The sequence below is a fragment of the Oncorhynchus mykiss genome, chromosome 11 (genome assembly GCF_013265735.2).
Source record: "Oncorhynchus mykiss isolate Arlee chromosome 11, USDA_OmykA_1.1, whole genome shotgun sequence".
Lineage (NCBI taxonomy): Eukaryota > Metazoa > Chordata > Actinopteri > Salmoniformes > Salmonidae > Oncorhynchus > Oncorhynchus mykiss.
Window position 1 is genome coordinate 23,931,906 of NC_048575.1, and position 144,179 is coordinate 24,076,084.

Below are 144,179 nucleotides of genomic sequence, written 5' to 3' on the forward strand. Positions count from 1 at the left end.
TCGTATCCTGATGAAGTGCAATGATTGACTAGGCTCTTGGGGAAGATATCCTGCACACTGGGGCCGTGCTATCATTGTATCGTATACTGATTACATTGAAGAAGTCCTTAAGACTGTGTGAAAGGTTTTTTACATGAAAGTGCCTCAGAAAACCGCAGACTGTAGAACAATGACATGTTTCAGTAAAGACTGCATCATTTCCCCCGACATCCATAATGTAAACACAGTCTGCACCACTACTCACTACTGTTCGTCTAGTGCCACTTCTGACTTCCTGTTTCACCAATTATTTCTAAAAAGGTGTGTGTTTGTGTTTTTATTTTTTTATTTTTTTTTATTTTAAATAGTTATCGGGCACCATTGTTCACAGGCATCAATACAGACTACAGCCTCACAAAATATGCTGTTCTTCTCAGCTGTTGGAGTCGTAGCACAGACATTCGCCTCAAGGTCTCCCTTCCAACACAGAACAAGAGGAACGATTACACAATATGTCCCTTAGTAACAACAGAACCCTTCAGTTCACTTACATTGACATGGTCATCTCAACAGATCTGTGCTATACCGGGAGGAAGGAGACCTCAGAGGAGAGAGTTGTTCTCAGGCTATAGGGTGGTTTTACAGTCTGTTGAATAACTACCGGGGAGTACTAATAACGTGGTCCAGTTGAATTGAATTGAATGTGTCGACGTAGAAAATATCCCACACGGACACGTCCAGACTGTGCAGTTTCCTCAGAACCAAGTATTTCATGTGACCATCCCCACGGAGTGAGTGAAGGTGTGAAGTACAGGAGCGTCAACAGTGCGTCACCCTTCTATATCCAGTCTCTTAAACACCTGTCTTGTGGCACCTGTGAAACCAGTCAGGCCAGAGGGTTTCATTGTATATGTGATAATGGCGCATGCAGTTTCATCTACAATAGAGACTCTATGGCCAGAACAGATTTGATTTGTAAAAGAACAGACACACAAATGCAACATGCAACAATTTCAAAGATTTTACTGAGTTACAGTTCACATAAGGAAATCAATCAATTGAAATACATTCATTAGGCCCTAATCAATGGATTCCTGGGAAAAGGTAAGGGTTTGGATCAGAAAATCAGTCAGTATCTGGTGTGACCACCATTTGCCTCATGCAGTACGACACATCTTCTTCGCATAGATTTAATCAGGCTGTTGATTATGGCCTGTGGAATGTTGTCCCACTCCTCTTCAATGGCTGCGCGAAGTTGCTGGATATTGGCGGAAACTGAAACATGCTGTTGTACACGTCAATCCAGAGCATCCCAAACATGCTCAATGGGTGACATGTCTGGTGAGTATGCAGGCCATGGAAGAACTGGGATATTTTCAACTTCCAGGAATTGTGTACAGATTCTTGTGACATGGGGCTGTGCATTATCATGCTGAAACATGAGATGATGGAGACGGATGAATGGCACGACAATGGGCCTCAGGAACTCGTCATGGTATCTCTGTGCATTCACATTGCCATTGATAAAATGCAATTGTGTTTGATGTCCGTAGTTGATGCCTGCCGATTCCATAATCTCACCGCCACCATGGGGCAGTCTGTTCACAACGTTGACATCAGCAAACCGCTCGCCCACACATACACGTAGGCTGCTGCTGTGAGGCCAGTTGGACATACTGCAAAATTCTCTAAAACGATGTTGGAGGTGGATTATGGTAAAGAAATTAACAGTACATTGTCTGGCAACAGCTCTGGTGGACATACCTGAAGTCAGCATGCCAATTGCATGCTCCCTCAAAACTTGAGACATCTGTGGCATTATGTAGTGACAAAACTGCAAATTTTAGAGTGGCCTTTTATTGTCCCCAGCACAAGGTGCACATGTGCAATTATCATGCTGTTTAATCAGAATCTTGATATGCCACACCTGTCATGTGGATGGATTATCTTGTCAATTTAGAAATGCTCACTTAGAGGGATGTAAATACATTTGTGCACAACATTTGAAGGAAATAAGCTTTTTGTGCGTGTGGAAAGTTTCTGGGATCTTTTATTTCAGCTCATGAAACATGGGACCAGCACTTTACCTCTTTTTAACTGAAGGACAAACATATAAATGGGTCATCACATTTAAATGCAGTTCATGAATGTTGCATTAAATCACACAAACCACAGATGTCTGGAACAAGGACCATTAACTAATGTTTGGCACAGCTGACCCAGCACACCCCCTGCTTTAACAGAAAACAGGCTTTGGGCCTCCTCCTCTTCATGCTTACAGCATATGAATCTGACACAGTCAAATATAAAAAGGGATAGTTCTGATATCCTACATATCCTAAACATACATAATTAACAAAACACACTATGACATATGGGCAGGAACTATGAGCTTTTGCCAGTAGCAAATGCTAATATTGTCACGCCCTGACCTTAGAGAGCCTTTTTATGTCTCTATTTGGTTTGGTCAAGTTGTGATTTGGGTGGGCATTCTATGTTCTTTATTTCTTTGTTTCTGGCCGAGTGTGGTTCCCAATCAGAGGCAGCTGTCTATCGTTGTCTCTGATTGGGGATCATACTTAGGCAGCCCTTTTTCCCACCTGTGATTGTAGGTAGTTGTCTGTGTGTAGTGGCCTGCGAGCACGACGTAGCTTTACGTTCGTTTGTTATTTCTTGTTTTGTTGGCGACATTCTAAATAAAAGTATAATGTACGCTCACCACGTTGCGCCTTGGTCCACTTCTTCCGATGGGCGTGACAGAACTACCCACCACAAAAGGACCAAGCAACGTGGAGAAAGGGACTCATGGACTTGGGAGGAAAACAAGGACGGTAAAGGACCCTGGAGGCAGGCTGGGGAATATCGCCGTCCAAAGGAGGAGATAAAGGCAGTGAAGGAGGAGGGGTGACGGTATGCGGAGGCAAGTTATCGAAGCAGGCACGAGAGGCAGCCCCCCCCGAAAGATTGGCGGAGTCAGGTTATAGACCTGAGCCAACTCCCCGTGCTTACCGCTCCCGACCGGGCAGGCACCGTGTTATGCGATAAAGCGCACAGTGTCTCCGGTGCGCATGCACAGCCCGGTGCGCTCAGAGCCAGCTCTCCGCAAGTACCAAGCTAGAGTGGGCATCCAGCCAGGGCGGATTGTGCCATCTCAGCGCCATTGGTCTCCGGTGCGCCGTTTCGGCCCAGGGTATCCTGTGCCGGCTCTGCGCACTGTGTCGCCGTGCCGGGCTAAAGTGAGCATTCAGCCAAGAGGAGTGGTGCCAGGGATCAGCACCAGATCTCCAGTGCTCCCCCACAGCCCGGTTCATCCTGTGCCTGCTCCCAGAACCAGGCCTCCTGTATGTCTCCCCAACCTGGTGGGCCCTGTGGGAGCCCCACGCACCAGGCTACCTATACGTCTCCTCCCACCAGTGCTGATCCATGGCACAAAGCCTCCAGTGATGATCCATGGCACAAAGCCTCCAGTATAATGTACGCTCACCACGCTACGCCTTGGTCCACTTCTTTCCCGACGGGCGTGACAAATATTACTACTCTGAAGCCAATCAGTAGAGTTCACAAACATAGCTGTTAGTCAACTGATCATCAAACCTGGGTTCAACTATTATTTCAAATATTTAAATTACTTTCACATAAATATTCAGATATTTGTTATTTGAAAAGACAAGTAGTTGAATATTGGCAGGTATTTTAAAATACCCATTACACAATGTATTTTAAAATTAAATTAAATTCTCCCATGTATATGAACCCAGGTCCTAGGAGTCTTTGAAAAAACTTTATTTGGAAATATGTATTTGAGAAACAAATCTAATAGTAGGCTATTTATTGAAGATATTTGAAAATACTTTCAAATTCTTCCAATAGAAGTAGTTGATTATGGCCACAGTATTTGAAAGTACTCAAACGCACAAAGTAAATATTAAAATAGCAAAATACATGTATTGAAACCCAGATCTGGTAGTCATGCATAATCATCTTAGATTTTGTTTTTGTTGTTTGTGCCACTTGGAAAATAAGGTGTAATAAATTGTGAAACATGTGACAGTTATTCATCAGAATAATGCCATGTGTTAAGAGGGAAAATATCACAGTATTTGAATTCTACAAATGATGCATAATTCATACCATTAAACTTCTCTTAATCATACCATTCACCAACCACTCCATCACCATCCATAGGTAATTACTGTTGTCAGAAACCCTTCCACAAACTGAAACAAATACTACAAAACAATCATTTTAAGCAGGGATGGGCAACTTTGATGGGGGTGGGGGCCACAAAACCCCCCAGAACTTATCATGATGGGCCGCAAAGCCCCTTTTTTTGTGCAGTTTTGTAACTAACTTCCTGCCATTCTACACATTTTGCCATAGGGTGGAGGCAAATGTTTTCAGTTTTTAATATGATAACTGATAATCAATGGGCCCCACCCTGGTCAGTAATTAGAACATTCTTACTACAAGTTTAGATAGCTGGCCACTAGACTAACTTATCAATTGAAAAAAAAAAAGTGTTGCCATGGGCTAATTGAGTGGCTGCTGATGCACAACTACATTTCAAAATTGCACCTTGTGTATTCTATTATTTTAAGTTGAGATCCCGACTGAGTTCTTAAAACCTTGAAATTGGTCCTCGGGCCTACCAAAGGGGAGCCGCAGGCCAGTTGTCCATCCCTGATCTAAAGAGCCCAGGTAAATACCACACCAACTGTTATCCATCCACCCATCCCCCGCTCCACAGCAGGGGAAGGAAAAAAGGAACTCAAGGACAAGTTCCAGGCAGCTAGCTTGACCATTCAGCAGCTCTAACTTTTTCTCAGAATGAGTAGGAGTGGGAACACAAAGGCAACTCTTTGCCTTTTCTCACCATTCAATCCGGTGCCTCTCGCTTGCCGCTTATTGAATAGGGCCAGGGTCCTTCAACACTGTACTGTATTGCCTCCTGGGTGCTCTCACTCTCTCTCGCTAACTCTCTCAGCTCAGGTTACCATAGGAACCATGTGTTCAGCTAGCTAGTACACCACACAGGTAAGCACGACAATCTTTAAAAGCGAAATTAGGATGGAGGCTTGGCTGAATCAATATTTAATACATTAGACCATTGATAACAGTGAACACCACTGGTCAATGTACACAGGGTATTGTACATACAAACAGTGTAGGGTTTGTGTGGGACCAAAAAATGGAATGGAACTACTTCAACATGGAAGTGACACCAACGACCAAGTGGCTTAAGTCCTATTTACAAAAGCACTCTGTAGACTCAGTTTTACTCTCTTCTATGTGGAGGGGGGGAGACACATTATCAGGAGTGCTTGGTGTACTTTTACCGTGTCTTTAAGTACATGCTGTGTAGAGAGAGAGAGAGAGAGAGAGAGAGAGAGAGAGAGAGAGAGGAGGTGAAGGCTCGATCTTGTCAGAGCTATAACGTAAACCGAAAGACAAGTGATTTGCTGTGTAAGGCTATCTGACACCAGCTCTCAGCCATATGTCACTTACAATAGCTAGAAAATTGCTCTTCCGACAGTGCTATAGCAATTAAATCCGTTCTTAACGCTTGAAGTGATGCTCCAGGACCATACATTTAATTTCAGCCAGTAGTTTTGAAAGTGGTGCTCACGAGGAAAAACGCGTCCCTGTTTTGTGTGTACAACGTCATCCAATTGTGTACTATGCCATCCATTTAATTTGATATGTTACACCCTGCATCATTTTATTTTTTATTTTTTTATTTTTTTTCAATTCGTATGACACTGTATGTTAAGGATCCAATCCGTACAATATGTTATTAATTTGTTGTGCTTAAGAACCCGGACTGCATCTTTAAGATTTAAAAGGAGACCTGTATGTAAAATGAGGGTATTTACAAGCTTTTCTTGTAATTGCAATTAGGCCTTACCATCGAGAGAGAGAGAGAGAGGGATAGAAAGAGAGAGAGAGCAAAGTGGTGCAGTGGTATGGCTACCCCTTCAATAACAAAAGGGCCAAGACGTGTCATGGATGACTTGCTCGGATGACTTGAGTTTAATTGGTAGTTTATGCTATGACCTTCCTCTTCTGAGCACAAAAGCCCCCGGCATCTTTCACTTCTTAACACACAACCCTGTGTCTTAACCCTCTCACTGTCTCTTGCGCTCTTTGGCTTTCTCTCTCTCTCCTCTCTCTTTGCTGTATATACAGTGCATTCGGGAAGTATTCAGACCCCTTGACCTTTTCCACATTTTGTTATGTTACAGCCTTGTTCTAAAATGGACTAAATAATTTTTTCCCCTCATCAATCTACACACAATACCCCATAATAGCAAAGCAAAAACAGGTTTATAGAAATGTTTGCTAATTTATTCCAAAAAAACAAACAGAAATATGACATTTACATAAGTATTCAAACCCTTTACTCAGGACTTTGTTGAAGCACCTTCGGCAGCGATTACAGCATTGAGTCTTCTTGGGTATGACGCAACAAGCTTGGCACACCTGAATTTGGAGAGTTTCTCCCATTCTTCTCTGCAGATCCTCTCAAGTGCTGTCGGGTTGGATGGGGAGTGTTGCTGCACAGTTATTTTCATGTTTCTACAGAGATGCTCGAACGGGGTCAAGTCAGGGCTCTGGCTGGGTCACTCAAGGACATTCAGAGACTTGTCCCGAAACCACTCCTGCATTGTCTTGGCTGTGGGCTTAGGATCGTTGTCCTGTTGGAAGGTGAATCTTCACCCCAGTCTGAGGTTGTGAGCGCTCTGGAGCATGTTTTCATCAAGGATTTCTCTGTACTTTGCTCCATTCATCTTTGCCTCGATCCTGACAAGCCTCCCAGTCCCTGGTGCTGAAAAACATCCCAACAGCATGATGCTGCCACCACCATGCTTCACCGTAGGGATGGTGCCAGGTTTCTTCCAGACGTGACCTTTGGCATTCAGGCTAAAGAGTTAAATCTTGGTTTCAAAAGACCAAAGAAACTTGTTTCTTTTGTGCCTTTTACTGAGGAGTGGCTGAGGAGTGGCTGAGCCACTGAGGAGTGGCTTTAATCCATTTTAGAATGGACGTAAAAAATATGGGGTCTGAATACTTTCGGAAGGCACTGTATATATTTAAATACAGGTGAAGTTACATACACGTATGTTGGATTCATTCAAACTTGTTTTTTAACCACTCCACAAATGTATTGTTAACAAACTATAGTTTTGTGAAGTCAGTTAGGACATCTACTTTGTGCATGACACAAGTAATTTTTCCAGCAATTGTTTACAGACAGATTATTTTACTTAGAATTCACAGTATCACAATTCCAGTGGGTCAGAAGTTTAAATACACTAAGTTGACTGTGCCTTTAAACAGCTTGGAAAATTCCAGAAAATGATGTCATTTCTTTAGAAGCTTCTGACAGGCTGATTGACATCATTTGAGTCAATTGGAGGTGTACCTATGGATCTACTTCAAGGCCTACCTTCAAACTCAGTGCTTCTTTGCTTGACATCATGGGGAAATCTAAAGAAATCAGTCAAGACCTCAGAAAGAAATTGTAGACCTCCACAAGTCTGGTTCATCCTTGGGAGCAATTTCCAAACGCGTTCATCTGTACAAACAATAGTACGCAAGTATAAACACCATGGGACCACATAGCCGTCATACCGCTCAGGAAGGAGACGCGTTCTGTCTCCTAGAGGTGAAAGTACTTTGGTGCGAAAAGTGCAAATAAATCCCAGAGCAACAGCAAAGGACCTTGTGAAGATGCTGGAGGAAACAGGTACAAAATAATTTATATCCACAGTAAAACGAGTCCTATATCGACACAACCTGAAAGGCCGCTCAGCAAGGAAGAAGCCACTGCTCCAAAACCGCCATAAAAAAGCCAGACTACAGTTTGCAACTGAACATAGGGACAAAGATCGTACTTTTTGGAGAAAGGTCCTCTGGTCTGATGAAACAAAAATAGAACTGTTTGGCCATGACCATTATTATGTTTGGGGGAAAAGGGGGAGGCTTGCAAGCCGAAGAACACCTTCTCAAACGTGAAGCACGAGGGTGGCAGCATCATGTTGTGGGGGTGCTTTGCTGCAGGAGGAAATGGTGCATTTCACAAAACAGATGGCATCATGAGGGAGAAAAATGATGTGGATATATTGAAGCAACATCAAGTTAAAGCTTGGTAGCAAATGGGTCTTCCAAATGCACAATGACCTCAAGCATAGTTCCAAAGTTGGGGCAAAATGGCTTAAGGACAACAAAGTCAAGGTATTGGAGTGGCCATCACAAAGCCCTAACCTCAATCCTGTAGAAAATGTGTGGCCAGAACTGAAAAAGTGTGAGAAGCAAGGAGGCCTACAAACCTGACTCAGTTACACCAGCTCTGTCAGGAGAAATGGGCCAGAATTCACTCAACTTATTGTGGGAAGCCTGTGGAAGGCTACCTGAAATGTTTGAACCAAGTTAAACATTTTAAAGGCAATGCTACCAAATAATAATTGAGTGCATGTAAACTTCTGACCCACTGGGAATGTGATGAAAGAAATACAAGCTTAAATAAATCATTCTCTCTAATATTATTCTGACATTTCACATTCTTAAAATAAAGTGATGATACTAATTGACCTAAGACAGAGAATTTTTACAAGGATTAAATGTCAGGAATTGTGAAAAACTGAGTTTAAATGTATTTGGCTAAGGTGTATGACTGCTTTACACACTATAGGCATTCTCTCAACCAGCTTCATTAAGGAATTATTTTCCAACAGTCTTGATGGAGTTTCCACATATGCTGAGCACTTGTTGGATTTTTTTTCCTTCACTCTGCGGTCCAATTCATCTCAAACCATCCCAATTGATGCAGCACTCCGTCACTCTCCTTCTTGATCAAATAGCCTTTACACAGACTGGAGGTGTGTTGGGTCATTGTCATGTTGAAAAACAAATGATACAGTCCTGCTAAGCGCAAATCAGATGGGATGGCATATCGCTGCAGAATGCTGTGGTAGCAATGCTGGTTAAGTGTGCCTTGAACAACACATGTGGATATCATCCGTTCACCTACTCCGCGTCTCACAAAGACACGGCTGCTGGATCAAAACATCTCATATTTGGACTCATCAGACCAAAGACAGATTTCCACAAGTCTAATATCCATTGCTTGTGTTACTTGGCTCAAGCAAGTCTCTTCTTATTATTGGTGTCCTTCAGTAGTGGTTTCTTTGCAGCAATTCGACTATGAAGGCCTGATTCACAGAGTCTCCTCTGAACAGTTGATGTTGAGATGTGTCTGTTACTTGAACTCCGTGAAGCATTTATTTGGGATGCAATCTGAGGTGCAGTTAACTCTAATGAACTTATCCTCTGCAGCAGAGGTAACTCTGGGTCTTCCTTTCCTGTGGCGGTCCTCGTGAGAGCCAGTTTCATCATAGCGCTTGATGGTTTTTGCGACTGCACTTGAAGAAACTTTCTAAGTTCTTGAAATTTTATGCATTGACTGACCTTCACGTCTTAAATTAATGATTGACTTCTCTTTGCTTATTTGAGCTGTTCTTGCCATAATATGGATTTGGTCTTTTACCAAATAGAGCTATATTCTGTATACCACACCTACCTTGTCACATCACAACTGATTGGCTCAAACGCATTAAGAAGAAAATAAATGCCACAAATTAACTTTTAACAAGGCACATCTGTGAATTTAAATTGATTCCAGGTGACTACCTCATGAAGCTGGTTGAGAGAATGCCAAGAGTGTGCAAAGGTGTCATCAAGACAAAGGGTTGATACTTTGAAGAATCTTCAATATATATACAGTGCCTTGCGAAAGTATTCGGCCCCCTTGAACTTTGCGACCTTTTGCCACATTTCAGGCTTCAAACATGAAGATATAAAACTGTATTTTTTTGTGAAGAATCAACAACAAGTGGGACACAATCATGAAGTGGAACGACATTTATTGGATATTTCAAACTTTTTTAACAAATCAAAAACTGAAAAATTGGGCGTGCAAAATTATTCAGCCCCTTTACTTTCAGTGCAGCAAACTCTCTCCAGAAGTTCAGTGAGGATCTCTGAATGATCCAATGTTGACCTAAATGACTAATGATGATAAATACAATCCACCTGTGTGTAATCAAGTCTCCGTATAAATGCACCTGCACTGTGATAGTCTCAGAGGTCCGTTAAAAGCGCAGAGAGCATCATGAAGAACAAGGAACACACCAGGCAGGTCCGAGATACTGTTGTGAAGAAGTTTAAAGCCGGATTTGGATACAAAAAGATTTCCCAAGCTTTAAACATCCCAAGGAGCACTGTGCAAGCGATAATATTGAAATGGAAGGAGTATCAGACCACTGCAAATCTACCAAGACCTGGCCGTCCCTCTAAACTTTCAGCTCATACAAGGAGAAGACTGATCAGAGATGCAGCCAAGAGGCCCATGATCACTCTGGATGAACTGCAGAGATCTACAGCTGAGGTGGGAGACTCTGTCCATAGGACAACAATCAGTTGTATATTGCACAAATCTGGCCTTTATGGAAGAGTGGCAAGAAGAAAGCCATTTCTTAAAGATATCCATAAAAAGTGTTGTTTAAAGTTTGCCACAAGCCACCTGGGAGACACACCAAACATGTGGAAGAAGGTGCTCTGGTCAGATGAAACCAAAATGGAACTTTTTGGCAACAATGCAAAACGTTATGTTTGGCGTAAAAGCAACACAGCTGAACACACCATCCCCACTGTCAAACATGGTGGTGGCAGCATCATGGTTTGGGCCTGCTTTTCTTCAGCAGGGACAGGGAAGATGGTTAAAATTGATGGGAAGATGGATGGAGCCAAATACAGGACCATTCTGGAAGAAAACCTGATGGAGTCTGCAAAAGACCTGAGACTGGGACGGAGATTTGTCTTCCAACAAGACAATGATCCAAAACATAAAGCAAAATCTACAATGGAATGGTTCAAAAATAAACATATCCAGGTGTTAGAATGGCCAAGTCAAAGTCCAGACCTGAATCCAATCGAGAATCTGTGGAAAGAACTGAAAACTGCTGTTCACAAATGCTCTCCATCCAACCTCACTGAGCTCGAGCTGTTTTGCAAGGAGGAATGGGAAAAAATGTCAGTCTCTCGATGTGCAAAACTGATTGAGACATACCCCAAGCGACTTACAGATGTAATCGCAGCAAAAGGTGGCGCTACAAAGTATTAATTTAAGGGGGCTGAATAATTTTGCACGCCCAATTTTTCAGTTTTTGATTTGTTAAAAAAGTTTGAAATATCCAATAAATGTCGTTCCACTTCATGATTGTGTCCCACTTGTTGTTGATTCTTCACAAAAAAATACAGTTTTATAACTTTATGTTTGAGGCCTGAAATGTGGCAAAAGGTCGCAAAGTTCAAGGGGGGCCGAATATTTCCGCAAGGCACTGTATGTATGTATATCCCTCTCTTTCCTCTCTCTCTTTCTCTGACTCTCTCTTCTTCTCCCTCTGCAGCAGTGCTACATGCATAGTGTCTCTTGTCAATGTCACTATCAGGGGCTTTTTCAAAAGATTGAATTGCATGATCTTTGCTTGAATATTCAAATACTTTCCGTCTGCATTGCAATACTGAATCATTTTTTCCATCTACGGCTCATTTTCATCTCCAGAGTAATACCTACCGCACAGTAATTTATGTTTAAATATTGAATTTCACAGTGGTTATGTAGCCAGGCGGAGTTTGACCGAGAACACACTAGAGTGTGGTGCAGTACACTCAGCATCACAATGCTTTCCCCTACCAGATGCCCAGAGCATTGGCCTGACCCTCACCTTTAACCTCTAACCAATGACCGATGTCCACTCCACAGTGTGGATGGAACAGACTTGACTAGGGGATATACTGTATATGTTGTTATTGTTCCTGAGTTAGCATACTAATGGCCTTGAGATAGCTCTGTTGACCGTAGCAATTAACTCAACCCTTTCAGTCAGCCTCCTCTCGTCCACCATTCATTGCCCCTGGGCTGGCTTAGTGGGCGAGAATGAAGACATGCCAGCGTTCCACTTCTACTGCTAAAGGCTCTGACCTTGTGAAAGCAGGTTCAGGCACGCACACACACACAAGGGCATGCAAGAGATTGCATAATGGTAGTGTGATTGTGTGAGCAGCCACCAACCACATGCTGTGCAGTCTTAGAATTATGCCAATCATGACAGCCTGAAATATGGTGAGGGTAAAGGTCTAAGGATATAAGGAATAGCCCATGACATAGTAGAGCGATTGACAAGTGGATCGCTCAACAAGATAACTACACTGCTGTAACAGTAGGGGAGAGTGGGGTAAGTTGAGCCATTTTGTATATTGAGCATCACTCCGTCAAGGGAAATATAATATTATTTCTAACAAAAGTATCTACACATGTTTCAGGATGTTGTGTATCCCGGGAAATAATGTGAATTCACGTAAACATTACAGTTTTGAAAACGTAGCTTGTCCAAAATAAAGTGGTCTCTTGGCACAGGTTACCCAGGGTGTGGGGTAAGTTGAGCTGTGGAACAGGGTAAATTAAGCAGCCTATACATTTCTGTACTGAATTAAATATTACCACTGTCCTTTTAAAACCATGTCTGTCTTTATTTCCCAAACACAATCACAGCTGCTGTTTTGTTTTTTAATTATTTTAAGCATCATTAAAACACAGGTTTAACCCCTAACAAAAACGTTTTTTACTTTTTTAAACACTTTTAACATGCGTATGGGAAGAAAACACTTACATTTGCTCAACTTGGCTCAACTTGGCTCAACTTACCCCAAGGCAAACATTTTCATTATTTAGCCCAAACAGCTACAAGGATGGGGAAGGGGGATACCTGGTCAGTTGTACAACTCAATGCATTCAACTAAAATGTGTCTTCCGCATTTAACCCAACCCCTCTGAATCAGAGAGGTGCGAGGGCTGCCTTAATCGACGTTGACAGCGCCCGGGGAACAGTGGGTTAACGGCCTTGCTCAGGGCAGAACAACAGATTTTGACATTGTCAGCTCGGGGATTCGATCCAGCAACCTTTCAGTTACAGGCCCAATGCTTCTACCCACCTCTCATTTTGAAACGTATATGCTAGGTTTAGAACCTCATATCGAAGCTTATAGAGACCCCAACTAATGTATAGAACAATCTTTAAATTATCTAATTTGGTTTAGATACAAGCATCTTGAAACCTCTTAACACAATAAATTAATTTGACTTCATGAAAATCTTTTTTTTTTTTCAGTGTGGTTTCTTCCTTCAAAGACTTCCTTCAAAGACATGATATTATGTTATTACCCCAATCCCCTACATGAGAGAAAAACGTTGTCCTGCAGTTCACCTTACATACCACTAGACAGCGGTCTTTCCTCTCAAAAGGAAGGCACTGAAGTAACTGCATGAGCTATGACCACAATAACAAAGTACCATCTCATGGATAAGACTACCACACATTGGCAGATACTTGAACAGATTACACTCTGATAGAACTGAGCTCAGATGTGAATATTTATATGTGTCTGCAAGTCCAGGGGGGTCTTTCAGATAAGGCTTGCCCTGTCACACACACCCTCTCCTCCTCTTGGCATACAATGCCATGGGGCACAGATGTTATCTAAAACAGGATCTCAATCGTGTGGAATGAGAGAATCAGCTTTTGCGTCAACCACGAACAGCATTCTAACCAAATTGTTGGAAGCTGAAGTTGCATTTTAAATCATAATGAATAAGCGATCCTAGATCAGCATTGCTACGCTGAAACGCTTTGTCAATACAGGCCATGGTCTAAAATGCAAAATCATATTAATGGTGATCAGACCATTATCAGCCTGAAAATGTCATCCTGGCACATTTTTGCAAAAAGGTCAAATGTCACAGAAGCTGTCGTTTTTCTCAAAACATTGCAGTCAATGGGATTTGATGAGTGTCACAGGGTTGACGTTTTTCTCAACACATTACAGTCAATGAGGTTAGAGTTGAGCCAAGATGTGGAGATGAAGCAAGGGTTGAGCCGGGAGTTGATATTAAGCTAGGGTTAGGGTTGAGGCTAGGATTAGGGTTAAACCAGGATATGGACATGAAGCTAGAGTTGGGGTTAGGGTTAGGATTACGGTTAGGGATGAGGTAGGAGTGTGCATGAAGCTAGGTTTCGGGTTAGGGCTTCAACCCTAGACATAACCCTGACCTTAATCCAATTAACAATTCATGATTTTGCCCCTCCCCCCCACTACATGAAAGGTAGGCCTCACTTGAAGCCTGACCGACAGTTAATGTGCTTTTGAGTGACATCGGCAGAAGGGTTGAGCCAAGATGTGGAGACGAAGCAAGGGTTAAGGTTAGGGTTAGGGTCAGCGTTACAGTTAGGGTTGAGCCGGGAGTTGATATGAAACTAGGGTTAGGGTTAGGAGTTGAGGATAGTTTTAGGGTTGAGCCAGGATGTGGACATGAAGCTAGGGTTAGGGTTAAGGGTTGAGGATAGTTTTAGGGTTGAGCCAGGATGTGGACATGAAGCTAGGGTTAGGGTTGGGGTTGAGGATAGTTTTACGGTTGAGCCAGGATGTGGACATGAAACTAGGGTTAGGGTTAAGGGTTGAGGATAGTTTTAGGGTTGAGCCAGGATGTGGACATGAAGCTAGGGTTAGGGTTAAGGGTTGAGGATAGTTTAAGGGTTGAGCCAGGATGTGGACATGAAGCTAGGGTTAGGGTTAAGGGTTGAGGATAGTTTTAGGGTTGAGCCAGGATGTGGACATGAAGCTAGGGTTAGGGTTAAGGGTTGAGGATAGTTTGAGGGTTGAGCCAGGATGTGGACATGAAGTTAGGGTTGGGGTTGAGGATAGTTTTAGGGTTGAGCCAGGATGTGGACATGAAGCTAGGGTTAGGGTTAAGGGTTGAGGATAGTTTGAGGGTTGAGCCGGGATGTGGACTTGAAGCTAGATTTAGGTTTAGGGTTAGAGTTAGGGTTGAGCTGGGAATGGACATGAAGCTAGGGTTAGGGTTAGGGTTAGGGCCTCAACCCTAGACCTAGCCCTAACCTTAATTAATTTCCCCTCCCACCACTAGGTGTCAGAAAGGTAGTCCTCACTTGAAGCCAAGCTAGAGTTATTGTGCTTTTGAGTGACATTGGCAGAACAGTTGACAAAATTCACGCATGGGATCATTCAACAGACGCTCCCGATGAACGCAAACCTACATGACCATGTGAAATTAACTCTTCACAATTAAAATTTGGTCCCACAGAGAACAAGGATTTTCTTCTATAGAAAAGCATTACCTACAGTTCTCACATAACCATGACGCCCCCGTTGACTTCGATTGAGCTAGGTAACCGTCCTTGCACACAACCAATCGTGGCCTTATAGCGATGCTCTGTGTTGAGGTTCAGCTTCCTAATTAATCCTCAACATGGTCATTCATTCTCTCCCTGCACTCCCTGCACTTTGAAACTCAGGGCATCATTAAAGAGTGTCCCCAGGAGACTGTACACAGAAATAATAGGAGGGTCGAAGGGTTAAAAAGGTTTAATCTTCCCAAATTGTACATATTTGTGACCGGGAGATATGGCATATGAAATTTGAAGTCAATCAACCTCCATTGGTCTTGCAGTTCTAGAAATTAAGAGCCGTGTTTTGAATTACTGATTTTTTAAATTTTTTTAGATTGACTTGAAACTTGAAGCTCTCTGGGTCTGCCTGTCTAAGTGCCTGTCTGTGGGAGAGAGGAAGGAGAGAGGGAGAGAGAGATGAGAGGAGGGGGAGGCAGGGAAAAGAGGGAGAGAAAATGATGGGGAATGAGAGAAATAAAAGTGGGAGAGTGAGGAAGGGTGAAAGAGGGGGGAGAGAGAGAGGGAGATGGTGAAAGAGGGATGGGGAGAGAGAGGAGGGAGCGAGACAAGGGAGAGTGTGAGAGAGAGATGAGAGGAGAGGAAGAGAGACTAGAGGGGGAGGGAGGGGGAGGGAGGAGGGAGAGAGAAAGAAGAGGGAGAGTGAGGGAGGGGGAGAGAGGGAACAGAGAGACAGAATGGGTGAGAGAAGGGAAAGGATGGGATGGAATAAGGGGAGGGAGATAGAAGTTATAAAATGGAGCTAGAGAGTAAGAGAGAGAGACATGAGATAAACGAGAAAAACGTCATGTGACACTCATCTTTTCCCATTGACTGTAATGTATTGAGAAAAATGTCAGCTACTGTGACGTTTTACCTTTTAGCAATAATATGCCAAGATGATGTTTTCCTATAATATTGTGTTGCGGCGATACCATATCTTGGTATTATTTGCAATTCATACACAGTTGAAGTCGGAGGTTTACAGTACACTTAGGTTGGAGTCATTAAAACTCGTTTTTCAACCAATCCACAAATTTCTTGTTAACAAACTATAGTTTTGACAAGTCTGTTAGGAAATCTACTTTGTGCATGACACAAGTAATTGTTATAATATAAATTATTTCATTTATAATTCACTGTATCACAATTCCAGTGGGTCAGAAGTTTACATACACTAAGTTGACTGTGCCTTTAAACAGCTTGGAAAATTCCAGTGATGATGTCATGAATGATGTCATGGCTTTAGAAGCTTCTGTTAGGCTAATTGACATAATTTGAGTCAATTAGAGGTGTACCTATGGATGTATTTCAAGGCCTACCTTCAATCTCAGTGCCTCTTTGCTTGACATTGTCATGACGTTGGCCTCTTTGGGTATAGCAAGCCCCATCCCCCTCTCCCTGCCTCCCCCTTGCCTCCTTCAACTAGGCTGCTGTGGTCAGAGAGAGGTCGTAAATTCCTGAGAAGACCCTGCCACATGGCCACATAGTATAAGAGGCAGAGTAGATTTTCATGGAGCACAAAGGAATTTCCTCCACCTCACAGAACTTGAGGTACGAACAAATGTCATGTTCCAGAGAAAGTATAACAGATCGGTGAAGAATCCAGCTACGAACTGGTCCGTTTGTTACAACTTGGGGAAGCTCGTGGGAGACGGTGTGGCCACATTACCATTACGCTGTTTATATAATAGCCTCAGATATGAGGTTTACATCTAATTGTTGTATAATATGAATGAGTGAGTCTCATACTGTTTGTAAAAATTGTGTAATATGATTTTGGACTGTTTAATGACAGAAAATCCTATTTCCTTTTGATTTGAACTAAAAAAAGAGGACCGCCCCTGAGCCCAGTTAGGGTCAGGCGTCCTGCGACAGCCATTCCGAATAAAACCCAACGTTGAGAAATTATCAGCAGACCATGTTTTTCTCCATTAGGAGAGAACAAAGGTTGTAAACCATTGCTGAATCTTTTAACCATATCACGTGGTTAAACTCTTGGACTATCGATACCGACAGAATAAGAACAAGTCTTTGATATTAATTATTAGTCTGCAGCTAGGAATTCGGAATCATTGAACGCGAAGAACGACAACCGCCGAAACATCCATTCTATAACAAATGAATGAATTTCACTCTGAACCACCCACTATAACCATGACAAAGAGAGAGAGCGGATGAAACTCTCCAACTGAAACAAACTTTTCACCAGCGATCCCGACGACACACTGAGCGTAAATATATATATTGATTGCAATTGTCCCCGAATGAGTGAGCGTTCATGTGCAAAGGATCAGCATTTCAATTGTTATAATTATCGCTCTGTAGTGACTTCTTAGTCAACCCCCACTTCCCCTTTTGTCTAACAAGCCACAATGCCGGTTTAGCCCACTAGGGCACATTCTAATTTCATATAACCACATTTACCTTGTTTGTTTGTTTGTTTGTGCATTTCTGTGAATTATTTAGTTAGTAATAAATAAATGATTTAAGACAACTGATGTATGGATGACTCATAGTGAAGACTGAGTTTGTGCAGATAACCAACAATTGACGATGTTTGGAATGAGACTAACATGAGGTAAAGTAAATAATTCATTAATTCGAAGACTAATTGATCGGATAAAATATCTGAGACATTATTTTAGGAAATGATAACTTTGAAATCTGAATATTTTTCCCTGGTGCTCCAACTTCCTAGTAATTACGGTTACATGATTAATCAGTCTAATCGCGTAATACTAATTACAGAGAATTTTTGATAAAAACTATAAGTCTTCAGTTAATGATAAAGACACGACAACATCATGGGAAAATCTAAAGAAATCAGCCAAGACCTCAGAAAAAAAATTGTAGACCTCCACAAGTCTGGGTCATCCTTGGCAGCAATTTCCAAACGCCGGAAGGTACCGCGTTCATCTGTACAAACAATAGTACGCAAGTATAAACACCATGGGACCACACAGCCATCATACCGCACAAGAAGGAGACGCATTCTGTCCCCTAGAAATGAACGTACTTTGGTGTGAAAAGTGCAAATAAATCCCAGAACAACAGCAAAGGACCTTGTGAAGATACTGGAGAAAACAGGTACAAAAGTATCTATATCCACAGTAAGTCCTATATTGACTTAACCTGAAAGGCCGCTCAGCAAAGAAGAAGCCATTGCTCCAAAACAGCCATAAAAACGCCAGACTACAGTTTGCAACTGCACATGGGGACAAAGATTGTACTTTTTGGAGAAATGTCCTCTGGTCTGATGAAACAACAATAGAACTGTTTGGCCATAATGATCATCGTTACATTTGGAGGGAAAGGGGGAGGCTTGCAAGCCGAAGAACACCATCCCAACCGTGAAGCACGGGGGTGGCAGCATCATGTTGTGGGGGTGCTTTGCTGCAGGAGGGACTGGTGCACTTCACAACTTAGATGGCATCATGAGGGATTGAAAAGGATGTGGATATATTGAAGCAACATCTCAAGACATCAGTCAGGAAGTTAAAGCTTGGTAGCAAATGGGTCTTCCAAATGGACAATGACCCCAATCATACTTCCAAAGTAGTGGCAAAATGGCTTAAGGACAACAAAGTCAAGGTATTGGAGTGGCCATCACAAAGTCCTGACCTTAGTACCATAGAAAATGTGTGGGCAGAACTGAAAAAGCATGTGCGAGCAAGGATTCCTACAAACCTGACTTAGTTACACCAGCTCTATCAGGAGGAATGGGCCAGAATTCACCCAATTTATTGTGGGAAGCTTGTGGAAGGCTATCCGAAACATTTTTTCCATGTTAAACAATTTAAAGGCAATGCTACCAAATACTAATTGAGTGTATGTAAACTTCTGACCCACTGGGAATGTGATGAAAGAAACAAATGCTGAAATAAATCATTCTCTCTACTATTATTCTGACATTTCACATTCTAAAAATATAGTGGTGATCCTAACTGACCTACGACAGGGAATTTTTACTAGGATTATGTCACGCCCTGTCCATAGAGAGCCATTGTTTCTCTATGGTGTAGTAGGTCAGGGCGTGACTGGGGTGTTCTAGTTTATTATTTATATGTGGCGTTCTAGTTTATTATTTCTATGTGGCGTTCTAGTTTTCATATTTCTATGTTGGTGTGCTTGATATGGTTCCCAATTAGAGGCAGCTGGCATCGTTGTCTCTAATTGGGATCATATTTAGGTAGCCTTTTTCCACCTGTGTTTTGTGGGATATTGAATTTTGTATTTTGAGTTAGTGTATGTAGCACCTCTGTAGTCACGGTTCGTTGTTTGTTTCTTGTTTTGTTTTATAGTTTCACTTTAATAAATTATGTGGATCTGTAATCATGCTGCGCCTTGGTCCTTCTCTACAAACGATCGTGACAGATTAAATGTAAGGAATTGTGAAAAACTGAGTTTAAATGTATTTGGCTGAAGTGTATGTAAACTTCTGACTTGAACTGTATACAGTATTATTGTAACATTCATTACTGTATGTTAGATTAGGCACCAAGGTCATATGCTGATGTAGAGTGATATACAGTGATATACAGTATTATATCACTATGTGATATCACTCTGAAGCCACTCTCCTGCCTGCTAAACTGCCATGTTCCTACTACACAGTATGTGACTTCCCATTACACATGAAACGCCCCTCCATTCAGCCAGGATTAGGATGTAAACAAGTGGGTTTGTGACAATCTAATTTGCAGTCATCAAACTGCTATTGGAGTAATACATGTAATTTCAGCACATTACCATTTCCTGTTTACAATAATGGCTCCTCAGTGCACAGGCTCACGGGTAAATGCTCAGGCCTTGCACAGCTGGGATCAGATCATGGTCCAGTAGGTAAGCTTTAAAATAGTTTGATTTGGTATAGAAGTTGAAAATTGGCACACTTGTATAATTTTTCATGCTTAGCAAAAGCCGATATATTGCCATTTGAGCTTAGCCCTGGGTCGACCTGTAGTGACCCCTACAGGCCAATGGTGAAAATGCTTTTAACTATATTGATGTTTTGGGTAATGACTTCCCCTGTGTTGGGTCTACATGGCTCCAAAATTGCTTAAAATATTTGGGGAACACATTCAACCAACAACCAAAACCATATGACCTTTGTTTTGTCCTTTATGATTATAACAATTATTAAAAAATATCAGAAATTGCAGTAAAATGTTGATATTTTCCCTTTCGAAGTGATGTATTAATTACAAAGTTACCTTTGACACTCTAAAAAGATTTATAAGTGTTCCCTGACGACTACTGTTTAAAATTCAATGAAATATGATATGATTTACAGACAGGAAACCTGCTCTGTACACGTCACTCTAGCTAAAATCCCATAGGAATATCCAGCAGGGACAGAGGTAACCCATTTTAGCAAAATCCCTTTATGATGAGACCACACAACTTTTACAAAAAGCCAGGATATGTCTCAATAAAGATGTCCAGCTATAGCACCATTGCAGATTAAACCGATTACACTCGAAGGCAGCAGTTTTGCAAAGTGGCCACCAACCAGCTCCAACGGGCCAAATAGGACAGCTAGAGCAGTGTTTGTCTTATTCAGGCCCTCTGGTTTGACGATAAGATTGAGTGTGGAACAACTAACCAGATGCTGATGAATTGCTGTGTAATTACAATCCTCTACAATCTGTCAACCATACTGGGCTTAAACATCCACTTCCTGCAAATGTTCAGCTGACTATACTGTGCAATACCCAGAAAAGAGCATGATTTGTTGGATAACTGTCCTACAGTATTTGGAAGCGTATTCCCTGTTTTCACTGTTCATATACAGTATCATCTATCAACCTTTATACAATTATCAACACAATACTTCATCTCTAATATGACAACAGCCCCATACTGTGAATACAGTATGACCTGAGGACTGTAGCCTACAGGAGAGACTACAGGCAGACAGCACCACACCACAAGGCCCCTCTCTCCCCACTGAGGTTCCAAGGGAAGCATTAACGTAACCTTGGTGAGAACATCATGGGGGACAGATAGATGATATTTTGGTGTTTGTCTTGGGAGACAGTAGGACGCTAGAGCTGTTGTTAAATACTGGAAACCTTCCATGAAAAGGAGAATAAGAGTCTGTGGAATTTTGCCCCATAATTGCTTTTGTTTTGTAGATCAGCTTTAATATTGCAGATAGCTTGTGGGTTCTATCAATTGCTAGAGTTGTCAGGTTGATTGGGCAGGACTACACAGAATCCACAATTACTTAACTACAACTGCAGAATAACAACCTGATGGTTTTATTTTTACATAGCATACACATATAACACTTTAGTTTAAACTTGTTAGCATATTTTCGTTGTCCAATATTAAAATCTCAATCAGAAATTAGACTCAAAAAGCGCTGAATCTGGACTAATCTGTGTGGTTCACACCATTGATTATTGCCTTTTCTCAGAATGGATGTGCTTAGTTAGAGTGGTGGTAACGCAGTCAGAATTTAGTAGACACCCTTCATTTTCATCCAAAAAAACAAAGTAGCATGGTCTTTTTTCTGGGAAAATGCATATTTCATAGTGACAAGAAGGGCAGGATTTGACAAAAAAAAAATTATGAATAATGCAATACTCATATACCAAAAGACAACATTACAGAGAGAAAACATCCGATTCTTATTCACTATGCATAAAGGCTTGCTGAATGTTTTTTTTTAGCTTACCACCAAAAGTCTCCGACACGGTCTCTAGAACTCTCGCGGCTCCTCTACTGTCCTGTGCGTTCAGCACCTCGGACAGCGACCTCCGCGTGCTCTGTCCACTTCTCTGACACTGGGGCATGGTTGATCGAAGACTTCTCCGCTTGCTTCCGCTCCGGACGGACTGGCTTCGCTCGGGCTCTACTGATGAAGACACCTGCACGATGGTGTTGCTTGTTTTTGTCAACGCCGAGGTGACGGAGCCCATGGCAGCAGTGTTAACTTTATAAAATTGTTTCGGGAATCTAGCCTAATAAGTCTACCGCCTATTTTTCTAAAACTTTCGAAGTCTCCCGAGGCTATTTACTTTTCACTTCGTCGACTTGAAAATTGGCATGCCAAAACATCCTGTCCAACTCATGAGACCAAACTAACTGAGTTTTAGTCAGACAGACTGTTCTGTTGACTGACTTGTTGTTTTTAAATGCTTCTCTTGCAACAGTCAATTGATGTGGTCTAGTCTATAGCCTAATGACTAAAGTTCTCCATCGGTTTTCCACATAAAACTCCTAGGGGAAGGAACTGACGCAACCAGAATCGTTCAAGTTCGGTTAAAAGCTCCACACGTTCAATTATTCACTTTATCGTCACGTTTCCATCAAATTGGCGACAGACTTTCATGCGAATATTAAAAAATCAGAATGAAACCTATAAAACCTTTCCCATCAGAGATTTGTTTCCATCAAATTAACCTGTTGTGGATACAAATCAGTACATGATGACGTAGTGGCATAAAAATAACTTTTGCCGTTAAATTCCCATGTAAGTCTACCGAATAAAAAATACAAGTTAAATGGGTTTCCATCGCATTTTCAACTCTACTGGTGGTTTCGTCCCCCAAAAATTGCGTTATATAGCAAATGTGCCCAGACTAGTCTTGGCACATGCGCTCTAGCCAACTGATTGGCTACCTACAGTAGTGCGCAAAGCCACAGGCAGTAAGGGTGCCGCAGCACCCGCTGAAAAATGTGAATAAAAAACAAAAAAATACATTTTATTAGCAGACCCGTCTGTAACACAGTGGATTTTTTTTGCCTCCAAACTACCCGCACAAACTACTATGAGTACATGATGAGATTATTATGGATAATTTGTCAAATGGCAGCCAAGCATTGATCATCATGTAACCAGAATAAGATCCTCGATATTTATTGGAAAGCAGCATCAAGCTCAGCACCATACACTTCCACCACCCTGTGAAGTTCATCATAAATTATTTAATGTGTAGCCTAATGAACTGTCTGCTTTCCCGAGTCGTAGTGGGAGGACCACATACAGTGCCTTGCGAAAGTATTCGGCCCCCTTGAACTTTGCGACCTTTTGCCACATTTCAGACTTCAAACATAAAGATATAAAACTGTATTTTTTTGTGAAGAATCAACAACAAGTTGAACAACACACAATCATGAAGTGGAACGACATTTATTGGATATTTCAAACTTTTTTAACAAATCAAAAACTGAAAAATTGGGCGTGCAAAATTATTCAGCCCCCTTAAATTAATACTTTGTAGCGCCACCTTTTGCTGCGATTACAGCTGTAAGTCGCTTGGGGTATGTCTCTATCAGTTTTGCACATCGAGAGACTGACATTTTTTCCCATTCCTCCTTGCAAAACAGCTCGAGCTCAGTGAGGTTGGATGGAGAGCATTTGTGAACAGCAGTTTTCAGTTCTTTCCACAGATTCTCGATTGGATTCAGGTCTGGACTTTGACTTGGCCATTCTAACACCTGGATATGTTTGTTTTTGAACCATTGCATTGTAGATTTTGCTTTATGTTTTGGATCATTGTCTTGTTGGAAGACAAATCTCCGTCCCAGTCTCAGGTCTTTTGCAGACTCCATCAGGTTTTCTTCCAGAATGGTCCTGTATTTGGCTCCATCCATCTTCCCATCAATTTTAACCATCTTCCCTGTCCCTGCTGAAGAAAATCAGGCCCAAACCATGATGCTGCCACCACCATGTTTGACAGTGGGGTTGGTGTGTTCAGGGTGATGAGCTGTGTTGCTTTTACGCCAAACATAACGTTTTGCATTGTTGCCAAAAAGTTCAATTTTGGTTTCATCTGACCAGAGCACCTTCTTCCACATGTTTGGTGTGTCTCCCAGGTGGCTTGTGGCAAACTTTAAACAACACTTTTTATGGATAACTTTAAGAAATGGCTTTCTTCTTGCCACTCTTCCATAAAGTCCAGATTTGTGCTATATATGACTGATTGTTGTCCTATGAACAGAGTCTCCCACCTCAGCTGTAGATCTCTGCAGTTCATCCATAGTGATCATGGGCCTCTTGGCTGCATCTCTGATCAGTCTTCTCCTTGTATGAGCTGAAGGTTTAGAGGGACGGCCAGGTCTTGGTAGATTTGCAGTGGTCTGATACTCCTTCCATTTCAATATTATCGCTTGCACAGTGCTCCTTGGGATGTTTAAAGCTTGGGAAATCTTTTTGTATCCAAATCCGGCTTTAAACTTCTTCACAACAGTATCTCGGACCTGCCTGGTGTGTTCCTTGTTCTTCATGATGCTCTCTGCGCTTTTAACAGACCTCTGAGACTATCACAGTGCAGGTGCATTTATACGGAGACTTGATTACACACAGGTGGATTGTATTTATCATCATTAGTCATTTAGGTCAACATTGGATCATTCAGAGATCCTCACTGAACCTCTGGAGATAGTTTGCTGCACTGAAAGTAAAGGGGCTGAATAATTTTGCACTCCCAATTTTTCAGTTTTTGATTTGTTAAAAAAGTTTGAAATATTCAATAAATGTTGTTCCACCTCATGATTGTGTTCCACTTGTTGTTGATTTTTCACAAAAAATACAGTTTTATATCTTTATGTTTGAAGCCTGAAATGCGGCAAAAGGTTGCAAAGTTCAAGGGGGCCGAATACTTTCGCAAGGCACTGTAACATACAGTGGGGAGAACAAGTATTTGAGACACTGCCGATTTTGCAGTTTTTCCTACTTACAAAGCACGTAGAGGTCTGTCATTTTTTATCATAGGTACACTTCAACTGTGAGAGACGGAATCTAAAACAAAAATCCAGAAAATCACATTGTATGATTTTTACGTAATTAATTTGCATTTCATTGCATGACATAAGTATTTGATACATCAGAAAAGCTAAACTTAATATTTGGTACAGAAACCTTTGTTTGCAATTACAGAGATCATACGTTTCCTGTAGTTCTTGACCAGGTTTGCACACTGCAGCAGGGATTTTGGCCCACTCCTCCATACAGACCTTCTCCAGATCCTTCAGGTTTCGGGGCTGTAGCTGGGCAATACGGACTTTCAGCTCCCTCCAAAGATTTTCTATTGGGTTCAGGTCTGGAGACTGGTTAGGCCACTCCAGGACCTTGAGATGCTTCTTACGGACCCATTCTTTAGTTTCCCTGGCTGTGTGTTTCGGGTCGTTGTCATGCTGGAAGACCCATTCACGACCCATCTTCAATGCTCTTACTGTGGGAAGGAGGTTGTTGGCCAAGATCTCGCGATACATGCCCCCATCCATCCTCCCCTCAATACGGTGCAGTCGTCCTGTCCCCTTAGCAGAAAAGCATCCCCAAAGAATGATGTTTCCACCTCCATGCTTCATGGTTGGGATGTTGTTCTTGGGGTTGTACTCATCCTTCTTCTTCCTCCAAACCATGGGAGTGGAGTTTAGACCAAAAAGCTATATTTTTGTCTCATCAGACCACATGACCATCTCCCATTCCTCCTCTGGATCATCCAGAAGGTCATTGGTAAACTTCAGACGGGCCTGGACATGCGCTGGCTTGAGCAGGGGGACCTTGCGTGCGCTGCAGGATTTTAATCCATGACGGCGTAGTGTGTTACTAATGGTTTTCTTTGAGACTGTGGTCCCAGCTCTCTTCAGGTCATTGACCAGGTCCTGCCGTGTAGTTCTGGGCTGATCCCTCACCTTCCTCATGATCATTGATGCCCCACAAGGTGAGATCTTGCATGGAGCCCCAGACCGAGGGTGATTGACCGTCATCTTGAACTTCTTCCATTTTCTAATAATTGCGCCAACTGTTATTGCCTTCTCACCAAGCTGCTTGCCTATTGTCCTGTAGCCCACCCCAGCCTTGTGCAGGTCTACAATTTTATCCCTGATGTCCTTACACAGCTCTCTGGTCTTGGCTATTGTGGAGAGGTTGGAGTCTGTTTGATTGAGTGTGTGGACAGGTGTATTTTAAACAGGTAATGAGTTCAAACAGGTGCAGTTAATACAGGGATTCTTAAAGAAAAACTAACAGGTCTGTGAGAGCCGGAATTCTTACTGGTTGGTAGGTGATCAAATACTTATGTCATGCAATAAAATGCAAATTAATTACTTAAAAATCATACAATGTGATTTTCTGGATTTTTGTTTTCGATTCCGTCTCTCACAGTTGAATTGTACCTATGATAAAAATTGCAGACCTCTACATGCTTTGTAAGTAGGAAAACCTGCAAAATTGGCAGTGTATCAAATACTTGTTCTCCCCACTGTATCATCACTTCACTCCATGTTTACTTCGATATGATGGCTTTTATATTATATCAATATTTGCGCATAAAGGCATTTCCACTGCCATTCTCCACATAATTAATCTTACAGACACAAAATAACAAATTATGTGTCAGCATTTATATAACTGTACCAAAACTTCCTGTTTCCATCACAGCTGTAGTGATTTATTTTTTATAAGGGATGACTGTGGATGGAAACGTGATTATAGACATTTGTAAATTAGGTGAATGTATTTTCTTTTGTTATTCCCAGAGATCCAAGTAAATAAATGCAATTGTTATGTTTTTATTGTGGATGAAGGATGATATAAAAAGGTTGCAACTTCTGAACTTTTGAAGACCAATGTCATAATGTTGACAGTTTGGTATTCCTTCCTTCAGAAATGCTCCCCCTCAATTAAGATTGCATAGGCTATATTAGTAATTTTAAGAGGCAGGCTATCAAGGATAATTCTAGCTGTGATAAAATACCTTGAACTGTAATTAGGCCTACTGAGTGCTATTATAAGGTTGGCCCAGCAATAGGAGGCTTGAAAGGATTGAAACTAAGGCAGTGGTCATCACAAAATATGTGAAGTTCTGGGAATTATAGCCATACTAATGCCGCATTCACGTGCTAGTCGGAACTAGGAAACTAGGAAACTCAGAAAAGTCTTACTTTGTAACTCGTTGTAGAAAGATTATCCAGAGTCCCAAATGAATAGTATCAGAATCAACTAATAGGAAGCTCTGAACAAATAATGTCTGTTCATTTTAACTCGGAGGTTCCGAGTTTCTGATAGGTTCAGAGTTTCCTGTCACATTCGTCGTGTGAAGGAGACCAAGGAGCAGCGAGGTATGCGTACATTCTCTTTATTAAAATAATGAACACCGAACAAACTAACAAATTAACAAACGAAACGTGAAGCTATAGAATATAGTGCTGACAGGCAACTCCACATAAACAAGATCCCACACCAGAAAGTGGGGAAAAGGCCTGCCTAAATATGATTCCCAATCAGAGACAACGATAAACATTGTCTCAGATTGGGAACCATATCAGGCCAACATAGACATACAAAACCCCTAGACATACAAAACCCCTAGACATACAAAAAAACTCTAGACATACAAAAACCTAGAGTACCCACCGTAGTCACACCCTGACCTAACCAAAATATATAGAAAACAGAGATATCTAAGATCAGGGCGTGACATTTCAGGTGAACAAAGCATTCATTTGAATCCCGGGAAGCCTTCTACAAGGTTGACGATGACATTAACCTCGCCCTCATAGTTGAGCCCAATTCTATTGGTGCTTTCAAGACAACTCGGAAACTCGGGACCTCCAAGTTTAAATTTGCTTATGTTGTTCGTGTAGAGCTTACTATTGGTTGATTCTGATACTCTTCAAGTGGAAAAATCTGAGCTCCTCTTTCTACAACGAGTTTCCAAGTCAGAAATGTCAAGTTTGCGAGTTTTGAGTTGTATTGAATGTACAGTACCATGTGAAAGTAGCCACCTCTTCTGCCTTACTTCCGTATCATGTCCCCTAATCTTTTGAATTGGCAAGATGATTATATCATTAAATTCACGAAAATGTGGTTATTTAAGATATACAATTACATTTGTGTTTGTGGATGAATTGACTTTTGCCAGATGCCTTTTATTAACTTATTGTGCTGAAAACCTTTGCGCTACGTTTTGCCCATTGAATACAATTCAAAAAGCCTACAAAAGTAAAACATATTAAAAAATAAATAAAAAGCCTACTTCCAGGAAAACGATGCATCCATACATGCTTGCATAGCCTATTGTCCTTGGAATGAGCAAGTTTGTTTCTCATGGCCCGATGCCCCGAGTGGGTGGACATATCATCTTACTACCAATGGAATTGTTAAGTTATGAAGCGAAGAGACACTGACACCAGAGTTAGTAGGAAATATGAATTACTTCATCTGGCTTCAACACAGTATTTATTAACTCGGTCACCTTGCGCCTCCTTATGGAGGGGGACTTGTAACTACTCCTACATCTCCCTTCCTTAAGGAATAACAGAAAACACAGAACTGCATTGTCTAAGATCAAATCGTCAACAACTGTAACAGTTCTTTGAACTAGCATTTCAATAAATGCCACAACTAACATATAAACAACATGTAGAGATCCAGTCCATTTTTTTCTTATTTTCTTTTCAAGAGAGCACATGGTACCTACTACCTGCAAATCTTCTCCATACACCTGGGACTTTATTCTGTCCCCATTCAATGTGTTTGGTGTGAACTATGGAGCTGTAAAGTCTTCACGGTAAGTGGGTGACAACCTAGTCCTCATAGAGTACGGTCGAGAGGGAGAACGTTATGGAGAGGTAATGGAGGGCTCTGCCTGAGCTGGGGGAGGCTCCTTGGAGCTCAAGTCAGAGGTTCCGTGGTGGCTCATTTTCTGTTTGGGCCAGTGTGAGGTGTCGGTGGTTTCTCCTGTCTGTCTGGCCATGAGTGTTTACTAGGATGGAGTGTGGTGTCTGCATGTCCTTGCACTGTACCTTTGTCCCGGATGTCCTGTATCCACACTGTAGTTCCTATGCATAGAGAGCTGAGGGCCTTTGCGCAATCTCGGCTGTCGGAGTGGTTAATTTGGTTGAGCTTAGATTGTCTGTCTTTGTCTGTAAACTCAGAAATATCTGGCCACCCTGGAGACAACTACAGTGTTGTGTTCGAGACCACCTAAATTGAGACAGAGAAACTACCTGCCCTCCAGGACACCTACAGCACCCGATGTCACAGGAAGGCCAAAAAGATAATCAAGGACAACAACCACCCGAGCCACTGCCTGTTCACCCCGCTATCATACAGAAGGCGAGGTCATTTTAGTGCATAAAACTTTGAACCGAGTGACTGAAAAACAGCTTCTATCTCAAGGCCATCAGACTGTTAAATAGCCATCACTAGGCGGTTTCCACCCAGATACGTAACCCTGCACCACATAGGCTGCTGCCCCATATACAATTGAAGTCAGAAGTTTACATACAGTACACCTTAGCCAGATACATTTAAATTCAGTTTTTCACAATTACTGACATTTAAACCTCGCAAAAATTCCCTGTCTTAGGTCAGTTAGGATCACCACTTTATTTTAAGAATGTGAAATGTCAGAATAATAGTAGAGAGAATGATTTATTTCAGCTTTTATTTCTTTCACCACATTCCCAGTGGGTCAGAAGTTTACATACACTCAATTAGTATTTGGTAGCATTGTCTTTAAATTGTTTAACTTGAGTCAAACGTTTAGGTAGCCTTCCACAAGCTTCACACAATAAGTTGGAAGAATTTTGGCACATTCCTCCTGACAGAGCTGGTGTAACTGAGTCAGGTTTGAACGTCTCCTTCCTCGCACACGCTTTTTCAGTTCTGCCCACAAATATTCTATAGAATTGAGGTCAGGGCTTTGTGATGGCCACTCCAATACCTTGACTTTGTTGTCCTTAAGCCATTTTGCCACAACTCTGGAAGTATGCTTGGGGTCATTGTCCATTTGGAAGACCCATTTGCTACCAAGCTTTAACTTCCTGACTGATGTCTTGAGATGTTGCATCAATATATCCACATCCTTTTCCATCCTCATGATGTTATCTATTTTGTGATGTTCACCAGTCCCTCCTGCAGCAAAGCACCCCCACAACATGATGCTGGGATGGTGTTCTTCGGCTTGCAAGTCTCCACCTTTTTCCTCGAAACATAACGATGATCATTATGGCCAAACAGTTATATTTTTGTTTCATCAGACCAGAGGACATTTCTCCAAAAAGTACGATTATTGTCCCCATGTGCAGTTGAAAACTGTAGTCTGGCAATTTTTATGGCGGTTTTGGAGCAGTGGCTTCTTCCTTGCCTAACAGCCTCTCAGGTTATGTCGATATAGGACTCGTTATACTGTGGATATAGATATTTTGTACCTGTTTCCTCCAGCATCTTCACAAGGTCCCTTGCTGTTGTTCTGGGATTGATTTGCACTTTTCGCACCCAAGTACGTTCATCTCTCGGAGACAGAACGTGTCTCCTTTCTGAGCGGAATGACGGCTATGTGGTCCCATGGTGTTTATACTTGCGTACTATTGTTTGTACCGATGAGCGTGGTAGCTTCAGGCGTTTGGAAATTGCTCACAAGGATGAACCAGACTTGTGGAGGTCTTGGTTGATTTCTTTAGATTTTCCCATGATGTCAAGCAAAGAGGCACTGAATTTGAAGGTAGGCCTTGAAATACATCCACAGGTACACCTCCAATTGACTCAAATGATGTCAATCAGCCTATCAGAAGCTTCTAAAGCCATGACATTTTCTGGAATTTTCCAAGCTGTTTAAAGGAATTGTCAATGTAGTGTATGTAAACTTCTGACCCACTGGAATTGTGATGTAGTGAATTATAAGTGAAATAATCTGTCTGTAAACAATCGTTGGAAAAATTACTTGTGTCATGCACAAAGTAGATGTCCTAAACGACTTGCCAAAACTATAGTTTGTTAACAAGAAATTGGTGTAGTGGTTGAAAAACAAGTTTTAATGACCCCAAACTAAGTGTATGTAAACTTCCGACTTCAACTGTAGATATTCCATTTAAAAAACAGCAGTTTCCAGCTTCAATAGTCATTCACAACATTAACAATGTCTACACTGTATTTCCGATCAATTTGATATACTTTTAATGGACAAAAAGTGATTTTCTTTAAAAAAAACAAGGACATTTCTATGTGACCCCAATCTTTTGAATGGTGGTGTATATACTGTATTCTATTCTACAGTATTTTAGTCTTTGCCACTCCGACTTTGCTCATCCTAATATTTATATATTCCTTAATTCCCTTCTTTACTTTTAGTTTGTGTGTATGGTTAGATATTACTGAACTGTTGGAGCTTGAAACACAAACATTTTGCTACACCCGCAATCATATCTGCTAAACACATGTATGTGAGAAAAAAAATGTTATTTAGCAAAAAAACATGATTGTTTGTCTCTGAAATGAAATCAAGGGATAACTTTCAAACAAATGTCTGTTATTGAACAACCCCATGCCATGATTAGATATTGAAATCCTTTCTAGGGAGTTTTTCCTAGCCAACCTGGTTCTACGCCTGCATTGCTTGCTGTTTGCAGTTTTAGGCTGGGTTTCTGTACAGCACTTTGAGATATCTGCTGATGTACGAAGGGCTATATAAATACATTTGATTTGATTTTGATTTGATGTCTGTGAGTATAACAGAACTTATGTAGCAGGCAAAACCACGAGGACTAACCGTTCAGATTTTCTTTTTTTTTTTTTAGGTCTCTGTCTGTTCAGTGTGTTCTCATTGGGAAACGATATTTCTTAGGAACTTGTTTTCAGTTCCTACCGCTTCCACTGGAGGTCACCAGTCTTTGGAATTTGGTTGAGGTTATTCCTTTGTGCAATGAAGAAGTACGGCCATCTAGGAACTGGGTAACACTGTTGAGAGTTGCGCAAGACTTGAAAAGTAGCTTGGTTTGTTTTCTTCCTGTATTGAACACAGATAGACCCGTTTTCAATTTGATCAATTATTAACATTTAAAAAATACCTAAAGTTGTATTACAAAAGTAGTTTGAAATGTTTTGGCAAAGTCTACAGGCAACTTTTGAGATATTTTGTAGTGACGATGCGCAATTTGGAAGCTGTTCTTTTCTGGATCAAACTCGCCAAATAAATGTACATTTTGGATATACAGTGGGGCAAAAAAGTATTTAGTCAGCCACCAATTGTGCAAGTTCTCCCACTTAAAAAGATGAGAGGCTTGTAATTTTCATCATAGGTACACTTCAACTATGACAGACAAAATGAGAAAAAAAATTCCAGAAAATCACATTGTAGGATTTTTAATGAATTTATTTGCAAATTATGGTGGAAAATAAGTATTTGGTCACCTACAAACAAGCAAGATTTCTGGCTCTCACAGACCTGTAACGTCTTCTTTAAGAGGCTCCTCTGTCCTCCACTCGTTACCTGTATTAATGGCACCTGTTTGAACTTATCAGTATAAAAGACACCTGTCCACAACATCAAACAGTCACACTCCAAACTCCACTATGGCCAAGACCAAAGAACTGTCAAACTGCAATAGGTAAGCAGCTTGGTTTGAAGAAATCAACTGTGGGAGCAATTATTAGGAAATGGAAGACATACAAGACCACTGATAATCTCCCTCGATCTGGGGCGCCACGCAAGATCTCACCCCGTGGGGTCAAAATGATCACAAGAATGGTGATCAAAAATCCCAGAACCACACGGGGGGACCTAGTGAATGACCTGCAGAGAGCTGGGACCAATGTAACAAAGCCTACCATCAGTAATAGACTACGCCGCCAGGGACTCTAATCCTGCAGTGCCAGACGTGTCCCCCTGCTTAAGCCAGTACATGTCCAGGCCCGTTTGAAGTTTGCTAGAGAGCATTTGGATGATCAAGAAGAAGATTGGGAGAATGTCATATGGTTAGATGAAACCAAAATATAACTTTTTGGTAAAATCTCAACTCGTCGTGTTTGGAGGACAAAGAATGCCAAAATACCAGCAAGTGTGTGAAAACCTTGTGAAGACTTACAGAAAACGTTTGACCTCTGTCATTGCCAACAAAGGGTATATAACAAAGTATTGAGATAATCTTTTGTTATTGACCACTTATTTTCCACCATTATTTGCAAAAAAAATCATAAAAAATCCTACAATGTGATTTTCTGGATTGTTTTTCTCATTTTGTCTGTCATAGTTGAAGTGTACCTATGATGAAAATTACAGGCCTCTCATCTTTTTAAGTGGGAGAACTTGCACAATTGGTGGCTGACTAAATACTTTTTTGCCCCACTGTATGTTCTGCGATTCATCTGATAGCATTGAGGACTTTACAATCTGGAATATTACCTATGTTAGGATACATCCAGACCAACCGAGGCACCGGGCCATGCAAAACAAACTTTCCCATTCCCACCTCAGGTTTGTCATTTCTTATTTGGAAAGAAGACTACAGCAAAGATGGTGGATGAATTATATCTGAGTCAAGCAGTTTACCATTGACAAAAATTGTCACAGTTCCGGTCTGCTTAAGGCATAGCTCTCCCATTTTGGAACCAATGCGATAGCAACTGGGTCCGGTCTGCTTAGGTCATTGACTATATCTGAACCAGAAAAAAAAATTGCGAGTGGGATGTTTTGTTTCCTCGTCCATCTCTGACTGCAGTTAAGTGAGTTCAATGGCTAATCTGGACTCAGTGGTAGATTTAACATAGTAAACTAATTTCGTATGGTATGTATTCATTTGTGGATGTCCAGTGGCAAACAATTATATTTTAAAAGTTTTAGGCCACAATAAACTTAATGTTTCACCGTATAAAAACTATCGGTTGATAAATATGCAACAGTATATATTATTATAGTAATGTGCGGAGACGTACTGGCAAAAGGAATGTGCCTTTATGCCTTTCCCGTCCACAAGTAAAAACTGGTTGAATCAATGTGTTTCCACGTCATTTGAGAATATTTTTTCTGCACACATTTGAACCTAAATCCAATGACATGGTGAAATGTTTTGATTTCACCTTGAGTTCACGTAGAGCAAAACTAGACAAACGAACGTCTGTGCCCAGTGGGAGGCTATCACAAAAATGACCATAGAATAAAGTGTGTGGATGCATGGATTATGTGAGCATCGCTAACATGTTTAGAGGGATGAATATGAATGACTAAGGTAGGCCTAGGTGTGGGTGTATGCGCTTTTACACAGCATTTTCCACTAGGAGGTAGTCAAAGACAGGAAATCTACTCAGGAACTACAGATTGTAGACTATCTGCACTACTTTTTGACAAAAGCCATATGGGCCCTGGTTAAAAGTGGTGCACTATAGGGCATAGCATGCCATTTGGGGCACAGACCTGGTCTCCAACACAATTTATGAACTACTCATTTACTCTCTGCCACACAGCAGGAGTATGTGGACTTATGTCCAGGCTATGTAGAGAATAGGGCTTAAATTAACTCTCCAAATTTCCTGATACCAACACAGCATCACCAGTGGGAATGAAGCAGTCTGAAAACAGATCTAACCCACTGACCCGAAACAGCACCCTTTTGGGTATTTGGCCGTCTCGGCCCCAGAATACTCACAGGAATGTTACCCCCAAATAGAGGTCAGAGGGCCTATCAAGGGACTGAGCTCTTGATCCAGCTTTCTTGTGATTGGTGCGAAGGGACAAGGGTTAGAGTGAGGAAGTTTGAACTTCTTTCAAGCTCATGTTTGTTTGTTAGCATCCTAGTAGAGTGGAGACCATGGTTGTGTGCTCATTTCCCCCACCTTATTGCTAAGCTGCATCTTGCACTTACTGTATAGTGAATTCCTCGTGACCATTACCTACCAAATGCATGAGAACTCAATAGGGTAGAATGATAACTCTACCCAGCTGTATTTAGCGCACTCATGCAGTTGTCTGGGGTTGTAGAGAGCAGGGTTTGGGAAGTTGCCTTGTGCGTTAGCAGGACCTGACATTACACTGTCACTTTTTGATAATGCTCTGTCACTTCCTCCACTGTAGCGGGCCAGGAGATAGGCAGAGGCAGAGGAAACAGATGTGGACTTGATAATTACCAAGAGGACAATTGTGTAGAGCTCTGAGGATTCATGATAGTGTTTAAGTCCAAGTTTGAACTTTATAGTAGATAAATATCAATAAACAGCATACTAGCAGGGTTGAATTGGAATTTACCCCAATTCTCAAATGCACTCATGAAGTGGAGAATTGTTTAATTCAAGTTATGGAATTGAAATTAGAATGAATTGGAAAAACATTTAAATCTTTGGAATTCCATATTTTTACATTTCCCACGATGAAATGAATGCACTTAGTATCAAATATTGACTGCAGGATTTGTTTTAAATCATTTCAATTTATCTAAATCTCCAGTGTAGCTAGGCTGTCTGAACACTGACATGATCAGCCTGAAAGCCTGAGGGAATTGAATTTGAGGAATTGTCAGTGATAATATTGACTTGGGAAATGAATTCACCTAACATAGGAATCGAGACTGACCTGGAATTTGAATTAAACGGAATTAAACACTAAGAGTACTTTGGCCATTAAACTCGAAGAAAAAAAAAAAAAAAAAAAAAAAGTATAATTCAAGACACCTCAGAATAAATGTTATTTTCCTCAAAGCTTTATTGACTTACAGAAGCGTTGACAGTTGTGTTGGTCTTGTTTGTGTACATGAAACAGTGCTTCAATCCTTCCCATGATTTTGGTAAATTAAAATAGAAAAAAAACAGCCATTGCTCAAAGTGTTGCTATGGTCTAAGTCTAACAGCCAAGTGTAAACTAGACTCAGTGTGGTTGCATCACAAATGACACCCTATTCCCTTAGTGCACTACTTTTCACTAGAGCCCTATAAAAAGGTAGAGCACTATAACATAGAAAAAATAAGTGTCATTTAAGAATTGCCCAGTGTCTGTGGTCAAACAGTAACATTCAGTAAAGCTGGTTTCATCTCCTCTAAACAGTGTCTATCCTACCTAGCAACAACCCTACCAGATCAGCAAGTACCCTAACATGTCAAAAAGGCACTTTTAAAGCTGTTTTTGTTTAGTTTTACTCACAAACAGAAATATCCCATTTTGCTTTCTCCTCATCCCCAGACAGTATATTTCCCCCCCAGTATGCTGCTGCTAACTATTTTCTCTTCTCAATAGAGACATGCTATGTGATGTTCACTCCAAGTCATCATGGTTCTGGGTGGACTCATTGATCACCTGATGAGGAGAGGGAGGTTATAGTGAGTATGGCAACACTTTACTTGCAGCTTACAGGTATAACGCATTATAACTTGTCATAAGAATGTATGTGCCTTTGTGATGTCTTAGTATCAGGCCACAGTGGACTTGTGTCTAACATGAAAGTCGAACGGACAGACCTTCAACTCAGCCTTCACTGATGTTATGCATTCTTAATTCTATAGACTTAAATGGAGTCTAGTACTTACATGACCATCTCTAGTTTCAATGGTCTTGATCACAACCTTCTTTGACAGGTTGTCAATCATTGGTCTTGCCTCCAGCATGGATTCTGCAATGAGACAAAATATTGAATAGAGTGCAACTTGGATAAAATTATATTGAAATGTTCCACTCAGGCCTCCCGGGTGGCGCTGTGGTTAAGAGCGCTGTACTGCAGCGCCAGCTGTGCCATCAGAGACTCTGGGTTCGCGCCCAGGCTCGGTCGTAACCGGCCGCGACCGGGAGGTCCGTGGGGCGAAGCACAATTGGTCCAGCGTTGCCCGGGTTAGGGAGGGCTTGGCCGGTAGGGATATCCTTGTCTCATCGCGCACCAGCGACTCCCGTGGCGGGCCGGGCGCAGTGCGCGCTAACCAAGGTTGCCAGGTGCACGGTGTTTCCTCCGACACATTGGTGCGGCTGGCTTCCGGATTGGATGTGCGCTGTGTTAAGAAGCAGTGCGGCTTGGTTGGGTTGTGTATCAGAGGACGCATGACTTTCAACCTTCGTCTCTCCCGAGCCCGTACGGGAGTTGTAGCGATGAGACAAGATAGTAGCTACTAAAAACAATTGGATACCACAAAATTGGGAAGAAAACGGGGTAAAAAAAAAAAAATACAACACTATATTAACCTTTCTAGTGAAATTAATTATTGCATACAACCTTTATGTCGCCATATAAGCGGTTACATGCCATTACATAATTTCTTTGAGAAGGACTTTCAGAATCCCATCTATCCATAATTGAAAGGCTCAACTGCATCACTCGGAGGTTATATGAGGATAGTGCTGCTGGTTACCTGGTGAAGTTGTCAAGCTAGTGTTAAATATATCCTCACGAGTAACATTCCCACAGGAGGTAGTGCTCTGTTCTAAAGCGTTAAAGGGAACCTACCTCTCAGGTTAAATGATGAGAAGTTGGGCATGGGAGTGGTGATTCTAGGAGGGATGAAGAGACAGAGGGGGTAGGAGAGAAGGAAAAGCGCATTAGACACAGCTTGACGTCTGAAGTTGAGAAACTGGCATGCAAACCACTGAAACACTAATCTTCCTTACAGGCCCGTTTAATACGCTTATCTACAGTCCAGAGGAGAACACAAGATAAAACCTGTTTGTTTCAGTCTTGACTCATCTGTCTCTTGTATAAGCCACCATAAACACCGAAATACACGTATTGTGGACAAACACCAACAGGCAAATACATTTCCCTATATACATACACCCACCTCCCCCTTTCCCCCTCATTAACTCTACTCCCTCATTCTCTGCCCTCTACTTTCTCTGCTTAGGTCACCTGCTCCCCTCTCCCTCCAGCAGCTTGGTAAGCATCTGTCCATCATGACCTCACCTGCTCTCTTCTCCCTCCAGCAGCTTCCTGTAGGTGGCGATCTCTATGTCCAGGGCCATCTTGACGTTGAGAAGGTCCTGGTACTCTCTGAGGTGACGGGCCATCTCATCCTTCATGTTCCTGATGTCATCTTCCAGGCGAGAGATGGTGTCCTGGAAGTTATTAGCCTCGCAGCCAAAGCTCTCCTCCAGCTCCCTCATCTGACGCTCCATGGACTCATTCTACACATAGGTTGATAAGAGATGAATGATCGTCTCAGGTTAAATTACGCTATGCGCTCATATATAGGTTTCCCCGAGATGTGGCTGTAGGAGTCTAAGTAAATACATAGTAGAGACAGGAAGGGACTAGCGCCAACAAGACAGGTCATTGTCTGAGGTAAAGGGATGCTACACATTTCAAAATTCTCTGCAAGGACACTTCCAGAAATTCCATTAACATTGTATTGCATCTGGGTTGTTAAAGTCAAGTCTTGGGAGGACACCAGAATGCACTCAGTCAGCAGAGGTGGTTTTGCTAGTCTATTTTTTGCATTCAACCACTCATTGCATTAAAGTTGCATTTCATCTGACTAAGCACAGGAGATTCTGCCAGTACTCCTCACTCTAGTAGTACACTACATTTCCTCTGGAGTGAGACGTCGGGTTTGCTGGAGACTCACGAGTGAGGCCCTTTGCTCCACTAGGAGCTGAAAGGAATAAGACCAAGTCAGTCAAGAGGAAGTGAACAGGGAAGATACTTACAGTTCCTTTGAGAGAATCCACCTCACAGGTTAGGGCCTGTACCTGACGCCTGTACTCGTTAGCCTCCTGCTTGGCCTGCCGGATGGCATCGGTGTTACGGTTTGCAGCCTCAGACAGGTCAGCAAACTGAGGGGGATGGGGAGAGATAAAGATAGATGGGCGTGGGAAAGAGAGCGGGCAGAGGCCTTGTTAGTCATCATTGGAGATTAAGGCTTTTTAATTAGCCTTAATTGATGTGTGGGAGTCTGAGGCAAGGGGATATAGACAGAAGGTGAGCGTGAGCAAGAGAGGGACTTGAGAAAACTCTGCTCTACTCCTGAACCCTGAGATTAAAAGCTGAATGCTCAGCCTCTTTCTCACCCTGGCTGTAAGCCCAGACGTTTAGCCTTAACACAAAACAGGCAATTTGTCTCTCGCTCTCTGAAAACACTTCTACAGCATTAGAGAAATCACTTTGTATGACCTTTTATCCCATACGCATTGCCCTCAAATGTTTCCATTTAGTTTTCCATGGAGAAGATCAATATGCTTTAGAGCAATGCACCCTGCGGTCACTCACAGACCATTGTCATTGACTCAGTGAGTGGTCAGCTGTCCACTCAATCCACTGAGCCCTACAGCACCATCTGGCCTGTTAGGAGACTGAAAAGCTAATCCTACAAGGAATAGCCCCGCTAGACATTTCTCCTCCGTCATCCCTAGAGCGATCACTGCTGCACCTGCACACCAGAACTGCTACTGTGCTTTGTCATTGTAGGACAGCTTTGGATTCATAAAACAGTTAACTAAATAGCATTTGCAATCAATCTTCAAAGATTTAAAACCCTGATGTTGTTCGGCTCCATAGCAAGACACTAGCCTACTACGTCCTCTCAAAGTATAAACTTTCATTGTGATTAGTGACAGACGGGGCCAAAGAGACACGAAGCCAGTGTGAGGGATTGAACGACAGGTAGAGGACAGACAGTGAGGGGGACACAGATGCATCCCAAATAGCACCCCCATTCAGTGCACGACTTTTGACCAAAGCCATTTGGGACACGACCATAGTGTGAGTGAGGGGGTACTGACCTTGGACTTGTACCAGTCTTCAGAGTCCTGGAGGTTCCTGCTGGCCAAGGTCTCGTACTGCACACGCACGTCCCTCAGGGCAGCCGTCAGATCAGGCTTGGCCACATCCATATCAATCTGGACATGCTGATCCTGGATCTGTGCCTGCAGCTCAGCAACCTCCTACAGAGTGGATAAAGGAGAGGGACGGTTACAATACTGACTCTTAGATCAGAAGGTTACCTAAATGGCTAACGTCCAATAATGTAGCGTGGTCACAGATGTTTGTTACAGTATACTCAATGTAGATGGGTTGTTGAGTAACTTGAGATGTATATTCAGCCAAACCTCTTCAAAAGGAATATTTCAAATTGATCTAAGTCTTTGCTCCACCTGCCATGCATTTATCCTCTAGACAGTAAATCCCAGACTTCCGATCCGCTGAGAGTGTGTAATCACCATGGCAATGACCCTGCTGGCTAGGCCAATACCATGATCCTCTTAGGCCTTGGTGACGGCGGAGGTGGCCGGACACAGACTGTCCGAACTTGGCACAGGTGGGGGTGTAAGGTTAGATGGACAGACTGTTAAGTGACAACACCATGGTCATCTGTGATGTCTGTCGGGACAGGTGAAACACTTGGTCATTCAGCTTCCTAATAAACACTATCCATTGGGACAGGTGTCAGGTAAGGTTGGAGAGGCAGGTGTTAACCACTGTCATAGTCTCACCTCATCATGCAGCTTCCTGAGGAAGATGATTTCCTCCTGAAGAGACTCCACCTTCCTCTCCAGGTCCAGACGAGCAAGGGAGGCATTGTCCACATCCTACACACAGTAACATTTGTGTACAAAGTTTTACATCACATACTAGATCCCGTACAGTGGCATTGCAGAAAATAGTGGTCCACATGGAATAAATGGGCCACAGTAGCACAATTGGTGGAGCATGGCACTTGCGATGCCTGGATAGTGGGTTCAAACCTGGGCCCACCTGTACATAAAATGTTTGGATAAGAGTCTAAAATGGCATAGAAAGAGTTTCATGCCAAAAATCTACACATTTTCACAAATGTTGGTATATTAACCTTTGTTCTTTAAATAATTAGATAAATGTTTTTTTCACTCATGGGATGGGGTTGTTCAATGACATGTATTCGTTTGAAATCACTTGAGGGTTTCATGTCACATCAAAATGCTATATCCACCTCACTGAAAGAAAAGTTCAGTCAACTGTAACAAATAACTAATTTTCAATAAAGAAATGTACAAATTATACACGTGACAATTTGATATAATTCAATAATGTCATGAGTCATTTAGCAGGTGGTCTTATCCAAAGGGATTTACACTAAGTGCATTCATCTTAACATCGATCGCTAGGTGTGACAACCAGAGTCAAAAATACAGGACACAAAACATTCCATGTCAGGTAAACAATGGCTATATAGCATTTTGCCTAAAAAATAAAAAAAAATGCACCTAAAATCTGTATCTATCTTTTTTTTTGCACACACATGAAGCAATAATTTGATGAAAAAACACATGGTGTGTATATAGCATTTTGGAAATAAACTAATATATTATAGAATATACCTTTAATCAATCTTCCAAATCCAGAGACATGGTCTCCTTACCATGTCTCAGGTAACTTCTTTATAATGCATTGTATTACACCCACATTTTTCACATCTTGAAGGCCTGTCAGTGCTGATCATCTTGAGCCAAACTCCCAGCTTCCTGTATACCATGGCATTAAATCACAGAAGCAGTTGTTTCCTGTATTTAAAAACCCTAATGAAGAATAAGTGAACAAGCAGCATAATTACTGGGGGAAAATAATCAGATATAAAAAATGTTTAAAAAAAATCAGCCTCATGTCAATAAAGCTCAATTTATAAGTATTCCCAGCATAAGTGCGTTACTGCTGGACACACATACAGATTGCTGGCCTCTCGTCTCGGCTCTGTCACCCTCTGGCCCGGATGTGGAGAGCCCTTGTTGCCAGCGGCAGATGTACTTGAACAAACACCGTCAGTTTGTCTGCTGCCTGCCGGTCGACCAGTGTGCCGAGGTCAGTCAGTGCCGCTCACCCACCCCTCATCCCCACCACTGGTACCACCCACCCAGACAACAGCTTGCTTTGTCATTTAACCCACAACCCCCCCTCTCCATCGCCTCATCAACAGAACAGAAACAATGGCATTGGAGAATCAGCTTTCCTGCCATAATTTCCGACTGGGACAAAGCTGTCCATTGAGCTCATTTTAAAACACAGACAGTGACACAGTGGCTGGCCCGGACCAGACCGGGCCTGGATGGAGGAGAGCTGCTGTGGACCATCCTCTGTTCAGTTCTGACAGACGTGTCAACAGCTGGGTTCTTGTAAAATTATATTTGACAACCTCACCCCACTAAGTGTTCCCACTGGCAATTCCCCAAGGGGAGAACAAAGGGACTAAAAACACAATGAGGCTAGAAAGTGGCATCTTGATAAGGAATATACATAATTCTAAGAATAGGGATTAGGTTGCGTATATGTTATCAGGGCGCTCCACTTGAGTTCATGTTCTCGCCAAAACAAAGTTGTATTGCTCATTTGAATGGGACTGCATTCTGAATGGGGAGCCCACTGAGGTGTAAGAGAGGATCGATAACCACCAAGGTCCTCAGTAACAAAGCTGCTCCTCACTGCAAAGCCACCAAATTCATGAAAACCAATGGAGATGTTATCTAAATACCCAAAATACCTTCTAAAATGTCTAAAGTAACACTTGAGTAGCCAGCATGAGTGGAAAGGCACAATCATTCAAATGTAAACTGCACACACTTCCCTCCCTGAGTGAACAGCAAAAACGTTTTTATTTTACCAGGGCGTGCCACTGAGACCAATGTCTCGTTTGCAAGGGAGCCCTGCATCTTACAATTACATACACTCGTGTCAAAATGATTTGTCAAATGGAGTTGGTTGCAACACACCCAACATGGCTGGCTGTTCCGAGAGATTGTCACTGGAGGTGAAACCTCTACATGGGACCTATGCTACCACGCAAAGCAACATCAACAGGCATGAAGTTTATCTTCACATTTCAAAATACATGCTTTAGTAGGAAAAAACAATCACAAGTACTCAGTATGAAATTAACAGGACTGTGTAGTTAGTTTACTGTTGAAAATAAAGAGATGGTGTCACACGTATAAAAATAATGTTGTGTTCACACATTTTTTAGATGAATGAAACAAATGAAGGAGTACTGTGAATGGGACTTTCTACCATACCTGTCTGAAGCTCTGCAGGTTGTGCTCCGCTTCCTCTTTCTGGATCATCTCATCTTGGAGCCTGAGAATAGCATTGGAGTGTATTATATAATGCATTTCAATTGCCACACCCACATTTGGCGAGGAAGTCCTGGAGTATGGAAGGCCATGGTGCAACTCTTGAGTTCGACTGTAATATCACCATAACATCTAGTCTTTTATCTGAGGTTACTTTCACCAATAACTTACTCTTTGCAGTCGGCTACAACGTTATATGCCTTCTTTGCCATATGTGATTATCTGAAGTACAAGAAAGGAAAATCGTTCCCCTCTCTTTAAAAACAGCTAAAATAGTCTAATGGAAAGTTGCCATTGGAAGAATGAACTCATTTAAGTATTTCGTGATTGCATAATATGTTCAGTGCAAAACTGCATCCAGGCCTTGAACAAAACAGCTAAAGCTATGACAGTGAAGAGCGCTTAAAAGCCCGTAATCTGCGTGTAGTTCTGGGGCTGTGGGCTAATGGCTTTACAAAGAACTAAAGAATGCATGAGCCGTTGCCAAGAGAAACATTTTGGTGGAATTAATTAATGTATTCCAACAAAGGTCTGGAGGAACAAAAACTGAAACGGGACGTGTAGTGCATTAATAGCTCATATAGTGCTTCAGAGAGGGGGGTGGGGGGGCATTTATAGAAAATTAAATACAGTCGTTGCCTACTTCTCTCTGAGCCTCTCGATGTCCTCTCCCATGTTGTCCCGGTCCACTTCGACATGGGCTTTCTCATTGGTGAGCTGGTCCACCTGCCTCCGCAGATCCCTCATCTCATCTTCGTACAGATCCCCGATACGGGACGCGCCTTTGCCCTTTAGCTGCTCCAGCTCCGCTAACAGGATCTTGTTTTGCTGCTCCAGAAAGCGCACTTTGTCGATGTAGCTGGCGAACCTGTCATTGAGGTGCTGCATCTCCGCCTTCTCGTTGGTCCGGTTGGCTTTGAACTCCGAGTTGATGGCATCGGACAGGGCGAAGTCCACAGTATCCGACGAGAGCCGGGGCATCGGGGCGCTGCTGCGAAGTCGGACATTCTTGGAGGCGTAAATGCTCGGCGGAGCGGAGGAGACGCTGTAGGACATCCGAGAGGAGCGCACCGGGCTCGAGTACTGGCGGCTAGACAAGGTGGACCGAGCCATCCCGACACTGGGCCGTCCTTCGCCGCCGAACATCCTCTTGTAAGAGGATGAAGAGGTGGTTTGCCTGCTGGTTGTCCGGTTCATATTGTAATCCTTTGGTCCCTAAGGTTTATTCTTTCTTCAAAAAGCGGTGTAAATGCCTTCTCTCAAATTGGACTTCCACTTCAGTGTGTGATGAAACCTCTGAACAGTACTACCCCAGCGAGAACTCTGCAGTTGACCAATGTCGGATTTTATAGTCCACTCCTTTATGCAAATCACATGTGGGTGTGATTGACGAAGGCCGGAGCCTACCAGTGAAAACACTGGTATGCGCGCTCATGGCATCAGGCCATTCTTCTATTGTCCGGTAGAGCCTTTTGTTCGGAGGTTGTTTTTTCCCAGTTGCCATTTGGAAAAAGCCAGGACACATCCACAGAGACACAAAAAGTGTTTACTGATGGACCTTACTGTTTTAAATATAGCCTATAGGAGACTTCGCATGCAAGGGTGTGCCGTCGTGACATCCTTTTAAGCATCCTTTTATGGATATTGTTATCTTCTGGTACAACATTTCTTTCAAAAACTGATATTGGTCACATCCTTAACTTATTCATTACAGGGCCCATAATAAAAATTACATTTGCATGGGATTGCCAAGAATACAGAATTATGCAGCCTAAATAAATAATTGACGGAACTATGTGATTTGGCTTTTCTTCTACATTTGATATGTATCATTAGGCTACCCACCAACATGTATCCAACATGAGAGTCAAGGTTGATAAAGAACTGAATGGCACTCATTATTCAGATCAAAGTTGACTCCCCCTTCCCCCACCCCATTTTATATGTGTTGCTATGGGAATGTGCATATTTACCTCACAGACTTGACCCTTCCCTCTGGAGGGTTTTATAAGTGCACACACACTATAGCCTGCATCTCATCTTAATTTCTTTGTGTTGGGGGAAAAGGTTTAGGTTTCGTATTGCAACATTCCCTCTTGACATGAAAACTATTCAAGCTGACTGTTTCCTGATATAGCATGTGTCTATTTTAGCAAGGTAGAAAAGTATTTCAGGCAGGTTTTAGGATATAATGTAGACTTAATTATAATAAAATACAATAGAACAGAATATAATAGAAAATCACAAATTTTTAACTAATGACATTACAGTGTATTACATATTTATCAACCGCATGTCGCCTAATATAATTAACAGCCTAACTATCTACACAGTCTTTACAGATAATGTCTATGCAAATGACATAGTACGCAATTAAGTGCGCCTGCGGAACTTTAATATCCGGAACCTTTCTTTTAGTACTCTACTCTGATCGGAAACGCACCAGTAATGCTTGTTTACAATGTGTATGCTGTTAAACCTAGATAGCTCAACTAGGGACCAAACATGGAAAACCTCAGAGTACTAGAATTGTACAGCGGAATCGGAGGAATGCATTATGCATTAACGGGTAACGTTATGTGAAATATGTAACTGTTAGCTAGTCACTTGTGAGTCTGACTTGTCTTTTTGTGTCCAAGCATGCTATAAAATGGCTAGCCGCGTCCGCTAACGGTAGCAAGTAAATGGTTTTCTTACTGTTGATAGGTAGCTAGCGTTATCTTGTTCTTAATTCGAGAGCAAATACTAAGTTATTGTTTGCAAAGATGACTGGAAATGGATTTGTAGCTAGCTTCTCGCCTAATAAATCTCGCTAATTTACCCCAACTTTCGCTCATGCTCAATTAACCAAGGTTAATAGCACCTGTCCAGCCAACTAACCCTTTTTAATTCCAATAAAGCAACTTTTTCTTGAAGTGTGCACTCGTTCACTACTCCCCACAAATCTTCAAGCATTGGATTGGTGGAGGCATAGTGGACTAAACTCCACTCCATGGTGAAAGAAGTTTCAACTGTGGAGTTTATTTCGTTAGTGGAAGCATGGCTAGCGGGAATGTCTACCATATTTCTTATACCAGTCATTTCCTTTCAATTTAGTGAAAGGAAGTGAACGAGTGTACGCTTTGCTCAGGCAGTGACGTTAATTTGGAATCCGAAGGTTGACGCAGCCTGTCATGCTTTGGCTTTCAACAGGTGTCACTGTCGGTATTCATAAAGTCTATGGGACAATACCTGTTGATCGTTAGATTACCAGGCTCATCAGCTAACCACTAGACCTTAGTGCCTACTGTTGTAAATTAGCTGTCCATCTTTTTATTTTGTTATTTTTATTTAACCTTTATTTAACTAGACATGTCAGTTTTTCATGTTGATTTACACTCCTATTTCTTTCTCTGTGCAGAGAGTGGTGTGGCAGCAAAGGTGGTAGCTGCAGTGGATGTGAACACCACAGCCAATGAGATCTACAAACACAACTTCCCCAACACTCCTTTACTTCCCAAGACCATAGAGGTGAGCACTCTTAGACCTGTCATTGAGGTCCCGGGTTCACAAGAGTTGCCATACTGCATTCTTAACCAACAGGCTACACTTCTGGGGCACACTTAACCAAAGGAAATAAACAATTTAACTGAAATTGTCAGCTCATGTTAAGTCACATACACCTGCACTTTGAGAGACATTCAAAGTGCCAAGGCTAAAATTAAAGGATATGAAAATTCTTACTAAAGTCTCTCAAACAAACAGCGATTTTAGGTTAAAGAGATTATCTGCTACATTTGTATACTTTTTAGCCAATAGATCTGAATGAGCCAAAAGTGCTCCCTGAATATTGTGTACTACTTCACATATGTGCACCACATCAATACACTCTCTCGCTCACTCTGCTGTGTGCATCTTGCTAGCGGTCACTCAAATGGTGAGGGGCTGATGTTCGTTGGCTAGAATTTGAATTGCTAGGGGGCTGGCCCACATGGGGGAAAAAGAAGGGTTGTCTGCTCTGTCAGCATCCAGTCAGTCATGATGCACAACTTGCACTGTCTTCCTAATAATATAAAATAGTCAAGCAGTTATAGGTCTATGTGTCACTCTCTTCAAATTAGCCCAGACAAAATGTAGGGAAAATGGCACAGCTTCCAGAAAAGCAGTCACTTTCAAACTAGGGATTTCATAAATTATGAACTACACATTGACACATCCAGCCCAAAGCGGGTGGTTTAAAAAAATACTTAGTAGTCGCCAAAGTTCCAGAACATTTATTTTAAGCTGTAACCTTCTAAATGTTGTCTTCGTTTCAAAAGGAAGCACTTTGCTGACATGTGTAGATAATTCAGTGATTTCACTGTTACTATTCGTAGATGAGTTTAAGTGGTCTTTGACCTGGATAATAGAAACCAACATGGAATTCTTGTCAATTAGTCTAGTCCTTATACAAGAGTAGCTGTTATTGACACAAGATTGTTAATTTGGATAAATATGCTTTATTAATAGTGGGGGCGTACCACAAAATGAATGTCTTTCGTGTCCATTTTATATTTGAAGTATTGTGATATTGTGCACAAATATTGCATTTTAAAAGCCTGTTATATTAAATGAAGCACCCTTTTTAATATAGACCATATGGCTAATTCAATCAGATTGTTATTATAAATATAGACTTACTAAAGTGTCAAAATTCCGCATTTTGACATGTCCCTCTCTGCACCCTCTGTTACTACTAGGAAGATTTGAACCCACTTAACCCTAACATTTCTCCATGTGTTCAACATCATTGTAAAGCTGTGGTTATTTTGTTGTTTTGACAGTCATTTATGAAGATTCTTATTTAGGCTATTTCATGTGATTAGCCTACTAATTCATTTACTTCTGTCCCTAATTTTAAGGCAAACCCTGTGAACTGAACTCTCTTTTTAATATGGAAACTATTCCTTAAAAAATTAAATGATGAAGAAACATTGATCATCTAATATTCGAATCATAGTGTAAAAGCTGGTGAGCTGGTTCTGTTCTTTTTGGCCATTTTCTGTTTTGTACTGGAAAACCCAGTGGATCGAGCATAACACATCAACCATGTTGCGCATAGATACAAGCTAGAAATGTTTTAACAATTACATTTCTTTGTGAAGCTTGCATTCAATTGCCACTTCCTGCCCAACCTTCCATTCCCCCTGTCACAAGGGGATTTATGGCTGATTTATGAGGAAATCGTCAACCTTATTACTTTATTTGGCACTTACTATAGTCATTCTTTATTTAACCTCTTGAGATGGGAAAACATGTTTTTTTATTAAATTAAACATGTGCTCTTTATGACAGAATGTAAAAACTATGTGAAATCCAAAGTTTTTTCAAAATGTCTCAAAAGGCACTGACTTGGTGGAAGACCCATTGAGAGAGGGCCTACTCCTTTAGTGTTGCATAGTCTAGGATGTATTTGTTTGTTTATCTTTTCCCCACATAATCCCATGACTTGTGTTTTAATAGGCTGTTTGAGGTCATTTAGTAACTGAGGAGCAGGTTAAGTGAGGGGTAAAGGTTGTGTGCTCTGTCAGCATCCAGTCAGACATGATGCACAACTTGCACTGTGTTCCTAACAGGATAGAATATTCATGCTGTTATAGGTCTATGCGTCACTCTTCAAATTAGCCCAGAGTTTCAGTGAAAGCAGAAGGGCAATTCCGTGGTAAAGGAATTATGCTGAGACTTTGTTTTTGTTTTTTTCACTTTAAAATATATACCAAACAAAAAACATTGATTTTAAAGTTTAAAAACCATAGAACTCTGCACAATTACTATTATAATTACTAACACATTTTACCAAAACATTGTAATTAAACATTTTATATATATATTTTTTTATATATACACTACCGTTCAAAAGTTTAGGGTCACTTAGAAATGTCCTTGTTTTTGAAAGAAACTGTCTCTAACCAGAATAGAAAGAGGAGTGGGAGGCCCCTGTGCACAACTGAGTAACAGGACAAGAACATTATAGTGTCTAGTTTGAGAAACAGACGCCTCACAAGTCCTCAACTGGCAGATTCATTAAATACTACCCACAAAACACCAGTCTCAACGTAAACGGTGAAGAGGCGACTCCGGGATGCTGGCCTTCCAGGCAGTTTCTCAGTCCGGTGTCTGTGTTCTTTTGCCCATCTTATTATTTTCTTTTTATTGGCCAGCCTGAGATATTACCTTTGTCTTTGCAACTCTGCCTAAAAGGCAAGCATCCTGGAGTCACCTCTTCACTGTTGACGTTGAGACTGATCTTTTGTGGGTACTCAACTGGTCTAAAGAAGGACGGTTTATTGCTTCTTTAATCAGGACAACAGTTTTCCGCTGTGGTAACATCATTGCAAAAGGCTTTTCTAATGATCAATTAGCCTTTTAAATTGATAAAGTTGGATTATCTAACACAATGTGCCATTGAAACACAGGAGTGATGGTTGCTGATAATTGGCCTCTGTACGCCTATGTAGATATTCCAATAAAAACCAGCCGTTTCCAGCTACAATGTTAATGTTGTAAATGACTAATGTCTACACTGTATTTCTGATCAATTTGATGTTATTTTAATGGACCAAAAAAAATCGCTTTTTTTTCTCCCAAAAACAAGGACATTTCTAAGTGACCCCAACCTTTTGGGTATATATATATATTTATATATATATATATAAATATTTATATATATATATATATATATATATATATATATATATATATATATATATATATATATATATATATATATATATATATATATATATATATATATATATATATATATATATATATATATATATATATATATTTATTTATAAATATATATATATATATTTATAAATATATATATTTATAAATATATATATTTATATATATATATATATATATATATATATTTATTTATAAATATATATATATATATTTATAAATATATATATTTATAAATATATATATTTATATATATATATATATATATATATATATATTTATTTATAAATATATATATATATATTTATAAATATATATATTTATAAATATATATATTTATATATATATATATATATATATATATATATATTTATTTATAAATATATATATATATATTTATAAATATATATATTTATAAATATATATATTTATATATATATATATATATATATATATATATATTTATAAATATATATATTTATATATATATATATATATATATATATATATATATATATATATATATATATATATATATTTATATATAAATATATATATATATATTTATATATAAATATATTTATATATATATTTATATATATAAATATAAATATAAATATATATATATATATTTATATATATATATATATATAAATATATATAAATATATATATATTTATATATAAATATATATATATATATATATATATATATATATTTATATATAAATATATATATATATATATATATATAAAGAAATGTGCAGATACAAAGTTTGGTAACAGAATAACATTTAAGGAGATTTTACCGTAATTCTGTTACCAAACTTTGCATCTGCATTTACTGTGTACAGTTTCAAAGTAGGCCCAGTCATTTTGCATAGAGTTGTATGGTTTGTTAATCAATATTTTTTGATTGGCATGCATGCTTTTAAAGTGACTAGGCCTGCTTCCCTTTCCGTAGAATTTCCCAGAAGTAAATGGAAGGATGTTGTTGTAGTGTCTTAAATCCAGGGACATAACCTTACCTGAAGGCAATATAAAGGCTCATAAGCCTGAATGCTTATAACACATTACACAGCAGTATACCTGCAGGCTTTTAGTATGATGTTACCAAATATTTTAATGGTTGTAAAAATAGAGATGAATGTTATGTGCATACCACTGAGAGTTAATGGTTACACATAGACTTACACTGAGTAGGTTTCCATGACATAGACTGACCAGGTAAAAGCTATGATCCCTTAGTGATGTCACTTCAATCAGTGTAGATTAAGGGGAGGAGAATGGTTAAATAAGGATTTTTTTTGTTGTTGCCTTGAGACAATTGAGACATGGATTGTGTATGTGTCCTATGCAGATGGTGAATGGGCAAGACAAAGATTTAACAGAAGTGCCTTTGAACGGGTTATGGTTGTAGGTGCCAGGTGCACCAGTTTGTGTCAAGAACTGCAAAGCTGCTGGGTTTTTCACGCTCAATATTTGTGTATCAAGAATGGTCCACCATCCAAAGGACATCCAGCCAACTTGGTACAACTGTGGAAAGCTTTCAACACCTTATAGAGTCCATGCCCTGATGAATGAGGGTGTTCTGAGGGCAAAAGGGGGTGCAACTCAATATTAGGATGGTGTTCTTAATGTTTTATACATACATGCATACATACATGCATACATACATACATGCATGCATACATACAGTTGAAGTTGGAAGTTTACATACACTTAGGTTGGAGTCATTAAAACTCGTTTTTCAACCACTCCACAAACTTCTTGTTAACAAACTATAGTTTTGGCAAGTCGGTTAGGACATCTAGTTTGTGCATGACACAAGTAATTTTTCCAACAATTGTTTACAGACAGATTATTTCACTTATAATTCACTGTATCACAATTCCAGTGGGTCAGAAGTTTACCTACACTAAGTTGACTGTGCCTTTAATCAGCTTGGAAAATTCCAGAAAATTATATGGCTTTAGAAGCTTCTGATAGGCTATTTGACATCATTTGAGTCAATTGGAGGTGTACCTATGGATTCAAGGCATACCTTCAAACTCAGTGCCTCTTTGCATGACATCATGAGAAAATCTAAAGAAATCAGCCAAGACCTCAGGAAAGAAAATTGTAGACCTCCACAAGTCTGGTTCATCCTTGTGAGCAATTTCCAAACGCCTGAAGGTACCACGTTCATCTGTACAAACAATAGTACGCAAGTATAAACACCATGGGACCACGCAGCCGTCATACCGCTCAGGAAGGAGACGCGTTCTGTCTCCTAGATATAAATGTACTTGGGTGCGAAAAGTGCAAATCAATCCCAGAACAACAGCAAAGGACCTTGTGAAGATGCTGGAGGAAACAAGTACAAAAGTATCTATATCCACAGTAAAGCAAGTCCTATATCGACATAACCTGGAAGGCCGCTTAGAAAGTAAGAAGCCACTGCTCCAAAACCGGCATAAAAAAAGCCAGACTACAGTTTGCAACCGCACATGGGGACAAAGATTTGTACTTTTTGGAGAAATGTCCTCTTGTGTGATGAAATAAAAATAGGACTGTTTGGCCATAATAACCATTGTTATGTTTAGAGAAAAAAGAGGGGTGCATGCAAGCCAAAGAACACCATCCCAATGTGAAGCACAGGGGTGGCAGCATCATGTAGTGGGCGTGCTTTGCTGCAGGAGGGACTGGTGCACTTCACAAAACAGATGGCATCATGAGAAGGGAAAATTATGCTTAGTCGCAAATGGGTCTTCCAAATGGACAATGACCCCCCAAGCATACTTCCGAAGTTGTGGCAAAATGGCAACAAAGTCAAGGTATTGGAGTGGCCATCACACCCTGACCTCAGCCCTATAGAAAATTTGTGGGAACTGAAAAAGTGTGTGCGAGCAAGGAGGCCAACAAACCTGACTCAGTTACACCAGCTCTGTCAGGAGGAATGGGCCAAATTTCACCCAACTTATGGTGGGAAGGTTTTTGAAGGCTACCCAAAACGTTTGACCCAAGTTAAACAATTTAAAGGCAATGCAACCAAATACTAATTGAGTGCATGTAAACTTCTGACCCACTGGGGATGTGATGAAAGAAATAAAAGCTGAAATAATTTTTCTCTATTCTTACATTTCACATTCTTAAAATCAAGTGGTGATCCTAACTGACCCAAGACAGAGATTTTTTTCTATGATTAATTGTCAGGAATTGTGAAAAACTGAGTTTAAAGGTATTTGGCTAAGGTGTATGTGAACTTCCGACTCAACTGTGTGTAATACGTCGAGGTCTGTAATGTTTATCATAGGTACACTTCAACTGTGAGAGACGGAATCTAAAACAAGAATCCAGAAAATCACATTGTATGATTTTGAAGTTATTCATTTGCATTTTATTGCATGACATAAGTATTTGATCACCAACCAACCAGTAAGAATTCTGGCTCTCACAGACCTGTTAGTTTTTCCTTAAGAAGCCCTCCTGTTCTCCACTCATTACCTGTATTAACTGCACCTGTTTGAACTCGTTACCTGTATAAAAGACACCTGTCCACACACTCAATCAAACAGACTCCAACCTCTCCACAATGGCCAAGACCAGAGAGCTGTGTAAGGACATCAGGGATAAAATTGTAGACCTGCACAAGGCTGGGATGGGCTACAGGACAACAGGCAAGCAGCTTGGTGAGAAGGCAACAACTGTTGGCGCAATTATTAGAAAATGGAAGAAGTTCAAGTTGACGGTCAATCACCCTCGGTCTGGGGCTCCATGCAAGATCTCACCTCGTGGGGCATCAATGATCATGAGTAAGGTGAGGGATCAGCCCAGAACTACACGGCAGACCTGGTCAATGACCTGAAGAGAGCTGGGACCACATTCTCAAAGAAAACCATTAGTAACACACTACGCCGTCATGAATTAAAATCCTGCAGCGCACGTAAGGTCCCCCTGCTCAAGCCAGCGCATGTCCAGCCCTGTCTGAAGTTTGCCAATGACCATCTGGATGATCCAGAGGAAGAATGGGAGAAGGTCATGTGGTCTGATGAGACAAAGATAGAGCTTTTTGGTCTAAACTCCACTCGCACGGTTTGGAGAAAGAAGGATGAGTACAACCCCAAGAACACCATCCCAACTGTGAAGCATGGAGGTGAAAACATCTTACATCTGTAAGAAGCATCTCAAGGTCCTGGAGTGGCCTAGCCAGTCTCCAGACCTGAACCCAATAGAACATCTTTGGAGGGAGCTGAAAGTCCGTATTGCCCAGCGACAGCCCCGAAACCCGAAGGATCTGGTACAGTGTGTGCAAACCTGGTCAAGAACTACAGGAAACTTATGATCTCTGTAATTGCAAACAAAAGTTTCTGTACCAAATATTAAGTTCTGCTTTTCTGATGTATCAAATACTTATGTCATGCAATGAAATGCAAATTAATTACTTAAAAATCATACAATGTTATTTTCTGGATTTTCGTTTTAGATTCCGTCTCTCACGGTTGAGGTGTACCTATAATGAAAATGACAGACCTCTACATGTTTTGTAAGTAGGAAAACCTGTCGATTTTGCAGGTTATCAAATACTTGTTCTCCCGTGTGTGTGTGTGTGTGTGCGTGTGTGTGTGTGTGTGTTTGTGTGTGTGTGTGTCCCACACAGTGGGGCAAACAAGTATTTAGTCAGCCACCAATTGTGCAAGTTCTCCCACTTAAAAAGATGAGAGGCCTGTAATTTTCATCATAGGTACACTTCAACTATGACAGACAAAATGAGAAGAAAACAAATCCAGAGAATCACATTGTAGGATTGTTAATGAATTTATTTGCAAATTATGGTGGAAAATAAGTATTTGGTTACCTACAAACAAGCAAGATTTCTGGCTCTCACAGACCTGTAACTTCTTCTTTAGGAGGCTCCTCTGTCCTCCACTCTTTACCTGTATTAATGGCACCTGTTTGAACTTGTTATCAGTATAAAAGACACCTGTCCACAACCTCAAACAGTCACACTCCAAACTCCACTATGGCCAAGACCAAAGAGCTGTCAAAGGACACCAGAAACAAAATTGTAGACCTGCACCAGAATGGGAAGACTGAATCTGCAATAGGTAAGCAGCTTGGTTTGACGAAATCAACTGTGGGAGCAATTATTAGGAAATGGAAGACATACAAGACCACTGATAATCTCCCTCGATCTGGGGCTCCACGCAAGATCTCACCCCGTGGGGGCAAAAGGATCACAAGAACGGTGAGCAAAAATCCCAGAACCACACGGGGGGGACCTAGTGAATGACCTGCAGAGATCTGGGACCAAAGTAACAAAGCCTACCATCAGTAACACACTACGCCGCAGGGACTCAAATCCTGCAGTGCCAGACGTGTCCCCCTGCTTAAGCCAGGCCCGTCTGAAGTTTGCTAGGGAGCATTTGGATGATCCAGAAGAAGATTGGGAGAATGTCAGATGAAACCAAAATATAACGTTTTGGTAAAAACTCAACTCGTCGTGTTTGGAGGACAAAGAATGCTGAGTTGCATCCAAAGAACACCATACCTACTGTGAAGCATGGGGGTGGAAACATCATGCTTTGGGGCTGTTTTTTTTTTTAAAGGGACCAGGACGACTGATCCGTGTAAAGGATAGAATGAATGGGGCCATGTATCGTGAGATTTTAAGTGAAAACCTCCTTCCATCAGCAAGGGCATTGAAGATGAAACGTGGCTGGGTCTTTCAGCATGGCAATGATTCCAAACACACCGCCCGGGTAACGAAGGAGTGGCTTCGTAAGAAGCATTTCAAGGTCCTGGAGTGGCCTAGCCAGTCTCCAGATCTCAACCCCATAGAAAATCTTTGTAGGGAGTTGAATGTCCGTGTTGCCCAGCAACAGCCCCAAAACATCACTGCTCTAGAGGAGATCTGCATGGAGGAATGGGCCAAAATACCAGCAACAGTGTGTGAAAACCTTGTGAAGACTTACAGAAAACGTAAAGTATTGAGATAAACTTTTGTTATTGACCAAGTACTTATTTTCCACCATAATTTGCAAATAAATTCATAAAAAATCCTACAATGCGATTTTCTGTTGAAGTGTACCTATGATGAAAATTACAGGCCTCTCTCATCTTTTTAAGTGGGAGAACTTGCACAATTGGTGGCTGACTAAATACTTTTTTGCCCCACTGTATATGTGTTTGTGTGTGTGTGTATATATATATATATATATATATATATATATCACACACACGCACACACTTTTTTTTTTCTCATTTTGTCTGTCATAGTTATGATGAAAATTACAGGCCTCTCATCTTTTTAAGTGGGAGAACTTGCACAATTGGTGGCTGACAATACTTTTTTATATATATATATATATATATATATATATATAGTTGCTTTCATAATCAGTCTTATATACCGTAGCAATGGCTTACATAGAAAGCTGTCAATCAGTCATAATTCCATAGCACAATCACAGCTTTGAGTAGAAGATGAAACACTGTTTTTTTAATAAATTAAAACAAAAAATGTATCTGTCATTTTGTGTAGCTTCAAAGTATTTTGGTTTTGGTTTCAGGGAATGACATTGGATGATTTCAACAAACTGGCGTTTGATATGATCTTGATGAGCCCTCCATGCCAACCTTTCACTAGGTATGTGCGTGTGTGTGTACACATGTCCCTAAGACCTGGTGTTAGCATTTACAGATTATCTCTGTTAGTTCATAGATGTGTTGATGAAGGGACACTGCAATCGTCTTCCTCTCTTTAGGATTGGGTTACAAGGTGACATATCTGACCCCAGAACCAAGAGCTTTCTCTACATCCTCGACCTTCTACCAAGGTTAGACACATACATTTACCCTCCCTATTCATCTTTCCACTTGGTCACTCTTTCCAATGCCTTGTTTGTTTTATAGGTAGCCAATAGGCCTACTCTGTTTTGTACTATTTCTAGCCATAGGCTTGACGTTCATTCATTCTTTTCCTCCACTGTAGTTACTCAGTTTCCCCTCTTTGTTGCCTAGCTAGTAGCTATTTCTGGAGTCATTAATTCAGATCCTGGCCACTGAAACCATTGTTCGACACCATCGTGAACATGTCATTTTCTTACTCATTACATTCTGTTCATAGATAGACTGATGTAATAATATCCTGTTGCATATTGCACATTCAGAGTGTAATAATATTAGCATCAATATGAATTCACCTCTCTGAATTATGTCTTTATTTTAATGAATAAATACATGCTGTGTGGTTTGACCCTCATCTTTCCCTGTAGGCTCATCAAGTTGCCACGCTTCATTCTGCTGGAGAACGTGAAAGGCTTTGAGACGTCCTCCGCCAGGTAACCATGGATACGGGAGTCCCCTGCTCTGGAAGGTCGCCATGGTTACACTGTTGGTGGCCAATGGGGTCCCGGGACAGGCTGTGTGTTTAGCCTTTCTCTGTCGCTGTGGATCAGATCAGTGTACAAAACTTTCTCTGAGCACCAGAGAGCCCACTTCTCTACTAAGTCCTGTAGGCCTATACATTTTTCAGCTAAATGCTATTTTTTCCATTTTGGTTACCACATAATTTCTCTAGAGCCCCTTTACTTTTCAACTGTCATGTACAGTGCATTTACTACAGTCTTGTAAAAAAAAAAAAAATGATCTTACGTTGTCTGTGAGATGGCAGAAGGTTTGCCAAGAGTGATGTCTGAATAGTTTTTTCTACTCTGCCTAGAGACTCTTTGGTGAAAACGCTAAAGGAATGTGGATACAACTATCAGGAGCTCATGGTTTCTCCTACATGTGTAAGACATCACCTTTCTTTACATTTGCTTACATTGAAATGATGAGCAGCATAGTGAGCTTACACATCTTCATTCTGTCTATCTCTGTTCACAGCTGGGGATGCCCAACTCCAGACTCCGGTATTTCATGATTGCCAAAGCACCACCAGGATCTTTCTCCTTCCACACCACTTCAGAGGTGGGGCTCGGACACCTTAACATCAATCTGTATTATGTTATGGATAGGATGTACCTAACTACATGTACTGATGTCTACTTTGCATTCCTGAAAGACAGTAGCTCCATACACTTTGTGGGCAACATTGTCTTCATATACATTTTGTAGACAACATCCTGGTTTTATGTCTTTGTCACCACCAAGTAAATAATGTGAGGTAAACTTATTTCCTCCCATGACCAGATCCAGGAAGGTTTCCCGCAACCCGCAGACAAGGTCTTATTAGAGCCCAGTTCTCCAATCTCACCTAGTCCTACTTCAACCGCCTACCAAGAGGAAGAACACAAGGAAGATGAAGGTGGTATCCTGTACAAGCTGGAGCGGGCTCAGGATGCTGAGAGGAAGAGCAGTCAGAACAGAGACCAGTCCCTCAGACAGATCAGTGTCTACCTGGAGGACCAGGGAGAAGGGGAGATGGAGCAGTACCTCCTTCCCACGAAGACCTTGCTGCGCTACGCTCTGCTCATGGATATAGTCAGGCCCACCTGCAGGAGATCTGTCTGCTTCACCAAAGGGTATGGCATTAAGCTGCGCTGGAGCATAGACACAGTAGGTTTTTTTTTTCCTGGATCAAAAAAGGCTTTAAGTGGTAAGCCCGTCGGTGCAGCTGAATTTCAGAGAACGTTTTAGAGGCCCCCATCTTGGCGGTGTAGTGACTTTTAGGAATTTTTAAGCTTAATTTCCTGCATTTCAAAACATTTCTCCATAGAGCTGAGAGACATTTTTTGCAGCTTTTAAAGGAATTTCCTGCAATTCGACATAGTCTGCTATGGAGCTGAGAGAAAATGTTGCAGTTTTAAAGGTAGACTTAGTGATATGACGTAGATGCAGAAAGTAAACAGCATAGTGGGTCAATTTCCGCAACAACAAAGAGCGTTGTGCGAGGCTCAACTTCTCCGGTTTTGGTCTCGTGGCTCCCACTCTGTAAGTGTGAAGCGAACCCGTACACATAAATCTCGCTCATCTCAATATCTGCAGTGCTGCTTGTGGCAATGTCATTTCGCTGAGTCTACCGTTAAAGCTAATTTCCTGCAGTTCTATGCATTTTGCCATGGCTAATGCTGTGTACATTTGCTCAAACATAACAAAATCTATACTGCTAAATTCATTGTTCTGGGAATTTTCAATTCTCCCTGACTGTCTAGCTTTTATTTAGGTAATTGTTCGTTTTCAAAGAATATATTATATAAAATATTCAGGTTCATTATCTTCTACATACATCAAATCTGGTTTTAGTCATTTTAAATTTACACTGAAAGCGTTTATCCATCCCCATTATTCTAATAACATTTAATTAAAAAAGTATATATATACAGTGCCTTCGGAAAGTATTCAGACCCTTTGCGTTTTTCCACATTTTATTACGTTACAGCCTTATTGTAAAATGGATTAAATAAATACATATCCTCAGCAATCTACACACAATACCACATAATGACAAAGCAAAAAAGTTTTTTGTAAACCGGTCGAACATCTCTGGAGAGACCTGAAAATAGCTGTGCAGCAATACTCCTCATCATACTGTACCTGACACAGCTTGAGAGGACCTACAGAGAGGAATGGGAGAAACTCCCCAAATACAGGTGTGCCAAGCTTGTAGCGTCATAGACCAAGAAGACTCGAGGCTGTAATCGCTGCCTACGGTGCATCAACTAAGTACTGAGTAAACGGTCTGAATACTTATGTAAATGTCATATTTCCGTTTTCAATTTTGAATAAATTAACAAAAAAATTAAATGTTTTTGCTTTTTTATTATAGGGTATACACTTTAGAATAAGGCTGTAACCTAACAATGTGGAAAAAGTCAAGGGGTCTGAATACTTTCCGAAGGCACTGAATATATTTATTTCACACTGTTTGCACTTTGGCGACCCGAAAAAACACTAGGCGGCCCGCCGAAGGATTTCGGTGGCAGAAAAACAGTGTAGAGTAGAGTACACAGCTTTACATCATACTCTCACTTAATCTAGCCTGGGATAACATGCATTTTACCCTACATGTTTTCCATGTGTTGGTATCGTTCTTGTGTAAACTTTAGTATTTGCTGATTTTGTGTCCCCTATTTTTCCACAGCTATGGACACTACGTGGAGGGAACAGGCTCTGTGCTTCAGTCCTGTATGGAAACCGATGTAGGTTTTTGACCTTACAACCTTACACAAGCCACACGTGTCTTCTAATAGATCACTTAGCCAGCTTATGGATACGTCCACCCTCGCAATGTCTAGTAGGTCTTAGACCTGCCTAGCTGCTCCATTACCTGTCTCAATGTGTACATTTAACATGACAGGAAGCAGAAGCGAGCAGGGTGTTGCATGTGCCTAGGAGAACAGGGTGAGCTCTGCCCTGACAGATATATTCTTTGTTTTGCGTTTCCCCTCAGATGGAAGCAGCGTTTAAGTCTCCGGAGCGTCTGTCTGATGAGGAGAAACTAAATCAGCTGTCCAGGTTGAAGCTCCGCTACTTCTCCCCCAGAGAGATAGCCAACCTCATGGGCTTCCCCAAGCACTTCAGTGAGTCATACACACCCATAAGCCAATAACATAAGACGTCTATTTGATTAGTTAGTCGATCAAGAATATGTCCAATCAAATGCAGTACAAAACTCCATAAATCATAGGCCTTATACTGTAGGCCATGTGAGGACCTTACTCACAAAGTGCTGAAATTAAAACTAGCCTGCAGCCTACACTAGTTAATTAGTTTGTCGTCGTCACAGCAAACACAGCACGGCTAATGCCTAGTCTTCTGCGCTTGGTAGTTTGCTCCATGTAACCAGGTTAGTTACGGTGAGTGCTAAGCCTAGTTGGCTGTTGTGTTTTTCTGTGCAAAGGTTTTAGCGTAAGGAGCTTTCTGGGTTGGTGATATAATTAGAGAGTAGAGGACATAGGAAGCCGGCCAAGGTAACAAGATGAGAGAGACCAGAGAGTAAGGGCCTGAGGGCTAATGGGATGACAAAAGAAGGGATCTTAATACTAAGCTAACATATGGAATTGTTTTAAGGTGGTCATTTCATGGATAATTTCATTTTTGGACCCTTTTAGTTATAAAAAATATATATAGATATGTTTGTTTGGGTTAAGATACAGAATTTGGCCTTTACTACTATAGAAACGCATCGACTAAGACATTCATAAATGGCAAAATAATTAGTTGAAAAATAAATCATAAGGAATAAGGTTTTGAAGTGTCTGTCTTTTTCTAGGAGATATAAGGAAGCTCAGGAAATATACAATTTAATTTGTAAACATACAAACCCCTTGACTTTCCACATTTGTTACTTTAAAGCCTTATTCTAAAATGTATTAAATTGCCCCCCCCCCCCCCCCCCCCCCCTCAATCTACTCACAATACCCCATAATGATAAAGCCAAAACCTGTCTTTGCTAAATGTTTGCAAATGTATTAAAAATAAAACACTGAAATATAACATTTACATGCAGTACCAGTCAAAAGTTTGGACACCTACTCATTCCAGGGCTTTTCTTTATTTTTACAATTTTCTACATTGTAGAATAATAGTGAAGACAACACAACTATGAAATAAAACCAATGTAATCATGTAGTAATCATGTAGTAACCACAACTGTTAAATCGAAATATATTTGAGATTCTTCAGAGTAGCCATCCTTTGCATTGATGACAGCTTTGCACACTCTTGGAATTCTCTCAACCAGCTTCATGAGGTAGTCACCTGGAATGCATTTAAATTAACAGGTGTGCCTTGTTAATTTGTTGTATTTCTTTCCTTAACGTGTTTGAGCCAATCAGTTGTGTTGTGACAAGGTAGGGGTGGTATTCAGAAGCTATCCCTATTTGGCAAAAGACCAAGTCCATATTATAGCAAGAACAGCTCAAATAAGCAAAGGGAAACGACAGTCCATCGTTACTTTAAGACATGAAGGTCAGTCAAATTTGTGTCAAACGTGCAGTTGCAAAAACCATCAAGTACAATGATGAAACTGGCTCTCATGAGGACCGCCACAGGAAAGGAAGACCCAGACTTGCCTCTGCTGCAGAGGATAAGTTAGAGTTAACTGCACCTCAGATTGCACCACAAATAAATGCTTCACAGAGTTCAAGTAACAGACACATCTCAACATCAACTGTTCTGAGGAGATCGCGTGAATCAGGCCTTCATGGTCGAATTGCTGCAAAGAAACCACTACTAAAGGACACCAGTAAGAAGAAGAGACTTGCTTGGGCCAAGAAACACGAGCAATGGACATTGGACCAATGGAAATCTGTCCTTTGGTCTGATGTACAAATTGGAGATTTTTTGGTTCCAACCACTGTATCTTTGTGAGATGCAGAGTAGCTGAACAGATGATCTCAGCATGTGTGGTTCCCACCGTGAAGCATGGAGGAGGAAGTGTGATGGTGTGGAGGTGCTTTGCTGGTGACACTGTCTGTGATTTATTTAGAATTCAAGGCACACTTAACCAGCATGGCTACTATAGCATTCTGAAGTGATACGCAACCCTATCTGGTTTGCGCTTAGTGGGACTATCGTTTGTTTTTCAACAGGACAATGACCCAACCACCTCCAGGCTGTGTAAGGGCTATTTGACCAAGAAGGAGAGTGATGGAGTGCTACATTAGATGACCTGGCCTCCACTGTCACCCGACCTCAACCCAACTGGGATGGTTTGGGTTGGACCACAGAGTGAAGGAAAAGCAGCCAACAAGTGCTCAGCATATGTGGGAACTCCTTCAAGACTGTTGGAAAAGCATTCCAGGTGAAGCTGGTTGAGAGAATGCCAAGAGTGTGCAAAGCTGTCATCAAGGCAAAGGGTGGCTTCTTTGAAGAATCTAAAATATATTTTGATTTGTTTAACACCTTTTTTGGTTACTACATGATTCCATATGTGTTTATGGTGTTGATGTCTTCACTATTATTCTACAATGTAGAAACTAGTCAAAATAAAGAGAACCCTGGAATGAGTAGGTGTGTCCAAACGTTTGACTGCTACTGTAAGTATTCAGACCCTTTACTCAGTACTTTGTTGAAGCACCTTCGCGCTCGATGCACAGCTATTTTCAGGTCTGTCTAGAGATGTTCGATCGGGTTTGGGCTCTGGCTGGGTCTCTCAAGAACATTCCTAGACTTGTCCCAAAGCCACTCCTGCATTGTCTTGGCTGTGTGCTTAGGATCATTTTCTGGTTGCTTAGGGTCATTGTCCTGTTGGAAGGTGAACCGAACCCCTCCCCCCCCTCCCCCCCCACCAAATCTAAGCGCTCTGTAACAGCTTTTTATCAAGGACCTCTTTGTACTTTGTTACTTTCCCTCGATCAGGACTAGTCGCCCAGTCCCTGCCGCTGAAAAACATCCCCACAGCATGATGGCTCCACCACCGTAGGGATGGAGCCAGGTTTCCTCCAGACGTGATGCTTGGCGCTCAGGCCAAAGAGTTCAATCTTGTATCTCATGTTCTGAGAGTCCTTTAGGTGCCTTTTGGCATACTCCACGTGGGCTGTCATGTGCCCTTTACTGAGGAGTGGCTTCCGTCTGGCCGCTCTACCATAAAGGCCTGATTGGTGGAGTGCTGAGAGATGATTGTCCTTCTGGAAGGTTCTCCCATCTCAACAGAGGAACTCTGGAGCTCTGTCAGAGTGACCATAAGGGTCTTGGACATCTCCCTAATTGCTCAGTTTGGCTGGGCAGCCAGCTCTAGGAAGAGTCTTGGTGGTTCCAAACCTCTTCCATTTAAGAATGATGGAGGCCACTGTGTTCTGGGGGACCTTCAATGTTTTGAAACTACAGAAATGGCTCAAAACTACTTCCTTTAGTTTGTATGTGTTACCTTCAGACGAGTCCCAATCACACATGGGGGTCGCAGAGCAAAACGGAGAGAGTCACCCCTGGCCTACAAAGGTTTGGCCTTTTTTAGGACATACCATTCGGACGCTACAGATGTTTTCGTGGGAAAATGAGATGAGATGTCTCATGGTCTGACAAACACAGCTGTAGCTTGGCCACCTTCCACCACAAATGTGGAAGATCGACATAGGCGGATTTGGTGGATTGAGACGCAGCCCACATTTTGATGGTGTTTTTTTCATTATGTTCCTTAGACATGTGTCAATAGACTCTCTCTTAAGGATTTTAATGAGGTATGTGCATTCTCATAATACTGTTTAGTCACTTGACAATATTGGGAAAAACTAACCTGAAAATAAGTATCTGTTTAGTCTTGTTCATAGGATAATATGTGACGTAATGATTTTGTGTTGTTTTTTTGCAGCTGTCCCAAAGAACATTTCCACCAAACAGCAATACCGAGTCCTGGGGAATAGCCTGAACGTACATGTGGTCGCCCGGCTCATAGAACTCTTGGTATCCTAACCAGGCATATGCAGCTCGTGGTATCCTAACCAGGTGTATACAACTCATGGTATCCTAACAAAAAATACTATCTGCCTCGGGAAAAATACTGTTTTCCAGTGTATGTTTTCTAACTGAGATAATGTAGCCACAGTCTGTCTGTCCTACAGTCCACAGTTGATCCAGCGGGACAAGTTGCATTCTGTATTTATTGACCAAACTGTGTAAATGATGTTCTACTCGACATGGATTGGAATCATGGAATCAACCTTTGCAGATGCCTTTGCTAACTGAATTAAATAAAATGTTTTTTGTTACATTATTTTGTTCTGATTTTCTCAACTTGTATGTATTGTGATGGTACTTATTTTTGGCAGTAATTATGAATATGATTTGAGCCTTTCTCGTTTGTCAAGGAAGTTCAAAAACCTTTCATCTTTTATACATGAGAGAAACTCCTCATCTCATTCGGACCGTACACTCATTTGAACCATACACTAAGGAATAAGCTTCAAACAGCCAGGTCCCTGCATGTGTTACTGTTAGCTAACTAACGTTCACCCCAGCCTATCCTTAACCTCTGGTTATTCATCTCTTAAATCATGTGATGGCTCGTGTCAGTCACCCAATAAAAGGACATAACCGGTATATAATTGTGTTTAAAATGCCTTCCCCCTTTCATCGTTGAGTAGGTTTGGGTGTTTTATGGTTCTATGTCGCTGCCAATGCCTGCTTCCAGAAGAAGACCAGTAGGGACAAAGTGCACCCCTGTCCTCCCCTGTCCCTTTCTAGAGGCATTAGTGTTAAATCAGATCTGTACGGCAGTATAGTGTCTGAAGAGCAGGTGTCCAGGGACCAGACTCTCTCAGCATGGCTCGGATACAGCAGCTCTCCTGGTTGCTCTTCGGCCTCCTCTTCCTGGTTGGACTACAGTGTGACCAAGGGGAGCACGCCGCCCAAGGACCTCGCAGCAAGAGGGACATCAGTAATGACCAGTGAGTTTGGTGATGAAAGAGGATTTTAGTGATGGCCAGTGGTTGTTGGAATTGTGGTTGTAGTTTATTTTGTTAATCTGCAGGAATGCAGTGTCTGATAAAAGCAGTTGTGTAATGTAATAATTATCTAAAGTGATTGAATTTGTTACATAAACTTTGCATTATTGCAACGGGTAGAAATGTAGTTATCGGGAAATATGTTCGCTTCAGTCAAGCAACTCTGATCTTCGAAGCTCAACCAAGCATCACCTCCAAAGGGTGCATTTAATCTATTGCTATTGGAGAATGAGCTCATTTGTCATCGAAATCCCCCCCCCAAAAAAATTAACAGCATTTAGTGCCTAACCTACATGCTATATCATATCTTCTGTATAGTGGTACGTGTTGTGTGTATATACAATTAAAATGTTGATACATTAAATCTGTTCACATGTAAATGAATGATTTGAAATAAATATCTGGTCCTCCTAGGCCACGCATGGTATCAGAGAACGGTCACCTGGTCTTTTCCACCCATAACAAAGAGATCCGCTTCCAGACCTCAGGGTCAGGCAGTGTCAAAGTGGGAGATGAGGACCTCACTCAGCTGATGAGTCAGGTACACACACACACGCGAGAGAAAGTCTTAAATGGATAAACATATCCACATTGACAGACCATTTGTACAAATGTTTTCATGTTTTGTACCATCTTTTCGAAAGGCATCCATCTTTGTTAGTTTTTTTTCCAGCTAAAGTTGTAGAAATCATATCAGATCAAGTGGTGGATATCTCCATAGATATGGTAATTGGAACATTGGGAAGTTATTTCGTTTTCTTATCCACTTATCTTGTTCACGTAACTATCTTTAGGAAAATATGTCCAAAAAGCACATTCTTCAAAATATTCCATCTGTTCAGGACTTTGTTCTGTCTCTCAACATCTCTACAAGCGAGTGTTTTCACATGATACTATGAATCATTAACAACTTAGAAAGAGCAGACTCTGCAATTCAACCAGCATTTGACCAAAGATCAAAATGTATTAATATCTAATTTCATTGTAGCATGGTTATTACTCTTTAAAAACATGAATTTAATAATGGTGAAGAAACATGTAAAATCAAAACTTCCATACCAAGTCTTCTTTACCTCTTACTTCATATAATTTCAGATCAAAACCAACAAAGCTGACATCGACAATATAAAACAAAATGGAGGTGGAACGTCCCCTGATGTCACTAACCAACTCAATACGCTCAACACAAAGGTGTCATCACTTGAAACTAAAGTGACAGCACTAGAACAGGTAAGTACAGTAGGGCCTACTTCTTACATGTTACATATTGAGTATGATGAATCTTACTCTTATTATAACAAAAAATAATTTCCCTAACTCCAAACTCCTTATCCTCTTCCTCTCACCCTTACCCGCTGCCTCTGTCCTCTCCTTCTCTCTCCCTGCCTCTCCAAGATGGTCCAGAGAAAGACATGTACCAGTAATCCCTGTCAGAATGGAGCCACCTGCCTAGACCTGCTGGACTCTTTTCACTGCATGTGCCCCAGCAACTGGGGGGTAAGTGGACACTGAAGTTGACACGGAGTGAGAGAGAGTGTGCTTCGAAGCTGCATGTATGTGTTATTCCTGTTTAAATCTGGTTTTGTGTGTCTGCAGGGTCCCATCTGTGCTGTGGATGTGAATGAGTGCCAGATCTTTGTTGGGACCTCTCAGGGATGTCAGAATGGAGCCACTTGTATCAACACCCCTGGATCCTTTACGTGAGGCCACACACACACACTGAGACACACACACACACACACACACACACACACACACACACACACACACTGAATCTGTCTTCTTGTATTTCTCTTCCAGTTGCACCTGTTCACCAGAGTGGTCTGGTACCCTGTGTACAACCCGCTATGACGACTGTCAGGGTGCTACCCAGGACCTGTGTGTCCATGGGACATGCATCGACGCAGACAGAATCACACCGAACGTGGTAACTGTCAATCATCATTCAACAGTGTTGGTCTCCTATTTGATTTCATGGATCTCATCTGTATAAAAACCGAATTGTCGGATTTTCTTTTACTTAGCTGTCGCCTGCCCTGTTTAACTAGCCAAAGATACTTTCATTTAATTAATGAAGACTGTCTAGACAAGGTCATTTATTTCAGCCAACGTCTTCACCCTGGTCCCTTGGCGTCAAACAATTAGTTTAATGTGATAAATGCCCTGTGAAGAAAGCAATTACTGGATTAGATTTAGCACTGCTAGCTACCATAGCCTTAATGTTTATATCGTTTTATTAGAGTAGACTAGAGCAATGAAACACTTATTTTTCATAGTGATGACAGATCTGAGACCTGGTTTTGAGTAGTAGGGACCGATCCATTACCACTAGTACAGTGCTGGTGGTCTTACATGGGAGTAGCTATGACCATTTACCCCTTGAATATCAAATCAAATCAATTATTTATAGGCAAAGATGCCTCTGTCCTCTTTTTTTTTATTTTAAAGGCCCTTTGCTAATCTTATTGAGTCTCGGCTCAGTAGGCCATGATCGTCATGGAAATAGAATGACTCTAGAATGACTGTATTTCTATAACGCAGGTCATTTCACATTATTGATTCACTACTAGTGCATCTAAATGTGCTCGGTACACATTCTGTACATATTCTATTCATGGGAGTTGACATTAATCCAGGCCATGCCATGTTTTGTTATTTCCTTCCAGCCCAAGTTTAAGTGTGTTTGTGATGATGGTTGGATGGCCCCAGCCGGCAACCCGGCCTGTATCTCAGACGTGGATGAGTGTAGCCTTGCCCAGAAGCCTTGCTCCACCAACCCCCCTGTGACCTGTTACAACACCCAGGGATCCTTCTACTGCGGCTCCTGTCCTGCTGGTGAGAGCCGCTCAGTGCTCACAGTTTCCTTATCATCAATGGTATTGTGCATTAGGTCTGAGGAAACTGATGTTTGCTGACCCAAAATGGCTGTCATGGTTGGTTACCTCCATGTGGTTGCCAGATGGATGCTTCTTCCATCTTCCAAAATAGCATGTTTTGATCTTGAGTCGAAGTGCTCTCAAATTCAGTTATACAAGAGTACTTCTTAAGACAAAGACATTGCTCCAGCAAATCTGTACTTTACTGTATTTCTAGGGTTTGAACTTGGGAAAGTACAAGAAAGCACAAGATTTGCGATTCGTGAGCGTTATTGAATATCATTTGGAAACGGCTGTCCTTAGCTCCTAGCGGGACTGCCCCTCTCAGGTGATACTCTGACATTAAGGGATCTGGGTCGTATTTCTTTACTCTGGGAACAGCCCCATCGTGATTAACTGAACTCTACAGAGGAACACAGGCTGTTCTATGTGTGAAGATGTGTGGATCTTTATGATGCTTTGTGTGTGTGTGTGTGTGTGTGTGTGTGTGTGTGTGTGTGTGTGTGTGTGTGTGTGTGTGTGTGTGTGTGTGTGTGTGTGTGTGTGTGTGTGTGTGTGTGTGTGCATCAGTAAAGAATAAATGTTATGCTTGCTTGTATATCATTACAATAAACAATGCATCTGTAAACTAAATGTGAATGTTAACCTTGAATAATATGCCACTGCCTAACTGTGTAATAAACAATGATTTCCTGTATTACAGTAAATGTCCTTAGCACTGTTTGTTGTGCATTCCCCCAGGATGGCAGGGCAACGGCTACAGCTGTCTGGATGTGAATGAGTGTTCCACTAATAACGGAGGATGCTCCACTACTCCCATGGTCCAGTGTCTCAATACCATGGGCTCCTTCCACTGTGGAACCTGTCCTCCAGGTACCATTATCTGTATCTGGAGGACTGTCTTCTGGATCCTCTTCTTTCTTTACCTTCCTCTCTGTACTGTTTTCTGGTATTTTTCTAGGAGTTAGACAATGTTTTCTGTTGCTACAACTGATCTCTGGGTGACACATACACAACATTTAGACCAACATGGTCTTACTCAGGTTACTGTAAGAGTGTCCGTACACAACCCTTGGTTTGAAAGTCAAAACTGAGCTGGTGGATTTGGTGTACCACAGAAGAAAGCTGTCCTTGTTTTCCTGTCCATGGTTACGGCGGATGCCAGCTGGCAGGTGGATGCTAGCTGACTCCTGGTAGTTTTCAGTAAAATAGCTCTGATGAAAAGCAGATGCCTGACTATGTAGTGTGTTCAGCGCTAGCCCCATTCAGAGATCTCTGTGTGTATACCCCTCTGGCTCAGTTTCTGTCTCTCTCGTTTTCAATCTCACTTTGTCGACCTCTCCTCCGTCTGTCCCTGTCTGTCTCTCATAATTTGTCATTGTGCTCAACAGTATTTTATGGCCCTTTTTTATAATTCAAAATCTTGCTTTTTGACTAATGTATAGACCCACTGGTTCATTGGTGGATTGATTGATTGGTTAATTGATTGATCTGTATCCAGGCTATGAAGGAGATGGGAGAACCTGCACTCAGGCTAACATCTGTGCCAATAACAATGGAGGCTGCTACCCCCTTGCTACCTGCTCTTCCACTCCAGGTAAACGTGCACACACACACACACACCTACCTTTACGGCACCTAATGACCACTGGCTGTGAGGATAAGACAGGGCCATTATAGCAGGCGTTGACAGCTCTGCTCTCTCTCACCTCCCGATGGCTGACATCCACTACGAAGACATTGTTACAGCCAGGAGACTAGATTATGAAGCTATCTTATGAGTAGAGGCTGTGAGTGCTGAGAGAGCAGAGACACCAGAGATCAATGATCTATTCACCTATGGGAGGAAATGTAGTATACTTTTGTTGCATGGTTGTTAGGGAGATTTGGTTTATTTCTCTAACAAATTGTCCTTGTTTGTGCTGTATCCCTTATCCCTCATCTTTATACCCACTCCAGTAAATGCCCTGTGTCTTTTAATGTTATGGTGAGTGAGTTAATCAGGTATCCTGACTATGTCTCTGTGCTTCCAGGCTCCACCCTCCCAGTGTGCACCTGTCCCCCAGACTACACAGGAAATGGCTACGGCCCAACAGGATGCACCCAGAGCAGCAATATCTGCCAGACCAACAATCCATGTGTCAACGGACAGTGTGTGGTGAGCGTGGGTTACATGGGACTCTAGCAGCTTCACAGTTTCTCAGAACCAGGATTTTACTCCTTAACCTATGATTAGTCCAGTTTTCATCTATACAGTATATTATTTAAGCAGTAAGGCATGAGGGGGTGTAGTATGTGGCCAATATACCACGGCTAAGGGCTCTTCTTATGCACGACGCAATGCGGAGTGCCTGGATACAGCCCTTAGCCGTGGTAAATTGGCCATATACCACAAACACCCAAGGTGCCTTATTGCTATTATAAACTGGGTACCAACGTAGTTAGACCAGTAAAAATACATGTTTTGTCATATACGTGGTATACAGTCTGATATACTACAGCTGTCAGTCAATCAGCATTCAGGGCTTGAAAAAACCCTGTTTATAATTGGGTTTTGGTAACATTTTTGCTGTATCCCCCCAGCCTACTTCCAACGGGTATCTCTGTACCTGTAGTCCTGGCTGGGGAGGGGTGAACTGTGACCAGAATGTCAATGAGTGTGCCAGCAACCCATGTCAGAACGGAGGTACCTGCAACGATGGACTCAATGGATTCACCTGTACCTGCACTGACCAGTGGACAGGGCCAACCTGCCAGACCGCACAGCAAGGTGTGTGCATGTGTTTGTGCCGTCACTGCTTTGCATGTATATCTGTGTCTTTATGGAATGATAAAGAGAAATGGACTTATTTCAGGGCGTTTTGCTGTGTTTGTACAGTGTGTGTACTGTGTGCTTCACTTACCTGTGTGTGTGTGTGTGTTGTCAGTGTGTGGAGGCTACCTGACTGGCCCGGCTGGTACATTCAGCTACCCCAACACCCCTGGTAGTGACCAGTATGACCACCAGGTCAGCTGTGCTTGGGTCATCAGAACAGACGTCAACAAGGTCGGTGTAATCTAATGCCACACAGTCACTTACACGCGGCAGGTCCTGGACCAGACTACACATGACAAGACTGGACTCACAGTCTAACAAAGAGTTTGGCATATGCTGTTACATCAGTAGTAATGCAGTATCCCATGGAATAAGCATTTGTTGATTTGAATGCCTAACAATATGTGACATTTGTTCTATTCATTGTGCACGCCAAGTAGCTGTAGAAGATGAGTGAGTACAAGAGAAGTGGAATAGTTATTTAATGCTGTGTTAATACTGTGGTGTTAATTTCTTCCCAGATTCTACGGATCACCTTCCCTCACTTTGAGCTGGAGAACAGTGCCAACTGCAACTTTGACTTCCTTCAGATCCACGATGGCGAGAGCGCCTCGGCCTATCAGTTAGGGAAGTACTGCGGTACCAGCTCCCCCGCAGAGCTCTTCAGCTCCCACAATGCATTGTACTTTTGGTTCCGCTCTGACCATTCTGTCAACGCAGGCGGCTTCACTGTGGCCTGGACCTCACAAACACCAGGTGTGTGTCTGTGCTTGTGTGTGCCTGTGCGCGTCTGTGTTAGCAAGAGACCTAGACAAAATGTATTATTTGCAGTCTACCTGAAATAGCAGTCCTCTCCTCACGGCAATATGTACCTGTTTGTTCCACCTCCAGTATGTGGCGGGGAGTTGACCGAACCCTACGGTAACATCAACTCACCTGGTTACCCTGGCAACTATCCACCCAACCGCGACTGCTATTGGACGGTTGACGTGGCCCCCGGCCTGCTCATCACCTTTGCCTTCGGAACCCTCAGCCTGGAAAACCACCCTGACTGTAACTATGACTACCTGGAGGTGAGGCAGGCAACATGTCCCTTCAGCTGTGGAATATATATATATATATCCCCACACATTATGTGAATATTAAGATTTTAAATGTTCATCCGCAACTGTGAAAGTTCTAGGTCTGTTACTGTAATGGTTGTCTGCCCTTGGTTCTGTGTTCTAGATTCGGGATGGTCTACTCCCAGAAGATACGGTTCTAGGGAAGTACTGCCACAATGTGTCTCCCGCCCCTCTCCAGACCACGGGACCTGCAGCATGGATCCGGTTCCACTCGGACTTCTCTAACTCTGACCGTGGCTTCCACATCACATACACCACCTCTCCATGTAAGAGATCTCTGTCATATCAACTACTGTTAACAACTGACCTTTGATAAGGATAGGATTATTACAAGGATTCTCTATGTTTTGCAATGTCATATGCAGCTTTTCTTGGTCCCAGATCTTTGTGCTGTTTTGCTCATTCCTATGGTCATTCCATAAATTCCATAAACATCCCAAAGTGGTCTGGGACTAGGCTATTCTAAAGGATCTCCCTCTCCAACTGAAGGTCATGTGTCCGTCTCTCTCTGTTCTAGCTGACCCTGGTTGTGGAGGAACCTTTACAGAGAGCGAGGGCATCATCATCTCCCCCAACTGGCCCAATAACTACGCCCACAACCGCCAGTGTGTCTACGTCATCCGCCTGCCGGCCAATGAGATTGTCTCGCTCAACTTCACGCACATGGACTTGGAGTCCCACAGCGGTTGTGTGTTTGACTATGTGGAGGTACAGTAGTGTGTGTGTTTTTGTTTATCTATCCTTGTGGGTACCAGAAGTCCTCACAAGGATAGTAAAACAAAGACATTCTGACATTTGGGGACAATTTCCCAGTCCACAATGAAAAATGCTAGGTTAGGTTTAGGATTAGAGTTAAGGTTAGGGTTAGGCATTACAGTTAGGTGTAGTTTTAGGGTTAGAAGTTTTGGGGGGTAAGGTTAGGGTTATGGTTAGGTTAAGGGTTTGGGGTTAAGGAAAAAATGATTTTTGATGGGAATAAATTATTTGGTCCCCACAAGGATAGCAATACAAAACTGTGTGTGTGCATGTGTGTGTTTGTGATTGAGATTGTTGGTGATGTCAAGGTGCTTTGTCTCTGGGAGGGGGATTAGCTATGATGTGTGTACCTGTATCTCTGTGTCCTCGTAACATTGTTCGTGTTTGACTCTCCTGGTTGTGTTTCCCAGGTCCGTGACGGTTCCACAGAGACAGACCCTCTGATTGGGAAGTACTGTGGCAACACCATCCCTGCCCCCATCCTGTCCTCCTCCAATGCTCTCTGGATCCGCTTCAAGTCTGACGGATCAATCACCCGGGCCGGGTTCAGGGCCACATACGAAGTCGGTGAGAAACACAAGCGCTGTCTAACCACACTAGTGGCAAAACACTGTCTCTTCACTGTCTTGTCACTGGAAAACCCCAACAAACCCAAGCTCTTCAGATATGCCAAAAAAGCATGACCCAGTGACATATAGGGTTACTGATAATGTACTGCATCCATGTAGTGCTTCTCACGAGGTCTCCAGGCAGTTAAAATCTCTAGTCCTCACGTCTCCCCAATCTCTACCTCTGTAGTAATCACATTTCAGCACAGCTGCCCCGCAGAGCTTATTGAAAGTGTGAGGCTTTTATGTGAAGGATAAAATGGGTTGTGTATTCAGCTTCTTCTGCCCCCTCCCCCACCATGCAGCTTTGTGTGTGTGTGTGGCCATCTCATATGTCTGTATGCCTGGCCTGTGTGTTATTTAACAGCTGAGAGAGAGAGAGAGACTGAGGTTATATCAGCACAATTGAGTTATTGACATAGTCGTGTTCTGTTCAATGTTCTCTACCTCTCTTATTGAACCCTAAGTCTTCCTGCGGCAATGGCAATCTCTGGTGATTAAACACACTCTTGACGCGCACCGTGAATAGTGTGTGTGTGCACTTTAATGGCCCACCCTCCACTCCATCTTCTGCACCTGGAAATGGCCTGCCAGACTGGACTACTTAGTGTCAAAGTTCTCAATGCTGGTTCTCTTCGCTCCGGATTTGCATATACAGTATGTGAAGTGTAACAGTTGTGTATGGTGATCTGAGCCAAAAGACCATTTACAGTTTTGTCATTTAGCAGGCTCTCTTACAGGTCCTTACAGTTCATTTTCATTATCTAGCCACTGGTTTGCAGTCCATTAGAATTAATTAACTTGACCTCCTTTTCCAATTAGTTTGTGCATAGCCATCTAGAATTGTCTCAATGGAGTTCTCTCTTTCCCAGGCTGTGGTGGCACCTTATCTGGGACAGGTCAGATCCGGTCCCCCTACCACCCTGATGCCTACCCCCACAACAAGGAGTGTGAGTGGGTCATCAACCAACCACAGGGCTACGTTGTCACCCTCAACTTCCTCACCTTCGACATCGAGAGTGGCTCCTGTGTATATGACTTTGTTGAGGTATTCAAAATTCACTCCAGCCTTTCATTCTTGAATTCTGCCTCTGATTGTCAAACATTGTCAATGAATATACAGTACCAGTCAAAAGAGTGGACACCTACTCATTCCAGGGTTTTTCTTTATTTTTACTATTTTCCACATTGTAGAATAATAGTGAGGACATTAAAACTATGAAATAGCACATATGGAATCATGTAGAAATTCCCCCCAGAAATGTCCAGGAACTTGCAGGTGGAAGAGTGGGGTAACATCTCACATCAAGAACTGGCAAATCTGGTGCAGTCCATGAGGAGGAGAAACACTGCAGTACTAAGTTTAGCTGGTGGCCACACCAGATACTACTGACTGTTACTTTTGATTTTGACCCCCCCTCCCCTTTGTTCAGGGACACATTATTCCATTTCTGTTAGTCACATGTCTGTGGAACTTGTTCAGTTTATGTCTGTTGTTCAATCTTATGTTCATACAAATATTTAGGTTAAGTTTGCTGAAAATGAATGCAGTTGACAGTGAGAGGACGTTTATTTTTTTTGCTGAGTTTGTTTACATTGCCAAAGCAACTGAAATAGATAATTAACAAAAGTGAAATAATATACCATATACAATATATACCATAAAAAAATTGCAATAAACATTACTCACAAAAGTTCCAAAGGAATAGAGACATTTACAAAATGATGGCTATATACGTTGTGCAAATAGTTAAAGTACAAAAGGGAAAATAAATAAACATAAATAAGGGAAAGGGGGACCCCTAGTCAGTTGTACAACTGAATGCATTCAACTGAAATGTGTCTTCCGCATTTAACCCAACCCCTGTCGTATTATCAATGGTGTTTGTTCTTCACTGGTTGCCCTTTTCTTGTGGCAACAGGTCACAAATCGTGGGTCTGTGTAATCTGAGGGAAATATGTGTCTCTAATATGGTCATACAGTTGGCCGGGGGTTAGGAAGTGCAGCTCAGTTTCCACCTCATTTTGTGGGCAGTTTGCACATAGCCTGTCTTCTCTTGACTGCCAGGTCTGCCTTCATTCGCCTTTCTCAATAGCAAGGTTATGCTTACTGAGTATGTACATAGTAAATATTTCCTTAATTTTGGGTCAGTCACGGTGGTCATGTATTCTGCCACTGTAGGGCCAAATAGCATTCTAGTTTGCTCAGGTCTTTTTTTGTAAATTCTTTCCAACGTGTCAAGTAATTATCTTTTTGTTTTCTCATGATTTGGTTGGGTCTAATTGTGTAGTTGTCCTGGTGCTCTGTGGGGTTAGTTTGTGTTTTTGAACAGAGCCCCAGGACCAGCTTGCTTAGGGGGCTCTTCTCCAGGTTCATCTCTCTGTAGGTGATGGCTTTGTTATGGAAGGGTTGAGAATCGCTTCTTTTTAGGTGGTTGTAGAATTTAACGGCTCTTTTCTGTATTTTGATCATTAGTGGGTATCGGCCTAATTCTCTTCTGCATGCGTTTGGTGTTTTACGTTGTACATGGAGGATATTTTTTCAGAATTCTGCATGCAGTCTCAAATTGGTGTTTGTCCCATTTTGTGAATTGTTGATTTGTGAGAGGACCCCAGACCTCACAACCATAAAGGGAAATGGGTTCCATAACTGATTCAAGTATTTTTTGCCAGATCCTAATTGGTATGTCAAATGTTATGCTACTTTTGATGGCATAGAAGGCCCTTCTTGCCTTGTGAAGGATCTAAGAGACAGCGTTGTGGATGTTACTTGTGGCGCCAATGTTTAGGATGAGATATATATAGTTTTCTTGTGTGCTCTAGGGCAACGGTGTCTAGATGGAATTTGTTTTTTGTGGTCCTGGCAACTGGACCTTTTTTGGAACACCATTATTTTTTGTCTTACTGAGATTTACTGTCAGGGCCCAGGTCTGACAGAATCTGTGCAGAAGATCTAGGTGCTGCTGTAGACCCTCCTTGATTGGGGACAAAAGCACCTGATAATCAGCAAACAGCAGACATTTTACTTCAAATTCTAGTAGGGTGTGGCAGGGTGCTGCAGATTGTTCTAGTACCCTTGTACTAGTCAGTATATATGCAAGAGAGTGGGGCTTAAGCTGCATCCCTGTCTCACCCTAAGGCCCTGTGGAAAGAAATGTGTGTGTTGTTTTGCCAGTTTTAACTGCACACTTGTTGTTTGTGTACATTTATTTTATCATGTTTAATCCCCAACACCACTTTCCATCAATTTGTATAGCAGACCCTCATGCAAAATGTTCTTTCTTTATTTCTTTCTCTCTCTCGCGCTCTTTCTTTCTCTCTCGCGCGCTCTTTCTTTCTCTCTCGCGCGCTCTTTCTTTCTCTCTCTTTCTATCTTTCACTCCTTTCTCTCTCTTTCTCTCTCCTTTCTTTCTTTCTTTCTTTCTCTTTCTCTCTCTTTCTTTACCCCCCCCCCCAGGTAAGGGACGGCTCCACGGTGAGCTCTCCTCTGATTGGTACATACTGTGGCAACACCATGCCAGCCATGCTCCAGTCCACCCAGAGGTCCATGTACATCCGCTTCAAGACTGACTCGTCTGTCTCCAACCATGGCTTCACCGCAGCCTATGACTCTGCTATGGAGGGTAAGCCCCTGGCACTCATGAGATATGTAGTTTATTCTGCCTTAACTTAAAGCTCAAGTATCTAGTAGTGTGTATGTGTTGTCAGTGAGTGGTATCTGTGAGCCTATGTGTCCTGGGACAAATCCTTTGTCTCTGTATAATATTTAAAAACATATATGAATTGTGTTGACTATGAATGAGGTGTAAAAATAATAGTAATTTTGAGCCTGTTTCCCTGTTTGATACCACGATGCCAGGTTGTGGCGCTACTCTTAATGCCCCATCGGGCTCCCTCACCAGCCCTGGCCATCCCAACAACTACCCCCATGGAGCCAACTGCACCTGGTACATCTCTGTCGCCCCAGGCAACCTCATCCGCCTGTCCTTCACCTCCTTCAACATGGAGTACCACATCAGCTGTAACTATGACTACGTAGAGGTGTATGACAATGGCACCGTGGCGACTGGGACCAAGCTTGGCAGGTAGAGTACAGTACACGCAAACAAACCCATGTCAAGGTGTTAAGAACCCGTGGCAATATGGTGATTACCATAAATCATGTTAATGTGTGTGAACCTTGGCATGATTCAAAGTCAATATGCACTCTAGAAGTGATTCACTCTCGTGATAATTTACTCCCAACTCGACATCAACTCAAACTTCAGTTAACTTCTGTTGATTGTTTGGGAAAGAATAACCCTTTTTTCCCCCTCCGCATGCGGCCTATCTCTTTCCAGGTACTGCGGTCGGTCCGTCCCTCCCTCTCTGACCAGCACAGACAACCTGATGACTGTCCTCTTTGTCTCCGACATCAGCCTAGCAACCGAAGGCTTCTCTGCCAACTATGTCTCCATCGATGCCACCACCGGTACGGTTACCCTCGGCAACAAGAAACATTACGGTTACCTTTGGCAACCGCTTTTTCCATTTACAACCCCCCCCCCCCCCCCCCCAACAACACATTCATTCACAGAATAAGTCACATAAAATCTGTGATATATGAGGGTTAGGAAGAAGGAATCCCCACCACTACGGGTACTGTTACCCTCAACAACATCAAGAATTCAAATTAACAGAAAAATAGAAAATAACTTGTCACATAAAATAGATGCGAAACTAGGGTTAGAGGGGGTTCAAACCTTTATAACAAAATAAAGAAAACAAAACAAGAAAACATACAGAAAAGATGGCAGTAGTAAAGTAGAAGATTATATCCGAGTTTGACCAATGCTTTGCCTCTTGCTTGAATGGTACTGTAATTTACTGCACACAACATTACCCCTTTATGGTGTTTGGTGTTATGGTGTTGAGGTCTGGTACTGCAAGACTAACCTTATGTTAACCCCATCTTTCCCCTCATATTCACTAAATCCTATTCCTCTCATGTCTTCCCCAGACTGTAGTGAGACTTTCACCTCCCCTACAGGAGAACTCAGCTCTCCTAACTTTCCCAGTAACTACCCCAACAACCGCCAGTGTATCTATAAGATCATCGTTGGGGTCAACATGCAGATCATGCTCAACTTCACTGACTTTAATATGGAGGGCTCACCACCCAACTGTGCTTTCGACTATGTAGAGATCAGGTGAGCACCCAGTCATAACGGGCCTGATCTTATTCAGCTGTTACAGGAGGATGTTTGTCAGTTGTATGATTCAATTTCACTTGAGCAGTCATTTTGGTGTAGTTAGCAGCTAGCCAGGCAAGAGAACCCATGCCAAAGTGAGTGACTGTGAAACCAATGTACAATAATGTGATTAGAATCAAATGAGAACTATGTCAGCAAGCGTGACGAGACGAAAGCTGTTAATATAGCCAGCAACTTAAATGCCACTATTTGTATCTCCCACTGTTCTCTCTGTCCCACAGAGATGGCGGTTATGAAACCTCTCCTCTGATTGGCAAGTTCTGCTCCAACCAGAGGCCTCCAATGATGGTGTCCCATAGCAACCGCCTGTGGCTCATGTTCCGTTCTGACTCCTCTGCCACCTTCCCTGGCTTCAGGGCACACTGGGACGGCACGCAGACAGGTGGGTGTGTGGGAGAAATGTCTATTTCATTAGCATCATCTTCAACAGGTATTGTGATACATACCCTAAAATGTACTATACTTGAAATACTCCAAATCTTAACTCCATCCCTCTGTTTGTACCTCTCTCCTCCTATTCCTCTCCTTTTGTTCATGCCCTTTCCCAACCTAGGCTGTGGAGGTACTCTGACCACCAGTTCGGGAGGGTTCTCCTCTCCTAACTACCCCCTACCCTACCACACTAACGCTGAGTGCTACTGGCTGATCAAGGCCGGCGCTGGGAGCCTGATCACTCTCAGCTTTGGTGACTTCGATCTGGAGTCCAGCACCAGCTGTACATATGACTACCTGGCTGTGAGTACAGAGCACTGTTCAAGGTTATCACACCCACATAACAGTCAGTCAGTACAAACTGAAATTGAACAGGAGAGACCATATGTGTTTATGACGTTGCTGAAAGAAAAGCATATCCCTTGCCCCTTTCGATATCTAATATAATGTCTGTCTGTCTGTCTGCCTGCCTGCCCATCTGTCCGCCCGTCTGTCCGTAGGTGTACGATGGGAACAGCACTAATGCTCCACAGCTGGCCAACCTGTGTGGGTCTCAGTTGCCCGCCCCAATCAACTCCAGTAGGAGTGAGCTCTATGTGAAACTACGCACAGACAGTGTCGTCGCAGCTGGAGGCTTCGTGGCCATGTACACAACCAGTGAGCATCTATCTCTCTCTCACACACACACACACACACACACACACACACACACACACACACACACACGCACACGTCTAGCTTTACGCAAATATACCTCCCCAGTAGCCACTCCATGTAATTGATGTGTCCTAATGGAGCTGTTGGGTGATTATAAGCCATCTGGCTTTCCAAAGACATTCAGCCATCTCTGTTTGCTGCTTGAGCTGGTACGCTCATGTTGATTTTGTTATCATTTTGTAGGTTCCATTTTACTTTCTTGTTATCCAATTTGTACATGTTTACTTTGACATAGTTACATTTGAATCTTGAGATACAGTAAACCTTACTACAGTTCATGCCGTACCATACCTAAGAGGCTTGCAAGTGGTATCCCAGGGTGCCTTTTGTTTGGTTTCCATGGAAATGGGGTTAGGGAACGCACTCTTGAGGTTCGAGAGGTGAGGAGACCGAGTTGCCAGAGGTACTCGCACTACAAAAGAATGTCAGAGTGGGGACTGGCTTTTGTTCTTATTGTCAGTGTTGTCAAATGGGCTTTCTGGAAGTCATGCTGAAAGAACAAGAGGTCACTCTTAGTGAAGTCTATCTTGTTTTGTTTCTGTCACAGCGCTTTCCAATTTGGCCCTGGACTCATGTTCTCATTCTGTCCCTGGAACACTAATTGTCACTTAGGTTTATACAGAGAGGTCAGCTCTGCTCTGAAGATTTATTTAGTTATTCCTGGAAAAATAACAAACGTTCAGTTTGACTCTCAGTTGAAAAGTACAACGTTTGCCTTTTTGTTGGCTCCCATGCTTAAGCTTGACATTTCTGTCCTAAAACACAATGTACATTTATTTCCTTTTAATATTGGAATATATTTTGGTAACAAGCAAATATATCCTTATATCACCATGAAATCTAGTAAATGGAATACTGCTAAATTCACTAAACACATTACTATGAGCTCACTCTCTGTCTTCCGTAGACTGTCAAGGTGTGCTGATCGCCAACCAGGCGCGTGGGGAGATTGAGTCTCTGAACTACCCCAACACCTACCCCCACAACTCCATGTGTAGCTGGACCATCCAGGCCTCCATGGGCAACACCATCAACTACACCTTCATGACCTTTGACCTGGAGGGGACCAGCGTCTGTAGTTTCGACTACGTCAAGGTGGGTGGCGTCCTTTGGGAAACAGTGCAAGATAATGTGATGCTAGTGCGGTTTAATGAACTCTAATCAGAGTAGCATCATAACATTTGGAAACTGAATGGATCTAAATGAAAGAGGTTGAAACTGAGAAACTGTCCCTGTTGACCTGGCCTGAGCTTTCTGTTCTCCCGGATGACATCACTCCAGGAAAGGCATCGTCAGGTCAGGAGGTCAGAACCCCCTTCATGTGATTAGTGTTGCGTGTTAGTAGTCATTGGTGATGGGTTGGCCTATTCAATTCTGGGAGGAAGTATCAGTTTCCTCCGCTGTGCTCTACTGACTCACCACATGGACAGGGAGCAGGAGACAGATGGACCTCTGACTCAGCTTATACTCTGGAGATAGTGTACACAGTGACTGGTTCTCACTACATGCATCAACACTTTTGACATTACCTGATAGGTGTGAGTTTTGATGCAATCTTTAAAATATATTTCTTAGTGAGAAGTTGGATTTCAGCTCTCTCTCCTCTGTACAATAGTTACTATTGTCCTGGACTGAGCTGAAATAGAATGTGACTGAAACCTGCATGGGAAGTAGTTGATAGACAGTTTCCTGTGATCTGGACAAGTTCTCACAGGTTTTCTTCAGGGGTTCCTGTGATCTGGACAAGTTCTCACAGGTTTTCTTCAGGGGTTCCTGTGATCTGCACAAGTTCTCACAGGTTTTCTTCAGGGGTTCATTTTGACATGATTTTCAAGGAAGACCTCATTTCTTAGAACATGCTACAAGGCGGACCTTTCATGGCTTACATAATACAAGTGAGTTCTATGGCTCTTCATCTAACTCACTCACTGGAAATAAATGTCTTTGTGGAAACAAAATAGTGCTGTTTTCAACTCGCCCCCTGGTCACCATGACAACCCCAGCACACATGGATGACATCATGGGCTCTTGTAGTTAAATAGACTCATTCTGTGCGGGTCTAGATTTCCTGGAGACTGGTAATTCACCTCCTCCTGCTGCCCCTCCTATTTGGCTAGGCTGATCTCACCACTGTTTTTGTTGCCTCTACTCTATTCCACAGACCTGCAACTTTATGGTGCCAGTCTAAGTATTTTACTCATAGAACACTGTATGGCACAATTGACACCCCTATGGGCCCTGGTCGAAATGAATGCCAAACATTTTATAATTTTCAGTGTACAAAACAGAAATGTCTCGTGAAGATTGTCATGACATTGTACTCTCAAATAATGTTGATTGTAACGGAGGGAACAATAACCTTGTTGCAAATCACCAATAACACATTACACAATCGTAATTCAACTCTGTAGTGATATTGGTCTGCGTTGTCCTTTAGTCCTCACAGTATATCCACAGGCTTATGGTAATCTTTCTGTTTGTTTACTTTTGGATGTAATGAATCTGAGATGTCAAGCTTTGTATTACATGAAAGGTCATATTCTTCATCCTCGTCATTACCTGGTCTAACATCTGACCTCTAACCCCCATAGAATGTATGGCCTGGTTAGTGCAGAGGAGGTAGAGTAGGTTAACATCAATAACACAGAGGTCTTAACAGGGAATGATTCATCTATCCAGCTTTAATTTCACCTCTTCAATCTTAGGCCTCTAAATCCATTCACTGACATGTAGACATACAGTGGGATCCATAATTATTGGCACCATTGATAAAGATGAGCAAAAAATACTATATCAAATAAATAACACACATACTGAGCTATAGTGTATGCTAATAACATTTGGACAATTATAATATGTTATACTAATACAGTTGGTCAGTGAAATAGATTTGATTTAACAAGTAATAAAAATGAAACTGTCTAAAAAAGATGGGTACATTTTTAACACCCGTTTTCAATACTCTAGCACCTTACCCTTGCGAGGATAATGACAATGAGCCTTTTTATTTAAAAAAAAATATGAGCTTGGAGAACACATTGGGAGGGATCTTAGACCATTCCTCCATAATGAATCTTTCCAGATCCTTGATATCCTTTGTCTGCGCTTATGGACTGCCTGCTTCAATTCAAACCACAAGTCCGGAGTCTGTGATAGCTATTGGCTCGTTTCACCTCAAAAAGCACAAGAAAGAGGATGTCTGACAAGTAGTATGGAGCTGTGGCATGGAGTATTGTTTCTTCATCCTATGTAATGTATTCTCAGTGAATTTGGTGAGTTTTTAGGCACATAGGAGTCTTAGGACACATCTCCTTCGCATAGAGTTAATCAGGTTGTTGATTGTGACCTGTGGAATGTTGTCCCACTCTTCAATGGCTGTGCGAAGTTGTTGGATATTGGCGGGAACTGGAACATGCTGTCGCACACATCGATCCAATCTTTTTCACAACGTTGACATCAACAAATCGCTCACCCACACGTCACCATACATGTGGTCTGCAGTTGTGAGGCCTGTCAGACGTACTGCCAAATTCTCTAAAATGACATTGGAGGCGGCTTATGGCTGAGAAATGAACATTCAAATCTCTGTCAACAGCTTTGGTGAACATTTCTGCAGTCAGTGTGCCAGTTGCACGCTCCCTCAACTTGAGACATCTGTCTCAGTTCTTCAAGCTTTGTCAAGTTGGTTGTTGATCATTGCTAGACAAACATTTTCAATTCTTGCCATAGATCTAAGTCAAACTGTAACTAGGCCACTCAGGAACATTCAATGTCGTCTTGGTAAGAAACTCCAGTGTATGTTTGGCCTTGTGTTTTAGGTTATTGTCCTGCTGAAAGGTGAATTTGTCTCCCAGTATCTGTTGGAAGGCAGGCTGACCCAGGTTTTCCTCTAGAATTTAGCCTCTTCTTAACTCTATTCCGTTTATTTTAATCCTGAAAAACTCCTTAGTCCTTGCCGATGACAAGCATACCCATAACATGATGCAGCCACCACCATGCTTGAAAATATGAAGAGTGGTACTCGGTGATGTATTGTGTTGGATTTGCCCCAAACATAATGCTTTGTATTAAGGACATAAAGTGCATTTCTTTGCCACATGTTTTACTGTAGTGTTTTTATTGTAAACACTTTGCATGTTTTGGAATATTTTTTTCTGTACTGGTTTCCTTATTTTCTCTCTGTTATTTAGGTTAGTATTGGGGAATAACTACACGTTTGTTGATCCATCCTCAGTTTTCTCCTACCACAACCATTAAACTCTGTAACTGTTTTAAAGTTACCATTGGCCTCATGGTGAAATCCCTGAGTGCTTTCCTTGCTCTCTGGCAACTGAGTTAGGAAGGACGCCTGTATCTTTGTAGTGACTGGGTGTATTGATACACCATCCAAAGTGTAATGAATAATTCACCATGCTCAAAGGGATATTCAGTGTCTGCTTTTACCCATCTACCAATAGGTGCCCTTTGCGAGGTGTAGGAAAACCTCCCTGGTCTTTGTGGTTGAATCTGTTGTTGTTCGACTGAGAGACCTTTACAAATAACTGTATGTTCGAGTTATAGAGATGAGGTAGTCATTGAAAGAGAATGTTAAACACGTATTATTATACTCTATTATACACTATTACACGACTGTGTGGCCAGGTACGACTCCAACACCATCATTAAGTTTGCAGATGACACAACAGTGGTAGGCCTGATCACCGACAACGACGAGACAGCCTATAGGGAGGAGGTCAGAGACCTATCCCTCAACGTAACCAAGACTAAGGAGATGATTGTGGACTACAGGAAAAGGAGGACCGAGCACGCCCCAATTCTCATCGACAGGGCTGTAGTGGAGCAGGTTGAGAGCTTCAAGTCCCTTGGTGTCCACATCACCAACAAACTAGAATGGTCCAAACACACCAAGACAGTTGTAAAGAGGGCACGACAAAGCCTATTCCCCTTCAGGAAACTAAAATATTTGGCATGGGTCCTCAGATCCTCAATAGGTTCTACAGCTGCAACATTGAGAGCATCCTGGTTGTATCACTGCCTGGTACGGCAACTGCTCGGCCTCCGACCTCAAGGCACTTGAGAGGGTGGTGCGTATGGCCCAGTACATCATTACTACCTCAATTAGCCCGACTGCCAGTGCTCCCACACATTGGCTACCCGGACTATCTGCATTGTGTCCCGACACCCACCACCCGCCAACCCCTCTTTTACGCTACTGCTACTCTGTTTATCATATATGCATAGTCACTTTAACCATATCTACATGTACATACTACCTCAATCAGCCTGACTAACCGGTGCCTGTATATAGCCTCGCTACTGTTATAATTCACTGTCTTTTTACTGTTGTTGTTTATTTTCTTACTTATCTATTGTTCACCTAATACCTATTTTTTTACTTAAAAATGGCACTGTATTCGGCACATGACAAATATTGCACACAGAGTGAGTCCATGCAACTTATTATGTGACTTGTTAAGAACTTTTTTTACTGCTGAACTTATTTAGGCTTGTAATAACAAAGGGGTTGAATATTTTGCTTTTCATTTTTTATTAATAATTCCACTGACATTAGGGGCATTGTTTCTAAGCGAGTGACACAAAATCTCTATTTAATCCATTTTAAATTCTGGCTGTAACACAACAAAATGTGGAGAAATTCAAGGAGTGTGAATACTTTCTGAAGGCACTGCCCTTCTTAGATTAGACCCCCTCCCCCCCAGTTTCCACCTCCCTTTCAGGCCTCAGAATATGTCAGGATTCATTCATCTCATCTCCTCTCTCCTCCCCTCTCTCTGTTCTGGTCTGTTACATAAGAATACACCATGCCAAGACAATGGAGCTTATTGTTGCATTGTCACCACCTCACCACTATACTAACACATTATGTTTACAATAGGAAGCCATATTTCAGGTTATTAGTACATATGTTTGAATTTATATACATTTCCTGTAGCTCTGAAGTCCCGTGAAGCTAGCCAAATATGTGTATGCTTGTATTTGTAGCTTTATTCTAATATTTATTCAGTTTTCTCAGAATAGCTAACAGTTCCTAACCTGTTTTGATATTTTCCCCAGCTGTACAATGGTCCCAATGATCAAGCCCCTCTGATTGGCTCGTACTGTGGGAGCACGCCCCCTCCGGCTAACACCACGACTAGTTCCTCCCTTCATATGGTGTTCCACACTGACTCCTCAATTGCCATGACGGGCTTCCAGATGCTCTGGTACCAGAACGGTGAGACCACAAACACAACCACAACTAACTCTTGTACCACAACACAATCACAATACGTAATAAGTAATAGAACCATAACAACCTTACACAACAAACTGTCTGTGTCCAAAATGGCACCCTATTCCCTTCATAGTGCAGTACTTTTGACCAGCAAAACCCGCCCATCTGGCACTCCAGGTAAGCTAGAGCAAATATTTCAAATAGTATTTAAAACCAGGTCTGACTGTTAGTATGAATATCACGTTTTACTAGCTAGATTGGAGAGGGACCACAAATACCCCCCCCTTCCTCTTACTGCTGTGTTCCATTATGATGTCATCTGTTCCTACTCTTCACTTCTTTCCCAAACAACTGGGAACTCCCCCTGCCCTCACTCCCACATAGGAAAGGGCCTGGCCCAAACACCCAGTGTTACTGGACGATTCATTGTAAATAGGCCTAAAGTACAGCCAAAGTGGTCTGTGTTGAATTATTTAGTATAAGACTGAATGGAGGGAATTGGCAAGAGAAATTGTCAAATGTGACTGCTTGTGGTAGAATATGCATTTGTCATAAAATACACTCCTAATTTAAAGTAATCCCATGTTTCAGGGATATTCAATGATTTACAACACAGAGCTAGCCTGTGGAGCTAGCCTGTGGAGCTAGTCTGGGAAGCTAGTCTGGGGAGCTAGTCTGGGGAGCTAGTCTGGGGAGCTAGTCTGGGGAGCTAGTCTGGGGAACTAGTCTTGGGAGCTAGTCTTGGGAGCTAGTCTTGGGAGCTAGTCTTGGGAGCTAGTCTGGGGAGCTAGTCTGGGGAGCTAGTCTGGGGAGCTAGTCTTGGGAGCTAGACTGGGGAGCTACTCTTGGGAGCTAGTCTGGGGAGCTAGTCCAAAGGAAAAGTTAGATCAAGACTACCTGGAAAGCTGTAAGAGGCTTATGGAAGATAAGAGATGCCACAAAGTTTAGAGGCCAGCATTCCTGTTAATTTTTCATCAAGTATTACACTCCAATTTTGTTAATATTGAAGAAGTTGTAATTAGCTCGAAGTCGTTTACAGCTTCATTGTTTGTGCTCTTCATTGCACAATTATGGACATTTGCATTCCCATTTGCAACACATGCAGTCTACACACAGTATCATTTTTACAAATTGTTCACTAGCCATTCGGTCCCCTGCTTTTATTTATATTCCACAACACTGAGATTTACTGAGTGAATAGCAGGATGACATTGATGTTGCTGAAATTATCTTGATCGTCATAGACCTAACACATTGATAATATACAGATCATTAATAACAATCCTAAATCATAATTTGACAGCTTGTGAATACCGTATGCTCGGGGGATAATACTGTACGATTTGGAATGGAAATGATACTCACAATCTTTAAATAAAATAACTGTCATGACCACAGACTCGGTAAATGAGATTGTAGAATGCAGGTAACAATGTTACCTGCATTCTTCTTCAGCTCCCCCACCTGGCTCTCCATATCCCTGAGCTCAGCCATTGTGATGCCCAGTTGGGATGTAAGACCTGGAGAAATATGAATAGCAAGCTTTCAAGACCGATTATTGAAAGGGCGTAGTGCAAATCTATGAATTTCGTATTACCTTCATTCACTGTCTGTAGGGTAGCCACTGTAGACTCCGCCCCTGTCAGTCTGGCCTTCAAGTCCCTGAGCTCAACCACTGTGGTGCTCAGTTGGGATGTAAGCTTTAGCGAGCTTTTAAGGGCCATCGTTTGAGACATTAAAGACCTTAACCATAATGGACAAAACAGCCGAGCGTTAAGGTGAGCTCAGTTTATGAATCAGCCATTTTTGAATCCATTATTTATTTTTAAAAGAGAAAAATAACAGGTCTAACGGTTTAAATAGTCTATTAATTGATACCTTTGATCTCAGTCTGTAGGACAGCCACTGTAGACTCCTAGCTGCTTAGCTCCTCCTCAGTCGCTTTCAGCCTGGCCTCCATTCCTTCTATCTTTATCAGTAAAATAAATGTCAGGCTGGCAGCTTCTCCCTGAGTCTTCTAGGATTTGACTATTAGCTTCCTGACTTTCTGCCCTCTCTCCCTCCACATGTATCTCAGAAGTGATCTCAATCCCTGTGAATATGCCCTCGATCTCTGCCCCAGTCCGACCACCACACAATAACACCAACAGAGCTGCAACACCCCTCATTCTTTACCTGGACTCTCAACGTCGTTAGCCCTCCTATGTTGAGCCCACTAGGATCTTCCAAGCCCTGTAAACACATATCCGTGTGAAGTGTTTAGTGAGGTCCATGTGTCTTTATGGAAAAATAGGACATGCTCTGGCAGTCAAGGTTTTGGGGAATGTGCATCTGTTTGGTTAATGTTGCGTTGCCAACTCATGTGAACGTGTTATCATCATGGTTAATCTTGTTCATGTTTAATATTGTGACAACAGCATGACTTTTGCAGGAACATGTTGATGATCTAGTTTGTTGCCCCCTACTAGAGGTAAATTGCTCTGTGTAATTACATTGGTGTAGTATGGTAACACCACATACAGTATGGACAGGATCTGTTTAGTTGGTAATCAACTGTATAAATACTGTATGAAATTACACACCTTAATGACAGGTGGATTGTTGTCATGATTAGTCTCTGTGACCAACACTAACCAGCATCTCTTTCATCTTTCCTATCACTGTGTCCCAATTACCTCTTTCCTCCCATCTTGCACTTGTTCACTTCAATGATTTGAAAGGACTGGTATAGCAAATATGGTGGAAACTCCAACTAACCCATAGCTTCAACAATCCAATGCTTTTAGATGTGTGGGAAGTGGTGAGCAAGTATACACTTCAGGTTAAAGGAGAGATTAGTGGGACCCACCCCTTTTCTCCATCAGCCTCACTGACTCAGTGTGGCCCCCTACAGGTTGTGGTGGGGATCTGTCTGGTCCCACGGGTTCCTTCAACAGTCCAGGATACCCCAACAGATACCCTGACAACAGAGAGTGTTTCTGGTACATTCAGACTGCCACAGGAAGCAGCATCACCATTACCATCTATGAGTTTGATGTGGAGTACCACCCTGACTGCAACTATGACGTACTGGAGGTAATGTGTGTGGTGTGTCAATGTGTGTGTTGTTGTGGCTCTTAGGGAGTATATATTTGATTCTGCGTGATGTATGCCAGAGTTGTGTTGTGCTCCCTCCTGTGCTAGCTGTACCCAGAAGGCCTAGCGCAGAGTAGCTCACGCCAGTGGAATGCTGACTTCCACCAGACAGAACAGTGAATGGAGCCAGTGGGGCAGAAATGACCTGGAAATCACAGCTTAGGGAGCTAGCTAGCTGGCCTTTTTCTGGTCCAACTGTACCCAATGCTGGACTAGCCCCGACCACTGTCAAACTACCCACAATCCTAAATGCTGGTGCCACACCCTAACGTCCCACAAATGTCACTTCATCATCATGTGGTTATCAGCTGCTTCTTCCTGTCCTGTAACTGACCAAAGATGTTTGTTATTGAGGAAACCATCTGTAGTCCAGCAACACATGTGAAGGATGGTCTGACAATTAGCTAATTTGATTCCCTTATGTCCTATTTTTAAGCCAGACAAATGAGCATAGATAAGGATATGAACATAGTTAAGTGATAACCTCAGCTCTAAATATGCAGTGACAGTCCGAATATGCATTCTGTAGGGTCTTTGTTCCCTTCAATGGCCCGTTGTTGCTACATCAGGTTGTATGTACACTGAGTGTACAAAACATTAGGAACAACTTCCTAATATTGTGTTGCATCGCCTTTTTGCCCACAGAAAAGCCTTAATTCGTCGGGGCATGGAATCTACAAGGTGTCGAAAGCGTTCCACAGGGATGCTGGCCCATGTTGACTCCAATGCTTTCCTTTCCACAGTTGTGTCAAATTGGCTGGATGTCTTATGGGTGGTGGACCATTCTTGATACACACAGGAAACTGTTGAGTGTGAAAAACCCAGCAGCGTTGCAGTTCTTGACACACTCAAACCGGGGAGCCTGGCACCTACCACCATACCCCTTTCAAAGGCACTTAAATCTTTTGTCTTGCCCATTAACCCTCTGAATGGCACACATACACAATCCATGTCTCAATTGTCTCAAGTCTTTAAAATCCCTCTTTAATCTGTCTCCTCCCCTTCATCTACACATATTGAATGGAACTCTGGTCACTTTAATGTTTACATACTGTTTTACCTATTTCATATATATATATACTGTATTCCAGTTCAACTTATGCTGTATATATACTGTTGTATCCAAGTATTCTTCAGATATACTACATATTATATTGACATACTGTCCATAATATCTATACATCCCATAACATTAGCACATTGCTCACACATTGCTCATACAACAATAATTCTTCATTCCATTATTTTACTTATGAGACTAGTGTGTATGATTAGATATTACTGCACTGTTGGAGCTTGGAACACAAGAATTTCACTAGGTCCAGACCTGTCAGCTCTCTGTCCACCACCACCATTTAACTGTATCTTCCATACCCCTTAACACCTGAACCTCTAACCTTTAATCTCTAACCCCTGTCTTTCCACAGGTATACGGAGGCCCTGACCTTTCAGCCCCCAGGCTGGCCCAGCTCTGCACCACCACCTCCAGCCCCCTCCAGGTCTCCAGCACAGGGAACATGGTCACAGTCCGCTTCAAGTCTGACCCCTACGTCAGTGGCCGAGGATTCAATGCCAGCTGGGTCGAGGTCCAGGGAGGTGGGTGATAGTGGGCTGTAGACGCATACTGTACTGCACATACACACAGGTTTTCACCAAATCCATCTTCCTCCCCCCCTCTCCTCTCTTCCTCCCTAGGATGTGGAGGTCCGATCAAGGCCCCCAGTGGAGAGATCCACTCCCCCAACTACCCCGCCAACTACCCCAACACGGTGGACTGTTCCTGGACCATCTCAGTGGACGTAGGCCACCGGGTCCTCTTCAACTTCACTGACCTGGACATAGAGCTCCACTCCACGTGCCAGTGGGACCATGTAGCTGTGAGAGACTTACTTTCTGAATGATAACGTGTGTATGGTATTATTACTCCTGGGATGAGGAGGAAATGAGGAATGTGGTTGTGGTTCTAGTGTCTTTATGCCAGTATCTCTCTCAATGTCACGGCGTTGGCAAGTCCACACTAACAGATGTCAAGGTCCTCTGAAAGAAACTTGGCATCTGAACACTGAGACATTCTATTGAAATATCAACCGCTGTTCTGAGGGCAGTTTCCAATCTGTCCCTCCCACTGCCTCTGCCGTTCTAAGTGGCCTTTGTTACCACCCCCCCCCCCCCCCCCCCCCCAATCACAGAGAGACAAAACGCGAACAGGCCAGAGCTCTTTGTCTCTCTGTGGTTTGGCCGTCTTCTTGTCATCTTCCAGGGCCCATTGTTAACACAGTGAAGGGCAGATAGTACTACTGAAATTATGTGAATGCTAACACCCTGATGTCCCTCTGGTCAAGTGCCCTAGTTGTCGGTGACAAAAGCTAGTGCTACAGATTCTGTTCAGGGAAACAAGTAGAATTCAGTCTATGCGAAAGAGCATTCAGTGTGTAAGATACAAGCTGCTATGAAATACTGCGTTGAGGTAGCCAACAGAATAGTTATCCTTTGAAAAGCCCCTGTATGAGTCAGGCAGGTAGCCTAGTGGTCAGAGCGTTGGGCAGTAACCGAAAGGTTGCTAGATCGAATCCCCGAGCTGACAAGGTAAACATCTGTCGTTCTTGCCTAGTTAAATAAACATTAAAAAAATTAAATAAAGAGCTGGTGAATGTAATTTTTTCACTTCATTGAACTACAGGAAACAGAAATTATTCCATATTTTCCATTCTGAATATCAACTTCTCACCTTTACGTTCCGTGTGTGTGTGTGTGTGTGTGTGTAGATCTATGATGGACCCAGTATATCTGCTCCGCTGCTGGGTCAAGTGTGTGGTCAGACACGGCCCGCCCCCATCACCTCCACCCAGAACACCATCTTTGTGCGGTTCAGGTCTGATGCCAGCCTCAACCACCGGGGCTTTGCCGCCACCTTCTCCGAGGGTGGGTCATCAGCACAGCTGGCACGGCAATAGATACAAATATTGATACATATACTTTACCTCTCTTAGCCGTTATTGAGACAATGAACACATTTCTGGTTTATTATAAAAATATTTATGTGGACGAAGTCTGTTCCAACATTGAAAACATATGTTTATAAAACACATTTTGTTATAAAAGTGTAGATTTTGGTTTGGATTCTTATTGGTAAGAAACTTTTATTTCTCTCAGCTTGTGGAGCCACCTTCTTGACAGATGACGTGGGTGGAGCCATCGCATCGCCACGGTACCCTGCTGTTTACCCAGCCAATCAGAACTGCAGCTGGATCATCAAGGCTCAGTTGCCATGTGAGTTAGCCAATCACACCACAGATATACACCACTCGATCCACTGCACTACAACTCCCATTCATTTCAATGGCCTGCCAGCTTTGGTATTTGTATTAACCAGTGATACTTTGTTTTTATATTGCAATGTAATTGATCTGAAACAAACTGAAGTGATGCTGTGTCTTGTTTTCTCTTTCCACACTCTACCCAATGCACAGTCAACCATGTGACCCTGTCGTTTACGGACTTTGAGCTGGAGAGTCTCAACTCCAACTGTTCCCACGACGCTGTGGAGATCCTAGATGGAGATAACTACATGGCACCAGTCATTGGTACGGTCATGTTACAGAAAATAAGCAATATAAAATAATACAGATCAGTGCTACACAGTGGATACTGGTCCTCTGAGGCTACATACTATAGAATAATATTAACAAGAACGGGATATAACAAGGACTGTGTAACCCTTTACACTCCTAACTGTATACGGTTGAAAATGGCAGATTTGAGCACTGATCACCTCCTAAATTGGTACGCTGTGGCTGTACCGTAACATGCTCATAAAAGCAAATTCCCACGAGTGTGAAGGTTAATGTCATTGTTGCAGCACGTGGCCTTTAACATGAAAAAATTACTGTGTGGTAGTATTACTGATTACTACTTCAACACAATGATAGATGACGTTTTCCATGTTAGTTGTGGTGATATTTATTTTCCCCTCAGGTCGTTACTGTGGCACTGAGATCCCTCACCCAGTCACATCGTTCAGCAACGCCCTGGTCGTCAACTTTGTCTCTGACTCCTCTGTCGCCATGAAGGGCTTCAGAGCAACCTACACTGGCTCCACCTCAAGTAATGCGTCTATTAGTGGGACCCAATGGTTGTGTCACATAAGGTCTTAAAGTACCTTCGGAAATTGAGTTTGATTCCACACATCTACTGCTGCCTATCGCCTATCTTTTTGGAAATCTCCATATCATCTGACAGTGATCAGTTCTGACAGCGACTAACTCTTAACCCTCCTCTCACTAATCCTAACCCCGTCTTCCTCTCCTAGGCTGTGGAGGGGACTTGCTCATGGAGACAGGGGCCTTTAACAGTCCTAACTACCCTGATGCCTACCCTCCCAACGTGGAGTGTGTCTGGACCATCACCAGCTCCCCCGGCAACCGCCTCCAGCTCTCCTTCATGTGAGTCTCCTATACTTATTGCACAGGTTATGACATGGGATATTACATGATCAAATGCCTCCATATGGCATCTTCTACATATTCTGAATATTTATTATACTGATATTACATGATCAAATGCCTCCATATGGCATCTTCTACATATTCTGAATATTTATTATACTGTAAGACATTGCCTGTAAGACATTAAATAATACGTTCTTTCGCCATGGAATAAGTCGTAAATACAGTGGTTATAACAGTGTTATTACATAGGTCGTTACACATCAATGACTAAGCTAATAGTTATTATTTACTTCTCCTGTGCCAGTATGTTCCAGCTGCAGCAGAGTTCTGACTGTAACAATGATTACCTGGAGATCCGGGAGGGAAACTCCACAGGTGCTCTGGTTGGTCGGTTCTGTGGGGTCTCCCTCCCCTCCAACTACACGTCTCTGATTGGCCACATCCTGTGGGTCAAGTTCCGCTCAGACTCCTCTCTCAGTGGAGCTGGATTCAGAGCTACCTTCTCCCACTGTGAGTGTGTGTTGGGTTTTTGTGGGCGCGTGCATGCGTGTGTTCTACTGAGGGCCGTAGTGTCTTATTGTTCAACCCACTCTCTCGATGACACAATGCATCTCTTCAGATGCTTTCTCCGTTCTGTTAACTCCATGCCCAGCATCACATCTCTGTCGATGCTCTATCTTCTTCTACTGATGCACATACGCTTTCAATGACAAGATACAGTACTTTGGCTTTAGATGCGTCCAGCCATACTCGGTATGCTAAACACAGGACATGTGGTCTCGCCTTCTCCAGTGTATGGGAATGACATCACAGGTACATCAGGACAGATAGCGTCTCCACTGTACCCCCGGACGTACCCCAACAACGCAGACTACCGCTGGACCATCACTGTACCTGGAGACGACTACGTACAGATCCACTTCCTAGACATGGACATCGAGGACCTGTACGACTGCTACTACGACCAGCTTAAGGTGTGCGTCGTCGAGGCGACTGATTCTATTGAAATGACAACCTCTTCCTTCAATAGAATTCAAAACATCCCCCAAAGTCATCTTCGTTTTTGATATTAGGAAATGTTAGATCACGATCATCCTTGAAAAACTCACTGTGAACATGAATAATAAAATACCAATGTTATATAAGAACATCATACCGGGAACCATAAACCATTTGGCCAGTCTTTTTCATAACCTCTAACCTCTCTCTGTGTGTGGTCAGATATTTGATGGGCCCAACATCCACGCCTACTCCCTGGGGAAGTTCTGCGGTCTATCCCTGCCCGCCTCGGTCAGTAGCTCCGGCAGCACCGTGACTCTAGAGTTCCAGTCGGACACTGTGGTGGGGGGAAGAGGCTTCCTCATTGAATGGTCAGCCATACAGAGCTCTGGACCCCTGCCCACCATAGCACCAGGTGTGTGTTTAAGCCAGTGAGTATTTGTGCACATGCCCGTGCACCTATCCATGTGTGTTACTATACTGATTTCTATCTCTCTCTCTGTGTGTAGGTGCCTGTGGGGGGGCTCTGATGCCAGGCGACAGCCCCAGGTTCCTCTTCTCCCCCGGCTGGCCAGACAGCTATGACGCTAACCTGGAGTGTACCTGGGTCATTCGTTCCCCTAACTCTATTGTGGAGTTCAACCTGCTGTCTATGGACATGGAGGACTACCCCACCTGCTACTTTGACAGCCTGGTCATCAGGGATGGTGAGTGAGAGAGAGGCCTGGATCCTGTTCATTAGGCCACACTGTAGCAAAAAATCAAGTATTTCTTATTGGACAAAATCAGATAGTGCCTGTTTGTTTCACTCTGTGTTCTGTTTCGTGCAAACTGAACATGACCATGGTTTAGAGACCTTTATACTAGACTACTGGTTAATCAGCTTTGTGTGAAGCGTAAAACACTGAGGTTTACTTTCTAGTGTCTGGGAGACCGTATGTCACAACCAGTGTGTTTATGTTTTAGCTAAGCAAATGGACACGTCTCCTCAGTGAACACTGCATGTCCTTTCCTTTGTGTTCCTAATGTTTACCCCATTGTGTGTTCTCCTCCCCCAGGTGAAACCAACCTGTCCCCCCTGCTGAACACTGTGTGTGGCCGTGAGCTGCCTGGTCCCATCCACTCTACAGGGGACTCCATGTTCCTCCGCTTCACCTCAGACAGCAGCGTCTCCGGGAAGGGCTTCAATGCTTCCTACTCCAAGGGTGAGCTCACTCACAACCCTCTCTGAAGCAATCCAATCACTGGAGGTTGTTGACCCTGCTAACTTGGTTGACATGTCATGTCGTTTACCCTGCTAATGTGTCATCGGTTCACATCTCATTCTCTTAACCTTGCTTGTGTCTTATTGGTTAAAATCCCAGGCTGTTGATTTCATAATGGTTTATATCATAGGTTTTTGATCTTCCTGGATTCTGTTTCTCTATGACTTTGACAAATGCAGATAATTTTTTATTTCATAGAGGATGATATCATTGACTGTATTTATCTAAAGGAAAAAGAAAACTCTCAGTATCTCTTTGACAAGTGACAATAAAGTTATTGTTTTGTAATTCTCATTCTAGGTTGTGGTGGTCTGCTGCACGTGGACAGGGGTGTACTCTCCACCCCGCGGTACCCCGAGAACTACCCGTCCAATCTGGACTGTAGCTGGCACGTGATGGTGACCCCAGGCTTCAGAGTGTCTGTTAACATCCAGAGCCCATTCCAGGTCCAGGGCTTCGGCACCGCCTGCAGCTCTGGAGACTACCTAGAGGTAAGATACAGTGCATTTGGGAACTATTCAGACCCCTTGACGTTTTCCACATTTTGTTCCGTTTCAGCCTTATTCTAAAATGTATTAAATTGTTTCCCCCCTCATCATTCAACACACAACACTGACAAAGCAAAAACAAGTTTGTAGAAAAGAAAAATGAAATATCACATTTATGTAACTATTCAGACCTTTTACTCAGTACTTTGTTGAAGCAGCTTTGGCAGCGATTACAGTCTTCTTGGGTGTGACGCTACAAACTTGGCACACCTGTATTTGGGGAGATACTCCCATTCTTCTCTGTAGATCCTCTCAAGCTCTGTCAGGTTGGATGGGGAGTGTCACTGCACAGCTATTTTCAGGTCTCTCCAGCGATGTTCAATCTATTTCAAGTCCGGGCTCTGGCTGGACCACTCAGGGACGTTGTCTTGACTGTGTGCTTATGGTCGTTTTCCTGTTGGAAGGTGAACCTTCGGTCCAGTCTGAGGTCCTGAGCGCCCTGGTGCAGGTTTTCATCAAGGATCTCTCTGTACTTTGCTCCGTTCATCTTTCCTTCGATCCTGAATAGTATCCCAGTCCTTGCCACTGAAAAACATCCCCACAGCATGATGCTGCTACCACCATGCTTCACCGTAGAGATGGTGCCAGATTTCCTCCAGACGTGACGCTTGGAATTCAAGCCAAAGAGTTCAATCTTGGGTTTCATCAGACCAGAAAATCTTGTTAATCGTGGTCTGAGAGTCTTTAGATGCCTTTTAGCAAACTCCAAGCGGGCTGTCATGTGCCTTTTACTGAGGAGTGGCTTCCGTTTGGCCACTCTACCATAAAGGCCTGTTTGGTGAAGTGCTGCAGAGATGGTTGTCCTTCTGAAAGTTTCTCCCATCTCCACAGAGGAACTCTGGAGCTCTGTCAGTGACTATTGGGTCACCTCCCTGTTCTTGGGGACCTTCAATGCCTCAGACATTTTTTGGTACCCTTCCCCAGATATGTGCCTCGACAACCCTGTCTCTGAGGTTTACGGACAATTCCTTCAACTTCATGGCTTGGTTTTTGCTCTGACATGCATTGTCAACTGTGGGACCTTTTAATATATAAAGACAGATGTGTGCCTTTCCAAATGTCCAATCAATTAAATTCACCAGAGCTGGACTCTAATCGAGTTGTAGAAAAATCTCAAGGATGATCAATGGAAACAGGATGTACCTAAGCTTCATTTCGAGTCTCATAGCAAAGGTTCTGAATACTTATGTGGCAGACCACGTGTAACAACACCTGCACAGGATCGGTACAGCCGAACATCACAACTGCGGGACAGGTACAGAATGGCAACATCAACTGCCCGAGTTACACCAGGAACGCACAATCCCTCCATCAGTGCTCAGACTGTCCGCAATAGGCTGAGAGAGGCTGGACTGAGGGCTTGTAGGCCTGTTGTAAGGCAGGTCCTCACCAGACATCACCGGCAACAACGTCACCTATGGGCACAAACCCACCGTCGCTGGACCAGACAGGACTGGCAAAAAGTGCTCTTCACTGACGAGTCGTGGTTTTGTCTCACCAGGGGTGATGGTCGGATTCGCGTTTATCGTCCAAAGAATGAGCCTTAGACTGTGGCCTGTACTCTGGAGCGGGATCGATTTGGAGGTGGAGGGTCCGTCATGGTCTGGGGCGGTGTGTCACAGCATCATCGGACTGAGCTTGTTGTCAATGCAGGCAATCTCAACGCTGTGCATTACAGGGAAGACATCCTCCTCCCTCATGTGGTACCCTTCCTGCAGGCTCATCCTGACATGACCCTCCAGCATGACAATGCCACCAGCGATACTGCTCGTTCTGTGTGTGATTTCCTGCAAGACAGGAATGTCAGTTCTGCCATGGCCAGCAAAGAGCCCGGATCTCAATCCCATTGAGCACGTCTGGGACCTGTTGGATCGGAGAGTGAGGACTAGGGCCATTCTTCCCAGGAATGTCCGGGAACTTGCAGGTGCCTTGGTGGAAAAGTGGGGTAACACCTCACAGCAATATCTGGCAAATCTGGTGCAGTCCATGTGGAGGAGATGCACTGTAAATGTAGTTGGTGACAACACCAGATACTGACTGTTACTTTTGATTTTGACCCCTCCTTTGTTCAGGGACACATTATTCCATTTATGTTAGTCACATGTCTGTGGAACTTGTTTAGTTTATGTCTCAGTTGTTGAATGTTGTTATGTTCATACAAATATTTACATTAAGTTTGCTGAAAATGAACGCAGTTGATAGTGAGAGGACGTTTCTTTTTTTGCTGAGTTTATATAGTGAATGAACCAGTCTCCTAAATAATTTTGAAAGTCACAGTTATATACTTCACTACACATAATATTCTACACCTTGTTATAGCCAGGAAGAGTGATTTGCTCTGACAGATTCAATTTACCCAGGGAGTGATATGGATTGTAACATGACCCTTACCCCTTTGTGTGTGTGCGTGCGTTACTGTGTGTGTGTGTGTTTGTGTGTGTGCCCGTGTGTGTGTTCAACCCGCCGCCTGTCTGTCTTAGTTGAGGAACGGTCCGGATGCCTCAGCCCCCTCTCTGGGGGGTCGTCTGTGTGGCACCAGCCCCCCTTCCATCACCCAGACAACAGACAACAACCTCCACATACGATTCATCTCAGACGCCACCAACGAGGGCAGTGGCTTCAAGCTGATCTTTGAGGCCCACAGCCAGGGTGAGACTGTAATAACAGTAAATTGTTAAAAAAAATGTTTATAACACAGACAATCAATGGTTTAGATAGAAACACTGTAATGTATATTTTTACATGATTGAGACATCACTGTATTTTGTGCTTAAGAGCATAGAAGTCAAAGTGTATGTGAGAAAACACCTTCTGATTTCTAGATTTTCCTAATTACATGCATTTGCTCTCCTCCTGTAGCTTGTGGAGGAAGCATTGTGTTGAGTGACTCAGACCCTCCAGGCTATATCACATCACCCAACTACCCCCAGAACTACCCCCAGAACATGGACTGTATCTGGGTCATCACCGTGCCCAACGGGGAGTCTGTCCAGATCGACTTTGACAATGAATTCGACATCGAGCCTACGTCCAAGTATGAAAATGTCCCATTTGATATCATCGTCATGTTGTAATTCTTTATCATGTTTCTTTTTACTTGTACTTGTTATAAGTTCTTATGTCATGTTTCTTATATATGAGTACAGAACACCATATGTTTCTTATATATGAGCACAGAGTATAATAGGGTTTCTAATAGATTGGATCCAAGAGCTATATATTGTACCATTCTGTTGTTACATTTTTTGAAGAAAACAATTTCATGAGATTTACCCCCAATGTTTTGTCATCAGCTGTTTCTATGACTACGTTGAGCTTCGTGATGGTGCCACCTCTGACGCTAACTCCCTCGCAAAACTATGTGGCAACACCAGGCCCTCTACCGAGCATTCCACTGGCTCCACCATGTACCTGCGCTTCCGCACAGACAACAGCATCACACACAAGGGCTTCAAGGCCAAGTACTCCATCGGTGAGTGTGTAACTGGAACAGAATCAACCCACTCCGCCACACTCTCTAGTACAGTCTCGCACACGCTCCCACACTCACTCAAATACACTTCACCACCTACAGAGAACATGAACCCTTTCAGTGGGTATGTTACAGTATCAAACATATCTCAGAAAGCAGATGTATTTCGCTGCCTCTTCTACAAGATCCAGGAGATACTTGGAATGACCCGGATCTCAATCTGAGTTTTTTTTTTTTTGTCTTTTCAATCCAACACAGCCACGTGTGGAGGCACATACACTGGCCAGAGTGTTAACCTCAAGAGCCCAGGTTTCCCTGCGAACTACCCAGATAGCTTATCCTGTGAGTGGTACCTGGAGGGCCCTACAGGACACTACCTCACCATCCGCTTCAACAACTTCAGCCTTCAGAGCACAGTAGACTGCAGCAGTGACTATGTCGAGATACGGGAGTACAATGCCTCAGGTAACCTGTTCTATGTTTACGGATTCTTGACATGTTTCTAGCAATGTTCTGCCTAAAAAATGACAGCGGCGTGTGCACATAGTTGTGTCCATATCTCTTTTCTAAGAAGTCTAATTCAGTTTGTCAATTTGTGTAATTCATTTTGTCTAATGTGATGAAATGAAAGTTGACAAATGTGTTGCCGGTATGTCCTGTTCCAGGGCGCTTCCTGGGAAAGCATTGTGGGAACAGCATACCTAGCCCTATGGAAACAGGAGACAGCTTTGCTTATGTCAAGTTTGTCAGCGACAGCAGTGTAAATGCCCCTGGATTCACTCTGTCCTTTGTGGGCAGTGTGGAAGGTAAAAGTCAATTCATTTAAGACTTACAGTGCATTTGGAAAGTTTTCAGAACCCTTTACTTTTTCCAAATTTGGTTACGTTACAGCCTTATTCTAAAATGTACACACAATACCCCATGATGACGAAAGCAAAAAACTATTTTTAGAAATTTTTGCAAATGTTTTACAAAAAAAAAAAAATTATATCACACATATACTATTCAGACTGTTTACTCAGTACTTTGTTGAAGCACCTTTTGGCAGCGAATACAGCATTGAGTCTTCTTGGGTACAAGCTTGGCACATCTGTATGTGTGGAGTTTCTCCCATTCTTCAGAGACTTGTCCCAACACCACTCCTGCGTTGTCTAGGCTGTGTGCTTAGGGTCATTGTCCTTTTGGAAGGTGAACCTTCATCCCAGTCTGAGGTCCTGAGTGCTCTGGTGCAGGTTTTCATAAAGGGTCTCTCTGTACTTTGCTCCGTTCATCTTTCCCTCGATCCTGACTAGTCTCCCAGTCTTTGCCGCTGAAGTTCCACAGAGGAACTCTAGAGCTCTGTCAGAGTGACCATCGGGTTCTTGGTCACCTCACTGACCAAGGCCCTTCTCCCCCGATTGCTCAGTTTGGCCGGGTCTGCTAGCTCTAGGAAGAGTGTTGGTGGTTCCAAACTTATTTCATTTAAGAATGATGGAGGCCACTGTGTTCTTGTGGATCTTCAATGCTGCAGAATGTTTTTATACCCATCCCCAGATATGTGCCTCGACACAATCCTGTCTCGGAGCTCTACGGACAATTCCGTCAACCTCATGGCTTGGTTTTTGCTCGGACATGCACTGTCAACTGTGTGTGCCTTTCCAAATCATGTCAATCAATTGAATTGACCACAGGTGGACTCCAATCAAGTTGTAGAGACATCTCAAGGATCATTAACGGAAACAGAACGTACCTGAGCTCAATCTAGGTGTCTCATAGCAAAGGGTCTGAAATACTTATGTAAATAAAGTATCTGGTTTTATTTCTTATAAATTAGCAAAGGTTTCTGAAAAGCTGTTTTCGCTTTGTCATTATGGGGTATTGTGTGTAGATTGATGAGGAAAAACAAGATTTTATCTGTTTTAGAATAAGGCTGTAACGTATCAAAATGTGGAAAAGGGGAAGGTCTGAAAACTTTCCGAATGAGCTGTGTGTGATTTCTGTGTCATAGCTTTTTGTAGTATTGGTATTAGCAGTGAAAATGACTGACTGACAGTAGAAGTTAATAAGCTGTGTTGATGTTAACAACCCGTTCTTTCTTTCTCATTCTTTCCGGTCCTGTCCCCCTACAGTGTGTGGAGGTGAGCTGAACGCTCCCTCGGGGACCATCTCGTCCCCTAACTATCCCAACCTGTACCCTCACAGCCGTACGTGCCGTTGGGAGATCACTGTGGTCCCGGGGAGAAGGGTCACTCTCACCATTAACGACCTTCGGCTGGAGGGCACCAGCAGCAGCAGCTGCTACGCCGATTATGTGGATGTAGGTCCCACTTATCTTTCAGCTTCTCTTCTTTTAGGTTCACTTTTTCATCCTTTAAATCGGTGTGTTTATTTTCTTTTCTCATTTGCCTCTTGCTTGCTGTGCAGTCATATCATCTAAGACTAAAATCTACTCAAGCCTTCTAGCACATACAGTGCCTTGCGAAAGTATTCGGCCCCCTTGAACTTTGCGACCTTTTGCCACATTTCAGGCTTCAAACATAAAGATATAAAACTGTATTTTTTTGTTGAGAATCAACAACAAGTGGGACACAATCATGAAGTGGAACGACATTTATTGGATATTTCAAAATGTTTTAACAAATCAAAAACTGAAAAATTGGCCGTGCAAAATTATTCAGCCCCTTTACTTTCAGTGCAGCAAACTCTCTCCAGAAGTTCAGTGAGGATCTCTGAATGAATCAATGTTGACCTAAATCACTAATGATGATAAATACAATCCACCTGTGTGTAATCAAGTCTCCGTATAAATGCACCTGCACTTAGATAGTCTCAGAGGTCCGTTAAAAGCACAGAGAGCATCATGAAGAACAAGGAACACACCAGGCAGGTCCGAGATACTGTTGTGAAGAAGTTTAAAGCCGGATTTGGATACAAAAATATTTCCCAAGCTTTAAACATCCAAAGGAGCACTGTGCAAGTGATAATATTGAAATGGAAGGAGTATCAGACCACTGCAAATCTACCAAGACCTGGCCGTCCCTCTAAACTTTCAGCTCATACAAGGAGAAGACTGATCAGAGATGCAGCCAAGAGGCCCATGATCACTCTGGATGAACTGCAGAGATCTACAGCTGAGGTGGGAGAGACTGTCCATAGGACAACAATCAGTCATATATTGCACAAATCTGGCCTTTATGGAAGAGTGGCAAGAAGAAAGCCATTTCTTAAAGATATCCATAAAAAGTGTTGTTTAAAGTTTGCCACAAGCCACCTGGGAGACACACCAAACATGTGGAAGAAGGTGCTCTGGTCAGATGAAATTGGTTAAAATTGATGGGAAGATGGATGGAGCCAAATACAGGACCATTCTGGAAGAAAACCTGATGGAGTCTGCAAAAGACCTGAGACTGGGATGGAGATTTGTCTTCCAACAAGACAATGATCCAAAACATAAAGCAAAATCTACAATAGAATGGTTCAAAAATAAACATATCCAGGTGTTAGAATGGCCAAGTCAAAGTCCAGACCTGAATCCAATCGAGAATCTGTGGAAAGAACTGAAAACTGCTGTTCACAAATGCTCTCCATCCAACCTCACTGAGCTCGAGCTGTTTTGCAAGGAGGAATGGGAAGAAATTTCAGTCTCTCGATGTGCAAAACTGATAGAGACATACCCCAAGCGACTTACAGCTGTAATCGCAGCAAAAGGTGGCGCTACAAAGTATTAACTTAAGGGGGCTGAATCATTTTGCACACCCAATTTTTCAGTTTTTGATTTGTTAAAAAAAGTTTGAAATATCCAATAAATGTCGTTCCACTTCATGATTGTGTCCCACTTGTTGTTGATTCTTCACAAAAAAATACAGTTTTATATCTTTATGTTTGAAGCCTGAAATGTGGCAAAAGGTCGCAAAGTTCAAGGGGGCCGAATACTTTCGCAAGGCACTGTAATCAGCCCGGTCACATCCATGGTTCTTTCCATGCTTCCAGTATGACTTCATTGGTTCTAATGCAGTTCTAATTGTTCTAACTGGTTCTGATGGCGTGGTTCTCCTCCCTCAGGTGTTAAACGGCGTGTCGGTAACCGCCCCTCATATCGAGCGGCTGTGTGGCACCGTGCCAACAGGCTACCAGGTTAAGTCGTCGGGCAACACCATGACTGTAGTGTTCCGTACCGACTCCTCTGTCTCCAATGGAGGCTTTACAGCTACCTACTCCTCTAGTGAAGATGCATGTGAGCACAGCTTTACTCTCCTCTCCCTCGCAACTTTCCCCAGGGTGTTTAGTATAAGATCATGTTTTCTCAGGGTTTAGTAAGGGTTAATAATAAAGGCGGCCATTGCCGTTTTGACCTCTTTCCAAGACATTTAAAGACACTTTTAATGCAAAGCATGTCTTTAATGTGTGAAGTGTGTTGCCATCCTCATAGGGATGTTAACATTTGGATTTGAATTATCAGAACTGCTCTCAAGGGAAATATCAAACATTTAAAATACCCTTCAGTGCTTTCTTGTTCTAAACCTCTATGTCCTTCTCCATAGTGTGTGGTGGCATCCTCAGTGACCCAGCTGGAGGTAACTTCACCTCCCCGGGCTACCTCACCTCTAACTACAGCAACAACCTGAACTGTGAGTGGCTGATCCAGAACCCTACACAAATCAACTCGTCCATCGTGGTCATCCTAGAAGACCTACACCTGGAGAACCATCAGACCTGCGAGTCCGACTACATAGAGTTCCGCCTCGGTGAGTCACAATGCTGGATGTGTCGTTTTGCTAATTGAAGAATGTTTGTGTTCGTATCCAAAGTAACTACTCATTGGGGCGGTTTCACAGACACAGATTTAAGCATAGCCGTAGAAAAAAATATATATATATATTTTTGGCATTTAAATTTTACCCCTTTTTTCTCCACAATTTTCAATCTTGCCTCATCGCTGCAACTCCCCAACGGGCTCGGGAGAGGCGAAGGTGTAGTCATGCGTCCTCCGAAACATGACCCGCCCAGTGAACTGCACTCCTTAACACCCGGCAGTTTAACCCGGAAGCCAGCCGCACCAATGTGTTGGAGGAAACACCATTCAACTGGCGACCGGGGTCAGCCTGCAGGCACCCAACTCGCCACAAGCAGTCGCTAGACCGCGATGAGCCACGTAAAGCCCCACCTGCCAAACCCTCCCCTAACCCGGATGACGCTGGGCCAATTGTGTGCCGTCCTATGGGACTCCCGACCACGGGCCGTTGTGGCACAGCCCGGGAATGAATCCGGGTCTGTAGTAACTCCTCTAGCACTGCGATGCAGTGCCTCAGACCACTGCGCCACTCGGGAGGCCCTAAAAAGCACTTTTAATGGAGATTCTTCATTGAGTTTGCTTTTTATTCCAGGACTAATCGTAATCTGTGTCTGGGAAATTTCCCCTAAGTGATAAAGACAAGTGATTATGTGCCTAACCGTTCTGTAACTGATCCCCATAAACAGGCTGTGTAACTGTGTGAATGTTGTGCATCTTCCCTTCCTAGGTGACTCTAGCGGGGAGCTGCTGGCCCAGTTCTGTGGCCAGACCACTCCAATGATTCCCCTGGTGGTGTCCACCCCTGAACTCTGGGTCCACTTCCAGACCAACCAAGCTATAGGAGACCTGGGCTTCAAGGCCAAGTACTTATTCTCCGGTGAGCTTAGCCCCATCTCTCACGTACAGTTCCTCAATGTCTCTAAACTCAACATCATGTGGTCCAAGCACCACTAGTTTTATTCTGAGGGATATCAGACACAGATCGATGCTCCACTAAGGCATCAAGATATGAAATGTAGCATTACAATCTTCATAACCTCTCAATCTCCCTATATAGTGTGGTGGTTGGTTGACTGGGGGAAGGAGGTATAATCCTGCCTCAAACATTTACCTTTTTACTCAGCCATTGTGTCTAGCTCCTAACCTCTACCTCTGTCTCCTTACCTCCCTGTAGAATGTGGTGGTTGGCAGACCGGACAGGGAGGTGTAATCTCCAGCCCTGCCTACCCTAACCTCTACCCCAGCCCCAGTCGCTGTACTTGGTTACTGGAGGCCCCTGAGGGCCACACCATCACTGTGAGTAGTAGAGAATCCCTCAGGAGCATGTCCTGGAGCTGGGTTAAATCTTGTGTGTGTGGATTGGTAGCTAAAGTTACATAGCTACATAGCTAACACTGTAAGACTAATATCAATCAGCATGTGAACTAGCTAGCTAGCCATATTGAGAAGTGAAGAGGATTTGCGATGCGTTTCTCTAATGTCTTCTGGTAGATGGTGTGATTGTTATATTTGTTTATCTGGATGGTCAATTTCTTAGGTAATAGTGACATTAATAGTAACATTGATGTAGTGTATGGTATTTATGCAGAGCTGGTGCTATAAATTGGATGGTATAATATAAACTCAACTTGTGCAACACAAACAGCCATCACATACCATACAGATTTACCTTAAAAACATTCAAACCACCCCTCCATTTACCCCCTGTTGTCCCCCTCAGCTCACCTTCAGCTACTTCAACCTGGAGCCTCACAATACCTGTGGCTGGGACTCTGTCACCATCTTCAACGGGGGCTCCCCAGGGTCTCCTGTGATTGGCCAGTACTGTGGAACCACCTCCCCAGGAACCATCCAATCAGGGTCCAACAAGCTGGTGGTGGTTTTCCTGGCCGATCACTCAGTGTCCAGAGGAGGGTTTGTGGCCACCTGGTCAACTGACTCCTCAGGTAGGCTATGGGACAATGAGTGACCAGGATGTCGTCTTGCCCAGGGTTGAGGTCAACTCAGGGAGTTAACAAAAATTAAAAAGCAAGGATGGAAATCGGACTTGGAATTTCAGTTTACTTTCTGGATTAACTGAATTTATATGGAATTCACCCCAGCCCTGGTCTTGGGATTGTTCTGTGATGGTTGTGTGATATGTTGTGAAAACATGATGCACTGTTGTATCCCTACAGGCTGTGGAGGAGTGATACACGCTGACACTGGTGTCATCAAGTCTCCCAACTACCCCCAGAACTTCCCTGCCAACATTGAGTGTTCCTGGACCATCATCGCCCACGAGGGTAACCACCTGGAGATGAACTTCAACTCTGACTTCCAGATCCCTGATGCCAACGGGCAGTGTCAGAGCAGCTACATCAAGGTGAACACACACTATTGAACCCCCTAGCTCCTACACTTGCTTGATAATATTGCGCCCTCTATTAAAATATCCTTTGGTATTGCAAGGTTGATGCTCCGCTGACATCATATGACTAAAATAATGAACCCAAGGAGTGGGAATTATTTTGTGGTAATAATGGTTCTGTGCAGGGGTGTGTGGTACGCCACTGGTTCTGTGGTCTGCTAGCTGCAGGGTGTGACAGCACTGATCCAGTTGACATCATCACTCCCTACTGTACAGTACATACTGAACATAACGTCTGTTTGTTACTATCTCTGTCATATTACCTGTAGGTGTGGTCAGGTGATAGTGAGACCGCTGATGGACTGCTAGCTACAGGTTGTGGTACCACCGCCCCAGCCCCCATCATCGCTCCCTACAACACCATCACCACTAGGTTCCAGTCCACTGGAACCCCAGGAAGAGGCTTCTCAGCCAACTACATCACACGTGAGTAGAGTACTACTAGTGTCTGTTAGGTACACATTTACAGTCGTAATATATCAGTGTATTTTAACTACTATAAAGTTCTGTCTGTTGGCGTCTTCTCTCAGGGTGTGGAGCTAACTTCACTGCCCCCACCGGCCGGGTGGTGTCGCCCAACTACCCTGCCGACTACCCCTTATTCTCCGACTGTAGTTACCTCATAGACGTTGGACCCCAGACTGTTGTCATCCTGGAGTTCCGCACCTTCCAGGTAGAAGGTAAGAAGAAGAACCATCTAAATGGTCATCTTGGCTCTCCTGCAACATGATAGATGTGTAACAACTGCACAAGAGATTTGTCTCTTGCTCTTTGCTGTTGAGAAAGTCCACCCGATATGCTGCTTCCGAATTGTGTGTCGCTTAGTCTACCTTCAAATCACATTCATAATACTATGATTCATTTGACAGTTATTTTCCCCCCATGTTGTCCTAGCCTGTGTCCTTTGTGTCCTGTCCTAGCCCACTCCACGTGTATGTTTGATGGGGTGAAGGTGTACGGTGGTACCCACCCTACGGGGACCCCTGTGGCCACAGTGTGTGGCAGCTCCATCCCTGGGCCCTTCAGCACCCTGGGACCCATGCTGGTCAACTTCTACTCCGACTCCATCATCAACGACAACGGCTTTCTGGCTGAGTACAGAGCTATACGTGAGTTTCATGCTTCAAGTCTGAGGCCCAATTCTAAATTAACCCTTGGACCCTAAGCCATCTACCAGAGGTGTCCATCTACCAGAGGTGAGGAGAGTTCCTAACTACCTACAGAGGACTGGAGTTTGACGCATTTGCTGTATGCACTTGAAAAAATCTGAGAAGATTTTATTTGTGTAAGCAAATGTGGTGAAACGACCACCTAGCCTACAAAAGGCAAGGGGGAGCTATTACCATGTTGAGTATCAATGCATTCTGGCCCTGACTGGGTCTGTCTGAGCCTCTGGGCTCAGAGTTTTGGGCTTTTGGCCTCATAGTTCTGGGGTTGTTTACCATTAAGAGGGGAATGCTGCCGTTGCGCTGGCGGTCCATTCAGACCAGTGGAGAATGTGAGGAATGGAGAGAGGCTGCGCTTTCTAACAATTAGAGGGGATTTGAGAGGAGAAGAGGGCTCTGGATACAAGGCCACAGCAGATGGATACCAGGCCAGGGACAACACATACACACAATAGACCCACACACACACATACAGTGCCTTCAGAAAGTATTCACACTCTTTCCAAATGTTGTTGTGTTACAGCCTGACTTTAAAATGGATTAAATTGCATTTATTTTGGTCACTAGCCTACACACAATTATACCCCATTATGTCAAAGCGGAATTATTATTATTATTATTAAAAGAATGTAAGCTGAAATGTCTTGAGTCAATAACTATTCAACCCCTTTGTTATGGCAAGCCTAAATAAGTCCAGGAGTAAAAATGTGTTTAACAAGTCACATAATAAGTAGCATGGACTCACTCTGTGTGCAATAATAGTGTTTAACATGATTTTTAAAAGTCTCTGTACCCCACACATACAATTATCTGTAAGGTCCATCAGTCGAGCAGTGAATTTCAAACACTGATTCAACCACAAAGAAGGGCACCTATTGGTAGATGGATTAAAATAAATGAAAGGCAGACATTGAATACCCCTTTGAGCAGGGTGCACTTATGAATTTCTCTATTGGATGGTGTATCAATACATCCAGTCACTACAAAGATACAGGCGTCCTTCCTAACTCAGTTGCCGGAGAGGAAGGAAACCGCTCAGGGATTTCACCATGAGGCCAATTATAACTTTAAAACAGTTTAATGGCTCTAATAGGATACAACTTTGGATGGCTCAACAACATTGCAGTTACTCCACAGTACTAACTTAATTGAAAAAAAATGTATATATATATTTCAAAACATGCATCTTGCTTGCAACAAGGCACTAAAGTAATATTGCAAGAAATGTGGCGAGACAATTCACTTTTTATCCTGAATACAAAATGTATTATGTTTTGGAGCAACAATACAACACATTACTGAGTAGCACTCTACATATTTTCAAGCATGGTGTTGGCTACATTATGTTATGGGTGTGCTTGTAAACATTAAGGACTGGGCAGTTTTTCAGGATAAAAAAAATGTGTAATGGAGCTATGTGCAGGAAAAATCCTAGAGGAAAATCTGGTTCAGTCTGCTTTCCCCCAGACACTGGGAGATGGGTTCGTTCACCTTTCAGCAGGACAATAACCTGAAACACAAGGGCAAATCTACGCTGCAGTTGCTTACCAAGAAGACAGTGAATGTTCCCGAGTTGCTGATTTACAGTTTTGACTTAATTAAATCTACTTTCATTTTCAACAAATTTGATAACATTTCTAAAAACATGTTTTGACTTTGTCATTACAGGGTATTGTGGTAAATGGGTGAGATTGTTTTTGTTTGTTATCCATTTTGAATTCAGGCTGTAACACAGCAAAATGAATAAGTCAAGGGGTATGAATACTTTTCTGAAAGCATGCACACAGGCGCACACGCACGCACACACACACACCCTTCAATTCATAAGGATTCAACTCTGACCTCTGTAATATTCAGACATGCAGCCTGTCAGACAGAACAGTAAATACGTATCATCATCAGTAGCTAAATGACTCAGACGGGCACCCACACACTTCAGACAGGGCAGCCATTATAGCCTCTATAATGGGGGAGACACCACTCCCCATCAAGCCTTTTAGATGATTCATGTCTGGAGTGGCAGGGTAAACGTGACTGGCTGCACATTGAAAGCTCAGAGTAGTCAAAAACAAAAAGACTTATTGCTTTATTTTTTTGCATGCTTCATAATGAAAACAGCTCTTCTCTCAGAAACCAAGACACACAACAAAATACAGTCTGAAAATAAACCGAATTCATTTAAGTAGGATTCATTCAAGTATATTTAGTTCAAGTAGCAGAAAAAGGGGGAGGAAGGAGACTAATTAAGGGATTGGTGTTTCTGGTATGGTCAGAATGGTATTAATCAGTGTTTTTTTTTTATTACTATTAGCATGTGGAGGTGTGTTCAACAGCACTTCTGGTACGGTCAGCAGCCCGGCTGGCATCGATAACTACCACCACAACATGAACTGTACCTACCACATCGTCGTCACTGAAAACAAGGTCATCAACCTCAAGTGAGTCCAAGGGACATGCTGCTTTGTCTACTAACCCAGAGAAGGTCTAATAATGATCAGAAAACCAACACAATCCATCATCATTCAAAATAAGAACAGGGAGCAAATGCAAGGCTTAAGCTGAAGTGTTGACTTAGCCTAAAGCACATACAGAGTGCATTCTTAGCTAACAATAAGTACCTCATGTCTGTAGTGTAGTAAGATCATTCTGATTCTGAGAACAGACCGTCTCATGTCCCCCGTTTCCACCTGCAGGTGTTAATGCCTTTGTGTCACACCATAACCCCCACACACAGAGAGAGAGTGTGTGTGTGTGTGTGTGTGTGTGTGTCCCGGTGTATGAGGAAAGATTTCCTCTATGGACCAGGCACCTAACTCAAAACAATTACTTTCCTCCTAAGGGACAATCTGTGCGTGGCAGTGCTTTAACAAACCCACATGAACAGGTTGACACCTCTTCCAGAAAGTCGTGTCAGGCTTTAAGTGACCTCCACATCTCCTCAGATGTCCCATTACCCTCTGCCTCTCCTTCCACCAATCAGGTGGAACACCTTCCATCTGGAGGCATCGTCGTCCTGTCGCTATGACTATGTGATCGTGTACGACGGGCCCAACGCCATGGCTCCTATAATGGGGCAGTTCTGTGGCACGGAACTCCCGCCCAACCTCCAGTCCACAACCAATCAGATGTTTATCGCCTTCACGACCGACTCATCCGTGTCTGGGATTGGCTGGAGGGCCACCTACATTGAGACTCTGGGTAGGTCATCTTACACCTGGCTTCTCTATTTGTCTATTTTAAAACAGTGGATGGTGTTACATTTTTCTTATCGAAGTGTCCCAGACACGATATGGGCTATTTGAAAACAACGAACTGTATCTATATGAAAGATGGGTACATATCTTACATTGTCCTATACTTATTCAGGCCTCAAGCTACTGTCGACGTTCAGTTAATATAGTTTGTTTTAGACTCACTCTAGAGAAGTGAGAGGCCAGGATTGTTGTTCTACTCTCTCCAATATTAACCCACATGTCTTAAATCGCTATGTGGGGAGTGGGGGGCTGTACATTCCCAATGACTGCCCCGCTGCGCATAAACAGCCTTTTGTCCATCCGATGGGCAGGGGGCCAGCCAGCCATATTAGTGTACTCAGACCAGGACAAAAGAGAGAGTGAGAGAGGCATTCTGCATGCATCAAGCTAGTGAATAAAGGGCGTGAATGTGAGATATATATATATATATATTTTTTTTTTTATCTCTTTTGCCATTTATTTTTAATGCATTTTATCTAGTTGATTAGTGTTTGATAGTCCAGATACAAATGTCTCTATAAAGTATAGAGAGGGTTGATTTGTGTTTGATAGTCTACTGTAGATACAAAAGGCTCTATAAAGTATAGAGAGGGCTGAAAAAGAATCCAAGATTCCGTCATTGTCATAGAAGAGAGCCATGGTGAATCACCCCACTCTGTGTTACACTTAAATCAATCTCCAGCTGTGGGTTACCCCTGTTTCCCATGGAGCAGAAGGCCATCCGAGGGATGTGAGCAGCTGAACAGACTGGGCAGAGGGGGAAGATTTATGACGGCGCACACAAACACTCCTCTGTCTCTGGGAATGTTGGGAGTTCTATAGGTTTTAACACATTATGTTCAGTGTTCACAGCATACCCCCTCAGAGCTCAGACATCCAGTCCCTCAGTTAGTTTTGATGCATACAGCAACAGCAGGAGGGACAACTGGGTATATGGGGACATGTGATATCTTGATGTGATATTAAATATCACTTGATGGGTGGATACTCAACAAGTACTGTTTTGAATGTGTACCACCCTTGTTTGATGATGTAGGCCCATACATGTGTAGTAACAGCCTTCTTTGAGAATTCATGGATATTTAGCGCTATCTGCTGTTCACTTATGGAAGCCTGCATGAGAACTCCCAAAGCCCACACGGTATATCATAACTCTTTATCACATATGCCCATGTCTTCCTCTACCCTCTTTCACTTTTTTCTTCCTCCCCTGTCTCTCTCTCCAGGCCCGGCACAAGGTTGTGGGGGTTATCTCTCTACACCTATAGGGATGTTTGGCTCTCCGGACTCTAACGGTGATGGGAACTATGAGTACAATATGGACTGCCTGTGGACTATCACCATGCCCATCAACAAAGTCATTAACCTCACCTTCTCCTCGTTTGAACTGGAGGGAACGTCTACATCTACCTGCCATTACGACTACGTCAAGGTTAGGAGATCTAGCATTCCTTCCATTCATTTGTTCACTCATTCGTTTATTTGCTCTCTCGTTTGTTCGTTCTTTCACTCATTCATCTGCTCTCTCTCTTTCTTTCTTTCTTTCTTCCCCCCTTCTACCCTTCACCATCAGATCTTTGACGGAGACAATATGAACTTCCCTCTGGTGGGGACGTACTGTGGACGTGATGTAATCCCGGGACCCTTTGTGTCTGTTAGTAACTTCCTGACTGTACACTTCGTCACTGACAGCTCTATCAGCTACAGGGGCTTCAACGCCACCTACAGGGCACAGGACAGTAAGACACCCTTTGATCTATTCCCTTCCTTTCTTTCTATAAAAGTTCACCTGCCCTGCACTCATTGGCTAATCCATCACACTATTATTAATACAAACATTGAACACATATTTACAGTACCAGTCAAAAGTTTGGACAAACCTACTCATTCAAGGGTTTTTCTTAATTTGTTACTATTTTCTACAATTTAGAATAATAGTGAAGACATCAAAACTATGAAATATCACATATATGTGCAGTAACCAAAAAAGTGTTACATTCTTCCAAGTAGCCAAGTAGCCTTCATGGCAGCTTTGCACACTCTTTGAAAACTCTCAACCAGCTGCATGAGGTAGTCGACTGGAATGCATTTCAATTTACAGAGATATTCCTTGTTAAAAGTTCATTTGTGGATTTTCCTTCCTTCCTTTGTGCGTTTGAGCTAATCAGTTGTGTTGTGACAAGTTAGGGGTGGCATACAGAAGATAGCCCTATTTGGTAAAAGACCAAGTCCTTATTATGGCAAGAACAGCCCAAATAAGCAAAGAGAAACTACAGTCCATCATTACTTTAAGACATGAAGATCAGTCAGTCCGGAAATTTCAAGAACTTTGAAAGTTTCTTCAAGTGCAGTTACAAAAACCATCAAGCACTATGATGAAACTGTCTCTCATGAGGACAGCCACAGGAAAGGAAGACCCAGAGTTACCTCTGCTGCAGAGGATAAGTTAGTTAGAGTTAACTGTACCTCAGATTGCAACCCAAATAAATGCTTCACGGAGTTCAAGTAACAGACACATCTCAACATCAACTGCTCAGAGGAGACTGCGTGAATCTGGCCTTCATTGTCGAATTGCTGCAAAGAAACCACTACTAAAGGACACCAATAAGAAGAAGAGAGTTGCTTGGCCAATCATGGTGGAAATCTGTCCTTTGGTCTGATGGGTCCAAATTTGAGATTTTTGGTTCCAATCGCTGTGTCTTTGTGAAATGCAGAGTAGGTGAACGGATGATCTCTGCATGTGTGGTTCCCACCGTGAAGCATGGAGATGTGATGGTGTCGGGGTGCTTTGCTGGTGACACTGTGATTTATTTAGAATTCAAGGCACACTTAACCAGCATGGCTACCACAGCATTCTGCAGCGCTGCTCCATCCCTTCTGGTTTGCGCTTAGTGGGACTATCATTTGTTTTTTAACAGGACAATGACCCAAAACACACCTCCAGACTGTGTAAGGGCTATTTGACCAAGGAGGAGAGTGATGGAGTGCTGCATCAGATGACCTGGCCTCCACAATCACCAACCTCAACCCAATTGAGATGGTTTTGGATGAGTTGGACCGCAGAGTGAAGGAAAAGCAGCCAACAAGTGCTCAGCATATGTTGGAACTCCTTCAAGACTGTTGGAAAAGCATTCCAGGTGAAGCTGGTTGAGAGAATGCCAAAAGTGTACAAAGCTTTCATCAAGGCAAAGGGTGGATACTTTGAAGAATCTAAAATATATTTTGATTTGTTTAACACTTGTTTTGGTTACTACATGATTCCATATGTATTATTTCATAGCATTGATGTCTTCACTATTATTCTACAATGTAGAAAAAAGTAAAAATAAAGAAAAACCCTTGAATGAGTAGGTGTGTCCAAACTTTTGACTGGTACTGTATATTAATTGGCGTGTGGGTATTGCGATTCACAAGACTGTGTGTGTGTGTGTGTGTGTGTGTGTGTGTGTGTGTGTGTGTGTGTGTGTGTGTGTGTGTGTGTGCGTGCGTGCGTGCGTGCTCGTTATCCAGGACTCTGCGGAGGCACTCTGAACGCTACAAATGCGGTCCAGACCATAACATCTCCTATGTACCCCAACGCCTATCCCCCGTTCATCTCGTGTCGCTGGGTCCTGGACGCCCCTCCTCAGGAGAGTGTTAAAGTAGCCGTACAGCAGTTCAACCTGCAGCCCAGCCAGAGCTGTAACACCAACTTCCTGCACATGAGTGACTGGCCTGTGGTGAGACAGGCTAGCCAATTTTCTGTTGTTGCTTTTTTATGTGTTTTTTTTTGTACAGAGTGTTCTTGGGTCACTTGAAAGTCACCTACAATTGAACGTTTTATTATTTACTTAAATTTGTAGGATTCTACTACTCTAGATGCCAGCTCTTTTAAACTGTTAACCATAACTGTGACAATAGCCGAAACCGTTACTGTACTGACAGGCATACTTGCACCTCCTTGTGAAGCTGATACGTATTGCATGTCAGGACTGGGAATATTATTTTAGAAAGTCTGTCTTCACTCTATGAGTCTCCAAAAAAGACTTACTCTAATGCCCTTAATCATTCTGTATTGTGTGTTTCACAGGGAGACTACGGACAGGCACACAAGTTCTGTGCTGCGGACCACATCCCAGACTTCTACAGCTACGGGAGGACCATGCACATCGTCTTCAAGTCTGACGCCTTCATCACCGGCAACGGAATGAGTCTGACCTATCAGGTGGCAGGTATGGTGAAAGCAGACTTCCAACCGCTAAGAGGCTCCCTCTTACCCTATTCTCCTTTTACTAGTGACTTATTTTAAACATCTGTGTTTGTCCCATGTCTTTATCTTTAATGTATTTGTCTGGTGTTTTCTCCCTTGTCTGATTATTCGTCTCTCCTGTGTGTTCCTCCAGGTTGCAGCAGGACCTATGAGCAGGCCTACGGCTACCTGAAGAGCCCCGACTGGCCTAACATCTACCCCCACAATGTCGACTGTACCATCATCCTCATGGCCCCCCAGAACAACTCCATCTCCCTGTTCTTCAACAGCTTCAACCTGGAGTCCCACTCCACCTGCAGTTATGATTACCTAGAGGTGAGGACACAGACTGGCTCAGTCTGCCACTTGGCGTGGTTGAAATTCTCTCCTGACAGTCTGTTCTAAGTGATTTTTTTTATGCCCATTTTCATATCTTGGAATGTTCCATTTTGATGGCATTTGGATGACCACATAAAATATTATTTAGCTGCTTTATGAATTCTGTGTATCCCAGTCAGTCATTCCTTGGTGTTGTATGTTTATCAAAGGCAACGTCTCGTCCCTGTTCCTCAGGTCCGGAATGGCAGTACAGAATCTGCCCCACTGTTAGGAAAGTACTGCGGGTCCACACTTCCCAATCCTATATTCCCGGGCACCAACCAGCTTTACATGCGCTTCAAGAGTGACTTCTCTGGTGCCAAGGACGGCTTTGAGATCACCTGGACCTCTTCTCCAGAGGGTGAGTGATTTAACCCTGTAGGGTGTCCCCACCCTGAAAGACAAGAGACACATTCCTAGTCCTAAACCATCTCCTCCTTCTGTAGTTGACCGTATGATGCAACTGAGGCAATGGTCAAGATCTATCCATTTCTAATGACAAAATAGCTGTTTGGTTTATTAAAAAAAGAGCCTACCAAAAGGTTCTAACAGTGTATCTGTAGTACACAATTGTATAAGGGGATATCAACAGAGAAGTTGCTCGCTTTTATATTGTAGGTGTGGGTTTGTACAGAATGTGTATTTTCATGTGTGTTTTCTCCCCAGGTTGTGGAGGGCGGTTATACGGAGACCACGGCTCGGTGACCAGTCCTAACTACCCTGGCAACTATGCCAACGGTACCCACTGTGAGTGGGGCATTAAGGCTCCTAATGGGCGTGTGGTGACAGTCACCTTCGCCCAGATCAGCATTGATGACCCAGGAGACTGCCAGAACAACTACCTGAAGCTGTTTGACGGGAAAGATGCTAGCACTCCTCCTATTGGCCCTTACTGTGGAGCGGTACGTAACATAGGAATTCATATTTAACTTTAGATGACTTTGTTGATTTGTTTCCATTTTTATTGTGGGGAACGTAGGTATCATCGTACTCAACCTCAAATGGTCTTATTTTGGTGCGATGAACCAATAAACAATGATGTTCAGAAAATGAACGGTGATTCGCACTAAAAAATAGACCACTTATTTTTCCTTGCTTTTCAGCGAGCAAACGAGAATGAATTGACATTTTATTGAGGAACAAAAGAGCATATCTGGATTATGTGGCATTTGTAAAAATGTATCAATAGCGTTTATTATACAGCTAATATACAGATCATAACATACGATTAATGATTGTTGTCATATAAGGGCAAGGGTTCCGTTTTTCTCCCCTAACCCTCCCTTCTTTCTTGTCGTTCAAAGGAGACGAATATCGCTCCGTTCACAGCATCCTCACACCACGTCTACGTCGTGTTCAACGCCCAGTATTCTGTCCTGCCTTCTGGGTTCAGGCTTACATGGAGCAGCTGAGAGGACACACACTCACACACTCACCACATGCTTGTTTACAGATTCTCTAATCATGCCAGTGCAGCTGGACATCTGCCACAAGATCTTAGCAGACCAATTAAATGTAAATAATGAAAAAGCTCTAAAATTGGACCATAGAATGTTTGAATCATCTGTTTGTAGATAATTTTCGAAAGAATGGCAAATATGTATTTTATGGAGTTGCAATTGGGTAATAAATTAATGTATTTTTTCATCTTTGATGTGCCAGCCGACATAGCAACCTTTTAATAAAAGTTATGTTTTAAATGTATTATGTGGGTATCTATCTTACAGGGCAGCAGTTGTATTGAATTGTAAATGCATGTATTACATCAGGAGACAACTTTATGACCAGACTGACGTTCCACATACACATATTATTAGTGGAATGTACTGTATTTGGGTTCTGAGAAGCAACAGTCGTGCAAAACATGAAACAAGCTCCTTTTTCATTGGTAGGGATCTCTCTTAAAATACTTACATCTCTTATTCAAAAGATGTTGTTGGTATACACTGAGTGTACAAAACATTTGGGGCATTAGGAGCATAGATGAGGATACGATAACCTCAGGTCTAAATATGCAGCGACAGTCCGAATATGTATTCTGTAGGGTCTTTGTTCCCTTCAATGGCCCGTTGTTGCTACATCAGGTTGTATGTACACTGAGTGTACAAAATATTAGGAACAACTTCCTAATATTCAGTTGCCCTCAGAACAGCCTTAATTCATCGGGGGAATGGATTCTATATGGTGTCAAAAGTGTTCCACAGGGATGCTGGCCCATGTTGACTCCAATGCTTCCCACAGTTGTCAAGTTGGCTGGATGTCCTATGGGTGGTGGATCATTCTTGATCAACACAGGAAACTGTTGAGCGTGAAAAACCCGTTCTTGATACACTCAAACCGGTGCGCCTGGCACCTACTACCATACCCTGTTCAAAGGCACTTTAAGATTTTGTTTCTTGCTCTTTCACCCTCTGAAAGGCACACATACACAATCCATATCTCAAGGCTTAAAAATCCTTCTTTAATCTGTCTCCTCCCCATCCACACTGATTTTGGAGGTGATGTCAATAAGGGATCATAGACTGACCAGTTGGACACAGGTGAAAGCTGTCTTGGAATAACAGGTGTTAGTGTTTTGTACACTTCTATGATGTTAATTCCATTTATCAACAGGAACATTTTGGCTGACCCTTTTTGCTCACATTTTGTTTCCCCCCTATACACACACATGCATACTCCCCAAACACACACACACACACCTTCTACACAAGCTCCCTGTCAGTGAGTGTGTCTAATTCCATCAGTTATTGGACTGTCTAATTTGAGTGGAGTTTCAACCCCTCTGGCTCTGCTAGTGCTCCTGGACACGCCTCAACTGACATGACACCTCTGACAGCCCTGATCAAACAGACAGTAAGAGAGAAGGAAAGAGGGGGATAGTAAAGAGAGATAGGAGAGAGGGGGTAGCAGAGAGCAAGAAAGAGGGGGCAATGAGAGGCTGAGAGAGAAAGTAGAGGGGGAGGGAGGAGAGAGATGGATAGCGGAGAAGGAGAGAGACAGATTGATAGCCGGGAGAGAGGGATCAGAGTAAATGCTGTCAGAACCAGACTTGCACAGACAGTGCTAATATTGTTCTGACAGCTATGGGAGAAAAGGATCAGGAAGGCTAGCGCTCTCAGGGGAGTAAGAATGTTCTGAGGGACTTAAGCGGTATTATTCTGCAGGAACCAATAAAGGGGCACCAGAAATGCAGAGTGTCACTTAGCGTGTACAGGTAAAGTCTCCCACAGCAGTTCTACAGACAAAAGCCCAAGTAAACATTTACATTTTAGTCATTCAAGACGCTCTTATCCAGAGGGACTTACAATAAGTCAATCACATGTATTCATAATACCCTTTTTACGTCAGCAGTTGTCACAAAGTGTTTATACAGAAACCCAGCCTAAAACCCCAAAGAGCAAGCATTGTGGTTATAGTCACCAACACAAAGCCTGACAGCGCCATACCCACAAGGACAATGCTATCCAGGTTAGCATCCATGCCGTCCAGTCCGGGAACCACAGGATGGAGGGGGTCTAGGCCAAGGCAGAGGTTGATCTTGCCCCCCACATAGAGCGTCATACTGATCAGGTCATTTTTGCAACACAGCATGAGGCCTCGCTCTCCGATCAGCTGCTTGTTCTGGTTGTAGGCAACAGTAAATGCAATGACTAGAGAGAGAGAGAGATTGGGGAAGTGTGAGGTGCCCTCTTACACTCAGTAACTTGTTTCACCTGTAGCTGCAATGATTGCAGCAAAGCATCTACCATCACATCACACATCACGCTACCCTTTGCTGCCTCAGGACCAGGACGACTTGCCTTAATAGAAGGAACCATGAATTCCACTCTGTATCAGAGAATTCTACAGGAGGATGTCAGGCTATCCGTCTGTGAGCTCAAGCTGATGCGCAGCTGCGTCATGCAGCAAGACAATGATCCAAATAACACAAGCAAGTCTACATCAGGGTGGCTGAAAAGCAACGCATTTAATGTTTTGGAAATCCAGACCTAAACCCGATTTGAGATGTTGTGGCAGGACATGAAACGAGCAGTTCCTGCTCGAACACCCAAAAATGTCGCTGAATTAAAGCAGTTTTGCATGGAAGAGTGGGACAAAATTCCTCCACATCGATGTGAGAGACTGATCAGCAACTACAGGAAGTGTTTGGTTGCAGTCATTTCAGCTAAAGGTTATTAAGTGTAAGTGGGCAACTCCTTTTTCACACAGGGACTTTGGGTGTTGCGTAACTTTGTTTATAAAATAAATGAAATAAGTATCCACATTGTGTGTTACTTATTCACTCAGTTTCCCTTTATCTAAATTACGTTTTGGTTGAAGATCTGACAAAATTCAGTGTCAAAAATGTGCAAATACAGAGACAATCAGAAATGGGGGAAATCTGAAGTTTACATACACCTTAGCCAAATACATTTCAACTCCGTTTTTCACAATTCCTGACATTTAATCATAATAAAAATCCCTGTTTTAGGTCAGTTAGGATCACCACTTTATTTTAAGAATGTGAAATGTCAGAATAATAGTAGAGAGAATGATTTATTACAGCTTTTATTTATTTCATCACATTCCCAGTTTTAAATTGTTTAACTTCTGTCAAACATTTCGGGAATCCTTCCACAATCTTCCCACAATAATTTGGGTGAATTGTGGCCCATTCCTCCTGACAGAGCTGGTGTAACAGAGTCAGGTTTGTAGGCCTCCTTGCTTGCACACGGTTTTTCAGTTCTGCCCACAAATTTTCTATAGGATTGAGGTCAGGGCTTTGTGATGGCCACTCAAATACCTTGACTTTGTTGTCCTTAAGCCATTTTGCCACAACTTTGGAAGTATGCTTGGGGTCATTGTCCATTTGGAAGACCCATTTGCAACCAAGCTTTAACTTCCTGACTGATGTCTTGAGATGTTGCTTCAATATATCCACATAATTTTTTTCCTCATGATGCCATCTATTTTGTGAAGTGCACCAGTCCCTCCTGCAGCAAAGCAACCCACAAGATGATGCTGTCACCCCCGTGCTTCACGGTTGGGATGGTGTTCTTTGGCTTGAAAGCCTCCCCCTTTCCCCTCCAAACATAATTATGCCCAAACAGTTCTATTTTTGTTTCATCAGACCAGAGGACATTTCTCCAAAAAGTACGATCTTTGTCCCCATGTGCAGTTGCAAACCGTAGTCTACGTAGTTTATGGTGGTTTTGGAGCAGTGGCTTCTTCCTTGCTCAGCAGATTTTCCCATGATGTCAAGCAAAGAGGCACTGAGTTTGAAGGTAGGCCTTGAAATACATCCACAGGTACACCTCCAATTGACTCAAATGATGTCAATTAGCCTATCAGAAGCTTCTAAAGCCATGGCATCTTTTTCCAAGTTGTTTAAAGGCACAGTCAACTTAGTGTATGTAAACTTCTGACCCACTGGAATTGTGATACAGTGAAATAATCTGTTTGTAAGCAATTGTTGGAAAAATGACTTGTGTCATGCACAAAGTAGATGTCTTAACCGACTTGTCAAAACTGTAGTTTGTTAACAAGAAATATGTGGAGAGGTTGAAAAACGAGTTATAATGACTCCAACCTAAGTGTATGTAAACTTCAACTGTATGTATTTCACAGCACGGGAGCTAGAAGAACGTCTGAAAGTGAGCTTACAATGTAGCCAGTTCATAACTTGCTACATCATCACACACTTAGGCTACAGTAAATGAAGGCAATGGAACGTCGAAGCACAATTCGAGTTAGTCGGTAAGTTCCGGGTTTGCAATGAAAATGCTTATTTTTTTCTTTCATTCTTTTTTCTTTCCTTCATATTTGTCTCCTCTTCATAATTTGGGTTGTTGTCCTCTGGATTGGTCATTGCCTTCGATGGTTTGAATCGTCTTTCTCAAAGTGCTTCAGAACTTTGTCTGACATGATTGCCAATTGGACAAGTGTAGGACTTGGTTGTAGAAATGTGCGTGATAGATGTTCTATAATGAACGCGATCCAATGCATAGCTTAAAGTCAGAGAAACATTTTAATTTAGTCTAATTATGCATTAATTTATTTCAGCCCTGAAAACAGGCCTAATCCCCATAGACTAGTTTATAACGTTAAAAACATCCCCCGAAACATATTGTAAAAAATGTAAAGAAAATTAAACACACCAACAAAAGATAACGTGGGTTGAAAAGTGATGAGGAGTTATTATGCACTCTCCAAAACATTTCAAAGCATGGGTAACGACTATTATCTTCGTAAATCCATCCGGCGTGGACACCTACTGCGTCAACAGGTTTAACTCAGCGCTACAGAAGGTCGTTAATGAGAAGATGTCATCAATCTTTGATGAGAAGGCCATTGATGAAAAGGCTGCCCAGCCCCAAGAGAGCCCTGATGATACCACAAAACAGATGTTTGGAGGAGGAGGAGGACTAGAAGAAGAAGTCTAAAGAAAATAAAAATAGGTCTGAAAATAGTGAGGAGGAAAAGAAACAATGTATTTATTTTTGACAGCTATGAAGTTGCAGGTTCATAGGTCCATGCCTTGCACATATGGTTCCACAGTTATTGTATCTGAAGATAAAGCTGGAATTCTGACCATGGGTAATTAAGGTAATTAAGTAATTAAGAGAGGGGACAACAAAATGTGTCAATATCAAACTGAAACTACAGTGTGTGGACATCATATCCACCACAAAAGTATTGTTATACTCAGTGGTGGAAAAAGTACCCAATTGTCATACTTGAGTAAAAGTAATTAAAATAAAGTTTCTCAAGTTAAAGTGAAAGTCACCCAGTAAAATACTACTTGAGTAAAAGTCAACAACATCTGTTGTTTGTCATGTAGACTAAAGGGTGTGTATCTTTGCTATAAAAGGCCATGGTATCTTTCGTCATTGGACTCTCAACGAATCACCTAGGGGGGGTTTGTTGACAAGCTCCATTACTGCAGTAATTAAACAATAAAGTTGGATTGTTTTGAAGAAATCTAAAAGTCTCTCCTTTTGATGACAATAATTCCACGACGCTCCTTTCATATTTTCATGAATGTAATCTATGGACATATTGGCTATTGGTGTGATGACTCCCCTCAACCTAGCATAAGCACCATGGACACAGCTTTTAACCTTCTACCCATTAAGCTTTTCCATTTGCAGCCAGGCGTCCCTTGCTGAGTCTGAGTACCACAAAATATTAGCATTCTACCAGGCTATCTCTTTCTCTATGGCATTGGTTAATCGGATAGGGTGTAAATGAGGCCCTGTGGTCTCATCATCTGACCCATTATTACCCTTGCTTCTTACCTTGGCCCTCTTCATGCTTTCTTTAATAGACGCTCCACTGCTTTCATGATCTCTCTTTCTATGTCTTTCCACTACAGACCATTCAGATCCTTGACCCTCATCCTCCTGCTCCATACCAAATCCAAATCTCTTCATTCAAAGACTCAATCATGGACACTCTCACTGACAGATGTGGCTGCTTTATGTGATGTATTGTTGTCTCTACCTTCTTTCCCTTTGTGCTGTTGTCTGTACCCAGTAATGTTGCTACCATGTTGTTGTCATGTTGTGTTGCTACCATTATGTGTTATCATGTGTTGCGGCCTTGCTATGTTGTTGTCTTAGGTCTCTCTTTATGTAGTGTTGTGTTGTCTCCCTTGTCGTGATATGTGTTTTGTCCTATATTTCTATGTTATTTTTAAATTTATTTTTGTTTTTAATCCCAGCCCCTGTCCCCATGGCAGGAGCCTCCCTCTGCACCGGTGCCCTGTCCAGGCATGGTGTCCAGTCCAGCTCCAAGGCCGGAGCCTTCCCCTGCGCCGGTGCCCAGTCCAGGCACGGCGTCCAGTCCCGCTCCAAGGCTGGAGCCTTCCTCTGCACCGGTGCCCAGTCCGTCACGACGTCCAGTCGGAGGGGGGGGGGGGGGGGGGGGTACTGTCACGCCCTGACCATAGAGGGCCTTTTTATTCTCTATTTTGGTTAGGTCGGGGTGTGACTAGGGTTGGTAATTTAGGTTGTTTTATTTCTATGTTGGCTGGTATGGTTCCCAATCAGAGGCAGCTGTTTGGCGTTGTTTCTGATTGGGGATCATATTTAGGCAGCCATTTCCCCACTGGGTTTTTGTGGGATCTTGTTTATGTGTAGTTGCTTGTGAGCACTCCATAGCTTCACATGTCGTTTGCTCTTTATTGTTTTTTTTTTGCGTTTCACGAATAAAAAGATGTGGAACCCATATCACGCTGCGCCTTGATCCGAATGTTATTTTGACGATCGTGACACATCATTTACAAACGAAGCATGTCTGTTTAGTGAGTCCGCCAAATTAGAGGTAGTAGGGAGGACCAAGGATGTTCGGTTGATAAGTGCTTGAATTTGACTATTTTCCCGTCCTGCTAAGCATTCCAAATGTAACGAGTACTTTTGGGTGTCAAAGAAAATGTATGGAGTAAAAAGTACAGTATTTTCTTAAGGAATGTAGGAATGTAGTGAAGTAAAAGTAGTCAAAAAATGTATAGTAAATTACAGATAACCGACAACTACTTAAATAGTACTTTAAAGTACAGCCTACTGGTTTTACTACTTGGTATTGAGATGTGTAATAAACCAATAGGGGTGTATATAGTAATTTAAGTAGTAATAAGTGATAGATTGGGACATACAGTGCCTTCGGAAGGTATTCAGACCTCTTGACTTTTTCCACATTTTGTTATGTTACAGCCTTATTCTAAAATTGATTAAATTAAACAAAAATCCTCAGTAATCTACACGCAATATCCCATAATGACAAAGCGAAAACAGTTTTTTAAAATATATATTCGCAAATGTATTAAAAACAGAAATACCTTATTTGTCATTATGGGGTTTTAAAACAATTTAATCAATTTTAGAATAAGGCTGTAACGTAACAAAATGTGGAAAAAGTCAAGGGGTCTGAATACTTTCCCAAAGGCACTGTATGAACACTGGTGAACACTACATATTTCCTCCTCAAATATATTTGTATCCACTCCCCATTCCTAAACAATTCCCCATGTTCATCAAACAAGAAATAATCTTATACAAACTTAATAGCATTTTTAGTTTTATTAAATTAATTAACATTGATTACATTTATTAAATTCCTTAATTACAACACTTTTAATCCATTTGAAGCCTTGTCTTCATTCAGCTTTGATTTAACTGTCTTCAGATGTCTTTTTTGTTGGAGCCACATTTCTCTACCACGTAACCTTTCAGAAAATAAAGACAAGAACAAGAGACAACCAATTATAACTTGTGCCATTACCAATAATCTGCTAACAGAGGCCACATAAGAGTGGCGCAGCAGTCTAAGGCACTCCATCGCAGTGCTAAAGGCGTTACTACAGACCCGGGTTCATTTCTGGCTGTGCCAGAACCGCCCGTGGCTGGAGTCCCAAAGGACAGCGCACAATTGGCCCAGCGTCGGGTTTGGCCAGTGAGGCTTTACTTGGTTTATAACCGGTTTACTCACGAGCAGCGATGATGTCATCCCGTCATCTAAAAACTTGGCAGACATTGGATGAATGGAAAATTTAATTTTATTTAATTTTAGAGCTTGATGGTTTTTGCAACTGCTCTTGAAGAAACTTTTAAAGTTCTTGAAATGTATTTGAGCTGTTCTTGCCATAAAATGGACTAGGTCTTTTACCAACCCAGCGCGCATCCAATCTTCTGTATACCACCCATACCTTGTCATTAACACAGCGCGCATCCAATCTTTCCTACCATGTCACAACACAACTGATTGGCTCAAAGGCATTAAGAAGGAAAGAAATTCCACAAATTTACGTTTTTTTTTTTGTGGTATCCAATTGTTTTTAGTAGCTACTATCTTGTCTCATCGCTACAACATGCTCGGGAGAGACGAAGGTTGAAAGTCATGCGTCCTCCACAACCCAACCAAGCCGCACTGCTTCTTAACACAGCGCACATCCAACCCGGAAGCCAGCCGCACCAATGTGTCGGAGGAAACACTGTGCACCTGGCAAACTTGGTTAGCGCGCACTGCGCCCGGCCCGCCACAGGAGTCGCTGGTGCACGATGAGACAAGGATATCCCTACCGGCCAAGCCCTCCCTAACCCGGATGACGCTAGGCCAATTGTGCGTTGCCCCACGGACCTCCCAGTCATGGCCGGTTACGACAGAGCCTGGGCGCGAACCCAGAGTCTCTGGTGGCACAGCTGGCGCTGCATTACAGCGCCCTTAACCACTGCGCCACCCGGGAGGCCTCACAAATTAACTTTTAACAAAATACATCTGTTCACTGAAATGCATTCCAGGTGACTACCTCATGAAACTGGTTGAGAGAATGCCAAGCTGTCTGCCTCCCAATAGATAATATCGTTGTCTCCCTTGTGCGCACACACAAGCACAACCTTCTTTCATCTCATGTTTTTTTCTCTCTCCTTTTTTGTATGTGAATTTAGTAAAGTTAAATATTTTACAGTGCAAACAGAGAGTGGCCCTGAATCCCAGGTTTCTCCCCGGCACACAGTGAAGGCAAAGTTCATCTGTACTGCAAGCATCTGTTGCCTCTCACCGTCCGCCAAATATAATCAGTCTATATATAGAGGCCTCTGTTTTGCTATAGAAATCACCAGCCCCAGCCTACCCTGAAGAACAAGGGCACAGAAAATGAGAGGGAAAGAGTGAAAGGAAGAAAGAGAAAGGGTGGGAAGGAGTGAGAGAGAGAAACACGACTCAGGGAGTGTTGTCGTCAACCCAACACAGCCAAGCAAGAAGAAAGTAGCACTCAGCCAGGGGAGCCCTCTAGGTTTACCTCCTCCTGTTCACGCCTGTCAGGGTGTTCTACGCTGGAGGAAGAGCAGGAGGAGGACGGGGAGGAAGCTCAGGTTGCAGTGTATTGTGTTATGGTGCCGTGTCTGAGCCAAGACACTAGGAGCCAGGCCAGAGAATGTGTCTCCCAAGCAAGGTAATGCTAGGAAGGTATTACTACTATAGTGGGCTAGGAGACAGCAGCTGCTATGGACTTTACTGACTGACACCTGCCCAGGAATTCTACTACTATTGTGTGATGTATTCTTAAATTCTGTTTATCATCATGTGAAAGAAAGAGAAAAGTTATTTGAAGGAAAGAAGCATTCTTCGTTCACCGTTATGCCCAGTTTTGGTTGTTTTCAAAAATGATTTGTTAATGAATGATTAAATTGACTATTGTTTAACCCTCGATCCAATAGATAGCCTACATATGGGTCGTCACTAGTGACCACAGCCAGAAAGTCAAGGTTAAAATCTGATTTTAAACCTAACCCTAACTTTAACCCTAACCTTAACCACACTGCTAACCTCATGCCGAACCCTGACCTTAAATTAGGACCATAGCCAATTGTTGTTTTCATACATTTTTATGACAGCGAATTTTGACTTGGTGTCTGTGGCAACTAGCGGCACTGCACAGCAATGAACATAGAATAAGTATTTATAAATTGGGAAAAACACAAATAGATTAAACAGAGTTGTTCGATATATTGTTTTATAATAACCTGTAGTTTTTATAATAATAGCAATATAATAATTCAGAAATAAAAAATAAAATAAAGGAAGTCGTATTTTATTTATTTGGTTGAGGAGTTAACAGTCCAATTAACACACACACACATATATATATATACACACACACACTGATTATAAACTGTTCATTATCACAGATTATCACAATTTAGTTGAACCCTAACCCTGTTCAAATCAGTAACATGTTGATTATTGCTTATTCAAATGTCTATGCGAGCGTTCATGTAATTTTTACAATGTAGGCTATCCGATACAGTCAATGATACGTCGGATACAGTCTACACTGTAGAAGATACTGTATAATAATTTTGCGTCGTTCGCTACATTGTTTCACTGCGGAGCATATTTATGTTGCACCATCCTTCTATCCGATTGGCTGAATAAGGACAACAGAGCATTCAGTTAGGATATAACCGTGGATCCAATTGGATATCCTTGTTAACGTTCTCTTTTTTTCTCTGGGATTGTGGAAAACGATTGGATGGAAAAGGGAACTATGCTCGTAGAATTTTTGGGAGACCTTTGGGTTGTAGGAAGTGCCCTTTTATGGCATGCAGAACATTTTACAGATCATCGCACATCAACTTCCGGTTGGGTGTGTTCAGACGCTTAGTCTAGGAAGTAAATTGGAAATATCTCTCCTTTTAACACAATAATTGTTCACGGAATTAATACCAATCGAAAGGTAACCATTTCCGACATACAATGGACGGTTTTCTAACTTATTTTACTTACGCTAGCCTATTCCATATTATCTGCAGTCAATCTAACTTTCTTGGCCATGTTCATATAAAGTAGGATATCCTGCTCATTCAACCAGGAAAAAGTAGCAACTCAACTAACTCCTTGACTTTCCCCTGGTTACGTTGTAGAAAATGTCCAAGTCTTTGAAGAAAATCGTAGAGGAGAGCCGGGAGAAGAATATACCCGAGGTCGATATGTGCGACAGGGGTGTATCAAATATGCTGGACATTCCAGGGTTATGTGAGTAGGGGCCTACCGTTGCTGTTTAATGCCATTATCTTCTCTTCAGAAAACACTTGAATATGGCTTGCTGATGAGTTGACAAGTAGAATCAGGTGGACTTGTCTGGGGGTACTCGAGGACCAGAGTTGGGAAACTGGGGATAAGCGAGGACCGGAGTTGGGAAACGTTTGTCTAGCCCTGAATTCCTATTGGTTGACTCTGGGGATTATACAGTATTAGGCCTATATCAACATCAGGCTGATGATGTAGCATATAGATAGGAAGCAAAGCAGTGCCTTTGTGATCACACTTTTGTGTGATCTGTTACTTGGTTGATGTTTGGATTTGGTCAAATTAATAATAATTATAAACGGTGTAGCCTACAAACTGCTGCATGCCTTATGCATCTGTTGGCAAAACAGTATATTTTTATTATAGGATTGGTCAGACTCTTATATAATTGAACAGGGAGTTCATTTTCGGTCACACTTTACATGACAGTGTCTATGTTACTGTATCTAATCAGGCCTGTTATTCCTGTAAGTACAGTTGTAGTAAGTAATTCCTCAGATAATGCTGGTTCATGTATGACATATCCTTTGTGTTTTTACTTTGCAGTCACGCTGTCCAACATTACCCAGCTGGTTCTGAGTCACAACAAGCTCACAAGTAAGTTCTGACTGTTTATCTGTTGTTTATTCCGCTGTGAAGCAAGCAGACTTAGACCCAATCATGTCCCTTCAGTATTCTCCACTTTGACAGACAGATGTCTCAACCAATGTTCCCTCCCATTGTTTGGGGCACTGAGCAAATTTTGGGTCTTGTGAGCGGAAACTTGAACTTTGAGAGAATTTTGTGCAACTTACAGCGCGTTTACAGTGAACACTGAAGCTGTACTCTTACAGTTTGACAGTAGCCAATAGGCTATTGTGGCTATTTGAGGACAATGTAGGCCAACCAACAAAACCAATGGAGCGACTCCCAGAACATTATCACATGGAAATAGCTTTTGATTTCTATGATATAGCCTACAGTAGCCTATATGTGGTGTTCAATGCAGGACTACATTGCATGAGACTTTTTTACATTATGAAGGGCTTGACATTAATTAATGATTGCTTACTTGGTCTGTAACACCATGGGCCAATTAGGTGACTGTAAAATGCATTGTGTTGAATGATGCAAGAAACCACTTTACAAAGTAAAATGTATTATTATTACCATACAGAGAATTAGACAATGTAGGCTACCCCTCTGCCTCTTGGTTTATTTGCATGTTCAAATCTGTCTCAAAATACAACACTGGCCCTTTAATTAAGACATAAGCTTTTTACCTGACTGGCTTTTCAAAGAGCTCTTGAAATGTAGCCTACACATTTTGTGCTCAGTGACGCGCGGCTCTGATCTGAAAAGAGCATTCACTTGTGGGTGATTGAAAGACCTCTCGCGGACTACACACGCCAATAGAATCCTTCTCCGTTGCACTCTGGCTCTGCCTACAACAAAATCACACACTCAATCTTGCAAAGTTAGATTTTTGGTTTGTTGCATTGAAAAGGGGCTGATATAATGTTGATTCGATCACAGAAAAAATACGTTGATCTGTATTGTGCAAACTAATGGGGCGAACTCAGTGAAGCTCAATCTTCTCTTGCATCTCTGTGCGGCCTGACGTTTCTTCTGTTTGCCAGTCCTGGAGGAGGTGCGCAGGTGGGCCGCATAGAGGGAACATTTGTTTCAACCCTAGTTTCTGTCCGATTTGGACATACTCTGAGTGTACAAAACATTAGGAACACCTGCTCTTTCCATGGCATAGACTGACCAGGTGAAATATTTGATCCCTTATTGATGTCACTTCTTAAATCCACCTCAATCACTGTCGATGATGGGGTGGAGACAGGTTAAAGAAAGATTTTAAACGTTGAGACAATTGAGACATGGATTGTGTATGTGTGTCATTCAGAGGGTAAATGGGCAAGACAAAATATTTAAGTGCCTTTGAACGGGGTATGGTAGTAGGTGCCAGGCGCACCGGTTAGTGTGTCAAGAACTGCAATTCTGCTGAGGTTTTTCCCTCTTAACAGTTTTCTGTGTGTATCAAGAATGGTCCACCACCAAAGGACATCCCTTGACACGACTGTAGGAAGCATTGGAGTCAACATGGGCCAGCATCCCTGTGGCACACTTTCAGCACCTTGTAGAGTCAATGCAGTGACAAATTGAGGCTGTTCTGAGGGGGAAATGCAGTGCAACTTAATATTAGAAATGAGTTCCTAATGTATTGTACACACTATACACGTAGGTCTAGGTGGACAGTTTATTAGGTACATCACCCAGTTCACAAAAATGGTTTGCTGCTACAGGCAGTGAGTCATGTGTCCGTGGCTTGCTATATAAAGCAAATGGACAGGCATCAAGGCATTCAGTTACTGTTCAATTGAATGTTAGAATGTGCAAATTTAGTGACTTTGAGCATGGTATGTTCGCCAGTGCCAGGTGCGCCGGTTCCAGTATCTCAAAAGGCCGACTTTTCATGCACGACAGTGTCTAGGGTTTACAGAGAATGGTGCGACAAACAAAAAACATTCAGTCAGTGGCCGTCCTGTGGGCGAAAACAGCTTGTTGATGAGAGGTGGAAGGAGAATGGCAAGAATCGAACCAGCTAACAGGCGGGCCACAAACGGGCAGATAACGGAGCAGAACGGCATCTCGGAACGCACACCTTGTCAGTCCTTGTCACGGATGGGCTATTACAGCAGACGACCACACCGGGTTCCACTCCTACCAGCTAACAACAAGAAGTGGCTCCAGTGGGCACGCGATCACCAACACTGGACAATTGAGGAGTGGAAAAACATTGCCTGGTCCGACGAATCATGGTTGCGTCATGCTGATGGCAGAGTCAGGATTTGGCGTAATCAGCATTAATCAAATCAAATGTATTTATATAGCCCTTCGTACATCAGCTGATATCTCAAAGTGCTGTACAGAAACCCAGCCTAAAACCCCAAACAGCAAGCAATGCAGGTGTAGAAGCACGGTGGCTAGGAAAAACTCCCTGGAAAGGCCAAAACCTAGGAAGAAACCTAGAGAGGAACCAGGCTATGTGGGGTGGCCAGTCCTCTTCTGGCTGTGCCGGGTGGAGATTATAACAGAACATGGCCAAGATGTTCAAATGTTCATAAATGACCAGCATGGTCGAATAATAATAAGGCAGAACAGTTGAAACTGGAGCAGCAGCACGGTCAGGTGGACTGGGGACAGCAAGGAGTCATCATGTCAGGTAGTCCTGGGGCATGGTCCTAGGGCTCAGGTCCTCTGAGAGAGAGAAAGAAAGAGAGAAGGAGAGAATTAGAGAACGCACACTTAGATTCACACAGGACACCGAATAGGACAGGAGAAGTACTCCAGATATAACAAACTGACCCTAGCCCCCCGACACATAAACTACTGCAGCATAAATACTGGAGGCTGAGACAGGAGGGGTCAGGAGACACTGTGGCCCCATCCGAGGACACCCCCGGACAGGGCCAAACAGGAAGGATATAACCCCACCCACTTTGCCAAAGCACAATCCCCACACCACTAGAGGGATGTCTTCAACCACCAACTTACCATCCTGAGACAAGGCTGAGGATAGCCCACAAAGATCTCCGCCATGGCACAACCCAAGGGGGGCGCCAACCCAGACAGGATGACCACATCAGTGAATCAACCCACTCAGGTGACCCACCCCTTCCAGGGACGGCATGAGACAGCCCCAGTAAGCCAGTGACTCAGCCCCTGTAATAGGGTTAGAGGCAGAGAATCCCAGTGGAAAGAGGGGAGTCCATGGCCCCATCCTGCCTAGTGTCAACGGTACAAGCTGGTGGTGTAATGGTGTGGGGAATGTTTTCCTGGCACACGTTACGTCCCTTGATACCAATTGAACAGCATTTCCATGCCCTGAAGAATTCGGGCTGTTCTGGAGGGTTTCGATCTGGTACTAGATGGGCGTACCTAATAACCTTGCCACAGTGTATATTATTGAAAGAGTTATTTTTACAAAATTACATGCATACACAGCTATGAATGGCAACGCAAGGGTGTGAAATTGTGCTTATTACCACTAGAGTGCACACTTGTGCTGTAGTACTTACCTTAAAAGGCTCACTTTCCGAGATGAGCATTGGAGACCAAGGCCTTTGTAGTCAGCTTGAACAACGAAAGTCAGTTCACTTCTCTGTGTTTTAGCTGGGGGTGTTTGACAAAGTATGCATTTACTTGAGGATTTTTATTTGGGACCTCAAAGCCTAGGGTTCATGTGTGTTATGAGTAATTTAAAGAAGAACATAATTTAAGTTGCTAATATGTTTATTACGTTATTACGCTGTTATTGCATTAATATGACATAAAACCAGGTAACATAGCAATGTAATCACAAAGAATGAGGCAGAGAATCATGTCTCTCTGTTAACGTGTGTATCATCTGTACAAGAGTCTGTAGTTAATTTTGGGACAAGCCCACTAGGGGATACACTTGAAACAAATTAACAAAAAAAAATCACAAGATCTCTCTTGGCATCTTCAGTCACTACTCCAGACACCAGCTCCAAGTTCACACCTAACTACCTGCATCATGTTGGCACATTGTTTATCTCATACTGCTGGTATCTTGAGTTTCCTGTTCTGTTCCTCACCCTAATCCCCATTTTAAGATGTCACACATTGAGATTACATCCATTATACATTTCTCTCTCCATGCTATTTATAGCGGAAGATCAGAGACTTGTTTTTGGAATAGCTAATTACCATTATCATCCATACCCATTTACCTGCAGGTGTTTCAGGTGCGACCATCTTATCCGTCTGTTGGCAATAATGTTCTTAGCTGTATTTATTTAGTTTTTACACAGCAAATCGCTGTATTGTGAATATGGAGCTGTGGTTTATGGCTTTACTCTTCGTCTTGCCGTACCTCTACTGGGTTTTTCCCCTCTCTCCCCTCCGTGGCTCTGATCTTGTCCTGCCTGCTTTAAAGCGCTCCCAGATATAAAAGATAGCGTGCCGTCTTTTTGAACTTTTCAAGGTAGTCAGATATTACAGTGACATTTGGAAAGTCTTTCATTAGAGAGGAGGAAGAGGAAGGTGACGAGAAGGGTGATCTGGGTGAGCAGGGTGCTTACTTAGCCTATGGGAGGGAGAGAGAGCAGCGTAGGAAGGGAGAGAGAGGCTTAGGGGGGGGGGGGGGGAAGAGGGGAAATGAGATGGCTGTTGCTGCTTAGCCAAAGGTTGGGACCGTTTCCCTGACACGTCTCTCCCCTATTACCATCAATCTATCTATCTGATCATTAACAACTCCCGAGTGTCACAGGGTCCCCATGCAGGCTGCACCAACCTGAACCCAGCCGCCTCCTCTCACACACACTCAAGGGGCACCCACTTAATACCACACACTTAATATTACCCACTTAATACCACACACTTAATATCATACGCACACACACTATTCTCTCTCTTACTTGCTCTCTCTCCCTCATTTATCTCCATTGAGACTAGCAATTAAACAAAATTAAGCAAAAAAGTGTTATCTGTAGTACGAAATCGTATCGTCTTCAGCATGTCTAAGAGTTTAACTTTACTCGCATGAATACAGGGCAGGTGTAGTAAATGAATAGTGTGTAAAGAGATCACTGGAGTGTTGTATTGATTGAGGCGTAGGCCTAGATCTGCGTGGCCAGGTCCAGTACTCTGTGACCCTATGTTCACTCTGCATTGATTCAGTGGACATTCACAGATCTATTGAGACTGAGCCTGAATGGAATTGATTTTGTGGTGCGGGGTAAACCACTGGGATAGATGGAGAGAAATGGACTCTAAAAGTCCAGGGATCGGAATCGAGTCACGATTTTTTCACAGCTCGGGACTCCACTCTAAATCAATCAGTGATGACATGGATTCAGACTGGACCGGTTGTGACATGGACTTGGATTCAGACTGGACCGGTTGTGACATGGACTTGGATTCAGACTGGACCAGTTGTGACATGGACTTGGATTCAGACTGGACCGGTTGTGACATAGACTTGGATTCAGACTGGACCGGTTGTGACATGGACTCGGATTCAGACTGGACCGGTTGTGACATGGACTCGGATTCAGACTGGACCGGTTGTGACATGGACTTGGATTCAGACTGGACCGGTTGTGACATGGACTTGGATTCAGACTGGACCGGTTGTGACATGGACTTGGATTCAGACTGGACCGGTTGTGACTTGGTTGACAAAGTCTCTCTCCCTGGTATACTTTTAATTCCACATGCTACTAAGCTTTAGTTACAGACTACAGAGATTACACACACACACACAAGCACTAGGGCTGGGAATTGCCAGGGACCTAACAATACAACATTGTCACGATACTTAGGTGCCGATACGATAAGTATTGCGACTCATATGATTGTCACAAGTCTATATTTACGGGAATCGATATTGTGATTTGATCTTCCAATCATATTGCTCACTATATGACTGCTGCAGAGAGTGAAGAGAGAGGATGAGAAAATTTGTTTTGATCAGTCATGGAAATAAGTGCTGAAAACAAACATATTGGCTCACTATTTAAAAAGAAGATGGAGAACAAGCTATAAGATGAACAATACAGGAGTTTTGGCGCAGGTACAGCCGACTAGTGCTAGCTAATGGTACCCAGCAGCAACAACAACAAAAAATCCAAGTATTGATAAAATATCGCTCTAAATAATATTGTGGTATGTAACTGTAACAATTATGTCTCTCATCACTGAAAAGCAATCCCCTAAAAGACTAGCCTTTGTGACATGTTGTCCCTGTGATATGGAAACGGTATGGCAGGGACACGTTCAGTCACCCTGATCTCCCCAGGGACATTCCTGTCAGGTCCACCTGTTCTGTTTGTGTACCCCGCCCCCCCCACCCCCCATCCCTTCTTAACCAACGCCTCCATTGATCAGGCCTCTAATCGGATAGAGGCATCATCTCATTATCTCCCTATCGATCTCTGTCCACCTCTCAAAAATTGACTCGTGGAGGGGAGGAAAGGATGAGGAGCGGGAGGATAAGGGTGAGAGGGGAAAATAGGGGGAGGTGTAGGAACAAAAGAAATGGCCCCATCATTAAAATGTCAAACCTCTGCCCTGATTGCCCTGGCCATAGAGCAGCTAAATGAGCCATCAAAGACATACAGGATGATAATTGGCTCGTTAAGACGCTGTACCATCAGCCTGACTATAGTGGTTCTTCAGCTGGTCGTAGTTTGACTCCATGGTTGTGTTTTAAAGTGATGAAAGAGTATGCAATGTTCAATAAGGCTGGGAGGAAGAAATACTGGTGGTCTGTATTTTTATTCCATGTTTTGTCTCTCTCTCTCTCTCTCTCTCTCTCAGCCATTCCTGCCAACGTGGCTGACTTGAAGAACCTGGAAGTTCTCAATGTGTTCAACAACCAGATAGAAGAGCTGCCCACTCAGATCAGCAGCCTGCAGAAGCTCAAACACCTCAACCTTGGGTAGGCCACCGAGTGTATTTAAAAAAAATATTTGTATTTTCTGTCTTGTGTGTGTGCGACTGTGGCTCTTCAGCTATGCCACTCCTTCATCCTCATTCCAAGCTCACAAAGCCTACGTTGTCAGACAGGTGAGAGAAAGGGGGAAACTGTTCATTTGAACACTTGTTTATTTGCGGGTCTCTCTCTTCCCCTCAGGACATGGCTGTATCTCTGCATTCAACTGAATTGCTGTTGTCAGGGCAGGGATCCTGTTATTTTCTCATCTCCGTTTGTGACACAAATCACTTCACCCCTGTAATTTACCCTTAACGCTTTACCCATCACTTCACATTCACATAGTGGAATAAACCATTATCAACCAGTATGCACACATTTATCCTAGAACAATTTAGATCACACATCTGGCTAATCAGTGTAAGAATACGAGCGTATGCCATCTCTTCATATGGTGATCAGTCGATCTATGTAATGCCATAATAAAGACTGGCAGAATTTACCAGATTGCAATAGGTTTGATTTGATTAGATTGAAGGACTATAGAAGACAGCAAGCTATGTTCCCTAACCTATACCAGTATGCCAAAGACGACGAATCCCAAACAATTTCAGTTCTCAGGTCAATTTATGCACAGCACAAAGGGACAAGGCTAAACCTAAGACTGGTGTGCGTGAGGAACGGTGTATAATTAGCTATTTGCCAAGACAACATCGAGAGGCTCAGAGACAACTTCATATCGTGTATTTCTGTCCTCTGTGAGCACTTAAAGGTGGAACACAACCTGTTTCCTACTCTCATCCTCTCGTCCAGAACTTGACATTAATGCTTTTCCTTTTGTCTGGGACAATTACAAAAATTAGTTGGACAAGAAGAATATAGATTTAAGTTGTCAAAATGGACACAAATCACAATATCAAACAATTACTCAGATCACAGGCCAATTTTGGAATAACAGTCAAATACATTTTTCATGTACATATATAAAAAGGCTACAAAGTTTAGGTGATAAGCACATTGGCTACAGCCTCATGTCCAAACCGATGCCGACATGAGGGAGGCGACGGAAAATGTAGCCAAACTTTAATGAGACTTTTAATTACACAGATATCGGCTAAACGCCAGTCACGTTTGGCCAAATAGAATGGAGGATAATTCACATTAACGTCTGTCGACGTACTGGAGGCACGGTTCATTCAGATGTAATGGTTGAGTGAAGGTTTGTGCCTGTTGCGCCCCGCACCTCACCCACCTTGAACCTGGGTGGAGGCGGGCAGCATTTCAAAACTATTCCACCGGAAACGTAATTGTTTTAAAACCTGCATGTTTTATGTCATTTTACGATGCATGTCTTGTTTCAAAGTAGCCAAATTATGAGCATAGAAATGTTGAGGGAATTGTTGTGTCTGTAGGTTTTCAAATCAACGTTATTTTATTGTCCAGCAGCCAAAGGCAATAGTCCTAGTCAGTAATCCATCACGCTAGTTGATGCATCTTTTTACATTTTCCTTTTCTTCATTTCGAATGGATATTTGTGCGTGGGTGTGCGTTTGAGAAGTGTTTTCTGCTAATTGCATTTTGGAACGTTCGCAAATAGCCTACAGCCATGTGTGCATTGTTGAGCTTTATAATATGAAGAAATAAAACTCTATCAACATTTTTTTAAGCTAAACGGTCTGATCTGTTGCATCAGCTTCTTTTTTTACATTTTATGTGCAGTGGTTGTATGAATTTTGGATCTGTCGTTCCAGAACTTTCCAGAAACTGTTTTGAACCCTAGACATATACAAAAGTAATTGGAATGTTGAAATATTTTAAAAGCTACCCAGGGTGGCCAACCATCCGCCATGAGAGCCTTAAAGGGACTGTTGTATTCAGAGGCTTGAATATGTAAAGATGCCAATCGGCTGTGTAGCCTATATTCCTGTCTGATTCTCTGGTAAAAAAAATATGTTAATGCATTTTATTTTGTAGAGTGGTTCCTTGCGTCTTAAAATGATGTCATAATAGTGTTACAGGTCTTCTTTTAAAAAATGTAAAATTTATTTTGGGACAAGTGACTTGTGCTTTTGGACAGGTAAAAAAAATCTACATGTCCTACTTGAGAGTTTTCTCTTTTCTCTTCCTATGTTCTACTCCAGTTCAGTCACAGCCCAAATGTGTGGAATTAACAGTTTGCCCGCTACAGTTTTAACCCCAAATACCTTTTGTGGGCCCCCCTGGCCACTGAAAGATGGGGGCTGGCGATAAGGGATTGGTCTCAATGTCACGCGGGATTACCAAAGTTTTTACAATCTCCTCCACCGCTCTGACATTCTGCGTCTCTTATGGATTGGCTGTCAGCTGCACCGTCTCCCAACCATAATCTAGGAAACATAAGCCTCGCAGACGTATTCAAGACCCACTGTCCCTTTCAGCGCGGTGTGTGTACTCTGTACTGTGTGTGTCTGATGTGTTTGTGTGTGTGCAGGCGCATTTGTGTGTACCTACCAACCTGATCTCATTTGTCAAAACAATCTCTGCCTCCCAACCTGTAATTGCCTTGCAAACATATCCTGGCGTCGCAGAATCAATTTGTTTTTGCTTTTCAAATCCGCCCTGAAAGCAAGGCGCTCCACTGTGTTCCCTGTGTCTTTGAGACGGCCTAGCCTCTTGTGGTGTGTGTGGATATTGATAATGTAATACCTGGAGATGTATAGACTGAGGCTTAAATGGTTGGGCTCAATCAGGACCTGATCTCCGGCTAGGCCCAGTGACACCTTGATCCTCTCCTTCTTCCTGAGCTCATTCTATAGAATCCTTAAACAGTTCTGCCACTATCTATAAGAATATGCCTAACAGAAGGACTATATGTGACCTTGCATGCAGAATGTGAGATTACACAATACAATTGAAGAATGAGTTATTTCTCCCAAGGTGAGCGCCAGCTAGTATGACAAAAGAATGACTCTGCGTTCACTGTACATTGGATTTACTGTAGAAATAATGTCACAGGCTCAGGAAACCGATGTCTTCACCATTAGACCAAGTGAAAATGTCCTCTTGTGCTGAGGGTGACACTGATTTTTCTTCAGTCGAGGACTACCTCAGGAAATGCCGTTGTAAAGCTGTGAGTTGGTTTAACTCGTTGTTTTCTAACTGTCATTATGCGTGCAGTATGAACAGGATGAGTGCTCTGCCCCGAGGCTTCGGGTCCCTGCCTGCTCTGGAGGTGCTGGACCTGACCTACAACAACCTGAACGAGAGCTCACTGCCCGGCAACTTCTTCTACCTCAGTGAGTCACTCTCTCTCACACACACACACACACACACACTGCATCGCACGCACACACGTCCACAGAAACCTGTGAAGAAACACACACGTGTACTCAAGTGCGACTGAAATATTTCTCCTGTCACCACACGCTGGGCAGACCACCATTCTTATTACTGACTCAAGCACATCATCATCATGGGCCTCATCTTTCCAATCAACTCCTCCATTCCATCCATCACCCTGTTCTGGTAATTGACGCGCTCTCTCTGATAAAAATTTAAAAACAACTGAAAAGGGGATGTCTTCAACCAAGACCTAAAGTGGGAGAGAGAGAGCTAGGAAGGAAGAGGAGAGGGAGAGATGGTCTCCCCATCTCTGACTGTTTCTCTCTCTGAGGCTGCTGTGCTAGCTCTACTAATGGCCTGTTATTTTAATACTGATGATGACATAATGAAAGCACTATTCACACAGCAATCAGCGCCATTTTAATCTTACCCCCCCCACCTCGCACACTACCTCCTCTCCTCCCCACTCCATCTATCAAAGCTGGAGGAGGCTACGATGCCCAGACACACACACACAGATCGCTACTAATTCCCTGCCCAAATTAAACAGCCACTGATTAATGAATGAGGTGCATATGATTAAAGACAATCAGAGATACAAGAAGGAGGATATGCACTTTCATTATTGCTATTAGAAGCCTTTAATGTGGCTATTTTTGGTATTTTACTTTGCTCCAAAGGATCTGCTTCCCTTAGAGTGACATACCAGGAAGTATGCCTGTCTGTCTGGATGTCTCCCCAAATCCCTGATGGAAGAATAGTGTCAGTGAATCTGAAGATTACCCTTTTGGTCTAGTCTGTCTCTCTGTTTGGGTGTGTTTCTGTGTGTGTGTGGGTGTCTCTGTGTGTGTATGTGTGAGAGAGAATGAGAGGCAGTGTGAGCTGCTGTCTTCCAGTGTGTCAGTATGTGTGTTTGTTTATATAGACCACCCCCCCCCCCCCCCCCCCCCCCCCCCGACTAGACAAGCAGCAGTAAATCTATGTTTGACCCATGTGTGTGTCAGCTGCCCAGAGCTTGCAAACGGTTATTAATCAGCCGTGACTGGTCTTATTGATCACGCTTCGGCCTGGTTAGGACTGAAAGTCCAGTGCGCACACACACACTAACCAACTCCTGTGTAAATTGCAGCTACCCTGCGTGCACTCTATCTCAGTGACAACGACTTTGAGATGCTTCCTCCAGACATCGGCAAGCTGGGCAAGCTGCAGATTGTGAGTCATTTATCTAAATATCTCCCTCTGAATATCAGTGGTCTCCTTTCTCTCCTGCTTGGTATTGCTTGGTTGGTTCCTTGTATTGTCCGTCACCTAGAACTGCCTTAATACAGGAGTTGACGGTTCCCCACAATAAGGACTTCAAATGGCATGTGTCTCTCCTATTGTGATGTCTCAAGATGTTTTATTCTGATTGTAGATGGGAAATCATTGTTTAGTATACAGTTGAAGTCGGAGGTTTACATATATTGACTCCAACCTAAGAGTATCTCGTTTTTTTTAAACCACTCCACAAATTTCTTGTGAACAACCTATAGTTTTGACAAGTCGGTTAGGACATCTACTTTGTGCAGGACACAAGTAATTTTTCCAACAATTGTTTACAGACAGATAATTTCACTTATAATTCACTGTATCACAATTCTAGTGGGTCGTAAGTTTACATACACTAAGTTGAATGTGCCTTTAAACCGCTTGGAAAATTCCAGAAAATTATGTCATGGCTTTAGAAGCTTCTGATAGGCCTTGAAATACATCCACAGGTACACCTCAGGCTAATTGACATCATTTGAGTCAATCTTCAAACTCAGTGTTTCTTTGCTTGACATCATGGGAAAATCAAAAGAAATCAGCCAAGACCTTAGAAAAAATATTGCAGATCTTCACAAATCTGGTTCATCCTTGGGAGCAATTTCCGAACGCCTGAAGGTACCACGTTCATCTGTGCAAACAATAGCACGCAAGTATAAACACCATGGGACCACGCAGCCGTCATACCGCTCAGGAAGGAGACGCGTTCTATCTCCTAGAGATGAACATAGTTTGGTGCGAAAAGTGCAAATCAATCCCAGAGCAACAGCAAAGGACCTTGTGAAGATGCTGGAGGAAACGGGTACAAAAATGTCTACACCCACAGTGAAACGAGTCCTATATCGACACAACCTGAAAGGCCGCTCAGCAAGGAAGAAGCCACTGCTCCAAAACCAGCATAAAAAAGCCAGACTACAGTTTGCAACTCCACATGGGGACAAAGATCGTACTTTTTGGAGAAATGTCCACTGGTCTGATGAAACAAAAATAGAACTGTTTGGCCGTAATGACCATTGTTATGTTTGGAGGAAAAAGGGGGAGGCTTGCAAGCTGAAGAACACCATTCCAACTATGAAGCACAGGGAAGGCAGCACCATGTTGTGGGGGTGCTTTGCTGTAGGAGGGACTGGTGCACTTCACAAAATAGATGGCATCATGAGGTAATGAAATTTGTGGATATATTGAAGCAACATCTCAAGACGTCAGTCGGGAAGTTAAAGCTTGGTTGCAAAGGGGTCTTCCAAATGGACAATGACCCCAAGCATACTTCCAAAGTTGTGGCAAAATGGCTTAAGACAACAAAGTCAAGGTATTGGAGTGGCCATCACAAAGTACTAAACTCAATCCTATAGAAAATTTGTGGGCAGAACTGAAAAAGCGTTTGTGAGAAAGGAGGCCTACAAACCTGACTCAGTTACACCAGCTCTGTCAGGAGGAATGGGCCAAAATTCACCCAACTTATTGTGGGAAGGTTACCTAAACGTTTGACCCAAGTTAAACAATTTAAAGGCAATGCTACCAAATACTAATTCAGTGTATGTAAACGTCTGACCCACTGGGAATGTGATGAAAGAAATAAAAGCTGAAATAAATCATTTTCTCTACTATTTATTCTGACATTTCACATTCTTAAATTAAAGTTATGATCCTAACTGACCCAAGACGGGGAATATTTACTATGATTAAATGTCAGGAATAGTGAAAAACTGAATTTAAATGTCTTTGGTAAGGTGTATGTAAACTTCCGACTTCAACTGGATGTGGATGAATGTCTGCTGTGCAAACAGTACACATTTAATGTTTTATATACATTGACCTCATCCAGAAGACGAGGTCAGTACAGGTGCATCAAAGCTGGGACCAAGAGACAGAGGCTGATTTTCAATCTCAAGGCCATCAGACTGTTAAATAGCCATCACTAGCACATTAGGGGCTGCTGCCTATATACATAGACTTGAAATCACTGGCCACTTTAATCAATTGAACACTAGTCACTTCAATGATGTTTTCGTATCTTGCATTACTCATCTCATATGTATATACTGTATTCTACACTGTTCTACTGTATCTTAGCCTATGCTGCTCTGACATTGCTCGTCCATATATTTATATATTCTTAATTGCATTCCTTTACTTATATTTATGTGTACTGGGTATATGTTGTGTAATTTGTTAGATATTTCTTGTTAGATATTACTTGTTAGATATTGCTGCGCTGTCGGAGCTAGGAACATTTCGCTACACACACAATATCTGCTAAGCACGTGCATGTGACCAATAAAATGTGATTTTATTTTATTCAGAATGTATAAATCACTATTTTCCTCTCTCTATCCCCCCTCTTACTCCCTTTGTCTTTCTCTCTCGTCCTTCATCTCTCCCTCTACGTCTCTCTCATCCCCCCCCCCCCTTCTCACCCCCTATCCTCCTCTCCATAGCTGAGTCTGAGGGATAATGACCTCATCTCTCTGCCTAAAGAGATAGGAGACCTGGCCCAGCTCAAAGAGCTCCACATTCAGGGCAACAGGCTCACTGTGCTGCCCCCTGAACTGGGTAAGACTGACCACACGAACACACTATTGCACACAGACACACACACAGTCACTGTATGTGGGCGCAGGTGTAGTTGACTGCTCCTCTGGTTGGCTGGCCTCTCCCAGCATCGCCCCACTGCCCTCACCGTCCCACTGTGTGTGCGTGTGTCTGCGCGCGCATGTGCATGCCCCAGATGGCATGCTTCACAGATCCACAAACCCATGAACCCCCACAGAGGTCACCAGGGGTCGACCCTCTCTCTGACAGCCTGTAGAGTACAATGTGTGGACCCTCGCCACTGGAGGTTCTGCAGCTCAACCCAGCTCAGTTTACGAAACTGAAACACCTTCCACTACAATACAAAGGAAATATTTTCATCAGTTGGTAAAAACCAAAAAAGGGGATGTCTTCAGCCAAGACCTAAAGCAGAAGAGAGAGAGTTCAGGAGGAAGAGGAGAGGGAGAGATGGTCTCCTGTTTCTCTCACTATGTGTGTAGAGCTGATTAGAATCCCCCTGTCACGGCTCCCTAATCCCAGTGTCTCACTGCTCTGGCCTTGTTAGGGCCACAGCTACACCACCAGCCAAAAGAGAGGATGGGGGAGGGAAAGCGGGAGGGAAATGATGTGGCGGGAGAGAATGTTACAGAGATGGAGGGACGGACAGGCGGAGGGAGCGACTGAGGGACGGGTTGCTCCAGAGATGGAGGGATGGACAGGCGGAGGGAGCGACTGAGGGACGGGGTGCTCCAGAGATGGAGCAGAGGAAAAGAGGGGGATGAGGGGAGAAAGAGATGAAGAGGGAGTGGCCCCTCTAACAAGGAGCAGCCAAGTGCACAGGGGAAGTGCAGGTTTGGGGATAGAAGATCGGGCATTGTAGCTGTCGAGACCACACTGGAGAGAAGAGGGACTAACACCGACCTAATCCTGTAACTAGGGGAGAGGGATGATGGAGCGGTGTGAAGGAAAAGAGGATAAATAAGGGCGATGAGGTTTCAAGTGTATGTAAAATAAATCTAAAAAAGTGT

At 42.7% G+C, this 144,179-nt stretch overlaps 4 protein-coding genes across 5 annotated transcripts in view; 3 read left to right on the plus strand and 1 right to left on the minus strand.

Moving 5' to 3' along the window:
• Window positions 1-35,695: 35,695 nt before the first annotated feature.
• Window positions 35,696-44,315, minus strand: vim (vimentin). Its single transcript, NM_001124729.1, is given in 9 exon segments — window positions 35,696-36,301; window positions 36,532-36,614; window positions 37,437-37,480; window positions 37,890-38,110; window positions 38,633-38,758; window positions 39,704-39,865; window positions 40,415-40,510; window positions 42,962-43,022; window positions 43,662-44,315. Coding segments are annotated over 9 exon segments (1,389 nt in total). The 5' UTR covers window positions 44,216-44,315; the 3' UTR covers window positions 35,696-36,259.
• A 1,127-nt stretch (window positions 44,316-45,442) lies between these two features.
• trdmt1 (tRNA aspartic acid methyltransferase 1) lies at window positions 45,443-64,357 on the plus strand. Its single transcript, XM_021620558.2, has 11 exons — window positions 45,443-45,587; window positions 46,419-46,528; window positions 56,277-56,353; window positions 56,472-56,543; window positions 56,982-57,047; window positions 57,428-57,497; window positions 57,592-57,675; window positions 57,898-58,229; window positions 59,789-59,846; window positions 60,098-60,227; window positions 63,959-64,357. Exons 1-11 carry the CDS (start codon window positions 45,524-45,526, stop codon window positions 64,057-64,059), a joined length of 1,164 nt encoding a protein of 387 aa, XP_021476233.1. The 5' UTR covers window positions 45,443-45,523; the 3' UTR covers window positions 64,060-64,357.
• Window positions 64,358-64,682: 325 nt separating this feature from the next.
• cubn (cubilin (intrinsic factor-cobalamin receptor)) lies at window positions 64,683-117,683 on the plus strand. Its single transcript, XM_021620557.2, has 66 exons — window positions 64,683-65,033; window positions 65,505-65,631; window positions 66,186-66,320; window positions 66,486-66,587; window positions 66,687-66,790; window positions 66,891-67,017; window positions 67,757-67,925; window positions 68,708-68,839; window positions 69,468-69,563; window positions 70,000-70,124; window positions 70,550-70,736; window positions 70,894-71,012; window positions 71,303-71,537; window positions 71,673-71,854; window positions 72,009-72,171; window positions 72,423-72,613; window positions 73,072-73,228; window positions 74,142-74,317; window positions 76,727-76,892; window positions 77,129-77,354; window positions 77,610-77,740; window positions 78,269-78,458; window positions 78,743-78,903; window positions 79,075-79,256; window positions 79,454-79,610; window positions 80,578-80,765; window positions 85,746-85,905; window positions 88,799-88,980; window positions 90,468-90,636; window positions 90,736-90,917; window positions 91,806-91,962; window positions 92,194-92,310; window positions 92,511-92,624; window positions 93,016-93,144; window positions 93,350-93,482; window positions 93,793-93,998; window positions 94,281-94,462; window positions 94,710-94,902; window positions 94,997-95,194; window positions 95,546-95,692; window positions 96,053-96,243; window positions 98,781-98,949; window positions 99,160-99,334; window positions 99,594-99,772; window positions 100,031-100,237; window positions 100,438-100,578; window positions 101,881-102,068; window positions 103,814-103,985; window positions 104,293-104,496; window positions 105,271-105,420; window positions 105,718-105,839; window positions 106,264-106,489; window positions 106,721-106,908; window positions 107,223-107,379; window positions 107,484-107,633; window positions 107,874-108,062; window positions 110,431-110,557; window positions 111,100-111,317; window positions 112,600-112,805; window positions 112,947-113,112; window positions 114,884-115,092; window positions 115,443-115,584; window positions 115,756-115,937; window positions 116,175-116,340; window positions 116,646-116,881; window positions 117,284-117,683. Exons 1-66 carry the CDS (start codon window positions 64,909-64,911, stop codon window positions 117,389-117,391), a joined length of 10,890 nt encoding a protein of 3,629 aa, XP_021476232.2. The 5' UTR covers window positions 64,683-64,908; the 3' UTR covers window positions 117,392-117,683.
• Window positions 117,684-126,818: 9,135 nt separating this feature from the next.
• The window catches only part of rsu1 (Ras suppressor protein 1), a 36,262-nt gene continuing 18,901 nt past the window's right edge, over window positions 126,819-144,179 (plus strand). The window contains exons 1-7 of one of the 2 annotated variants that reach the window (XM_021620559.2): window positions 126,819-126,909; window positions 128,381-128,492; window positions 129,093-129,143; window positions 135,879-135,999; window positions 139,150-139,268; window positions 140,444-140,526; window positions 143,058-143,172. In XM_021620559.2, the coding sequence (XP_021476234.1) occupies window positions 126,892-126,909; window positions 128,381-128,492; window positions 129,093-129,143; window positions 135,879-135,999; window positions 139,150-139,268; window positions 140,444-140,526; window positions 143,058-143,172 (619 nt within the window). In that variant the 5' untranslated portion in view covers window positions 126,819-126,891. Of the gene's footprint in view, window positions 126,910-127,870; window positions 128,194-128,380; window positions 128,493-129,092; window positions 129,144-135,878; window positions 136,000-139,149; window positions 139,269-140,443; window positions 140,527-143,057; window positions 143,173-144,179 lie in introns of those variants that run through there. The other variant, XM_021620560.2, reaches the window with a different exon arrangement.

What these genes read in the sequence shown, in the direction of transcription:
- trdmt1 (XM_021620558.2), top strand. Translation starts at nt 45,524, where the DNA reads ATGGAAAACCTCAGAGTACTAGAATTGTACAGCGGAATCGGAGGAATG. An exon ending in AATGCATTATGCATTAACGG is followed by an intron (nt 45,588 to 46,418) that starts GTAACGTTATGT and finishes TTCTCTGTGCAG; the next exon opens with AGAGTGGTGTGGCAGCAAAG. An exon ending in GGGCTTCCCCAAGCACTTCA is followed by an intron (nt 60,228 to 63,958) that starts GTGAGTCATACA and finishes GTTTTTTTGCAG; the next exon opens with CTGTCCCAAAGAACATTTCC.
- cubn (XM_021620557.2), top strand. Translation starts at nt 64,909, where the DNA reads ATGGCTCGGATACAGCAGCTCTCCTGGTTGCTCTTCGGCCTCCTCTTC. An exon ending in CTCCATCGATGCCACCACCG is followed by an intron (nt 77,741 to 78,268) that starts GTACGGTTACCC and finishes TGTCTTCCCCAG; the next exon opens with ACTGTAGTGAGACTTTCACC. An exon ending in CACCTACATTGAGACTCTGG is followed by an intron (nt 111,318 to 112,599) that starts GTAGGTCATCTT and finishes CTCTCTCTCCAG; the next exon opens with GCCCGGCACAAGGTTGTGGG.